At 36.9% G+C, this 144,179-nt stretch overlaps 1 protein-coding gene and 1 pseudogene across 1 annotated transcript; both read left to right on the top strand.

The window, feature by feature from the left end:
• The first annotated feature begins 10,058 nt into the window (after window positions 1-10,058).
• Window positions 10,059-26,822, top strand: LOC129207850 (uncharacterized; annotated as a pseudogene).
• A 37,099-nt stretch (window positions 26,823-63,921) lies between these two features.
• On the top strand, window positions 63,922-143,659 carry LOC129207791 (sodium channel protein type 2 subunit alpha-like). The gene is made up of 27 exons (XM_054829224.1): window positions 63,922-64,071; window positions 98,107-98,421; window positions 99,180-99,298; window positions 99,676-99,765; window positions 100,624-100,752; window positions 101,204-101,295; window positions 102,359-102,595; window positions 105,264-105,327; window positions 106,575-106,716; window positions 107,550-107,756; window positions 108,611-108,901; window positions 109,556-109,936; window positions 111,513-111,645; window positions 112,463-112,701; window positions 113,750-113,923; window positions 115,069-115,425; window positions 117,234-117,686; window positions 125,968-126,085; window positions 127,934-128,088; window positions 129,360-129,533; window positions 131,861-131,983; window positions 132,246-132,527; window positions 134,953-135,006; window positions 135,817-135,954; window positions 138,913-139,017; window positions 139,426-139,696; window positions 140,044-143,659. Exons 2-27 carry the CDS (start codon window positions 98,158-98,160, stop codon window positions 141,225-141,227), a joined length of 5,976 nt encoding a protein of 1,991 aa, XP_054685199.1. The 5' UTR covers window positions 63,922-64,071; window positions 98,107-98,157; the 3' UTR covers window positions 141,228-143,659.
• Window positions 143,660-144,179: the final 520 nt, after the last annotated feature.

Here is a 144,179-nt window from a genome sequence, read left to right as displayed (position 1 = left end):
ACGAGATTATTATTTGTTTGTTCTCTTCTAGGTCTTTCCATTAAACTTGCTGTGGAAAGAGATTTGAAGATTGAAATGCCACTGCAGTTTCACTTTACTGCATCAGTGAGGCATTTTCCCTCCTTTCACCTTCTTCCTCATTGAACAGTTTCATCATAAGTCACAGTATATTTGTTATGCTGGCATTGCTCTAATGGAGGACCTGTTTTCCAGTATATGCAATGATGCAGGATATTGTCCTGAATGAGTTTCATTTATAATTTCAGTAGCTGCTTATATTCCTCTCTCAGTTAAGCCTGATGTGTTCTTATTGTCAAGAAAGGCAATCATAAATTCTGTATTTTGTCTTTTAATACAGCAGGACAAGCATTTCTTACCTCTTGACTTAAGAAGACACGTTCTTTTGTGATTACTAATCAAAATGATGGCCAATTGACTTTTGTTAGCTCACCAAAGAACTATTCATTCTGTATAACCACAAGATAAGTAAGGTGTTGGGAAGTGAGAAAGACAGAGCATGTGCTCTGTGAGCCCTTGCAGAGCAGCCCCCCGAGCCTCTACAAGAAAAGCACAGCAATAACAGGAGATGGTAGATCTAGGGCCTGACATATGTCTACGGCCTGCATTAGAAGACATAAGAGTGCTCTCTGGTCTACTTACATAGAATGAATATTTCTTTGGGGACTGCGGGTAGAGGGAATAGCGGACCTATCCATTGGTTTTACGCTTGTTTAACCTGTCCGTGAATTAATAACCATGGTCTCATTGATTTTCCATAAGACCTCCAACCTCATAGTTATGTATCCATTTTAAATATTTTTTTCAGATGTATTTTCTTAGTTGTAATACAGCTTCTAAATACATTATCATTATTGCTTAAATCTGTCCAGTACATGTCGACTGCCAGTTACATATCTTCTCATTTGTCCTTTAGCAAGACTACAAGCTGCTAGGTATTTTACATTTTTTCTCAGAAATTAGTTCCTTTCCAAGTCTTTAATGATTTTTCTTGTTCCTTTTTGAAATCTCTCCAATATGCTGGCCTCCCTTTTTTTGTTTGGGTTTGTTTTGTTTTTTTTTTTTGGGGGGGGGGGGGGAAGGGAAGAAAAGAGTAAAAAAAGCCTACATTACTCTTGATACTTTGTCTCCACTTCTGAATAGAAAAATTATCTGATGCATGACTCAGTGCAGTGACTGTATAGGCTTGAGTTAAAATTGCTTGGATGAGTGAACTCATTTTTGTGTGCAGAGGTTCACAATCTGCTTATTGGCATTTTTACTGCCAGTCCATGGTAATTTTGCTTTCAACTCCTGCTCTGCATTTGCTTTCATGGAGGAAAAATATTTTACAGGAAAGTGATAAGTTTTCTGCAGTGTGTTAATAACCACACTGGAGCTGGTGGTTCCACCAGGATTCAGAATTCTTTTAAAATTCGAGGATTGTTGTTTAGAGTGCATGGGGACATCATTTCAGACATTGGCATAACTTTTGGTATTCAAAAGAAACCTTAAAAATCATCCATGAAGTGTTTAAGATCAGGATTGGGATTTTTAGTGTGCACCTGATTAATTTATCTCAGAGCTGCTCTTCTGGCCCTTCCTTGCCTTCCCAAACCATACAGAGCAGCGGTGGTATTGTTCTGCAGCAGCTGCACTTTGAGCGTCTCCTAAACCTTGTCAGCTGTGGTAGGCAGTCCCTACCACAGTGGCTATTTTATTTATTTATTTATTGCTATAGTCCCTATTTTATGTATTGGAAAAATAAAATACTGTTGGCATTCACACAAACCTATTACAGAATACTTACAAATTATTTCCTTGGTTTCCTCTGGTTTACACCAGAGCATTTCTCTTAAATAAAAGTCTGGCTTATGTAGCAGAACAAAGCTTTTAAAAGAGAAAGAGAGCTAAGGCATTAATATGCAATATTAATATGTGTTTGTATTATTTGGTAATTTGTATTATGTACTCCTAGTCCTGTACATGTGTGACCAATACTTGCCCTACTATGGGCATAGTCCATACTGGCAGTCAAGGAGGTGCAGATTTTTAAACGATAAAGCCAGCTTACCCAAAGTCTATTAGATCTGGAAGGCCCTTCCCCTATATACACATGGGTCTGCCATTTTATGACAGGGTGCCGCCATTTTATGGTGGGGCGCCATTTTGTTCTCCATCATAACCCATGTAGGTGGCTGGCTGGCAAGGCTGGCTGCCCCTACCCACACAGGCAGTGGTGCATTGAGAGAAGAAGCCCTAGTCCCAGCATACATGGAGGCTGCTGCTTTTGGCAGTGTCATTCCCCACGTGGCTTTGATCGGTGCAGAAGGCTTTTCTGTAAGGATTGTTTGCTTGGGTTTTAATGTACATTATCTAGCCAGACCGGCATAGACTGATTTGATATTTGGCTAAAGGTTTTGGTATAAAAGACATATCCCGCCTTGTAAGAGCTAAACTACGAGGGCCCTGGGAACAGAGTACCTCGTTCCTTCCTTGTATACAGGCCCCAGTGCCTCATGGTAAAGCTGTTCTGTTACCAACAACTCCCAAATCATCCACATCTGCAAAGCTGTTGGGAAGCTGGGAGTGTTGTCCGCCCAGAACTTCTCTGCTTTTAAATGCAGAGAGTTGGAGTAGTTTAAAATTAGTTCAGTGAAACTGTAATCAAATCCATTTATATCTATCTGAATAAGTACTTTGTTTGCCAGGCTTGACAGCAGTCGGGCTGCTTACAGTGTGTGCCCAAATCCTCTAGGAGCGGAGTGTTTGATTATAAGCTCTCTGCTCTGGAGATTGTGTTTCTGTAATGTTTGTAAAGAGCTTGATGCAAAAGTGCTGTATGTCTCCTTGGAGTTTCTGGGATTTGCTGTTGGTTTTGTTGGGGTTTTTTTTGTTGTTTTTTTTTTTTTAAATAATCATAAAATGAGACTGATGAAATGTGAAATCTGGGGACCAGTCTTTTTTACAGGCATTGTTATTCAATGTAATGTAAACATGCCATTAGCCATGCAACTGCTAAAAAAATTTCTGGTTAGTTTCATATGAGAGAGATGCACAAACAGAAGAAAATTGCCTGCAATATCTGTTTTTCATTTTATCAATGGATAGGTAGTGCCCATTTTTTTTCATATTTGTCACATTAGGAAAATTCTTACATGAAAGAAAAAAATCTGAAAACTGGTTATGTGTGAAGTCTTTTCAAGAAGAAAAGAATACTCAGATTGAGCTCCTGTATTTAGATAACTTAGTGGGAGAGAAGGGCAGCATAACGGAAATTCAAAATTTGACTTTAATATGACTTAGGGGGAAAGACACTGAGGAAAAGAGGATTTTTTTAGTTAAAAAATAGGAATCATAAGATTCTGTGTGCCACAGCAACATTTTTTAATAATGCTGCCGTTATTGACATTAGTAACTGCTGTACAGCGATAAGAAACAGAATTTTATACTGGTCTGGTAGAGTTGTGTGTATCTTATATTATGCTGTGTGCATAAGCCCCACCACTTGTTGTGTGCTTATTGTATGCTGGACTTGTCAACATCCTTAGCAGCAAGTTTATGTTAAACACCTGAGGTGTAACAGGTGCTTTTCAAAGTAAAACTTTAGTAAACTGGTTTTTGAAATTACAGTGCTTTCATTTTTGTGAAATCTCTCATTTTTCAGAGAATTCCTGGAGTTTCTGAAATAGCTCCCAGAGCTGTTCAAAGTGAGACATCCTTCAGGCAACAATATTGTAGTACAAATTTCTGACAGTGTCCTTCAGCTCCACCATCAACAGAACAGTTGAGATGTCAGCAACATGTATGTTTTCTGTGTGAGACCCCAAAATGTCAGGACTTTGAGGCTTCTTGAATGCTTGAAATTTAACCCCATTAGTAAAATGTTGATCCAGTTATGTATGCAATAAAAGTCTTGCTACAATCTACTTATCTACAGCTCTGTGCTGTTACTCTCTTCACTTACTAATCCTTCAGTGGTGAAATGCAGCCTTCTTGCTAAAGACCGTTCATGTTTCAGCCTGATTAAAATTTTTAAAATATTCATGAAAGAGACCCAGAAATTTTGCTGACACTGTTTTTAGAAGAACTAAATGCTCTGGAGCACATATTGAATTGTACGTGTCTGCTGTGGTAGAAAAAAGCCACCTGGAGACTTCTTTTTTTCTGGGCTCCATGACAAATTTTACATCCATCTGCACTTTAGTCTTACAAGAACATAAATATCAAACTATTTTAACTTGCACCCAGCTGGAAAATATAGACTTTATGAGAAGAATGACATTATTTAATAGTACTGTATTCATAGGTTATGGATCTCATGTGGATAATAAACTTGAACCCTACACCGTATCCAGTATTACATTATTGAAAAACTTGTCTTTTAGAAAAGTTTTAGATTGTGTCCTTGCTTTATGAAGAACTCAAATAAAAAAAGGAAAAAGCTCACCTCACACATGCATGTAGGTAATACTTAAAAGCCATCTGGATTTAGAAATTATGGGTTTGTTTCTATTGAAATATTAATTATCTGTTTATCCACATAGAGCCTGATATAATTTCAGGAGAGTGAGAAGAAAACATTCTATCTTCTGGTCAGCATTAATCATCCTTACTTCACCAGTAGAGTCATTAGCTCTGGGGTTGTCTCTGTGTCAATAAGGAAAGTGTTTCTTAGTAATACAACAAGTGATGCCAAGCCATCTTGTCTGGCAAAATGATACTAGTTGGAGAAAAATAAGTAATTTAGGAAAATACAGTTTAAGGGGGGGGGGGGGGGGGGGAGGTAAAAAGGACAATAGGAACTGTTCAAATATGGAGAATAGGGACCAAGAAGAGAAAGTTAAGAGATAGGTAGCTGTCAGTGTTGTGAGATTCTATGATTTCTCTCATGTGCTAGCTTTCTTGTGAACAGCAAAGAATGGTAGGGCTAAAGAATATGCCTGTTTAGAAAGTTGAATGCGTTTTCAGTGCAGAGATAAAATACCCTTTGCTGTTATTGTCTCCCCCACTTCTCCCCCCAAAGTAAAACAAACACTAAATTACAGAAATATCTCTAGCAATTTTTTATTGTCAGCATTCTAGGCATCATGACTTCTGCAGACAGTTTCTGCTCCTTTTGCTGCAGTTCAGACTTTTTACCTATGCTACTCATTGCCTAGGAGAAATAATGTGTGGCAATCTCTTTAGTTCTTGTATAGTTTTTTCTCCTTCTGGATGTTCCTATCTACCCACATGTTCAATGTAAAATCCTCTTGTCCAGCTCTAATTGCATTTTACCTTTGCTGATATCAAGCCGAGTGGTTCATCTCCAGCCTCTGTTTCTATAATAAAGACTATCCTGAGTTTACTTTGAGTGTATTTTAACTGTCCTTTAGAAACAGAAACCTTGTAAAAGCCTGCAGCAAAAGCTCTCTCTCAGGCTATTTTGTCTCTTCAAGCGTAGGTCAAGATATCTTCCTTCATTCTGGTCTAAAGATAATAATTAAAGGAGTCTAAAGTCTGTATTGGTGCAATGGTAAGGACTCAAATTGGCTTTGAAAGCCAGAAAGTTAAAAATGTATGATTCTTAGGATAGTAATGTTGTATCTGTAGAGTTGTATCACACAGCAAAAAGTAATGTCATGACAAGGTCAATGGAGTGTATATTTGAGAAACAAGTATTTCTGATTTATTTCGTATAACTCTGCAGTCTTAATGTATCATTAGTACAGATTTTCACATTTAAGCTCTCCAATTTTTAATAAATTGAATAGGAAAGGGCTAAAAGATGTCATTAAGCTTCATGAAGGGCTTAGGGCAGCCTTCAATGTGTGTATGGACTTAAGTACAGAAGAAACTCATTTTATCTGTCCTTATTAAGTATTTCTAATGGATTTGTTGGTCTAGCATGAATCAGCATGATTAGGTAGCATTAATAATGTCTTAAAGTGTCTTTTTTTTTTTTGCTATTCTTTGATTTCAGATTGTCTGTACAGTAGGAATGCTGCTTGGGTAGGTATTTCAAATACTGTCTCTTTTACATCCTTTATTCTTTCTTAATTGTCCTTCACGTCAGCAAATAAAAATTCTGATAATCTGATTTTATTTACTTTATCCCTGTTTAATTTAACCCTCTTGTAAGGGTTTCAGGATGAGATCTTGGACTTTACTTTGGCTTCTCCATCCACTCAATTTTTTTCTGGATACATGGGTTTTGAAACAAGACCCTGAAAATCCTAGCTCTTAGAAATTTAAGATTTTTATTAAAAAGATAGGATGTTGAGGCTGACTCCAGAGACAGGAAATCAGAATCACATGAAAGTGATAACCCAGATCTTCCTGTGCTTAACGTGTGGATTTTCATCCATTGTAGGAACTGCATTTTCCCTGCAATGTAAGCATTGCCCTCAGTATGATAGCAGTGTTCTGCTTTGTGCATGATGGCAGCATGTGTTAGAGTGGCCAGCCTCTTCTCTACAAGAAATTCTGTCTTCTGGTCGGCAGAAGCGGAAAGCATTTCTTGTTTCATAAGCAGATAATCCCACCATTAGATCATCTAGGGTAGATCAGAACAGTTTTAGTTTTCTGGCAAGGAACAGTCCTGCCTAATCACTACAGACTTGCGGGGTGATTGGGACTGTGTCTGACACTGACTATCATCTCTGGCCCTGACCTGGGCTTGCTGCTTTACATCCTGGCTCTTGTTGGTGAAGTTGCTCATGCCAGCTTTGTTACTGCGCTCGTTCCCAGCTCACCTTCCCTTGCAGAGCCACTGACCCTCCATGCTCCCTGACATGGTCTATGCATGTCTTTAACTCTTTCTCCTTCCCTTCTCTCATTGTTGGCCTTTTTCTCATAATTCTTCTTAACTCCTTCACTTACTCTTCTACTTACCAGAGAAGCATATTAATAAGCTCCTTTGAAGGAGAAATGAGTCTGTTGATGGAAAAATAGTACCTGAAATGGCTGCTTGCCACATGAAGAGGATACAGCAGAATGTATGTTTCAGCTTAAAGGAACAGAAGTGGAGTGTATTTCCTAATGATTTCTTCTGCCTGCTTTCTTTCTGTGTGTACATGCTCTTGATAAGCATCTTATCTAAAGACAGCTATGGAGTATGGTAGACACTTTATGGGTTTATTTGTCATGTGGTAGTGGTATATCTGCAACAGAATAGAGCACACTTACAGGTGGATCTTTACCTGAAACATCAGAGTTTTCCAGGGAACCAGTTTAGGTAAGGGCTGATTCTTCTCATACACTGGGAAAACACCAGAGTCTCAGTTCTTATTGCTGTAGTTATGAAGTACACCAGTGGGCACTGAAGAGTGTGCAGAACCAGAGAAGCCTAATTCAAGCTTTGCTTATGAAGGTGTATCAGTAATAGTTTTAGGCAAGTAATTTATGAACAATTACTCAGAAATTAGATCAATATCTAAGTAAGTCTTGCTGAAATTAGCATTTGCTTAAATGGTGTGATTACCTTGCAGATAATGGGGGGCACCAGCATGCTCTATCTACATAGGAATAATTGCTGGTATATTTGTTTTTCCATGTGCAGTTATTAGACTCAGAAAGCATTCGTCTTTTTGCCTCTTAGCCTTTGCTGACAGTGACGATGTTATAGACATCAGTGAGGTGATTCTCTTAGAGCTAGCTTAGCTACCAGCACAGTGAGTGTTGTCTGCATGATGTGCTTTGCTGCCACTGTCAGATCACATCTTCTAATGTAGCATGCTTTAGAAGAACCGTGGCTTCAATTCTTCCTCTGTAGAACAGGAATAATGTTAATTTCCAATCACGTGTTGGAAGTGGCACTGCGAGGATTAACCAGTTCATGTTTCTACAATTGTTGAAGGGGATATAATGTTTGTGCGTAATATTATTGGCTGATAGGTATGATTCCAAGCTATGACTAATGGCAAAGCACAGTTGTTATTCCCACATTGCCATTAGGGATGAATATATTATTTTAACATATTCTCCACCCACAGAAATTTTTCAGTCTCTTTTAATTTACATAGAGACTGGCATTTTACTAACAGCTTTTTAAGAAACATGAGAGCATTGAGGAAAAAGAAGCTTGGTGCAAAAGAATCATATTGCATTGCCATCCATGTAGAGTCAAAATTGCACCTTAGAAAACAATATAACTGTTAAGGAGTTAAAAAAGTAAGCATCTATTTGAAGGATGCAGTACAGACCATAATTATTATACATAACTGCCAGTCTCCAAGCCAAGCAGTATTCCAGCAGAATGAAGGGGAAGAGAGCAGCATGGAGAGACACAAACTGAGAAAAGATGTAAAGGTTTTTAAAGCTAGCTAAAGAAAAGTTTGCTTGGCATGAGTAAGCTTAAAGCTCAAACATGGTGATTTAGGGGGCTGCCTCATCTCTTTTCCTTGTTAATGTTTGTCCTTTGAAAATTCACAGCAATGAAGTCTTTCTGTATTAATTCCAATATCAAATTCTCATATTCTTAAAAAGCAAATAACTTGGAAAATCTTGGAAACTGCAGCAGGAAAAGAGGTTGAATGAGCAAAAAGTAGCATAGATGATAACTAATGGGGCAAGACTGAGCAAAAAAATGAACATTTGAGCTTTGCAGTCCCATTTTATTCCCAGACTAGTTTTACGCCAACCCACTATAGTTTAGAGCAGCCTTGGAGATATTCTAAAGTCTTCCAACTGGCCTGTAAATAGCTGCCTGCCAACAGAGAAGAGAGAAAGCCCAGCAGTGCCCCTTGTGCTTCCTGTACTGGGGCTGGAAGCTGGAGTGAAGGTGCCAGTTTCGTGTCTGCCAGAGGGGCTCTCTACCAGGTCTGCAGTCAGAAGGAAGTTCTTGGCTGGGGAAATTGGAGTTGGTTTCTGGTCTCCACGTGGCTAGAGCAGCACAAAGAGATCCAGACTAACCAGAGAGACTGAGCTTTATATTCTTGTATATATATTTGATGCATTTTGCGCTATCTTCTTTGGAAGTAAATCCAGGCATGCACAGAAAGGAGCTGATCCAACACAACTTTATTGCCAGAGCTCCAGCAGCTTGCTTAATACTGTGTAACACTTTATGAGTTATTGACAAATTCATTGGTGGGGTTGTCAGGCTAACCATATGGTTGGCTTTAGAGGAATATACCAGTTTATTTGTTGGACCAAATTTTTGCTAAGACATTAGCAGTTAGCTGAGCTTCGAGTTTAGTTATCTTGGAAACTGCTGTTTACTAGAGCAGCCTCCAGGCTTGCAGTGACAAAGACCTGAATTGAACTTAAGTTCAGGAATTTACCTTAAAAGTGTCAGGTGAACAGCTGGATGACTGTGGAGATTTCACTCATCTCCGTGGTGAATATGCCAAATTAGAGACTTGGCTTCAGGTTTAACATATTTTTCTTTATCATCCTTCTGTGGTAGTACACAAGAGGATGTAATTTATGCAGTGTGTCAAAACACAGTGGATTTATTTTGACTGTCTGATGTGATGCCTCTGTAGTTCCTCCAACTTAGTAGCATTACTGTTCTGACTACCAATTTAGATTCCTAGTAGGAAAACAGGAGCAAAGACTTTTATGTCACAGCTTTTCTTCTTGGTCCCTACCCATTGTGGTACTCAGGCTATAAGCAAAAATGGGAGTGATGAAGACCTTGCACTTGCTCCATGACTGCAAGGGACTGCCTTTTCCCCTTTCTCTTCTCTCTGCTCTGCTGTGTTTTGTAGACATCTGAGGGCTGCTGCAAGTTATATTATTTTTCCCTATCCTTTTGGACCCTGAGAGAGAGAGGACCATCTGTGTGGTGGTTACCAAGAATCATTTTTACATGATTTGAGACCCCTGTGCTATCTGATATAAATGGCCTTAGTGAAACTGTTCTCCAGCCACCTGGGCAAGGCTTTATAAACTATTTCATGAGCTGCAACAGCTTTTTTATGAGTTATGGTGTTCTGTAAACTCAGTGCCAATTGCCTTCATATCTTCTGAGAAAATATGCATATAGCATTGGATTCTACTGTATTTAAGGATGTTTTGAGCTCCAGCGTTGATTTATTGTAGGCAGGTACTGCTTCAATATCAAAAGGATCATAATGAAAATTAAAGTTATTTTTACAAGATACAGTGGAAATCTTCTTGGACAGCTGAGGTATATTGAAGATAAAAGGTGGTTTGAGTTGACTATAGTAGAAGTACTGTAAGAATCTACTAAAGCAGAAAATACTATTTATATGAGTGAACTGTTGCCTGGTTTTGGAAATGCAAAAACATCAGTAAGATGTATAAGGTGAAGTTAAGATACTGTGTCACTTGCCAAGTGCTACTTGGTGCTCCTGGAAATACTTGGAGATCTGCTGATTTATTAATATATTGCCTGCTGTTGTTTATATGATCAGTCACCTGCTCTCCTTGAATGTCTAAAAGCCCTTTGGGAATTAATGCTATATTTTTACTCATGCTAATCAAAAGTTGGTATACAAAGTATTTGTGCTGTCAAGGGAGCAATAGTAAACAAGATACACTGAACATGATGACATGTCTGTGAATCAGCTTCTGTATGCCATCCCTTTTTTTGCTTGTTCCCTTCTTTTTCTCCCTCTACAACAGTAATCACCATAAAGCAATTCTTCAATTAATTATTATTTTAAAGCTGAAACAGGAAGTAAATGTGCATTCTGAAAGCAAGGACAAGAGGCACCCTTCTCTAATTCCTCATCTGAAATTTTGACAGTTTTCTGCTTAGGATACTTTTTTATAGGCACACAACAGCCCGCAGTTATTTTGTGTATGGAGAATTCATTGTTAATTCCCTCTTTCATGGTGCTAATTATTAAAGCCCAAGTACTCCTTTTTAGCATGCTGTTTGTCCTCCAGTTACTGCTCAGAAACTGAAGTGTCTTGGATAATTAGCTTAATTCTTCTTTGATTGTTGGGTCATGACAATTAAAATTTCCCAGTGGAAAAGGACCTGGGGGTATTGGTCAACAGCCAGCTGAATATGAACCAGCAGTGTGCCCAGGTGGCCAAGGCGGCAAATAGCATCCGGGCTTGTATCAGAAATAGTGCAGCCAGCAGGACTAGGGAAGTGATCGTTCCCCTGTACTCGGCACTGGTGAGGCTGCACCTTGAGTGCTGTGCTCAGCTTTGGGCCCCTCACTACAAGAAAGACATTGAGGTTCTGGAGTGTGCCCAGAGAAGGGCAACAAAGCTGGTGAAAGGTCTAGAGCACAAGTCTGATGAGGAGCAGCTGAGGGAACTGGGGTGGTTTACTGGAGAACAGGAGGCTGAGAGGAGACTTCTACAACTATCTGAAAGGAGGTTGTAGTCAGATGGGTGTTGGTCTCTTCCCCCCAAGTAACAAGTGATAGGAGAAGAGGAAATGGCCTCAAGTTGTGCCAGGGGAGGTTTAGATGTGTAGATGTGGTGCTTAGGGACATGGTTTAGTGGTGGACTTGCCACTGCTAGGTTAACAGTTGGACCTGATGATCTTACAGAATCTCATCCTTTAGGTTGGAAAAGACACTCACCTCACTATAACCTCCTGTCAGGTAGTTGTAGAGAGTGATAAGGTCTCCCTTGAGCCTCCTTTTTTCAGGCTTTCTCTCAGTCTGACCTCTGCAAGAACAAGGTATGTGCTCTAACAAGATGCATCTGACAAAACAGTGATAAACGTTTAATGCTATGCCTGCATCTGTGTGTGAGAGAAGAACTTGCCCAAATATTCATGTATAATAAAATGAATATTTGATATGCATGTACACATATGTTTGTATATACATGTGTGCCTGTATGTTTCACACATAAAAGCAGAACTTTTTAGGCAACTAGAAAAAACAAAGAATAATAGGTGATGTGATGTATCTATAGGAAATATATGGGGAAATTCATGGTGGAGAAAGTAAAAGTTTAGATCTATTCCATTTATCTGCTTAAAATTCACCAAGATATGAAGTTGTTATCTGGCAAATTTCAAGAGTCACTACAATCAGAGTAGCCAATAATTTAGGTAGCTGACAAATTATAAGAGATTTGTTACAGTTGTGCTGATTTCTAAGGTGATTTCCTGCTTCTGAGTGAATCTATCAGGAGGGTAATAAAGCTATTTAGGTAGGTAGAGAAGATATAGATGGATAATGGGATTAGGGAGCAATGAAGGCATCATGACTCACCCATTCTCACTGAGGTCTTACAGCCGGAGTTATACACTAGGGGCACATCACATTGAAACTCACCTGTAAAGAACAAAGACATTTATCAGAGAGAAAAGCTGAGTCTAGAATGCAGTTTCTAAAACTACTGTTGAAACATTTTAATGTGTAGGATTCCCATACTCTTTCATATTCATTAATAATAGAAGCTGGGGCACACTAAGAGACAGCTTGAAAGTACCATGCATAAAAATCTTAAGGAAAGGCGATTGTTAGCTTTTCTATTTACATCTTCTATAAAAATGAAATGTGCAATATGTTTGCATATCCATTCAACCTAAAATTGGTTCTGGTTTGTAGGTGCTTTCCTTCTCTTACTACTAAAACACAAGTTCATCTTGTCTTCAAGATTATATCAACAATTTAAATATTTCTTTCAGTTATTGAATAGACTTGTGTTCAATTTGTCTTATACTGTTGATGTGTGATGTGAGTAATGGTGATCCTGAGAGCAGCATTATGAGGTTAAATTCAGGTTTAAATATACTTGCTTCTTTTTTGTTTTGTTTTTGAATCACAAGCATGTCCAACAGATTTGGTTTTAAGACTCTGAAAGGAAGGGAGGAAGGAAGGAAGGAAAGGGGTGCAGGAAGAGCCTTTGGAACACTTCTTTGGGACCCAGCTCAGTTGTGTAGCAATGAAATTTGATTTTAGAGACAGAAGGCCAGTTATAGGAACTTGTCATTGTAGCACTATTTGGGATATAAATTTACTTTCTTGTACAGAAATTATCAGTTTATATTCTGAAATATTTTTTTCCTTCATATGTGGCTACTTTCAAGCAACCACTGTTTGTGTAGCTTAGCAATTTGGCAAACTCCAGTGAAAAGTGAAGAACTTTAAAGTGCCGCATGGAACAATGCATTGGAAGAAATATTTTTTAGCTCAATGACTCAGCTTTGGTGAGATGGCAACTAATTTTGTATATAATTCATTTTGTACCTGTGTTGGGTTTGGGTGGCAAGGTTTTGGTAGCGGGGGGGCTACAGGGGTGGCTTCTGTGAGAAGCTGCTAGAAGCTTCCCCTGTGTCTGACAGAGCCAATGCCAGCCGGCTCTAAGACGGGCCCGCCGCTGGCCAAGGCCAAGCCAATCAGCGCCTCTGTGATAACATATTTAAGAAGAAGAAAAACACTTAGAGAGCTTTTGCAGCCGGAGAGAGGAGTGAGAAGATGTAAGAAACTCTGCAGACACCAAGGTCAGTGCAGAAGGAGGGGGAGGAGGTGCTCCAGGCACCGGAGCAGAGATCCCCCTGCAGCCCATGGTGAAGACCATGGTGAAGCAGGCTGTCCCCCTGCAGCCCATGGAGGAAGGATGAGGGGGTGTAGCGATTCCACCTGCAGCCCGTGGAGGACCCCACACCAGAGCAGGTGGAGGCACCCGAAGGAGGCTGTGGCCCGTGGGAAGCCCATGCTGGAGCAAGCTCCTGGCAGGACCTGTGGACCCATGGAGAGAGGAGCCCACGCCAGGGCAGGTTTGCTGGCAGGACTTGTGACCCCGTGGGGGACCCCACGCTGGAGCAGTTTGGTCCTGAAGGTCTGCACCCCATGAGAGGGACTCCATGCTGGAGCAGGGGAACGATGAGAGGAGTCCTCCCCCTGAGGATGAAGAAGCGGCAGAAACACCGTGAGATGAACTGACCGTAACCCCCATTCCCCGTCCCCCTGTGCCGCTGAGTGGGGGAAGGTTGAAGCCGGGAGTGAAGTTGAGCCTGGGAAGATGGGAGGGGTGGGGGGAGGTGTTTTAAGATTTGATTTTATTTCTCATTCCTCTACTCTGTTTTGCCTAGTAATAAATTAGATGAATTCCCTTTCTAAGTTTGGTCTGTTTTGCTCGTGACGATAATTAGTGAGTGATCTCTCCCTGTCCTTATCTTGACCTACAAGCTTTTTGTTATACTTTTTCTCCCCTGTTTGGTGAATGAGGGGAGTGAGAGAGCGGCTCTGGTGGGTACCTGGCCCCCAGCCAGGGTCAACCCACCACAGTACCTTAGGTGGCTGAACAGTCTTGTTCCATTAATGGTATTTTAATTAGACATTTCCATTACAAGAAGAGAGGTGTTTTCCTAGATTTTTCCACTGAAGAAGCAAAGCTCAACAATTTTGCAAATAATCGCAAAATAAAAGCGAATAGTACAATTAAACTACAGAAATTTAGAATGCATGCTGTTTGTCCATGCAGTAGTTAGCATGTATGTTCTGAAACAGCAATCATTTTTCTAGTGGTATTATTTTTACCTACAGTGCACTATAGATACTCTTACACAAACAATTTTAGTCACCCTCACAGTCAGTAACTATTCAAAATACTGGTTTTGTTCCTACTTTGGTGCTGTCTTAGTGGCATTAGCTTTTCTCCGCTGTAGCAGAATGCAAGGATTCATTAAAAATTTGCGATTTTATTCTGATCAAAACTGGTATAGCAGTAGACATAATTTCTTTTAATACTAAAACAGTCAAATAGTTAAATTATTATGAAAATATTATTTTTTTTAATGTTAATTATGCAGAAATAGTTCCAGCGTAACATGGATCATGACTGTTGTTCTCTTGTATTTTAAGATCAGTTCTTAAAGCCTTATGGTCCCTTTAATTAGACAATACTCTTTTTTTCTAGCACTATTCAGTGTTTGGCACTGTCTCAGTGATAAACCTATCACTTAAGTGGGTAATTACTTGGCTGTTACTACCTACATTTATAAACACTGCTCCATTAGAACACAGTCCTACCAGGTGTTTTATATTTTGGAGTTATTTAGCCACACCTATGGAATATTTAAAATCTTACTCCTCTACATGAAGGTGCAATTAAAAAAACAGCTAATAAAATTTACTGGTTTTCTGCCTTTTCTTGCATTTTTTGAGCTGTTGCTCATCATTGCAGAAACCAAAAGTTCTCTCTAAAGTTCCAGCCTAAAATTTGCCATTGGCTAGAGATTGCCTTCAGATTCCAGTGTTAAATTTTAAGCCATTTATTATAACAAATGACTCAGAAAATTATTTCAAACTGTAGTTAAGCAGTGGAATAGATCCTTAGTCAAACAGGTTCAGTTCTTGCTGAGATTTTTTTTTTTTTTTAAATATCTTTAAAGACTGTTTTCTTTCCTTCTCTCCAGTCTTCCTTAGTCATCTTTTGGCTACTGGGTGAAGCAGAAAAATGAACTTGACCGACCTTTCATTTGATCCAGGACGGTTCTAGGATTTTTCACTATTCTGGATCTCTCCTGCTCTCTTCTTTTGGTAAATGTTAGGGGTTTTTTCAGTATTATTTTACTCATTGGATTTTGCTAATACATGTAATGCATGTTGTGCATGGAGTGAGGAGGAGTTCAGTGATCATCTTGTCCAACATTTTTAATACCTATTTGCTATTTAAAGGCTGAACTTAAAACATTTTGCGCTTGGCCTGATGATCCCCACAAGTTACAAGTAAATAGCATGTAACTGGGCTTTGAAAGTACGGTTATTTTTGTATTTATGCCATCTAGTCAGTATTTTTGGTTCACTAACAGTGCAGTCAACTTTCTATCAGTAAATAAACATAGAAGAGTGTCTCGTTTGTGAAATAAAACCTGTAGCTTCCTTTGTCAGTTATTGCCAATTAGGGAGTCTACTGAATTCAGTATAAGGGTATCATTAGCTTTGACAGCTACAGAATGAGACCTTGATGTGTTATCGTATTTGTATTCATTGGTCAAGAATAAATATGGACAATAAATCAGAAAAGAGTTTCTGAATGTTGTGGAATAGGTTAAGAGGGTGAGGAAACTTCAATGTCTTGTATCAGGACACAGCTTGCTAAAATGAAAGCGAGTGGATCTAGGAGAGAAGGGCTCATGAAGCTGAAAATTAAAACACATACCTCACAATAATTAATAGTAAATACAATAATGCAGTGTGTATGTTGTATACTTATCACCCTTGTACTTGATTTTAAATGTACGGCTGATTCACCCGTAGAACTACTTTGATATTAAAAACCCAAGCACATGATGTCTATGTCTAGAGGAAGAGTGCTGAACGCTGCGCAATATCGAGTTCATACTGAGGCATGTGCAGCCTAGTGGTTTTTAGAAGGATTTGACCGATGCTTGGATGTTACTAATTAAGGCAATGTAAGGCCAGCGATGCAGACCACCTGACAGAAACTTGCAGTGACACATAGTAAATACTTGCACAACAAATGTTTGAAAAAAGGCATTCTGAATGGAAGGAAATGACTCCTTAGTAAGTTAAAAACAAATGAGTTCACCAATTTAAAAGGCAGAAAAAAGTCATCAGTTTTTAACAAGAATCAGAAAGTAGAAACCCTGCACTGTAACAAAAGAGATAAGTATAAATGTTTAAACATTATTTACATTATGAAGCAGAAGTAGTTCTGTGATTAATGCAGTTTACAGCACATACCTTTATAACAGAATTCCTGCACTGACATCATACTCATTGAAGCAATAGTCATTACATAATGAAATGACATCAAATGATACCAAAAAAAGTTTTACACCAAAAATACACAAATTCAGTTACAATTTATTTTAGATCATATACAACATGTATTCTTATGGAAAAACCTTTTAGTTATTTGGTCTACACAGCAACTGTAAAATGGGAGGTATCAAAGATCGTACAGTTTTCTTATCTAATTAATCTAGAAATCAGAGAGACATTCAAAATAAATTATCAGGGACCATGAGTTCCCAAGAAGAAGAAAAGGAGAGAAAGTAATTGTTTGTTGCTTAAGTTGAATCTCTAGGAATAATTTTTACCTTCTTGAGATATACTTTTGTATGCCAATGTTCAGAAAAGTTGGTACATCAGAATATAGGTATTGTACCCAAAAATATACAGGCTATATTGGAAATAGTCTACCCTGCAATTTCTCTCTTGTTGAACAAATTCCTGCTCTTTTCTACTTAAATAATATGGTATTGGAAGCTGACTTTTAGTTCAATGTAATTTTTATTAATAACAAAGTAGGTGTTCAAGGTTCTTTTTCTTTCAGTGAAAGAATCATCATTTCTTTTAAAGTTCTTCATTTTCTTCCTTTTTTCAGAGAGAGTTGAGATATAAAAATAGAAATATACTTAATGGTGCAAAGTGCCTAGAGGCTTACAGCCTGCAATTTAATGTTTTATTCATAGTTTTCCTCAATAATTATAGTTATTTATTGATCTTCATACAATTCTTTTCAATATTGCTTTGAATTTAAAATTAATGACATGAAATTTTTTTCTGGAGTTTCAAGATCAGTTTTCCAGTCATAAACCCAGCTATCCATATGCAATTCACAGTGAGCATTTTTTTTTCAAAATGCTCAGCTATATGAATTATTTAATACTTTCCTCCTCCTGTTTCTGTTTGCAAGGACTGTTTCCTTTCTGTAGACACAGTAACGCCCTTGATTTGCTTTTCATACATATTTAGTCTAACTTAGATACTAGTTTTCTGAGCTACCTTAAGTTGAATGACAAACAAAATAATTGTGAAGGTTATAAAGCAGAATCTCCCTTTGCAACTTAACCTGTTCCACGATACTTAATTTCCACTGGATGTTCCATTGGACAAACCGAATAGTGTTCTGGTGCAGGCAATGATCAGTGACTTCGCAGGCTCACATGGCACTGTCATTGTCTGTGCATCTCCTAAGTGTTCTTATGCCACACTTTCATTTCCAGCAGAACCCACAAGGCATTTTAGTCAACTGAATTCTTCCTTGACTCTACAGAAATGTAACTGTCTCATTTTTGTCTATTTCAGATAAGAGACCACAACATACAAATCTGATCTCTACAATTAATTGCTTAATGTACATCAATTTTTATCAACTTGATCTCTGTATACTTTTCCTTATACAATTTATTTCCTTTTTTGTCTTGCAGACTGAAATCAATCTATCTCATCTGCATACGGTGTATTTCTGTACAGCTTTTCTTATGTTGTATCTTTGTAATATTCCTTCTGCTCGTATTGCTTTCTTACAAGTATTTTCCTGCTGTGTATCTTATTTTATATATTCTATTCATTTCTTCAATCTGTCCAATTTGAAATATTTCTAAAAGTTTAGTGTGCCACTTGGGCAAGGCAATTTTTTGGGAGTTCCCATTTATAGCTTGGCAGTAATATACTTGCTACTAGACCCTCTAGTTAGGGGTATGCTTCTCTGATCTTCAGTTACCCTTCAGCAGTACCTGTATTCTACCACGGGAGCTTGTTAGTACATGTCTGTTCTTCAGTGAGGACAATAGTCAAACCACCTCCACAAGCAAGGTAAGATACTCTCTTTTATTTAAGTATAACACATTTTATGCTGCAAGCATACTAGTTAATTAATCAATTGTACTTAATACCTATTTAATTGTGCATCTTCAGGTTTATTGAACAGTTATAAACTGTCATGTTTGGTTCAACAGAAGTGCTGGGTTCAGCAACTTGCTCCAATATGTTGAAGGGCATCACAATTTCAATATTAGTATAGTCTTTAAGTGCATACAGTTGTAAATGGAACACCATTAACAAAATAGTCACCAAGATGAGCCGCTGAGTCAGAGTCTAAATTCAGATGCACACATTTTTGCAGCTAAGCACCAGGAAGCCCTTCTGTTAACTTTAGTAAGTTTTGTGTCATCACCTAGATGATTTTTCATGCACTGTTAGTGATGCTGCAGTACATCTCACCTCTTACGTTTAAATTGGAGTGATAACACACTCTTGTATTTATTGAAAAGGAAAAACAAAACATTTTAAAAACAAAGTTGAATAATCTGTTGCAGAAGTTTGTTCTAGTTGCTAATAAGCAACACTGAAGTCACTTGTTGCATCTTTTACAAAATTCAGCTACTTAAAAACAATGACCTGAATTGCTGAGACACCAAATAACGTGTACAAACTGCCTAAGAAATGCATTTTCCTGTCAGATATAAATGCATATTTCACTGCAATGCTCAACCTTACCTCCAGAACATAGTTACTTTGATGGTAAAAACAGTGTGATTTCCAAAAAGAATGTTTTGGAAAGAGTCTGTGTTTCCATTCAAGGCTGGTCAATCTTAACACCATGCCCACGTGATTTGTGGCTGTTTCTGCCCTGATCTAGCCTTGCTAATGTCTGCAGATACACTCATCTTTTCAGTCACTTGCCATCCATCCTATTTCTATTTGTCTATTTAGCCATCCATTTCATCTGGTCAGAACTGTAGACAAGCAGCTTTGCTGGGCAGGCTGGCTTACCTGCCATTTTTCTAGTACCTAGCATATCGTAGGTAGCTTAGGACCAAGGATCCTAACTAAAGTTGTGAAGCATAATTGTAAGGTATTCTGTGTAACTGCCCGAAATCATATTTTACAACTGTTAGTTATTAAAATATACCTTTCATTTTAACTGAATATCTGAATATGTTGGAATAACAATATAAAAGGAAAGTATGAAGTATTGAACAATGAAACTAAAAAATCCATATAACTTTGTCAGTCTTAGTAGCAATGTTCTTGGGCTTGTGTTGGGTGATACCCTTTCTAGAACACCAAAACTAAGAATGGATTTCTTTGTCATGAGCAAAACTCCATATGTACAATGAAAGAATGTCCAGACTTAGTCTTCTCCTAGAGCCAAAATTGAATGAGGATTCAGGGAAGGGACTTCTGGATGATGACATGACAAATCATTCACAGAAAGACTGGGATGCAAAGAACTTATTTAGCACTGTTTTATGGGTGTTATATTTGGGCAGGGTGGGGGAACTGGGATATTAACTTTCCCTTTCCATGCTTTTAAATGTTTGGTTAAGCAGAATACATAGTTAGCAGTTAGCCTTTATCGATGTTGGCAGGCAAGTTTTGTGTTTGAACTTCTAGCTGTTTTTTATGGCTGCACATTTGAGTATCTTCACTGAACTATTCTTAGAGTTGAAGATTTTAAGCAGAGACCATGATGGTCATTTTGTATGATGTCTTGTATAACACAAGGCATACTTTCTACATGAGCACCATTAAACTGTAGTCAAAAAAGCTGTGCAATTACTTAGAACAGTTCTGTTTATCTTAACGTTGACACAGAATTGGCTTATTTCCATCCCTATGAACTTTTTTTGTTTCTTTAATGTATGAATTATTAACAATTATACAGAGAACTTGTCAGACAGGTGCACTGGCACAATTTACCTGAAAGAGCTAAATTATCTGGACCATATCATTTGGAGGTGAACTGTAATGGCAGAAGGAACTATCAAGTATAAGGAGAATTTGGTACAATATTGTACGTGAGTTCTTACAACAAATAAAGATGGGATTATTATTATTATTTATTATGCAAGTGTGTGTGGTTTTTCCTATTCCTCCCTTCTCCCCTCCGCCCCTCTTTTCCTGGCTCAGGAAATCTAGTTTACCTGCAGATTATGATTTCAGTGAGTATGACTTTTTTCACTGTTATGTATATGGAACTATTTTAGCTCTGTGCTAAGTATACAGTTCTTATATCTCTGCCATTCCTGAATGGAGAAAATTAGGACAGAAGAATGACCTGATATTCTGTCTCATGCAGTGAAGTGTTTCCTGGATTTTGAGGTTTCAATTAAATAGTTGAGTGTTAATCCTGTTTTGTCATACCCCGTTCCTGGTTCATAACTGGAAGTCAGAAAGTGAGATTAAAGGTCTTGCCTGACGGGAAAATACATTAGTTAATCTAATGAGCCTTCTACATACAAATACTTTGTCTCTACAAAACCAGTTATGAAATCTAAGGCTGAACTGAGCCATGTAATATGTATACAGTGTGGAAAGTAAAGTAATCAATGATCTATTCTTTCCCTGAGGACATGATCAGGGAATATATCAACACATAACTTATTCCTGGATTAGATGCTCAGTCATAGAATGTATTTCAAAGTACATTTAACAGTTCAGTAATAGTAAACATATGGTAAAAAAAGAAAATAATCATAACAAGAGTAACTAATGAGAATATAGATTGGCAAATAATTTGAAAATTTAAGTACTATGGCACTCAAACAAAAACAGAAAATATATCTTAAAGGATCAGCAAGAGAATTTCAGTAGATGTAAAATAGAATTTGTTCCATTTTCCCTAGAGAACCATAAAAATATACTTGAAATCTGTGAGATGTTTTATTAAAATGCAACATATCCCTCTTAAATTAAATTTTGGTATAGGAAAAATGTGACTGTGAGCTTTATATGTGAAATTTTACTCTAACTCATTCCTAACAGCAGAGCTATAAAGCATTCTAATAACAGATTCTTCATCTTAGTAGTACAGCTTTCAAAATGGATGAAACACACAATATTGCCAAATTTTGTAATTAATGCAAGGTCTTTGTGTTATCTTTTGCACAAATACTTCCAGAAAATGAAGTCATTACATAAAATAAGACGGTGTGCAAAGTCTTTATAGGGGGTGTATTTTTACATAGTAGAGCACTATGAATTTCTGCTCCTACTCTAGATTCTTTCTGATAAAGTCCCAAGTGCGAAGACAGATGTGTGAGGGCTATTTACTCTCATATGTTATATTTGTACCATAACCATATTGAATATATGCGTGATGTTTTGTTACTGCCTGTTTTATAGGGGAGGGACAGAGCAGTAACTATATAACGTAAGAGAGAATCTGGTTATCTTTCTACTCAGGAGAGAAACTTTCCCTGCCCATGTGAAGCTGCAGTTGCCAAGGCAGCTTCTGTTTGTATTCCTGGCAAAATCCATAACTTCTCGCTTCTGCAGTGGAGGTGCATTTTGATGCGCAGAGGAGGTGCTCTAACTTTCTGGTTTTGCTCAGATTCTTAAAGCGTAGGGGTTTTTTGTTTTGGTTTGGGTTGGGGCTTTTTTTCCCCCTACAGATTGTATGTCACTCACAGCTTGCAAAGGTCAACATTTTGGATGTTTTGGGATGAATTCAGAGTTTATATCGCAGCTAGAAAATAAAATGTTTATAATTGGCTCATTTCTTGGCTTTTTCTCTTGGAGGCTGCTACTAGTGAAAACATTGCGTAGCTGCAGTGTCCCTGTACTTCTGTGAAATAAATTGAACAATCTAAAAAGCATGAAAATAACTTGTGGCCTTAATGATGTGTGCAGAAAGAAGCCCATCTAAAGGTCCGTACTGCACACTGATTTTTTTTTTTTTGCATTAAAAAATAATTTTAAGAATTAGTTGCTTTTCACTAGAGATCATAAATTGTCATTGAAATTACTGGTTTGAAAAGCAAATGAGTTGCAAGTGTGTAGCATTTTATGCAGAATATTTGCAACTGTTCATAATGCAGTAACAAGACAATGTTGTTCAGACTGTAATCTTTTATGTTCCTAGAAGCATGGATAGAAATTCGTCATTATATTTCCTTTTGGCTTCCCTATACTCTTTGACCTTCAAGCTTCTGTCCTTTCTGCTTGTGACAGTATACACATGCGAATGGAACTGATGTATTGTTGACAACAGCAGTCAACCTGTGTTTATGGGTTGTTTTACCGGTAGTAAGGAATGTCATTTCAAAGAATCTATTCCCATTGTTGGGGATTAATTGCTAAAAATTACAAATGGCAAAGCAGCATTAGGAAATGCTAAATACACATAAGTAAGTGCTTTGCTGAAGTGCATTTTTTTTTCAGCCACAAACTGCAATAGCATCAGGTCAGGTGTGCATTTCCTCTCTTCACCTTAGTGGGAAGCTTCGAAGCCAAATTATCATGTACAAGGGACTGTAATATTCATAGAAACATGAATGGAATAATAGACTCTGACTTAGCTGAGCACTAGAATTTGAATTAGGTACTTTGGCAGAAGAGCTTAAATGACTCTTGTGACCCTTCCACTGATGCTTTGACAAGTCTGATATCATACTCAACCTTATCCTTACCCTGTGCTGCATCTCCCTTAAACTCTCAATTTTGCATTTATCCTAAGGATGCAGAAAGGAAGAAATCAGAAAATCCATGTGTTTTGTCTTGCAATAAGAAAACTATTTTGATACATTGGGCATGATACAAGCTGTCGAATAGAGTTATCAAGTGGTGAGTAGACACTCATTTAGCTGAAATTGCTATAGATTTGAAATTAATAGTGAAAAATGTAATAGTCAAAAAGTAAAAAACTAGCAACCTCTTTACCTGGCATTTAATTAATTCTGTTAAGAATTACAAAACTTTAGTATTCCTTTTAAACTTCTACTAATCCTATTAAGAATTAATGAAATTCTTTGAATTTTTTGCAAATTATTCTGTGTGTAATAAATGTTAAGTGTTTTATAAATTATTTTGTTAAAGAATTGTATGTACCTAATAAGAATTATTTACTATATGGCAAAGGCTTATAGTACTTAAGTATACAGATCTGAGATGACTGATGCTGGCAAAAGCATGCTCAAGTCATCTTTTCAATTTCACAAAAAGGGAGTAGGTGTCAGACACTGAATTCTCAAGGTCCTTACCTTCATGAATACTGTAATACAGAGGACACAGTGAATACTGTTTGTTATTATCCAGAGACACAGACACGGCTGGAGTAATGATACTTATTTTTTATTGGATGGTAGGAAATAGCCTTTGAGCAAAGTGTTTGGAGTCCTTAAGCCTCCCCACATTGTTTTCTTCCCAAGCAAGTGGCCCGGGGGAGTTATAAAACAGAAAAGCATTTCCCTTTCCTATCAAAACCCCAAACAAACAAACAAACCAATCAGCATGTATAAAATACACACCACTAGATATAAGGGACATGTTGAGGGACATGCTGATTGAAACACAACCGACGCAGAAGGGCTAATCAGTCCTCTGTGGCATTTGCGGGGCACTTCTTGCAAAGGGAAGGAATTCCTACGATATTATACAAATCCTGTGGCACAGTATGTAAGCCAACTTAATTGTCTACTGTGCGCCAGTGCAAGTCTGGCATTTAATTTCTTTCACAGCCATATTTGATAATTTATTCGACATACATTATTACATAGAACTGTAAGCACAGTTAAAGTTAGGACAGGATTGCTGCTTTTGTAGCAAATAAGAATTATTTAAGGGTTTTATGACAAGATATATTCAGAGAACAACAGTTTATTTAGGAGGAACCAAGTGATTGCTAGATCTCAATTTTAATCGCAGCTGAGGAGTGTTAGAACAAGGTACATAAAACTGATGCTGTCATCCTTTCATCTGGGTTTGGGCTGTGTTGTCTTCCATGTCACAGCATAAATTGCAGTCACTCTAAGGCAGCTCAATTACATGATTGGTGGTCTGCGCAAAAAGATTCAAGATTACTGCAGAGACTGATCAGGCCTAAAAAGCTCTCCAGGTGCCCCCTAAGTTGTTCAGCAATTAGTTGGCACTGACATATGCAGACTCTGTAGTTTTCCCAGGAGTATCATTGTAATGGTGATCTTTTCATGTTAGAGGCAAAAAATTTGTGCTGTCTGATGGAATGTAATGTCTGTAATACGTATGCAAATGTGTCACATTTTTGTTTGGGCTTTTGTGGTTTTTGTTCTTTTTTCTTTTCTTGAATAATGTAGCTATTTGATGAAGCTTATTGTTGGGAGTCAGTGTGGACTTCTTAAGAGAATTTAGTAATAATTTTTAATACTACTTACATGTTGTCCATAAATTAGGAAATAGTAAACCCATGAAACTACAATTTCAGCAAAGGGTTATTTGTTAGAAAATACTGTTTTCACTACATTTTGTCTAAAAGCAGAAAAATAAAAAGAAAAAAAATTTTAAATCCTAAGAGATTTGTAACTGAATGACAATAATGTATAGAATAAACCTCTATGTGTACTTTGGGCTCAGTTTATCAAATCACAGTATAACTTTACATGGAAATAAAGAGGTCTCAATTATTTCACTGGCAGGTAACACATAACTGCTTATGATAACCTGTGTCAGAACAATTACTAAAAATTAAGTGGGTTCAACTGAAAAGCAAGCTAGTGATGCACAGATAAAGTGCCTGGTTTGTGTTAGTTAAAATAGCAGCTTAACAGTTGTGGCTGTTATAGATACATCTTTTTCCATCTTCATGCACCATGTAAGCAGTGGTATTCATAGGCTTTAGAAGGCTGAACTTAATAGTAGGGCTAGATCCTCATATATAAGTAGGACTAATGCTATACTCTCTTGGAGGATGTTAATATACTATGCAGAAGTAGTTCAGTAAGTCTGTTTCCCTTTTAAGTTCAGTAGATAGTAATAAAATTCTTTCTGTAGGTTTTTATTAAAAAGTATATTTTTTCAGGGACACTTGAATAGACAACGTACACTGATAGAGTTGCAGTCGAGTATCAAACTTTGCTAAGGGCGAGTGACCTTAGGAATCCAGGCATGGCTTAAGGCATGAGTCTTGTTTGAAACCACTGATTATAAGGCAGCACATTAATTGTTATGATAACTACTGCTTGCATGACAATCAAATCTAACCACTCTTCCTGTTACTATTTCTCACAAGAACTGAGCCAGACAATTTAAAAGCTCAGGTCTAAGTATTATCTGGTAGTTTTTCTGCTTTCTGTGAAAATCTGCGGGTGGATTACTCTTCCCCATAAAACCTAACATAAATAGATGTAATCTTCTGACCACATGCTCTCTGTTCTTCCTAAGCTTGACTAGAAGCTGATCTGCATTTTAGCTAATCAAGATTCTTCGCTTCACCTCCCTTTTGTCAGCATACAAAAGCTCATGTCAGGAAAGCTTTCAGAGGTAATCAATCCAGAAAAATAGATCAGCAAAAGGAAAACACGGTGAATAAATATTTCATTGCACTGTGTAAGCCTGTTGTTTTATATAGCAAAACAAACATCTTAGTCTGTTTTCTTTACGTATTTTAATTATTCATTTATTTTGTATACAGACAATACGTATGTGTTTATATGCAAGTATCATCCCAACATTTGGGATGATATGTGCAGTATTTGGGAGCATACAAGTTCCTTGACCATATCATGTTTTGGTAACTGCTTCCCAAAATGCAGTGATATGTCATCTCAATGTATTAACATACTCTCACTAGGGCATCCTTTTCCATTAAGCATTATTATGGCTATAGCAATTTGTTCTGCTTTATTGAATTTAGATGTGGCCATGGGCTTGGCAACAGTGGGACTCCCCAGGGTTGTACAGTCCTGACATCCTAGATTCTGTGGTAGATGTTTGAAACAGCTTTTCCCTTGGTTTACACTACTAGGAATATCACTCTCAAATTGGGAATCATCTTTACAGAGTAAAGATTGAAAAAGGCAAACGGTAAAGACGCACACACACAGCCTGCCTGATGTTTAGCATGGGCATTTCTATGGCCTGTGGGAGATTATTGTGTGGGTCTGAAACTAAGAAACATATATTTCCCAAGAATTTAAAAGCAAAGTGTTGTTTACCCTGGAGAACAGGAGGCTGAGAGGAGACCTTATCACTCTCTACAACTACCTGAAAGGAGGTTGTAGCCAGGTGGGTGTTGGTCTCTTCCCCCAAGTAACAAGTGATAGGACAAGAGGAGATGGCCTCATGTTGTGCCAGGGGAGGTTTAGATTGGATATTAGGAAAAATTTCTTCACTGAAAGGGTTGTCAAGCACTGGAACAGGCTGCCCAGGGAAGTGGTTGAGTCACCATCCCTGGAGGTGTTTAAAAGATGTGTAGATGTGGTGCTCAGGGACATGGTTTAGTGGTGGACTTGCTGCTGCTAGGTTAATGGTTGGACCTGATGATCGTAAAGGTCTTTTCCAACCTAAACAATTCTATGGTTCTATGATTATTAATGCCTGTGGAACAGTGGCTTGTGATTATCATCTACCTGTTCAATGAGAGGGGAATCAGATCTTCTGACTGTATAAAGACAGAAGTTCTGAATTGAAACTGTCCTCTGTTGGTTTTTTTTTCCCAGAGGAAAACATGATGTGGATGCACACACATTCTCCTTTTCCTCATTTTTATCAGATGTGTTGAACAGTTTTACGATGTTCCTATGAGCAAGCCAGGAGGCATAAATAAATTTGCCGTGAACTGTAGGCTTTCTTCTCATGAATCTGGAGTAAGAATAATTAAAATCAGTAGCCCTGTACCCACACAATGTAGTTAGATCCCCGCAAGCAGCATTGTGACTGCGTAGCTGCACAATTATATATAGTGATCATACACTGTGCGAGTTTTGTCTTGTCCTACCCACTGAGGAGAACTGTTGCCATGACTCCTTTCAAAAGTTACAACAATATTTTAAATTATAAACATCAGATTTTAGTTTAAATAATCTGGTGGTTTTAAAATATTTTATTATTTTCTAAAGGGATTTTCTGTTTTCTATGGTTTTTATGTTTTATGTATCTCTTTTAAAATAATATTTTTACTTTTTGCATAAACTTTTAATGAAATAATGAGACTAGCTTTTTTCAGTGAGTTGGATCTTTGAGCAGTTATTTGTTTTCACTTTCATTCAGTGATCATGATTTTAAGATTTTTTCCTGTGCTCTTTCCCAACCTTCTTGTGAGTTATTTTAGATTATTACTGAATGAAAGAGAGGTATTTCTAATTTTGGTTTTTGGAAAGAGACTCAATCATTTGAGCTTTCTGTGTCAATGCTCATTTTATGTCTCTTTTGATCATTTTATATTATAGCTACAGTAATTCCAGACAGGCTAGAAGTATGTACAAACTAATTTGAATTTCAAAATTGACTCCAACTGTACAACTGTACTTGTTTAAGCATACATAAGTTGGAGATTGACTTTTTTTTCCTGGAGATATATTTCCATTGATGTTGCTTTGTTGCTAACAGAACTCTTGTAGCAACTCCTATAGAATACCCATTCAAGGCTGAAAGATGCAGTTCCTTTCTAAACATGCAAAGTCATTCCATTAATTTGCTTATTTGGAAAGTCTATTTGTATCTAGAAATCATCAGAAAAATGTTTTAATTGAAAGAGGAGGATGATAGAATAAAAAATATCTCCATTCTACATTCCTAGAAAAAGACAAGGTGGCTCTCCCATCTACGCCAGCTGACCCAACAAAATTTTAACTAAACCCTGCATGATCTCTTAAGCTGCTCAAACTTAATTGATGCTTACATTTTGGCAAGAGGTAGAGGTAATCTTCTCTGCTGAAATTTTCAAAGGCGAATTTTATCTACTGAAAGTAAAGGTTATTTTGTTTATATTTTCAGTGGCTTTGACAGACTCAGCTTTTGCTTTGAAGTGTTCCAGTCCAGCTGTTTCTATGTTTGTTTTAGGACTCCTGATCAAAGGATAGTATTAACCTTGGGTCAAGACAAGGGTGGTATATGAAGTATATTGTGTATATAACTGTAGTATTTGTGCTTAAAGATGAAGGGTTCTACCTTCTCTAAATGTCTGTAATAAAAAATACAGATTTTTCTTGTGGCCTACCAGTGTAAGTTGGCACATGTATTCTTGTCATGTATTACAAGTATGTCCTCCAGGCCACTTTAGAAACATTTGCTTGCTAGCTGAGTGGGTGGAAATAGTATTTTATGGTCATTTGAGGAGCTAAATACTTTAATTTTCATGTGACTTAGTCACCCAAGAATTGATAAGAGCCATTCTGTTCAATAACACGATATTTCTGGCTTCATCTGCTTTCATTTTACTAAATCTTGTTGTAATATGAGTTGTGATGTACATCCAGTGGTTCTAAGAAAGTGTTTTCATCCTTTTATGGCATAAGCAGTTTTAGGTGCCACATATGACTTGATTCCTTACAGAAAGCCAGAAGATTCTACTTCGGCAGAAGGTATCAGAGCAGATACTTTCAGCATGGTTTGAATTTCAGCAAGGAAAATTCTCTGCAGATAAAACAGTCTAACTACACAGTGTTCATTTATATTATTCCAAATTCACAGTGTTTTTCTACAGTTCTGTTTTAACCCATCTGATGGGATTTGACTATTGAGAATACTGAAGGACCAACTTGATGGATTAATTTCTGAAATTTCCCCCAGATCAAAAAAATTTTTAACAAAGTGTTATGTTAGCAACATGCCTAAAAATGACTGAAAGATATCCAGCAGTGGAAATCTTCATTTTCCCCGCTCTTTAATATCTTCCTAAGATTTTACTGCAATAATATATGCATATGTGTTGAAAAGCCTGGGAACAGAATGCACTCTTTTCTACCATTACCCCTAAGAGGAAACTATTCCTTCGCCCCTATTGGCATTCACAGTGTAGTATGTTGTTGATGGTAGATGCTCATGAGGAGTTTGGTGAGCTTGCAATGTTGTAAATAGTACTGGATGCTTATGAGTATTCAGTGAATGTTTTAGGGCCCACACCTGTACTCCACTGCCATAACTCATGAAACCATTAATAAGAATACTTGACAATTAGTTTTAGTTAGAGGGAAATCAGATTGTGGTCTGAAGAGCACTTGAAGGCTAAGGATTCTGTCTGTGAAGCTGTTGGAAAAGCAGCCTGGCTGGTGCTTCGCACCTGGGGATTCTTTCATGACTTCTGCAAGGACAACAGTGAGACTTTTCATACATAATTGGAAACCAGAGATTTTTAGTGAACAGAGTAGCTTACACTTAGCCTCCATGAGGTGGAACTGAGAGTGTAAAGATTTCATATCCCCGATTCCATTACCCATGACTATCTGCTAGTTTCCAGTCTTATGCTGTGTGTGAGGACTTTGATCTTTGCTGATATGGACCTTGTGTGTTATTTCAGGGCTACACAGTACATCAACGTACACAATGTATTTGTCCAGTGGAGTTACCCATCCTGAGCTTATCACATCAATAGCTGTAGTTTCTCTCCTCTGCAGTTTTAATCCTTCTCCCTTTTACTTCCAGGTGTAGCCTGGTGCATTGGTTACATAGAAAGTCTTTGATTAAAGCAGCTAAGATATCCTGCACAAGCTATCACACTTCTGATGATAAACTTATACATTATTCCCACTAGAAGAAAATTGTCTCTGGGAATTACTCTCTCTTCTGGACCTTAAATTCTAGAGCTTGACAGACTTTAGGTTAGAGTATAAGTCCTATCTACTCTGTCACTTAGATTGATTTTAAATCATTTAACCAGGAAGGGTTAAGGAAGTTGAAAGAGTCTTATTGTCAGTGGATTTTCCAAACAGAGTAAGATGATCATGGGCTTCAGTGATTTGCACTAATTAGAATCTTTATGCGAGTAAACAATAAAATGAAAATGTTTATGAATTCCCAATTATTTATACAGAGAAGAAACTGCATTCTGTTTTCTCTTAGAGTATGTCTAGTCTTAGCATGACAAATGATTCTGCTCACAATTTTCTTATGACGCTGTCTGATCCAGTTAGAATCTCTTCAGAGAACATTAATACATTTATTCTGTAGCAATACTGAGGGCGAAAAAAGGATGAAGAAACCTTAACCAGAAACTGATATCCACAGTTAAATGATGGGATTTATTCTGGTAACCAAAGGGTTCTTTGTATATCTGTTCAAAATTCTCTACTTAGTGACCATGGGAGGTAAAGGGGAAGGAAATCTTCAGAAGACCTACGGATGGCTAACTGTGACCTAAATGACAGCAACTCAAATTCTGTCAGTTACTGAAAGTGAACTGTCCCCAGGAGTGAGGAGGTGTTGACTTAACTTTTGGATTCATTTGCTGAGGTGTGATGATCCATTTGAGCCTTAGATAAGGCACTGTCTGAACAAGGACTTTATGCCATTTGTCATTTGTGTACAGGCCACATTTGAGATCAGGTCTCCAATTCCAAGTCAAAAGGATATAATTCCCTAGTGTAGCTAAGAGTTTTGAAAGCCTTAGTAGACACCTCCCTGCATCTTCAAATATCTAAATACCTTTGCAATGTTGACTAAAGAAGTGTATGTGGCTCTAGGTGAAGTCGAGGGCAGAGCTGGGAACAGATCCAAGATCATTCAAGGCCCAGTCCAGCGCATCAGCACAAGTCATCCTTTCTCCTGAAATTTATCTCAACTGTGCCACAATTCTGTGCTCAATTCATTAATTTTTAAAAACATGTACTATCTGCCTTAGAGTGAATTTAAGATTTAATATCTTATTATTTATTGATCACATTGAGATCTTCATTAAAAAACACTATATTGCCCTGAGTGTGCCCTGAAACTTATTTGAAACCAACATGTTTTTATGACTTGGCATAGTTGCTTCCCTTTTCTCCAGGGAGAGAACAATTTCGTATCCAGCAGGCCTACAGTATTATTCAAACAGCTATGCACTCCATTGACAACATTTGTAAACAAAAAAGTACAGGAGAGAGCATTTCTTCAGACAAGACAGTCTAGTGACACCAGCAATAATTTTCAACAAATGCACATTCTAAGACAGTGCAGACTTCCACAGAGGACATCCATGCTTTAAAAAAAAATAATCTCATTACATCCTATTTTTACAACTGGTTCACAGTGTTTCGCCTCTCATTTTCATACTTTCAGGGTTAATTAGAATACCCCAATAGTCCTTTCAGTATTTTAAATCTCCTAAAAAAAAAAAAAAATCTAAGTATATGAAAGAGCATAGTTTACATTACTGTAGTTTTCTCAGGAAAAGCCTTTTGTTTAGAGAAAATTAGACATAATCAGGTACTGACTGTAGGCAATCCATAGTAGGTGTTACTGAAACTGCAATATGCATTGCCAATTCATTCGTTGTGATAATAGCAATCTGAAAGCTTGATGTAAAATGAAAAATTTCTATTGCCAGGGTCAGGTGATAGTCCAGATTCTAGTTTTTATTATTCAGTCACTCTGAATGTCTAAAGTAAGAATAAAGACATTGTTTCCAGGCAGAATAAAAAATTCCAGCCTAGGCTCTCCAGGGCAATGTTTCAGTCCTTTTGCTCCAGGGATAGGGAAAGGTTTATAGCTGGGACTTCTCTGGTTCTCAAGAGAAAACATGGTAATTCCACAGCACCAGAATTACCTTCTTAACAAGTGTTAATAAATGCCTTAACTAGACTCATGAAATTGTGAAGGAATTGTGTAAAGTTCTTCACAACAGGACATTAAAAGATACCTGCAATTGGGAGAATTTAAAACAAGACAAACATTGCAAGGGCATCAAATATGGTAAATGTGAGTAGGTTTGTAATGAAAATCAGCTTAATAATGATGAAACATCCAACCAGTTATGTATCATGGCTTTATTTGATGTAACATGCATTTGTATAATAGATATTTTAATAGATTTTTTTTCAATTTGATATAAGTTAGATATTAAGTTATATATTTGGAAGTCTGAAGGAGCAGTACTGTAAAATGTTACATATGTACATTTGGGGAGAACTTACTTTTTCTTTAATAGATTAAGTTGTGGAGGATTTCCTTCAGCATTGAAAGAAATTGTGATTTCACTGTTAATCTCAGACGGAATTGAACCAAGACTGCATTTGTCACAAATGGCCAGCCATTCCCTACTCTCAAATTCCCAGATGTTTCTGTGACACAGGAGGTTATTGCCTGATGATTGCAGAGTCTGAGGCTACTAGGACCGTGTGGAGCTTTCTTTTTTTTCAACCTGGACAAAACCTGCTCAGCTTGGTAGCACTTCCCCCCCCCCCCCCCCCCGCCCTAGATCCTTGCCTGATTAAGAGGGTGGGGTTTTTGCATATGATTTTTGTGGTTAGGTGGAATCAGAAAGTTCACTTGTGGAGAATGTGAACATCTGATCATTGTTTCATTCAAAACCCTCCCTTAAATTTCTTTTGTAGTATAGCTGAACAATAATATTGATTTGAAAGTGTGTGCATGTTTTTAAACGAATATTTCCTTTCTCCCCCTTCCTGTTTTCAGATACATTCAAAACCTGAGAACAAGAAAGCTGGATATTTTTAGAGCCCAATTTACATGTTTGGGGGGTTGTTTTAATCAAAAGTAGGATGTTTTGGAATTTCAGTGCGCTCTAAGGAACTGCAGAAGCATGAACTGGGTAGTGCTGAATTAGTGTCAGCTCTGTTGTCTTCTGATCAATCAGATCCATTAAAGAATCCAGAGAGATTTAAAAAAAAAAAAAAGTCATCTAGAGAGCAACACTGTAAATGCAGCAGTCGTAATGCTTTGAGTACAAAGCCTGTGAGTAGAGCTGCAGAAAAATAAATGGAGGCTAACACAGCCCATAAAGAAGTAAAATATCCCAAAATTGTATTTTTCTATTGATTTTGCCTTATGCCATACCAATGAGAAATAAATTATTTTTTCCAGGAATACTGAGTATGATATAAAATAGAAAGTAATACTGAATGGTTTGATGGATGTGAAACAAATGTGTAGTGAGACAAAGGATGGTCGTGAAGGGTAGTATATTACAGTGCTGTTTTAATAGCCTATCACTGATGGGATATACTAAGGCCACAGCATGTATTTGCTGGTGGATGCTTCATCTTTTTCTTTTTTAGGGAAGAGAATATAGCTGGATGACTCCTGACTCTACTTGTCAGTACTTAAATGTAACCTTCTTCTAAGTATCAGTAACAAAACTCTCTGTCCTTGACCTTTCTCTACATTTTTCATTTAATCTTTTTGCAGTAGAAGGGGGTGGGAGGGAGTGACAGGAGAGAACAGAAATGGAAGGGAAGGATAACAGAAAAGGAGATGGCATATTTCACAGCTATTAATTGAGAAACCAGATTTTTTCCATTTCTGCCACTAAATTGAAGCATGACTTTGGGCAAGTCAGCTAATGTTTTCAGCTCCAATATGCTGGAGTCTGTATCTTGAGGATCATTTGTCTCTAGGTACAAGAAATACAGAAGGGATGTAAATATGTTAAAATTCTTATTTGTAAGTGGTTTAAACTAGAGCCTCTCTAATGGCTGCCCTTGTAGATTGAAAGGAACCTCTTGGGTTGAAATGAACCTTGGGTTCTGATCCAGCAAGGTCCTGAATTACATTGCTTCAAGCAAGAGTTGGGTTCGATGGGTCCATGTCTAAAATGAGAGGTACGCCCAACTGAACGACTGAATGACAGCCTCACTGAGGGTAGTAGCCTGGGCACACACATTCTTCCAGTATTAGCAACTATTAGACACCTGACATATTGCCACTAAGGTAAATGACAAATAATGTTTGACTCCCATAATCTCTAATGCCCAAAGTAGTATATGAGCTAATTTTTCAGTGCTTGAGAGCCTCAGGATTTAGTGAGTCATATTATTAATTTTTTTTTTTTTTTTTTAATTAAAGCATTTGGTTCCACCTTGCATGTAAAAAAATAAAACTAAACCCCCCATACTACGCAAACACACTTTATGATTAATATTTGCAACAATACCAGCAAGGAGAAAAAGACTGTAAAAATGAAAGGCACAATGAGATATGTTGGATAAGATTTTAAAACCTTTGCCTATGAGGAAGAACTGAAAATCCTGCCCTTGATACTTAATGATGTAATATTGGCTCAAGCGTTGGAATTACTTTTGCAATGTATTTGTGATATTGTTATTAGAAAAAGATGGCTGTTGTTCTTCCCAGGATCTGCATTACCATGGTAGCTTTCTCTGTTATGCATATAGGACTGTTCTGAATTTTAAGAGATCCTAATTTGGCTGAGGATGAATAAGCAGATGTAGTCTGTAAACACTCTGCTTGTGACTTCTACAGGAGGTCACAGCAAAAGAGAATATCTGATCAATCACCCTGTCCCAAACCAGCCACAGGAAATCATTGCTTCTGGTATGTCTGGGCCTGACAGATGTCTGTCTGATCATTGTGTATTACTATTCAAACATCTTCAAAATTTTCTAGATACAGACATAAGAAGCAACACAAAATGTTTGACAAAGTGACACTGTTTTGTAAGATACAGAATAACTGAGAAAGTGACATGAGACAAGAGCCTTCAATATGCTTCTTTTTTTCTTGAAGGTTTGGCTTTTCAAAATGTTAATACTTCAACCTGTTACCCGCAAACCAACAGAATGAGGCACTGCCGCATTTTTCAGGAACTGGCTCTGTAGCCTATCTACATCTAGACAAATGATCGCAATGGATCAGCTGCTGGTTTTAGATACCTCTTTCCATCCTCTAAAGAAATTGTGTGGCTGCTGTTCAGAACCTTTATGCAACCAAACATTATTTTCTAAGTCTAGGCAGAAGACTGGTCTTGACGTGCAGGATGGTTCTGACTTTTGTAATAGCAGTAACTGTGGTGTCGGACTGACTGTATTACACAACAGGCTTTGTGACCTTAAAGCCCCGAGATTTGCTGGTTTGCCACTTAGCATCCCAAGATCCCTTTACAACAGTGGGCACTAATCTCCAGTTTGCACCCTAGAAAATTCAATACACCTAAGAAAATGTCTTAGTATTGTCCCTTGACAGTGGAAAAACTGAAATACTTTTTTTCCTACATTAAACAGTTTACAGTTTAAACTCAAAATACAAACACCTGTTAATAACTGTGAAGGAAATACTAGAACTCAAAGCTTAAATTTCTGTAACTTGAGAGATAATGCTGTAAGTCATTGGGCCCACCAAAAGCTAGGAAGCTGGTTGTTTCTGTGTTTACTGTTGCCCTCACTCCCTATGGCATTTATTTAGCTAAATTCATAAAGGAGAAATTTGATTCAGGATATATTTCTTTTAAATACCAAGGCACAGCTACGAATTCACATGTACTTTTAGTAGGCTTTCTGTCCTGTTGGCCAGTGGGCTTAAAATGGATGGGACAGGAAGAAATTACTATTTTTTCTTTTATAGTCTCCACTGTGAATCTTTTGCAGAGTGAAGAAGAGGAGTAATTTTAATCTAAATAGGAAGGCCTATATTAAAAAATTATACTACTCTTGCTGTTAGTAGGCCTGATGTGCATGGATAATTTTTCTCCTTAATGTATATTCTCGCAGACATTTGATCCCTCCTTTCCCGCTCTCCCCTCTTAGATACCACTGAGAATAGATTATGGCTAGAATAAGAATTTGAATGAATTCTTGTTTGCCTTCACTAAAAGTCCTACAGATTTTTCCATTATTTCTCTTTCCCTCTTGTCCCTTTTCTACTTGCACTGAATGTTGGTTTGTAAAGAACCTTCCTGGCATGCTCGATCCATTCCGTGTAATGATTGAATTTATTAGGTAGGATAGAAGTTTACGTAAAATAGTCCTGAGCAATGCTTACTTTGTGAGATCCCTAGAGATTTGGGGAAAGAGTAAGGCCTGAACTGTTCAAACAGGGGTATCAAAGCAAACAGTGAGAACTCACACCCTTTGCACAGTTTGAACTTGGATAAATACTGAAACAACAACAAAAAAAGGCAGAGGTGTGAAAGACTACTGGCTTTCCTGGCTGAGTAGAAAACCTTCCCAGTAGAGGCAAAGTACCATTGATGCAGTGATGGCTATCTGAAAAAAAATTATTATGGCAAATCTGAACTTCTGGTGAGCCCTTTATTAACAAGGTGTTTGATGCCTTTGTTTAAAATCATAAACTCCACAGAACCTACATAACTAGAGCTGTACATTTTTTAATCTGGTAATAAAGCTTATACATTACCATACAACAGTAACATGGCAATGTATAAACTTTATTTCCAGATGTTTAGACATCTAAGTATTTTTCCAAATCACTTTCAAACACCTGTGTAGAAGACATAAATGAGTATAATAGAGGAGAAAGAGTCACTTAAATTCAGAGATTGAGATTGTAATTTAATGGAAAAAATCCATTTGAAAGGGAAGCGCTGTTCCCTGGCTCTATTAGAGAGCAATTACTGAGAGAAGACACCTTGTGGTGGTCGGTGGTTGAGGACGTGCACGTGCCTCTAAAAAGAGTTCAAGTAGCTGTTGCTTTGTAGTAAAAGTACTAAGAGCCATGGTGCTCTTGTCTGAAAAGATCAGATTACAGTTTGGGAAAGCCAATTTGTAATTAAAATATAAATTATCATTAGACAACTTGCCACTGTTTTCTATTTGGGCTTGTTTTTCTAAAATTAAACTTTCTTACTAGCATTTGGTTCTTGAAATAATTTTCATAAAATTTAAAGTCCTTTTTTGCAAGCTCAGGAATAATTCCTGTTTGAGCAAGAATTCACAAGAAGGTTTTGAATATGTTTGGCGTTTTTGGTAAACATTACATCTTGTTATCCAAACATCCTTCGTTTATATTTTCTATGCTATTTTTTCTCTGTTCAACACAGAAATGCCTAAGTTCAAGGTAATCAACATTTAGATGGTGACTCTTGTTTTGAGAGTCCTTCAGAGTGACCCTCTGGTAAGATCAGACTGGGAAGGTACTGTTTTCCTAACAGGTTTTCGAGTTGAGCATTTAAGATCATAAGATATTGAGATACATGAGGTTTCTCCTTCAAGTGCTCCTTCACCCAGGCGTGAGGTATTTCAAGCCTATACACGCAGTACTGAAACTTGAGTAGCCTGGGATTCATGTCTGGTTTTGTAGATGGGTCTGGGGCCACCTGTAATATTTAACTTCATTTTAATGTCTGTATTCCGAATCAAGACAAATTTAAGCAGATCTCAAAAGGATAAGGGAAGGTTATCCTATGATTAGTTTTACTCATATTTTGACAAAAAACCCCCCAACCACTGACGTAATTTGTGATGCAGTTACCTACTCCCCGTGTACTTACAAAGCCCTATTAGCTTCAGTTGCAAAAGAAATGGTGAAGGGTGAGAATCTTCATGTGAATACAGAAATGGAGGAAAAGAACGCTCCTGGGACTCTTGAGGATTTTCACAAACGATATACTGCAGAAAAACAAAATTGAGGAGGTCATATTGTAAATGTGTTCTTTTGAGAATTGGCTCATGGCAGGAATGTTTGCTGGGAGGCTCTAAATCTCAGTCTTACTCATCACTTTATAAAAAATGATGGTATTTTAAAAGCCCAACTGTTTTTAAAAGATATGTAAGGCCAGAAAATCAATTTGTGAATCATGATAAGTAATAGTAAGTACCATCAGCCTGGCACTTTTTTGGAACTTCTTTTTTTTTTTATACCTATGTTAGCAGCAGGGATGGTAATCTCAAGTTCACACTTTTGATTCAGAACTAGATTTCCTCGAGTTACATATCTATAAAACCCAGAAAGAGCACTTAACTCTTCCCAGGCTGTTTAGCTGTGCGAAATTAATCCAAATAAACAGATTAGTGTTACACTCCCATTGCAGTGAATGTAGTCAGTGAATATAACAATAAGCTGAAGTACGTCTAATCAAATTGAAATGAAATTATTATTACCAAATGATGGTGTATATAACCAATATTTAAATGGAACAACATCAAATATTAATTTGACATAAAATGCAGGGGGAGTTTCCCTTGGAGCATGGTAAAAGATGAAGGTTTTATCTTTTTTTATTATTCACTCTCACAAGCAGAGTGTCAAAATTCAGTCACCCTTTTGTTTTATTGATAGCCAGAATTTCATTAGCCCTGGTCAGGTTGGAGAGAAGATGAAACATGCCAGCTTTTTATCTCTGTGTTCATACTTCTTGCAAGTAAAAGCATAAAATGGGATTCTGAAAACCTCCTTGGATATCCTCTCTAAGGCTGCTGTCAGGCTTCTAGTATGCCTTTTTACGATTTCAGCTGCTAATCTACTCTATGTGATAGTTACGGTTACAAATTATTGTTTATATGGTTTGCTATTCTAGGTCAACTGCATATACACATTTCTGCCCGTCATTTGATATGGTTCTCTCCTGACAAAACCAGCATTTCACTGGGAAGAACAGGCATTCAAATCCTGATATAATCATGCTGTTCAGGTAAAAATCTTTTTTGCAGCTCTGGTACCTTTCTTCTAATGGCAGCACTGAACCAACCATTACTGATGTACTAAGGACAGAAATAGATACGTTAGGTAATGCTGCTGAGGTTCAGAGTAGTCAAACAGCAGGGATTTATTGTTGCTCTGATGCTCTTGAGCACTTGTTTTGCAGCATAGTATAATTTAGGATCAGTCAGTCTCTTCTCTATGGGATCAAAGTTTTATCTAATTGCTCATGTTTAATTTTTCCTTACATGGTTAAAACACAACCTAATACAGCTTTACAGTTTCAACATTATTACCGGTGTAATACTTTATATAGTAGTATTAATATTATCTGATGATAATTCTATATTATTGAGATATTGAGTCTCACAAAACGTCTTTAGAGTAAGTTTGCATGTAAATGCCAGTTTTACGTACAAGAAAATGAAGTCACAGAGCTCATCTTAAGCATAAACCTTGTCTCTTGGTGTCTTAGATGTTGTATTTTTTTCTCCCCCCCCCCCCATGTTTGGCAATCTTTTTTGTAATTAGACATTTTAGTTAGTAGGACATACTGCCACATAAAGTGGATCACTCTGAAACCCAGTAGAGTTAATGGAGGCAAATATGACTGTAAGGATCCAATAGCATAGAAACATCTGAAGACAAAGGACTCTAGTGGATTTAGAACGTCAGGTAGTAACTTTGAATCAAATTGGGGTTGGTATTTATTTTTATAATTTGTGTATTTGGTGCCCATGTTGTCATAGAGAGCGAGCAGTACAACCATGCTGACATACAAGAGGGGAATACGACTGCCAGAGAAAGCAGCTCTGTCCATACAGCCCTGCTTCTGGCTCTGCAACACTGACACCCCACAATGGGCCAAGTGAAAGAACAGTCTGAAAAGCATTTTCTGGCCCCTTTATATCTCTTACCCCTTCAAATATTACTTAGTATTTCATTTACTTTCACTTAGTATTAGACTTCTATATTTACCAGGTGTGGAAAAATGATTGAACCATTATTTATTTAAGAACTGAAAACTATTTTTGATCTGTGATCTTTAGTAGACTGTTTAAAGAATTTTCAGGCTTAGGAAAAAACCCCAAACTTCCAATTTTCAGGTCATGGCACAATCAAATATTGAAAATGCACTTTTATGTTTAAAGATATGAATACATAATTACTGAAATTTGTATATACATTTATTTGTGTTTGTATCTAAAGTATTACAAGAGAAGTACCAGCTCAGTGTGTTGCTTTCACATGACTTTGACAGATATTTGAAACACAGATTCCTTCGTGCATAGCAAGAACTCTTACGTATGTTTAAGAACCAACAGCTGTTTGCAGCTTATCTGAAAGAATACGAATAGATAAACCCACATATTTTTCATCTCTCACATCATATCCTGAATACTCAGACAAATGAATAATCAAGAACAGTGTGAAATCAAAGGACAGTGGATGAAATTCTGAAGCTTCTTAAGTCAATGGGAATTGTGTTATTGACTTCAATGAGGCCAATATTTTACCTGATATACTAGAGTTCCAACCCTTAGGAAAATGCAATAGGTAGGTCATTAATCATAACCATGTAGAGTCACACTAGTACAAAGCTGTACATTAAATTCTGATATGAAAAGTTATTGTTTTCTCTGTACCCAGGGGAGGGTGTTGGTGATAGTACTCACACAAAAATGAAATTCAAATGGGGCATCTTATTAAAGATGGAAAATATATGCTGACTGCAGCAAGAAGTACTTGGGTTTTTTCCTTTTTTTGAGAGAAATATAGTTATGAAGCACAGCCTAAGCTTGAGCCTAAAAACATTCCTCTGATGGCTTTACGTTGTCTTCAGATGTCCTACAGCTCTTCTATCAACAGCCATTACTTCAAGGTTAAGACACATGCAACACTAGATATGAAATTAATATGGATGATTTGAAACAGAAAGGTTATTTTAGATTACCACTGTTCACAAATAATCAAAAGTGCACTTTTGCAAAAGAACTATGAAATGCCCTTAGTAATTTGGAAGTATTTCCTGCTGATAGCCAAAGTATCACAAGTGAATATTAAATAACTTCTGAATTATTGCATTCATTCTTCATCTTCCTTTGCAAGGTACTTTTTGAGGTACAAACTAGATTATTTGCAGTTTCAAGAAAGTACTTAAAAATGCTTTATTGGATGCTGACAGTAATTACAATATTTCTGTAACTACCAAACTATAAAGCTAGGGGAATGATAATTAAAAAAATAAATCCATGGGAAATTAAGAGTTTGTATCTCACTAGTTTTTCTAACTGAAATTTTAATATACTATTTTTCAAATGAGTAGTCTGTAATTGCTTTTACTATTAAACAGATTCTTAGATAGTATGATAATCAGAATGATATAATTATCCAGGATGATACACTGAATTTTGAAAGATGAGGATGACTTACATAGTATTATTGGTTTCCAAACATAAAATAAGAGAAAATGTCAAATATAGTTGCACTTTGCAGGCTAAAAAGTTATATGCTGGACAAAATATTTCTCTTATTGAACTGGCATGGAGAAAGTGTACTGGGAATTTAACAGGAAGTTCTTCTCCACCCAGTTGTAACCATTCACAGCGTTCTAAATTTTTTATAACATTCATATATAGTAATCTAATTCACTGGAAAAAAATTGAAGAAATGTACAAAATGTGAATTGCATTTTTTCAGTTGTATTTGAAAATGTTAGGTCACTTTGGAACAGTTGCCAAAAACATGAGGAGACCGTGTCAACTTATTCTAAGAAGGCAGCCAGAAAAAAAAAATAGAATCTGGAAGGTTAGTCTAGCTATATGAAACTCTTTAAGGGGATATAAAGTAAAATACAACCAAATACTATAGGTGACTACTGAGTCAGGAAAAATACATTTGGCTATTAGTCTGTCCTCAGATTCATCTGCAGTCTTCATCACTCAGCCTCTTCACTTAAACACATTGTAAAAATAGCTTTCAGGCTGAAACACTGAAACAGCTGACACAGCCAGAAGAATGAAACTTGCTGAGTGATTCTACCATTTTAAAATAATATTATGTTTCGTTGCCAACATCAAAGGAAGGAAAACAGTCGTCTTCATTATACCCCACTGCCTTAGGGCCTTACTTATGTGCTGTAACTATCCAAATAATTCAGTCCTTTGTTTTCATTTTAAATGTATCCCTTTGTCCTGTAGTTTACACACAAGCATTTTTACTACAAACAAAATGGTTGCACAGGTATTATACCATCATGCCTTCATTCATAAATATAGACGTAAGGCTCATACTACTGTCCCAAGTACAAAACGCTTTGGCCACGAACCCATAGAGGAAGATGCCTACAGTTTAGAGAATTTCAAAAGGTGGCAGCAGTGTTTCAGTATGGCCAGACAGATAATGAAATGCCATCAAGTAGGAAGAGTAAGAAGCAAATAAGGTATATTAAAGTATCCAAAATAACCTGTGGGGCAAAAGTTCTTTTCTATATATGTAAATATGTATGTTGCTTCTTTCCAAAGATGCTACTCCTTTAAAAAAATACCTGTTACCATGATGACGGCTGCAGGGACAAAATTCAGGCAGAAAGCACCGTTGTAGTTTTTGTGCAGGTGACCCAGTCCCTCCAGGATGTGCTTCTGCTCCATCCAGTTCAAGTCCCTCTTTGTCATGCTGCTCAGCCAGCCTGTGTGTCCTGCTACGGCATGACTGCCACTGCAGCCATGCTCATCAATCAAACTCAAAGAAAAGGACTATGAGATTTAAAAGTCTGCTGGCTTATGTGCACAGCCAGCTTCAGGGATTTGGTACAGTTCTTAGGTAATGTTATCCTCCTCTGACACATCAGCACAATTACTTTTAAATATACTTTATTATTTAAACATTTTTATGAATGTCCATAAGAAGTTAAGCAAAGATATTGCAGTGTTATCATTCTGAACCATGGCATTGCCCTCCTAAGAGAATTAGGGTAGTTCCCGTAACAGAGCATAGAGAGACTGCTTCAATCTTCAATTCATGCAGGAATTACAGCATGACAGCTACAGTGTGAAAAAAAAATCGCTTTTGTATTTTTTCACTAATACGTTTCAAAATAGTCTCTTGTAAAATGTTCTTTCTGTGCTGTTGCTTCCTTGATGGTTCATTTTTGGATTGCTCTCTTAAATACAAATAGGCATCTGTGAGATATGCAATTAAAATGAGGACATAAATGGGGATTAATTTAAAGGAGGATTATGAGGGGGATTCTAAATCTAACTATATCAATAAGGACTACAAATGTAACCCAGTGCATTCATTAGTCTGATTGGCAGAAATAATTTAGCAGCTAGCTGAGAAATGACATTGAAATTGTTTCCTTATACTATGCGCTTTATCAGATGTATGCTAAAGAATTCCAGCTCTAACCAAAATGTCACCTTGACCAATTCCATATTCCACTTACTGCAAAGGAAAACAAAGTCCCTCCCCTGCTGCTATGTTGGTGCAGAAGAAAGGATATTTGGGAAGTGAGTGTAGAAGCTTTGTTGTAGAAAATGTGACCATCTTTCTATCCCTAATTTACAGATATGCTGATAGAAATAGGACAGACTATGAATAATTTTAATGACTAATCCAACTAATGATCTAATAGCTTTGGATTTCCTTCTGTTCTGTCACATTATTTCACCTCTGTCTATGTCCATGCCATCTCCTCTGCAATTCTGCACATACAGGCAGCTTCCCTACCTCTCTACCTTGCCTGCTTTATCTCCCTAAAGTCATGCTATTAGTAAAAGGCAAGAATTCACAAAAATGCAATTACTACTACTGTAGAAATGGGCATAGATTACATCAATGTGTGTAACAGGTTTTGCGTATATGCTGCTATGAGGAAAATGCATATGCATTTAAGGTAATACTGGAGGAGCCTCAGCTGAATTCTTCCTACCATCTAGGTCCATTTCATCTATTTAAAAGATGAGGAAAGAGGAGTCACATTGATTTCAGAGGTGTATTTGAATAGAATTGGCCACTCATGTCCAATTTGGAAATCAGAGTAGCCACAAAGACTGATTTCTTCCAAGCACTCCTGAGAAACACTACACTGCCATTTGTGAAGAGCTTTCAGAACCCCACGCTCGGCTGGAAAAGCTTTGAAAAGCAAACTAGCTGTGCTACATGTCTGTGGGAAGCAGAAGGCAACAGCAGTTACCTTTGAAAAACCTGACTTGGGAAGGGCAACTTGAAGAGCAGTGTTGGAAGCGAAGTACTTGATGAAATAAATGTATTTTGGTTCCTATAAAGCAAATAATGAGCTAAAAAAAATGAGCTTAAAAATGTAAGCAACCCATCAACTAACGAGATACAGGAATCCAGCCGCTGACATTGCTACCTGCGTTTTGCCTGCATTCTGGCAGATTGGCAAAGACTTAAGTTAGCATTAAATTCAGCTGGATAGTTTAAATGACACCATGATGATTAATTAGCTCAAGACTCATTCCAAACCTTATGCAAGCATGAAACAGTTGCACAACGTCTAAGAATGGAGATTCCCAAAGCAATAAAAGTAATTTAATCCTGACATCCAAAACCATGGAACAGGTCTATTCCCAAAGACAATCTCCGAAACAACACAGTAGCTGTAAACCACTGGAAGTCTGTGGATTTGAAACCCAATTTTCTTCCTCTTAATTGATACACAGCTGTAGCAACAGGTCATATAGAGTCTTTCTTCAATTTTCTTCCATGCCCAATAAGCCAGAATATATTTACAGTGATGCCTTAAGTGCCTAAAGAGACATCCAGGTCACTGGGCTGAAACCAGAACTGATGGAAGATGAAACAGAAAACAGTATTTCTAGTTGTCTTTCTTTTTGTGAAGATTCCTCTCAGAAGATGAATCTCAGGCTGTTTCATCTTGCACTCCATGTGTGCAAATCTGAATTATTTGAAAAATTATCATATGTTTATTTTATGTGAATACTTACATACCTATTCCCATATAAACCATGTTCAATAAATGAAAAGGCTGTATAATGTCAAAAGGACATTTCCAGTAGTTTTTTAGAAAACTGGAAATAATGGAGCTTAACTTATTAAGTCTTTCCCTATTATGTTTGCCTTTGAATGAGATTCAAACTGTAACTAAATATTTGTAAGAGGTCTGTCCCATCTGGGTGCTCTGGTGTCTAGTAACTCTTGTGCCCAGGCTCCAGTCTTTCTCTCACTGAGGGCACTAATAACATCTATCCCTTCTGCATACCTGTTAGTTGCTAACAGGTTTACTTTTATCAAATCTGGCTGAGATTAGTCAATGGGTTTAAAAAGTCACTGGGAGGAGGGCAGGGAAGCAAAACCTCTAGTGAATAGTATTTCTTAATATCCTTAAGAAATAAGCCTTTAAACAAAGGTGTTAGCAATATACTTTTGCTTATATTTCCATAGACTATCCCTTAAATATGATGGTTGACTCATGGACTCCCTTCTTTGTGGAAACTTCATCCTTGGTGTCTTTCAAAACTTTTCATGTTTTCATCTGCTGGTGACCACAGGAATCTTTTCTTATTGGCTTGCTTGCTTGCTCAACAAGCACTGAATTCTGTCTAACCTATGAAGCTGTGTGTCCAAGACTTCAGAAATGCAGGTTTGAGAATTCCTTCCCACCCCGCCCCCGCCAATCTCTTTCCCCGTAGGGCAAGGACTGCTCTTTGAGAAGGATGCTTTTGGGAGAGCCTGTGACTCTGTCTTTTTTTCAGATTTTTTTTTTTTTAAATGTTGAAGGTTTAAAAGGTTTTCTTTTTAAAGTTTTTTTTGTTTTTAAAAATAATGCTATGCATTTAAAATAATATGCATCTTAATTTTTTTACCTTGTATTCTCTGGGTGACACAGCCTTTATGCAGTACAACCTTCTTGCATCAATACAATCTAACATGGAGGTTAATACCCTGTCTTATGTCGCTGGAGGCCCTGCTAATCGTGCTAACAGGAGCAGGGAAGTGATGCTTTTAAACATTTGTTGTTGACCACTATGAAGAGAAAGTACCTCATCTACTTTGTGATCTTTCAAGATATAGCAAAGTTGAGCAAATTCCCCATGCTGCTTGTCCTACTGAAGACAAGGACTCCTTTGAAGAAGGGAGATGGAATTCATTCTTCTAGCTATTCCCAGACTACATTGGAGAAGAGACTGAGTGCTGGGTTAGATGGTGACAAAAAAGGGGACTACTCTATGAAAACTCCTTGATAACTAATGATCTTAGAGGAACAACTTCTGCATACATGTTCGCTGAAGCAAACGTTAACATTGGTCTGCAGTTTACAGGATGCTTTCCTATACTAGATAGAAATAACTCAGTCGTTTTGGACCAAAGTAATCTGGACATATGAAGGAAACTTTTTGTGCAAAATGAACAACATATGCACAAACCACTGAATTTTATCCCGTTCTTCTGCCTTCCTGCATAGATTTGGTGTGACTGGACTTAGCTAGTAACAGAGAGAGGAGAACCCAGCAATGCTCTGCCTACTTCTCCAGTCAGATGATAGTCTTTTGACAACACAGGATAACGATTTCCACTTCAACCTGTAGATATTTAGAACTATAGCCCCCTCCTTTCCCCTGCTCTAACTTATAGCTTCTGCTGGGAAATCCTTGCTGCAGACATCCTTCCTGTCTAGTTATACCAGCATGAACTTTCTTCTTAGGCTAGCCATGAGTCATTTTCATTTTTTACTATTCATCTGCTTTACACCATGGACCTTGTGTATGTACTCAAGTAATTTCTAAACAATGTGGGTTCTGCTGACAGAATGAAAATTAATTTTTTTGCCATAAAGTATTATTTCTGCTCATATAGGAGTTATCAATAGTTTCTCTGGCAAGTTCTTGCCAAAATTCTACTAGAGACTGACAGTCTCGTGTGATGTTCCTAAACATGCTTGCCCATGTCCTGCTTGTTTAGAAAGTCACCAGCATGAATATAATTCCTGTTTTAGATGTGTGATGTGCTCAAGTTACTGGAAATCTACATGTGTATGAGTATCAACACTCAAAAGTTTTAAAATAAAACAACCCTTTAAATGTATGAATTAAAACTGAAACCACATGTTAATCTACATTTGTAACTGGTTTTGGTAAGACCATATGCAGACAGATATCCCACTTAAAAAAAAATAATAACAAATATATTTGTGTGCTTATATATCTGGGGTATTATAAACAGTATTTTTGTTTTATGTCAGGTTTATCATACATTCTTGCAATCTGTTCTCCAGTTACCTATATTTTTATTCTCAAAAGGTATCAAAAGTACCAGGAAAGACATTGAACAGCTTTTTTTTTTTTTTTACCTGTAAGTAGACCATGAAGCCATGGTGAGACACCCTGTCAAACATGTATGGAATGTCTGTGAGCCCCTGGGATCCTGGTTCAGAAGGTCAGTGTTGAAATTCTCCTTCATTTCACAAATGTACAGCCGCATGCTGCCATCTGTCTGCTCTGCAGCTGGGAGTCAACAGAGCACTGTTAGTTTTACGTACCAAACTGCAGCTGTTTTGGGTGTTTCTGAAAAGCTGTTAGGGCTTCTGCTGTACTGTTTACCTCATTTCAAAGGGGTTTCTCTTGGTCTGCTGTGGCTATTTATGGAAAAGCAGATTGCAAGGCTGAAAGGTTTGACATCTATAAATAGGTTCTTTTTTCTTTGCCCCCCAAAACATTGCCATTCTTATCATCTTTACAGAATGCAAGAAGTATCAAATTAGTGCTGTCTGTGATATCTGTCATTCTCACAACTATTATCATGACAAGGTACCACCATATTCTAATATACTATATGAGATCTCAAAATGCTAATTCAAGCCAAAGCCTATGATGGGCTTTTTCTTACCTCATTTTTCATAAAAGCCTCTGAGACTGAATTGGGATTGACAAGCATCCTACCAATTCTGTATACTAAATGCTATTGCACCTCATTATTGCGACAAAGATTGTAGGGGGAGAAAGAAATGGCACAATATTAATTTATTCTTTTCTCATAATTTGATGAGACTCGCACTGTAAGTTTTATAAATTTATTCCATTTTCATTGCAGATCTTAATATTAATATTAATATGGCACTTCCCAAGGTGCCATTTTGTCCATTTGAAGTTACGGTGCATGACCAAGTACACGATGAATACAAAGTACTTTATATTTCTCACATCACATCCATTTGACTGTGCCACCAATAAGAAACAATTTGACAATTTCAAATCAGACAAATTTATAATTTGACAAATTTTGAAATTTGTCAATTTCAAATTTGAAATTGTCAATATTATCTTTAATATTAATTACTTATAATTGTACTGTAATTTAGTGAATTCAAGTCTTAAAAAAAAAAGAAATGAGGATATGTGTTTTGTAGATAAGAATACTACTTTTAATGCAAATGCCATATGAGAGATTTTAACTTATATTCCAAACTATTTAAGCTAAAAAAGGTGTTATTCAAATACTGAACATTTACAAAGCTGCTCCAGAAAGTTGATTTCTACATGCCCATTTATTGTCCTTATAGCTAAACCCTAGGTAACCCCTCCTGATTAAAAGCAAAGATATTTGTTATTGCAATAATCAGAAAGAATAACAGTTACATTTTTTGAAATAGGAAAGCAATTTGACAAACCGTGCATACATTTTCCATGTAGTCAGCCACTTCATGACAGTAAAACAAATCAAGAGAGTATATCTTTTACAAAATGCTGTTTCATTAGTATTTAAATTACAATTTTCCCAGAGAAACAGCATTGTGCAGTTTATCCATATGCAAAAACACTTGTAAAACTGAGTGATTAATGGAGGGTCATCATTTATATCAGAGAGTAGAGGAATGAATTCTGCATCGTTATGTTCCTGTGAGGAATATGAAGGTCATAAAACCAGCATTTGTTCTGAGCTGTTTTCAAGAATGTGTGCTGTTAATAGTATTGCTAAACTTAATACACGGGCTGTTTTCTTAGCTGGCTGTGAGTTTAGTCCTGACCTCAAAGGAGAAGACTGGTTTTCTTAGCTTCTTCCTTCTCTTGCAAGATTCCCTTGTCAGGTTATTTCACTACATGTCAAGTGACATGACAGAAGCAGCTGGGCTATGTAAGGCATAATGGAAAAATTATTGTGGGAGAAAGGAGGGTAAAAGCTACTTTAGCAGCCTTCCTCCACAAGATATTTGAATATAATTACCAGGTAATGCAATCTGAAGTCAGGAGTTGGCTTTAAAAAAAAAAAAAAAGAAAAAAAGAAAAAGAAATCATCAGAAATGACATCTAGAATTTCTAGGGTGAAGTTCAAAACATTAGAAATGCTGAGAAGTTTGTACTGAAATCTTTCATAATGCTGTTCTTTTTGGTCTAAGCAAATAAAACAGGTTTTTAAACTTCAATTTTTTTCATGAGAAACATCAACCAACATGAATGCTTTTCAGTGAAGACTGGTTTTGCTTCAAAATAGTTCCGCTTTCTGCAAATAACACAATGAAATTGTCAAAGCACCTTGCCCACTACTGTTTTAGAAGAATGTCACAACATAATCAGGGTAAAATCTGGTGGTTTTGTTGTTGTTGCTTAATTCACTTTTTTTTCTTTCCATATAGCTCATGTTCCTTAAATTGCCAATACAGGCATTATGAAAAATTCTCAACAGAGACCTGGAAACTCTATGAAACATGTTATCCAAAAGAGACATAAAATCTGTAATTTTTAAAATATTTTTTCTACAAACCATATTTATAGAGGTACCCACCCTGAAACTCTGTCTCAGTATGTATGTTTCATGAAAATAATGTGAAAGACACAGCTCCTTTCCTGGTTAGAGTTTGATTCAGAATGCAGTACCTCTAGCAATAATGACTTAAGCAGTCACTTGAGCGCCTTCAGTGTTTAAACAGCTGCACAGTCAATTGAACCCAGTTTAAAAGCATCCATCATCAGATAGTCCGTCTTGGTTAAATGGACAGTGGATGTTATGCAGCCTGAATTGCTGTGGGGAGGAAATCTCAATCAAAATGTGATGCTAAATAATATGGCTCATAAGAAACTGGTTAATCCTATCTTCTGAGGCCATTGTAACAAAACTGATGATTAGATTCTGTTTATTGGAGCCACTGAGAGTGAATTAAGTTGTAATGTTTTCTACAGATTGGAGGCTTTTCCTTTGTTCCAGGTCTTATTTGGTAAATCTGTAAGTAGATTTGCATTCTCTCTGCTCAGTAGATTCTGCATGTACCAATATTAAAGTTACTGCAAAAACTCAAGAGCTTTTCCAGCACAGAAGCTTGAACCAGAACTTTCAGTGCTTGGAGGACTCCTGCTGCCACGATCTTAGAGTGAAGACTCCTGCATCCTTAGCCTTGTCTTAATCTTTTGTTCTCCATTTCTAGGCTGCCTTCTTCACAGTAGGTGTCTTAGCACTCCTGCTTGTGATGTGGTTGTAGTTGTAGATACAGTGTTCTGCAGATTCAGGGTCACAGCCATACTAAGAGCTCAATTGCGCGTTTTTTCCCAGGATCAGAAATTCCGCTAGTGGAAGATTTTCATGGGTGCCAGGAATGAAATTAGTAGGAGCTCCAAAGAGGGATGGGATGGGATGAAATGAGACAGTCTAAATTTCCTACCCATGGGAAACTTCACAATTTCTGGATTTTCCCTTTGATTCAGAATGAAAACTTTCCCAGCAGAATGAAATTTGAAAAGTCTGACCATACCTATTTTGAACTCTTGTTCAAGTGTGCTCTCCAGAAGGCTCCCAATTACATGGATGTTTTTGATTTCTCATCTCTTCTATTTCCTACAAAAATATTTCTTGTGTGTTACTCTTTCCTTTTCCTTCCAGTCTTCTTCCTGGTTACTCCCCTCAAACTTGTTCCATACAGTTTGCATTCTGCCAAAGAACTGCAACTTGTTCTTTCTTGCATGATGTAATCAATTTTTCATACTGTATTGAAAACATGATAAGTGATATTGTTTAGTTTTATGTTCTTATATATGCATATAGTTCTCTCTGCGAAAATAAGACAATTTCACTGATCAGAGGAATTTATTATCTAATACCCGTAAGGGAACTCTCTGATTTGTGTCTGACAGAAGTCCACAAAGCAGATCAAAGATTATTACTGTTCTGTTCAGAATGCTTGAATGCAACTTCCTGCACAAGAAAGCAAAAAAACCCAACGTGTTTCAGCTAACTGTATCTCAGCAATTATAATCCTTTGATATTAATATGGATGCTCAGGTAAAAGATAGGCTCTCCAGCAACACAGCAATCCCCTTTGAAGATCTAATTGTCCTTATATTCATAGCACAAATGCTCAATTTTTTCAGTTTGGTTTTAGCCTCTGAAACAAAAGCTAGACTAGAAAGCTGTTGCTAAAAAGAAAATTCGTACTGGAGAATGACTGCTAAGAAATAGTGTCTCATTAAGTTTCCTCAGGACTTTAATCTTAAAGTTACTAGCAGAAAACTCAAACCAGCTCACAACTCTCCTACATTTAGGCCTTTAAAAGCATAGTCCTTTTACAAAACAGGTTGCTCTTGGTTCCTTTAATATGGGAACCTTCTTTGGCTCATGGCCTACGAGTCTGCTCTTCATCTATTTGTATGCTCCTCTCTGAAAGTGTAAGACCAGGTTAACAGTAAATGAGTGTACTTGTCAGGATTTCCAGTTGCTGAGAATCCCCTCAAGGAAGGAGAGATGCTGTAGAGATGAAAGCTTAGATCTGTTATATGAAGGTGAATACTCTATCTTGATAATATTGAATGGGCAGGAATAATTAGCGCAACAAACAAAAATATCACAGTTACCCTTTAACCTTGTTAGAACCAGAATGCTTGTGCCATCAACATGTGTATCTAGTGATATGATAAGAATAATTAGTCTCATCAGTATGTAATATAGTGCACCTGACAGGCACATAAGGGAAGGTAAAGTTCCCATTTGGCAGATGCTATTGGCCAGCAAAGCCTCGCAGGTACTATTTAGCCAATCATCCTGCTGTATGGTTCCTGTCCCACTGCCTGAATTGAGTGGAACAAAGTGAGAATTTTGAATGTTCAGTGCTGGGGAGAGGAAAGTCATAAACCAAGGGAGGGGCTACCTCTTCACTGTCTTTATTCTCTCACCTTCCTTCAAATTTAAATTTTATAGCAATCCTTTCAGCTCAGCTATCAAGTTCCTGTTATTTTTCTGTCTTGCTTATGTAGATAAGGCGTGTCATCCGCTGCTGCTTGAAAATAGAATGCTACTCATCTCTGGGTAAGTAGGTCAAATTTGGCTTTTTATGATTATTGACATTCTCCTTATGGCCCTGCTGTTCTGCTCTTGTCAGCTGTAATGCATAAGTGGAAGTACTCAAGGTAGCATTAAAGATAGATGGGATAATCACTGCAACCTGCTGCTGCATTGAGAAGTGTAGTGCTACTACTTTTGTAATGTAGGTCAGCTTCCAGTGGACACGAAAAGCACCATCACCATTTATATCTCTGGTTCGAATGAGTACTGAGACTGAACTATATACCTCTACAAGGTTGCCCCTATCCTGGAGATAAGGAAAGCTTGCTTTGCTGTAAAATGGAGTTTTCTACCTCAAGGAAAATCCATGACTACTAAAAGCTTTGTGGAGATACAATTAAATGAAGTAGATTAATTGCTGTCTGTTGTCATCATAGGTAACTTGGGTGCTTTGCATGTTCTGGATTCTTTCTTCTTGAGTGAAAGTGAAACAAAATACCTGAATAACAAAAAATTTGATTCCTATTTATAGCACTAGTAGTGGTAAGTTTGTTAGACTAATAGTATTTGTCTCCTGCTAATGTAAATACTGTATTACACATGTGGTTGTCTACCAGGTGTTAATAGTCATATTTTTTCATAAAGGTGTAACAAGGAAAGTGATGGAAATAAAATACACAGAAGAGAACAAAATGTAGTATGTCAGCTACAACTGATTCTCCAATCTCAGCTGTCAATTGCTGCTGGCCTTATTCTTGCATTGCACGTATTTTTTTCACAGTTTAAATATTCCTTAAAAACTCAAAGTTCCCTAAAACTTACTTATTTTTGATGCTGAAATGACAGCTTTAGCTTGTGTATTATCTATTCATATGGCAAAGATGGAAAACTTGTCAACCAGTCTAGTAAAGGTGATAGTCTCAGAATTAAGGGAACAATACACACGTATAAATATTAGTGCCAGTTTTCTCTACCAAATAGAGTTGTGAGTTGAATGGTTCCAATTTTCAGTTATGTTGGATTTGGGCCATTTAAGATAACTGATGAGCATCTTGGTCTAATGAGAGCAGAATGTTAAACAGAAATCAGGCCAAGTAAAGTTTGAGGCAGAAAAAAGTAGTTAACAGTACTCTGCTTATTAAAAAAAAAAAAAAAAGTGAGAAAAGGTAAAACCAGCATCTAAAGGAACTGTTGCTCAGCTCAACCCAGCAGGGACATGAAGTTCCTTTCATTTGATGGATTTCCTGGCAGTAAATTGCAGCTATTGGAATTAATAATCCTTAAGAAATATATTAGCTTGAATGAAAATGGGGTTTTTTTGGAAAGTCATAATTTTATTCCTAAAATTTAGCAGACACAACCTGCAAATAACCTTCTGAAAATAAATACAAAATAATCTGTGACACTAAAAAAAGATTAAAAATTCATTTACAATTCAAATCATCTAACTTTACCTTCATTCTCACTTAAAAACAATTTTCAATACATTTACCATTCTATTTACATAGGATGTTTAAATTCTTGTGAATTATGTCTGTGACTTAAGGCATGGAAATGACTGTTTGTTTGTTTTTTTTTTTCATTTTCTTCTTAAATCAGTGATGTTTTTCTTTGAACTACTGCTATTCAACAAAAGTGGTTCAGGGAGTGATTCAGAGAGGTTCCCCTTGGTATTTCACAGGAATGGTTGAAGTCTCTTCTTAAAAGTTAGCTACACTACATAAATCAGGAGTAATAATGTACTCTTCAGCACAGCTACCTCTGGAACAAAGATCAGAATCTGAGTGTGCAGGGAGATAGACAAGGCAATGGCTACAGGTCAGACTTCATTTTAAGGAAAGAAACAGCAATGCAGTGGGCAAAGTATATGTAACTATAGGTTTGCAAAATCAGAAAAAAAGTGTACATTTGTACATGATACTGGGTATGACCTGATATACAGTGGGTTTGGCAATGTGTTTACTGGTTTGGTAACAAAGCAATGGTACAACTTGTCTTGCCTTCAGTATCATGTAGGAAATGCTGGTAAATACTTTTCATCAATCAGCAGAAATTTGTGACAATTTCCCACGTCAGAACAGGGCTTGTCTTATGCCCTCGGGATGGATGTCGGGGACATTTCTACCTAGCCTCCTACCCTTCTTTCTGAAAGGGTAGCCAACATGTGTCCTTTCTCTCATGGTTTTCATCATCTAAAAATAGATGAGAGGGGAGAAGTTTTTACCAGTGTACTGAGCCAAAACGCAGCATCAGAGTTGTTTGCTTCATGTGCTTCTGCACATGACATAGACAGGTCCCAAACAAGGAGCAGGTCTCCTCAGAGGAGCACCACTTCAGACTCAAGGGGTAATCCTGAGATCAAAACCTGAGGAAAAGGGGAAGAAAACGCCATCTGGCTAGAAGGAACAGCAATAGTCAGAAGGGAGCTGTAGCTAATCTTCTCCTATTAGCAATTCATGTTATCTTAGTGCTAAGCTTGTGCCTGTCTCATTATTCCAGCGATTCTGCCCATTTGTGCTACTGTACTCAGGAGACGATAACAACAAATGATGTCTGATCTTAAATACATTAAATTTGGGGACAGGGAAAGTTAGTCCCTGGTTACATGTATTCAAAGCTAACTACAAAAGCCAGACAATGCAAAAGACAGAGTTTGCAAGCGCATGAAGAAATTTTTGTTCTGGGACAGTCTCAAATGCCTGTTTAGAAGGTCTGTGCGAACTGCCTCTGCTAAGACCACACCTGCGTGGGAAAAAACGTACTTGGTCAAGCTAAAGGTCCACAGGGGAAAAGAACCCCAAACAAAACCCCCTGCCTCCTTCACAGAAACATAGTTTCTGTTGCTGGAAACTAACAGTGCTCAATCTTTTTTGGAAGAGTATTTCACCTTCTGCCAGTATCCTTGGAAGACTGCACACTGCAGCCTGCCCTTACAGCTGTGCTCGCTGCAGGAGCCCAGTCCCATTGGTCTCAACAGGTTTGCTGTGCTGAGCTTGCCCAGAAAATCTGGTACTTCCTGGGGAGACCTATGCACCAGGCAGAACATGCAGACAAGAAACGCACAGCAGCATACCATGTGTAACTGCCATCGTTCCTGTGGGGCGCACAGCTCTTGCTCATGCGGAGTGTGCATGGTGCCACAGCAGGCACAACGCTTTCCGAACCCCTGGGGAGCAAACTGATGTAAATGCCAGCAACGCGTGTAGCGGTCAGACCACCCTCTGCGCCCCAGAGTCATCCCAAGAAGGGCAGCTGCAGAGGACTGTCGCTGGCTCCGTCAAATACTCTAACAGGTCAGTATTTGAAAATTATTATTAAAAATATTTCCTTAGGAGTTAAGGGGAGGCAAATCTCTTTCTAAGGGTGCAAAACCAGCGTGTAGATAGCTTAAGGTCTGATGGTGAAGTTCTTCTGGTGATTATTTCCCTTTTGCATAAATATGATGGCCACCAGTATTTTTTTTTTTTCTGATAACTGCACAAACTGAAACTTACTGGCCCCATTTGGGTTATGTTGCCATTCCCCTTATAGTACTCTGCATAAGCATCTAATCAGTGACTCATGAAAGATGTACTCTAGAATCCTCTTCATCTTGTTAAACATCTGTCTTAGGTATGACTGTCTTACTGCTGCATTAAGTTCCCCATTCCAAATATAACCATATTTCACACGTATTTTGCCTTTTGAAAAGGTGTGATGTCTTCAGAACTAGTAAAATGAGAAATTGAAATGAATCCAGTAAAGGAGTTTTTTAAAACAAATTCTGTAAAAGGTAACTTCTATTTTTTGGTATATAGTGGTATTTAATGGTGGGTTAATATTTAAATAATAAACATCTTTGTTAAAGATTCAGTAGCCCTATCTTTTTAAGCAAAGTACATTTTCTGTATGGCAGTGTTCCTCAATCTTCTTTGAACCATTATTGCAAGTAAAAATGTTATGGGGATGATGAGTGATAATGTAATTTATTTAAGTTGCAATAGGTTGACAGAAAGGCTGTAGAGGTATGTGTGAAATGGAGGACAAAGGTGTTCTGGAACTCCTCTGATCATGAAATCAATCTGTATGGTTTATCCACCTAAAGCAAAACTTCAGCAGCTGTTAAGTAGCTGCGTGTGAGCACAGATTAGATCCCAACCACTATACTTAGATATTCCTAGTCCTTTCATTTGATGTATGATTAACAGGCTTTGTTTCATTACCTCTGTTTTTAAAACAACAGAACAAAGCAGGTAAAAAAGATAACAGAACTTGTACATTTTTCAAGACTCTGTATGAAGTTTTAACATAGCTTATATAACTAAGTTATACTAAAGCAGTGAAAAGTATTGTAGAAGCTGGCAACGTAGAGTGGATGATGCCAGGTACTGCAGGAAGAGGGAGAAGTCTTCTGCACCAAGTAGTTGAATGCTATCCTGGGAAACTGGATTTTTCTGTCTGCTGCTGGCACAAATTTCTAGTGAGATGTCTGGCAAATTGCTAAGACTCCCATTTTCAGCGAGCAGCTTGCTTTGCCTTTTTTTTTTTTTTCCCTCCAGTTTATGAGTGGAAATGAGTTCTACAGTCTGCTTTGGAAAAATGCAGAGCAGTTACCACTACAAATTTTCAGCTGCTGCTTAAAAAAGCTGCTGTTCATCTGATTTGAGTGGATCTTCAGAGACAAAGTCTGCCCTGCCGAACTTTCCTGTTCCAAACCACAGTTTTCCAGAAAAGAGACTCAGCCAGACTGCTTTAACATTTAAAACCACCAATAGTCTTCCTCCTGGCTAAGACGCAGTCAAAAGCAGTATCTTAAGAATGCTTTTGAAACAAGTATCTTACTACCAGTCCAATCCACTGTACTCAAACTCTACCTTAAGTATCCTGGTAGCAGAAGAAAAGGTGTGTAAAGGTCAACAGAGGAAGTTGGAGCCAGTGCAAATGTCTTGTAAGTGGAAAGTTTTGTTGTCAGTAGCAGGGGAGCAGATGAGTGAAACCATTCACAATTTCTTGGCAGAGCAAGGTTTTTTGCAACAGATGCACACATATTCTAAATACATTTCTGACAATTTTAAATGGCATTCCTTCCTTCTGGACACCCTAGCGAATGGATAGACCTCTTCATGGCAATTTAAAGATGACAATTTATAAATGAAATAATATTATCTGCTGTTTACAGACTTTTTACCATGTAAATGTTATCACTGACATCATCACAGACATATCAGTAGTAATTGAACTAGACATAGTACCTAACACTCTTGTCAATATCCACAAAATTAGAAAATGTGACCTTACTGTGGTAAGATACAAGGTAAAACAAAGGGGGCAGGGGAAAGTTCTTGCTTGAGGATGTGTTAGCTAGACTCCGTTGCTCCTGCTAACAAGTCTGTCTTCGTTAAATAAACCTATTTTACTAGACAATGCTAAAAAAGCTTTGTAATTCTGGTGACCTAATTACATTATTTTAACTTTTAGACTATGAGGAAATGTCAACTAAATTGTTTTAGGAAAACATTAATATAAAGGTAATGCATGCTTTGTTAGACTTGCCTTATCAGCACTAAAATGACAAGGTAACTTAAGAGCTTTGTCTCTCACTAAACTCTCCATGGAGTTTTCTCCCCTCCTAAAACTTTTAGAAAGGCCTTTTATATATATAAATATATATATTTATATATATTAATATATAATAAATATATTTATTGTATAAAATTCAGCTGTCAGATAAGGGTGCCCTCTTATGGACATTGCGGGCACAAAGTTTTGTTAAAGTTTTCAAGTTGTTTTTTTTTTTTTAATGGGCTTAGTAGACATGGCTTTCTTTCCAAATCAACATAGTGGACAGTTAATAAACTACAGTAGGTGGACAATTAATAAAACATGTAATTTAGAAAGTAGAGACTTTCTTTGAAATAAGCACTTAGTTTCTTCATAGTATAGTCTTATGAAAATCTTTCTCGTAGGGTAGTTTTGCCTTTGACTTCAACAATTGGATTTCTCTTTCAATCACAGATAGAAATTGTGCAAGTACAATTAAAACTGATGAGAAAAATTAGTCAACCTATGGGGAAAAATAAACTTAAGAAATGTGAATAGCTGAGGAAAGACTTGATTTAAATAAATAAATATTTAAAAGCACCTAATCTCTGCCCACATTCATTTTCAATATTAATATCAATTAGTTAGGGTTTAAGTCAGAATACAGGTATACATTTCTTATATATAAAGTAGATCCAACTTTATTACTCTGTGTTTTCATGTTGGAAATGGAGATAAATGCTTACATCGGTGTGGTTGTGAAAGGGAGCTTTAGGCAAACCACTTGATGAGTAGAAACGTTTTGTTTCCCATTAAAAACTTCTGTATTGTTAAAAATATATTTCTTTGCTTACTTTCTACTTAAAAGTGCTTATTAAATGGCAATTAAAATACTATTAATATTTTTCAGCTATCCACAACTTTCCAGTCTTTCATATTACATCCTCACCGGTATAATGGCATATGCAGCAATGCAGAAGTCTTTCACGTGGACTTGTCAATAACATGTGACTGGACAGATACATGCAAAATCCAAGTCATAGCCAGGTGAGATCTGACACTATAATGCATCCCAAACTAATCGGTTTGATATGGAAATACTGTATTAATATTTCTATTATTCTTCAAAATTAAGCAGAATGGTTTAGATGTTAGTGTACTAATGAATTGCTTAACCAAGGCTTAAACATCTTTAAACCTCTGTATTCGCTGGTAACATTGAAAGCATTGAACATTGAAAGTAAGCTTGTATCTTTTTACTATCTAAAGATCTAAATAGCTTGTGTCTGAGAGTAAAAGGAATTGCCTGAGGAGCTCTTTGAATCACTGATGTTGTATTTTTTGTTACTTATCATTGTGTAGCATATCTTACCTTTTGCTTTGTAAGAAGGGAAATAGAAAGCTGTGGTTGGAGTTTCTCTAACAAACAACTGCAGTTTTAGTGAGACCATTTGTGGAAAACAGTTCTACCACCCCCACAGCTGAGAGTTAACAACCTGGAAGGGGGTAAGAAAATAATAGAACAAATAATTTGAAATATGGAAAATACGTGTGATGGTAAGTGGCTCAAGAGCTGTCTGCTGAGCTTTCTGAAAGAACTGGTTGGTCTACAGGTATTTAAGATTACTGATGATAATGGCTCTACTTCCAACAGACAGAATGGGATCCAGTCTTCTAATACCTGGCAAAGGGCAAGTTATGACACTTGTACAAAATACATTTTCCATCCACTTCACCTGTTCTGCTATTTATAATGAGGTGGCACAAGAATGTGTTTCCAATGTAAAACTGATAACCAAATGTTGTAAGAGTCAAGCAATCCAGTGAGACTTTGCACTAAATCCTTAGATTGATCTCTCTATAGTGTTGGCTCAGTCACTCATATCAAGACAAAAAAGCAATACAAAAGGTGTTTTAGAAATACTTATTTTCTTTAAAACTTTTTATAGTCAACAAGAAGTTGAATTCAAACTTCTGTAAACAAGTTGTATTTGTGGATGACAATTCCACTAAAATAAGAGGAAAAAAACCAATATGCAAGTCTTCAGCAAGAAGTAGGAGACCACTGCTGGTGGGCTGTTGAAAGAGGGTAAAAGAGTAAAAGCCAGTACATGAATTCCCTTACTTCAACCTACTGTCTTGAAGCAGTGTTTTCTGTATGGCCTCTGAGCCCAGTGCCACTGCAGCTCAGTGAGACCTTTCAGATACTGCTGCTAGGTTGCTTTGCATAGCAAGAAATTATTTTTTGCTTAAATGGAAATGGATGTTCTATAGGAAAAGTTTTAACTGCAAAGCTTGACTGCTGTTTACTTTCCCAGTATTTTTTAAGTTAGATAATGTCATAGCCATATTCTAGTTCATTAGCAGATTTTTAAAGGTCTTAATACCTCAGTGATAATAGTCCGCTAGTTCTGTGGCACAAGCCAATGGCAGATATACTGTGGAAGCGCAGAGGAATCACAGAGTTTCTGACTCACACCATCAAAAACCATCTTGCATTGAATTTGATGTCAAATTCTTAGACCCCTGTCATGGGGTCAGAATGAGTTCACACACATGACAGTTCTCCTGTAGGGTGCCATCTGACTGGCTTGTCTTAAAATACAAGAGGAGCTACAGTAAAGAAAATCCAGGAGAAGGTAAACAATATAATGCCAGAAACAAAACCTAACTGGACAGTGTAAGTAGTGACATCTGATGGCACAATTTTTGAAGAGAAATAACAGCTATTGACTACGAGGAGGGGGAGATTAATATAAGTACATGTTTAAAAAAAAAAATCCAATCAGAAATTAATTGTTTCTGACTGTTGACAGGCATTGAGGAAGCTGGCTCACACCAGCGAAGCAGCTCCTGAGACAGCAATATTTCATGACTGACAGAAACAAGGATTGCTGGAGAAGAAAATAGGATCATTTTAATTTCACATAGATCCAATCCTTGTGAGGAAACTGTGACATTAATACAAGCATTGTGACTTTAACACGACCCAGTGCCAAGCTGGAAGTATGATGCAAGAGGCTAGACTTTCTGAAGCCAATTATCGACTGTCTCCTTGCTAATGATGTCCATGAATGAAAAGTTAGCACAGTAATGCATTATATGGTACAATGTTATTTGGCAGGAAGCGTGGGCAGAGGGTAAGTCTGTTCTGTTCTTCAGGATGATCTATTGTGAGTAGGAAAATAGATGAGGAACTGAAGGACTAAATGGGTCAAAATTTCTTTTTTAGCTGTTGGAGAAAAGATGCTGGTAATAGACTGTAGCCATTTCCATTCCGTTAATACTTCCATTTGGCTCACTGGTATCAAGATAGGTACTAGACATTTTTCTTCCAAAATGTTTATATTCAGCACACGTTTGTATCCATGCTTTACTTTTCTCATGGTATACCTTAAGTAACCTGCACATTGCCATATATAGGATTAATGACGTGACAGTCAGGTCACTGTGTTTCTTCAGGTGGCAACACAGCTGTTAAGAAATGTACTGATTACAAAGCTATATCCACTTTGAACACTGAGTGGTGCTACGATATTAACAATTGCAATTCACTTCTTCATGATCTTCTCCCTTGGAAATAGTTTTTACCATCTGATAAACCCCATCACTTTTTCACTTATTAATTAGCTATTACGGTTATGATCCTATTACTTGTATTAAACAGTAATAGTGGCTTTATTATTATTATGGGGTGTGACTAAGACTTTGTCTATGTGAAAACAGGGAGCAAATAAGTAAATTAGCTGTAGTTCGTACTCATTGTCAGTGTGACTCTAGCACTGAGTAATCACAGCCTAATAATGAATCCAGATCCCATTGCCATAGATGTTATCTAACAGGTGAAAAATGGCACAGCCATGTGGGGATGCTTTTGAATGACCTATTTCAATTTAATGTAACAAATTACTTATTTAATATTAATTTAGTGTTCTGTGTCATAAGGAAATCTATTGGTTGTATTATGCATGGTAATTTTAAAAAGCACTGTCATCGTTAGCCAACTACATAATCATCATTGTCTAGAATATCACAGGCTTGGCTTGTCCCAAAGACAAATATAACTATTCCAGTAACATTGGATACTGAAATGTCACAGACTTCAACATAGCCAAGGCATTCAGAAAGCAAATGTACATCAGCAGTAAAATGTCAAAATGATAAGGAAAAGAAAAAAATGAAACAAAAGAAGATAGTAAAAAGGGGAAAAAACTTTGGGCTGCATTTTGAGAGAGGAGAAGAAATAAAAAGAATATTCTCCCTCTGCATGTGATCTCTTTCGGTTTAACATTCAACTTTAAACGCATACAGAAATCTAAAGGGTTTCTGTTGTAGCCACCAAAGTCAGGTCACACTGTCTCCTGTGCTAAATTACAGCTTCTTAGAATATATGTCGTTTGGAGCAACCAGACAGAAGCTATCAAATACTGTTACTATACTGCAGTGAATAAGTGCCAATTTATTTATTTTTTAAAAAAATTTATTTAAAATTAAGAGAAAACTAGACACACTCAGGAAGCTAGCTTCTGGCAGTCAGACAGGACAATATGGATACAGTTCCATGCAGGCTCCTGTGACTGGGGGCTTGTACCAAATCTGACACAACTTGAGGAAAGGACTAAGTATGCTACAGAAACAATGACCCATTCTCTGTGCTAACATAACAAACTGAAGAGGAAAATGCCCCTTCCTCCCTGCTCTGGTATGCTGGTGCTGCATCAGGAAAAGTCACAGATTTTGGGCAAGCAAACATAAGCACAGAATACAGATCACATAAGAACATTTTCAAATCTATGCTTGTGCATTTTGTTAATGTATTTTTCTTAGTTCTACAGAAGGTGTAGATTTATTTCTAAAGATGAAGAAAAAAATTGTTATCACTTAGATTATTATTCTGTTGTGACAAGTATATGCTTAATTTTCATACTCTGACATCAAAACTACCCTACGTTGCCCTTCCCTGCTCTGAAGCAGCAGGGAATTCAAGATATTTCCGGTGACTTTTCATGGTCTTATGTTATGCTATGGCCACAGACAAAAACTACAGATGTGACTAATGTATGCAGCCTTCTATATCCACTGAGCTTCTAAAAACATGAGAATGGGGAATGGGTGCAGATAAGCACCCAGGCCACCCAGAGGCCTTCAGGAACATGAAGCACTGATGGTGAAAGTGCCAAGGAGCCTAGCTGGGCTGGCATTTTAACTTAGGGGCTAAGCATTTTAACTTGTGCTTCGCTGTGTTTTTTGTTGTGGCTAGCTATCCATAATGGTTTTAGACATTGTAAGAAATAGAGCTGCAGAGCCTGAATGCTCAGTGCTCTTCAGGTGCCTGTTTTCCCCTCAAATCTGTACAGAACTATTATCTGTTGTCCATGCCCAAAAGCACGGAGGACACTTTTATTGTCTGAGCAAGACACAACTCCTCTGAGGTACTCCCTTTAGCAAAATAACACATAAAACACCTCTTCTCGCACTGAGCTGCAGACTAGTTCATTTTTCATTGTTTGCTTTCCAAGAGATTTTTCAAAAGGTATTACCGTTAGCCATCAGTAGAAAAAGCATGCTTAAATATTTTTGAAAGCTTATTAAGCAAATGTATAACGTTACAGCCCAAGGACAGCAAGGAATGACTTCCACCCGGAAACCCATTTAGCGTTGAACACGACTGAAGAACAGCAAAAGAGAACGGCTATGGGGAGCTACTGCGGCGTTGCATTTACAAGAAACGACGCGGGCAAGCGAAGCGTCCTATGCCCGCAAACCGGTTGCAGGCCGCCGCACGCACGGAGCGGGAGCCGGCGGGGAGGCGCCGCCCGCAGAGCTGCAGGGGCAGAGGCGCGACCCTCGCTCTGCCTCTCCCTGGCTGTACCCCGCGTCACCGCCGCCTGCGCCCCTCGGGGCCGTCGTCTCCACCCGCATCGGGCGCCCCGCGGCCGCTCGAGCCCCCGCTCCGGCTCCCCGTGGGACTCCCAGGAGCAGCCGCGGCCCCGGCGGTCACGGGCAGGCGGCAGCGGGACGGCTGCCCGGAGGAAACGCGCTGTCCAGCCGCGAAGTTTCTACGCAGCCGCCTCCCGGCAGCGGCATCCCCAACGGCGCCGCCGGGCGCCCCCCCTCCCGCGGGGACCCCTGCGCGCTCCTTCCACTCCGCAGTCGCGGCCGGGCGCTCCGGCCCCAGTGCACCGGACCCCTCCCCGCCGCGGCCCGGCCGCGCCCTCTGGCCCCGCCCTGCCCCGCCCTGCTCGCGGCCTCCGCGAGGGGGCGCTGCGGCGGCGGGCGCGGCAGCTTGGTTGGCGGGGCCGGGCGAGGCTCCGGGAGCGGCGGCTGCAGCACGGAGGGGACGGGGAGCGGCGGAGACGGCGCCGGGGGCTGGGAGGCGGCGGCCGCCCTGCAGCGCGCAGACAACACCTACCGGTGGTGTGGCATGGGAGAGGTGAGTGTTTGCGTTCCTCCGTCTTGTCCGCCGCCTTTTGCCCAGACTTTGCTCTTTGGTTGCCGCTCGCGGGTCCCTCTGTCCCCTCCTCGCCTGGCCTCGCCCTGCAGGGCGGTTGGGGCACTGAGTAGGAGTAGGTAGTGTATTGGGTTCATTCCCTTGTCTTTCTGTTGCTTTTGTCTTCCTCATCACCAGGGCATCTGGCTTTTTCTTTTCTTTTTCTTTTCTTTTTTTTTTTTTTTTTACATGGCATTAGCATGTTTTACCAGCAAGTCTGAGGTTCTCCTAGTCTCCAGCTTGTGAAATTCTCCCCCGAACACCCACTGAGGAAAGAAGATTCAGCTCACACCGAGCTACCTCTGAGGTCCCACTTGGTATCTCTAAGGCAACAAAGAAAACATATTCTTCTTAATTTGCCATCAAAGATAGTTTGCAGCCGTGGAAGTGGAGTAGGGTGAGCTCTAGATGAAGGATTTTCCTCTGTGCCATCATGTCCCCTTGGTTGCTAAGCACTGGTGACCACATCTGTAGGAAAATGGAAGAAGCGCAGAGGAGGGAGAGCAACAGGAGAAGCTGGGGAGAACAGCACGTTCCCATCCCAGGCAGCCTTATCTGCTGGGTATTTGCGTAGAGCAGAAAAACCCGATGCATTCATCGTTCTTATGTGCCTTGTTACCTTAACTCTAAACTTCTCACATCCCATCTTGCACTCTGGGTGGAGCAAAGTTCTTTTGTTTATCTAAGTTGGTTTGTCACGACTTTTATACAAAGAGCGGTAGTTTAGAAAAGCACACTTTGTGCTTTCCACATGAGTGGTACTGCTTCATCCTCCAAAAAAGCTTGGTAAGAAAGCGAATGATGGAAGCAACCCTTATACAAAAGTACATGGTTGATTTATGAAAAGTTATGCAGTGGGAAGTTTTTCATCAAGAAAATTAATTTCAGTATACTTTCCTCCTACTTATGTTAATGCAGATTTTGCCATTTAACTTGAGGACTTCAATCTATATAATGTTTCTTTGTTACCAACATATCTTATTGTTTCTGGAATATATTAAAAAGACTTCTAGTTTGAGTGGGATGCAAAAAGCAAAATTAAGTAGTGGGAGGGAAAATTTGGTTTTTTCTTTTCCCAGTTGAACTTGTTTTAGAGCAAATATATACATGGGAGTTAGCAACACCACCACCCCCCCCCCCCGCCCCAAACTCTTAGTATTTCCTAAGATGAATTACTGTAATGACATTTACCACTTGATGCATAGCACCACAGCACTAATAAGGTATGAACTTTCATTTTTCTAAGTGGACTGAAAATCTGCTTTTTATTAGAATCTGACCAGTCGCTGCGTCGTCATTGTTTGCCAAACACAGCTGTTGGAGGCAAATAGGAAGAATACATCCTGTATGTTGGTTCTGATCTCTCTGTGAGAAACCCAGCAGCTCCTTGGCCAGTCCTGATGGCAAAGGGTGTGTCGGGCTGGGAAGGCAGAGCTCTGGTGTGTGCATCGCAGCCTGCGGTTCAGGGCGGTCGGAGGTGTGCACAGGGTGTGGCAAGATTTGCCGAAGGCCAGGCTGGCCATCAGCCAGTTCAAGGGGTTTATTGTCATCTTCACCCACGCTCCATCCCTGTCGCCTGTCTGCGTTAGGGGTTCAAGAGGATCATTTCATCTAGGCTCGTGGCGTTTCTTCTTCTTCCTCACATATTTTTTAAAATACTGTGTTTTTTTAAATGGTCTTCTAAAGGTGTATTTAGCTGAAGTTTATACCAACACAGATTCGATGAAAATACAAGATTTGCATAAATCTTAGGCATTCCTAAGAGACACAAAAACAAACGTTGCCCCTTTCGTATTTAAAACATTACTCAGTGTTTGCAGCTGAAGTTCAACAGAGAGAAATGGAAATGAGTGAAACAGATTGTTCATTTTGAAATGACACCCATTAAAAGAAATGCAAAGTGCAGATAAATAGTATGAGATGTGAACTAATTCCTCAGCTTTTAAATAGATTTTGTTAATTTAAGGTTTTATTACCAGCAGTGCAATATGGATATGGACAGTTTTTGCCTTCAATATTTTGTTTTAAAACTCGTTTCTCTCGTGTGAGGCACATGCTGAAAAGATAAATACTTTGGTTTTCTTCATATAAGCAAATCTCATTTATTGCTAATACATACTTACTACTAATAAGCAGTGATAGCATGTAGAAGACATTCCACCTTATTGCAGTCCAAGGAAACATACTATCCCTGGATCCAATTCTTTAAGCACATGTGTCCTCATTTAATTTTTTTTATGGGGACACTAAGTTGGATGCCTTCTGCAGCATGTCCTTTGGGACTACAAATGTGCATACAATCCAGAATACACGGAGAGAAAACTGGTATAATTTAATCTTCAAAAAGATTTTTCCCTCCTGGTGCAATAAATTGTAAACTCAGCCCAGGACAAGGATGTATTTATCAATAATAATCACAGATGTCACGCTCCTTAGAGAGACTTGAGTCATTCTCAGTGTTGAGTGGTTGTGCTGGCTGAAGGACTCGTGTCCAAAGCACATTGGTCTGTTACTAGGGAAGATTTCCCAATAATTGCCTTGTTCCTCTTGTTAAGGTTTTTGTCACCGTTAACTAATTGATTTCCAGATAGGAGATAAACCCTTTCTCACATTTCTAAATACCGGTTGCGTTTTCCCATGTGATGTGATAAATTCCATATAAACAGTTTCCTTAAAGTCTTGGAAGATATCCACTGTAGAAACTCAGTAGCGAAGCAGAAGTTTAAGAGAAAAATTAACCATCTCGCATGCAGTTGTTGCATTCTGTAAAAAAACCAAACCAAAACAGAAATTTTAATATATTTTCATATGTGAGCAGGTAAGTTTAATACAGATATTTCCATAGGAGTTCTGTCAAGATCTCTGTCAAGATTGAACTCCTTCTTTGAAAGAAGTCACACCATGACATTATCTTGCCTGGAGTTCAACAAGTTAAGTAAGGGAATACAACGACAATGGTCCAGCAAGCCTCTTTGAGAATGTGCACTTTTGTGACATATTAAATGGGAGTCCCTCCTGTATCTTCACATTTAGTTGATCCTCTTGGGTTATTATTCTGTTGACGAGGTTATTGACATATAGATCTAGTTTATTTTTATTGTAGCCTGAAATTATATCTTTTTCAGATAATGCATTTGCAGAATTATTATCCTATGTTATCCTGAATTTTTGGACATAAAATTATTGTTTAAAATTGCCATATCTTAGGCAGAGCGGCCTGAGTAGCCAAGAGGCATAAAGTGTCCCTCTGTGCCCTTGCAGCATAACCTGCTTCTGCAGACAGGCTGGAGCACATATTCTCTAGTGGCTGTTCGAGCATCCAGGGGCTGGCAGCACTGGCTGGGGTGCCATCGGGACTGGTACTGTGCCCAGCGTACTTGTCAGTGTATAGAGATCTGATGCCATTTCTGCTGCATCCAAAGCAGCAGCAGACAGGTTGTCTCTGGGAGTTTTGGTCTGTCCTGTGGGTAAGTCCTGAGAGACCGCCAAGTCTTGCTGCCTGAGTTCCTGGAAAAAGCTAGGCAAGCCCTTTGCGTTTGACTCACTGTTTGGCTTCGTATCTGGACAACTATGATTTCCTGTACAGATTGTCCTGGTATGAAAATGAGTAGATAATACAGTGAGAAGATACTATGGTGGAAAAATAACCACATAGCAAACACAATCTTGAGACCTACTTTGATCTCATTTTAAGGTGCATATGACTTTACAATGCTTTTAAAGATACTGATGTACCTTGCTACAGTGGTGTTGACAGGGGTTTTTTTTGTCTTAAGTATGCAGTTTGAAATCCTACTGTGTTCATTAATATATCTCCAGGTTTCCTGAATGTATAATGTACGCCTTGAAATATTTACAACATCCCTGAGAAGTGTTTTGCCCAGATATTTTTACTGTGTATAAGTAACTTCTAGATCAGTGGATAGGCTATTACAGGTTGTATAAAGGCTACATTCTCCCCTTCCATTTGCTGCATTTCTCTTCTTGCCATTAGTAATGTTAGTGATGCTTGACCTTTTCACACCTCATCTTTCTTACCATAGCCACCCTTGTGTCTCCAGCCTTCCCTTCTGACTTACTCTCATGCTGCTGCCTCCACCCACTGCAATAGTTGCCCTCTCAGGTTAGACACTGTTGTGCAGCAACCATGCTGGCAGTTTAACTGCATGTGCAGAGGAAATGTTTGATATTTGATCAGTTAGCAGCCAGGAGCTTTTTGTGTCTAGTATCCAAATGCTTAATTAGTGTGTGTATACTTCTTGGCCATCTGGCTTGATGAACTAGCATGCAAATACTTTATAGTAGTGAGAAGTGTGCCTCCTGAGCAGCTGGCCAGCCAGCGAGGACACAGTTGTTCTGGAGGTCTGCCACCTAGTAGGGACTTGTGCTTCTTTGCCCTAAATCCACCAGTGGCTTCTCTGGTACCTGCTGCCTGGGAGCTGCACACTTCCTCAGCACTGAAGTTGTGGTTGGTCAGCAAGTGGTGTGTTTTTCTGCACTTGCTCAGCTCTCATATCTCCATCCTGATTCTATCTGGGAACCCTTCTCTTTCAGCAAGGTTTACATTCAGGCAGAAAAACTCAGAGGAATTGAAATAAATTTGATGATTTGAAGATATGCAGTACCCTCAGATTTTTTTAATATGTATAGCCGGATTAATTGATACAGTCAGAGGCAAAGGAAAGCAGTTACGATATATTGTGTAGCTACAATGTGTTTATGAAGGCTTTGCAGCATTGGTTTTTTTTGAAAAAACTTTTGATTTCCTACAAGTTTTACTGGATTTATTTATCTGGTCCACAGGATTTTTTTTTTTTTTTTCCTAAGTAGATAGTTGGTGGGGGAAGGGGAGGGTCATTATTCTGGAGCTGAAATTACCAGATAGACTACTTCTTGTGTTGGTTGTCTTTGAATACATACAGACCAACTGAGGAAAGGAAAGGAGAGAGTGGGGCTCTAAAAATAGTCACAGTGAGGTGATACTTATTGAGGAAAATAATACATGGAGGCAGTGCTTAGGTAGACATATCTATAGAAAGAGCAGTGGAGGAACTTCATTTTTGGAGTCATTTCACGGTAAGGGTGCCATGAAGGTGGTTGCCTTCCTTACCAGTCAATCAAAACCTGAAAGATCTTTATTTAAAATAGAGACCTCAGGTTCAGCACAGTCAGAGGGATCTTGTCAAGGAACATGGCCACTTGTTGGGTAGGAGACACCAATTTTCATGGTGTAATCTATTTTTAATTCTCTCCTATCCCAGTAAAAGTACAGTTCCTTTTCTGTTACAGCACTTTTGTGTTGGCACTTGGACTGCAGTTTTTGTGTAGAGCAGTGGTGGTGATGGGTTGTGTTGAGCTTCTCTTGATCTCATGGTCTGTCTTAGAGGATATAAGATACCGGCTTGCCTGACCTCAGCCTGCAGTCAGTCCTGTCGCTATTGGATTCAAAATTCTTGATCAACACAGCCTCTATTTCTTCTGTAGCCTGTGCATGAGATTTCAAAGGACGTAACTACATGACATAGTGGATCATTGTGTTAGATAATTTTGAGCTCTATATTTTATACTACATTTCTTAAGAAAAATATGTTAATTAACTTACATTTGGATTCAATAATAAATCCTAATTCTTGGAAGCATATTTTTCTGTTTGCAGGCTGATGTATCTTTAAGAAGGATTTACTATATTTTTCCCATGTTAAAAAGAGTATACAGTGCCTGTTACAAAAAGAGATCTCAACTTACTCTCAAATTATTCACTTCATTAACATGACCCTCAGTTTTAGGTGGGAAAAGATATTTCAGAATTAGAGTGATGCCTTGGAGGACATTTAAAGAATATATGAGTAAGTAAAACCAACAATTGTTACGGGTTTTTACCTTTCTCATCTTAAAGACTTAAATCTGTTGTATGGCCTTCAAATGATGTATTAATTTTCAGTTCTTTTTTGTAAGACGAAGACTGTTGTAGAGAAGACGTGATTTAAAACTTTCAGGGTGTAGATACTTGTGGCTAATACTTAATGTTTCAGAGATGATATTTAATGATATTTTGTAGCAGTTTCTGTGGATTAAAAAATATTATTTTGTTAATTAGATTTAAGAAATTGAATGAAAGAAGAGTCCATTTGTCTGGAGCACCAAATAGCCATGATCACTTACTTTGTCTTTCTTTCCTTCACTCTCCTTCCGTCTCTTGATCCCCAGAGGCGTATTTTATTTTTGTCTTTCTGCGTCTTTGTCCTTTTAGTGAATTCAAGCAGAGTTTTTTCCTTCCATGTAGTGATGATGTACTATTACATGGATGATGAAAAGGAATGAAGTAATGACTTCCAGAGGCTTTGCTGCACTAAGTAAACAGAGATTGGATTTGTGACAACCTACACTTATTAGCAAAAGTATCTGTGTTTATTTTATTTCCAAATAATCACAGTCATTTTCTATTTAGGGATAAGACGCATGCTGTTCTAATGAAACGTGTGCAGCAACATATCTGAGATGATAATTTAGAGAAGTTCAGAAGCTTGAAATGGACTTTTGTGAGGCGCGGTGAAACTGAGTGTCTTGTTTTGTGCTGTAGAAAGTTGATTCAATTCTCAACAAAGTCTTCAGACACTTCCTTTGCAAGTAGTTTTATCTATTGTGAAAAGACAGTACAGAAGTTATCGTAGCCTTGTGCTTTCCCACCTTTTTTTGTGGATTCTGCTGAGAGAGGCAATGCCAGGGACAGGAGCATAGGCAAGGAGGGACCAGACCAAAAATTTCCCAGAGCCTTTCAGAAATACTGCTTTTCTAGGTTGTTGTAAATTATGCATTTTCTGCTGCATCATGTTTTACTTACTTTTTGTGGATTTCTTTGAGTTGGACACAGGGTCAAATGGACCAGTGGCCCACAAGATTCAAACAATTACCTAATAATTTAAAGGCATGCAGAGGGTGAGAGAGTGTTTCTATTAATCTAAAAAAAATATGATTTGACAACTCTTAAGACGACAAATCATAGGAATTCCTTTAAAATTAAATAGTACTGCATGGATATACTGAACAAATTGTCTCAGAATTTTTCTGAGGGACATAGATATAGAAGTAGGGTGTTCTGCACTGAAACCAAAGTGACTCTATTCTAGAAATGAATCTCAAGTTTTTGTATTGTAGAGCATTTTTTAGGGCTTGCATTTTGATCTATGGGGTTTTTTTAATGTGGGGTTTTGTGGGTTGTGGGGTTTTTTGTTTGTGGTGGTTTTTTTTTTCAGCCTCCAGACCATACCATTAGCTTTCACTGTAAGAAAAAAGTAAATAAGTAAATTTCTCATTCTTGGGGGAGTGATGACTTTGTTTTTTAGAGGAATGGTTGACAGTGTGGCAACAAAATCACAGAGGCAGATAAAACAGAAGGCAAATGGCATCAAGCATTTATAACCCTCAGAACAGCAACTCCCATTCTTTTAAGCGAATGCCATAATTTCTAGAGCCAAACACAGGTGTATTGTATGTTTGAGAGCAGTACTGATATATTTGGGTTTTTTTCAAGCTTTTACATTGTTAAAACATTTTTTAAAAACTCTAGAAGCGGGACAAGGGTGTCTGGCAAAGACACTAGTTCCTAGTCCATTTGTATTTTTTGTTTACAAGGATTCTAGTCCAGCCTAAATGGAAATAATAAATAAGGATGATCTTTACTTTTTTCTGTTTAGAGTCTGCCCCTGGTCAGTCAGATTGAGGACAATGTTTCTCCAATCTTTGGACAAACGTGTCAAATGACTGTAGCTTGGTACTTTGTAAGTAATTTAAGAAATGTAAATGTGTTTACAGCAAATGAGCTAGCCACAAAACCCACTGCCTTTTTCATGATTTTGCATTACAAGGATGTGTGCTCATAGGTATCTTTAAGAAGGAGATGGGTGTTTAATTTTGGGGATTGAAGAAATCTCTGGTAACTCATTTTCTAGAACTAGTATTGTTTTAGTGCCATTCTAGTTTCTTATGCAGTGTGAATTTTCTGGATCTTTTACAAAAATTGTAACATTCTGTTTCTACTGGTTCTTTAATCTTAATGTAGGAAAAACTGTGCATGAATTTGAAGATACTCACAAATTTCTTTTTTTCTTAAGCTCATAGAGCTGTGTTTTAGCTATGCTATAAAATACACAGATAAAAAGACAGACATACACTTTACCTCATCTGAATTCTAAGAAATGCAAGGAAGTGAGGGGGAAGGAACGCAGGCACAGACTAATAGGCTATTCCCCTCTCCTGATGAATACTTGATTAAATTATTTATTCCTACTGTATGACTGGGAAGGAAGGAAGGTTTTGAAGCTGAGTGCCATTCCACGGTGCTGATGAAGTACAGCGGCTCTGGTGGTCTGGTCTGAAACAGCTGCTTGCTTTTTGCCTGAAAAAGAAAATGGTGGTGAATTAAGTAAAAAAAGGAAATTACTTTTTTAAACCAAATGTTGCACATTATATAGTGCTTTTTTAAGAAATGTTTTCTGTGAATGTCTTGCAATTCGGTTTTAATTATATTGTGGTTGTGCAATTTAATTGCTGCTTTCTGCAGCAAGGTAGCACTTCAGGGCTAAGACTCCCTTGTTTCTAGGGAACTACGTACTACTGCATGTGTATTAGGAAAAGTTGTGTGCCTACATCAAGGAACAATAGATTATTGAATATTTTCATATGAAGAAAGCATATTATGATGCTTTCTAATAGTTTCCTTTAAATTTCATATTTGAATCCACCCAAGAGCTTTTGTGTATATGCAGTTTGCCATCTGCTCTTTCAGCTTTAACGTAGAGGTTGAGGCAGAGATACGGCCTCTCAAGCCCTTCTCATTCCTTCAAATGTTGCAAAAAAAGCCCTCAAATTGCTTGTTTTACTGCACATTTACTCCAGATTTTATAGTGAGACCCTTTCATTCAATTGCATATTTGCCTTAGGATGATTCTAGAGCCTCCCTTAAAATGACAAAATTGCATGAAGAATTTGATCCAGTATTATGGAATGAGCTACCTGCCATCTTACAGGTAATCCTTTACCCGGAATATCATTTTATGTTCCTCTAAATTATTTTTTTTTAAAGGCATATTGTGATACAGCCTTCTTTTTCAGTTGCAAATCTGAGTGGTAAGAATTGGGGGAATGTCTGTCCCCTCTATGCTTATGACTACTTTTAGTCACCGCTTCTCTAGGTGTATTTTCAAAGATGTGCCTGTAGGTTGCCCATATTTATCTGATGCTTTGTGCTGCAAAGTAAATGATTAACAGGTGTTATTTCCAGAAGTATTCTTCATGGCTCGAGATTTGATAATGAACAAACACTGATAAATATCAGGGAAATCAATTTGGATATTTCCTTTGCTGATCACACTGTATTAATGAAAGGGAGACCCTATGAAGTGCTTTCATGTGTGTGAGGTAGGGCCTGTACTGATCAAAAGGGTATTTACCTTTCTGTATTGGAGACAGGGACATCTTTCAGGCAGGGCTGTCATCATAGCCAGGCTTTGCTCCATCTTTCGCTGGATCAGGTTGCGCAAAGCCTCGTCCAAGCTCGTTGAACCACGCCAAGTGCCCAGGTTGGGCTTGTTCAGAAAGGCTGTGAATCACTGGGTTCAAGGCAGGGGAAATCAGTGATTCTATGCCAGTAGGTGGTTCTGTGACTTCTGAATAGGTATTATTGGCAGACACGTGTCTGTATTTGTTTTCTTCTACCAAGTGGCATGCCCCGATAATATAGTGTGAACTTGGCAGATTTTTTTTTTATGTAGTCATGCAGCTGGTACAATGATTGCAAAGATTTTGAATATTTCAGAATTTATTAAGAGCTAGGTCAGTAAAACTATCAACTTTGTCTCCTTAGTCTTAATAATTGAATTTTTGAGCATGTTTGGGAAAATATGGATATCTCTCATATTAGTATGAGGTGAAAAAAATATTTTAAAAAAAATTCTTTTTCTGTTGTCAATGACCAGAAGAGTGGATTGCACCAGCACACTACTTTTTGTCTACATATTGTCATGAAATAGCTCATAGAAGTTGATCCTTTTCTCACTGATCTTCAAAAATCTTTTATACTTAATTGCCAAAAGTTGTTTCTCATTGCACATAGCAGTGGCATCTTTTGACTCAGGTAAATTGGTTGCAGAATGTATTTCCCTGGTTTGATTCTAATTTTATCGATGGTAACGCTTCATTAATAACTATTTATATTTCAGTATTTTTCAACAACCCAATGTGGTACAGTGTTTCCCTCCTGCCTCTTATTCATATATCAGCTGGAAATCGATATCAGCCAGTGCAACCTTGATTTTGAAACTCTAGATTTAAACGTGGAGGGCAAAACATCTTCAGTGGAAAGAACTACGAAATTAAATTACTACTCCAGATTTGCATTTCCTTTTTCATTCAGCAGATTTTGTTTTCTTGTAGAGGATACTGTCATATCTGTTTATTTGTTCATCACTTCCCCTGCAGGTGCAATGGTAGCATTAACTTTGGGGTTTTGTTTTAAAATAGCTTCATCTAATCCAGTTAACTTTTTGTTGTCCATAATTGTTGTTTACACAATTATAATGCGAGTAATTTCTCAAAAGCAAGTAAATAAGTAAATGAAAACATGAGAGATGTGTTTCCAGCTGTCCTTTACAGTCACCGGTGGTGTGAGTTTTGTATGGGTTTGTGCAAGTGGAGAAAGGTTTCCTGTTGTATTTGTACCGACTGGATGTACTGTCAGATAAATTTTAATGCAGACCTCTGCCATAATATAGAACCAAGTAAAATAGAAAGCCAAGAAGAAAAAGGGATGAGGGAGGACAAATACTTCAGAACATTCAAAGACTTTTGGATTCAAGCCCCAGAGAAAACTACTGCCAAAGCTGCCTTGAAGTTCCATTGTTCTGGCTTAAGATCACATGAATAGTCTGAAAATGACTGATTAAGACTAAGTGAATTAACATTGTTAACAGAAAAGACTCAGTGGTCATAGAGAAAAATTTTCTTTTAAAAAGAATTACATCCCTGAACAAAACAGCAAAACAGACGGAGTGTAACAAATGCGGGACTTGATTGTGTAAGAGACCTGTGGTTATCATCCTAGTCTTACCATAACATTTTCTAACACTTCAAGCAACCTGTTTTCCAAGTTGGTTTCACAATCTTTTTTCCCTTTGTCTTGTGATAGATAGCAATTCTGTAGTGAAATAGGTCTGACTGTTAGAAAGTGTAGGAAAACCAAAGGAAAAGCTTCCTATCTCTTTACTTCAGCCCCTGGCATAATACTGGAAATAGTTTGGTTAAGATTTGGGTTAAAAATGATGAGGGGGGTGCCTGCTTTTCTTTTTTGTGGTAAATTTGGCATGAGGAAAAAGGCCATCAATACTTCCTCTCATTCCATTATGTCCACTCTAACTGCTATGCTGCTTGTAATGTTACCGTGTTCTGCACGTTTCTGTTTAGCTAACATGTGTGTGTTTCCTGTATATATTTTTTGCTTCAGTCAGATGAGTTTCTTTTTCTCTCTAACACATTTTGATTTGTCTATACCCTCCTGGCACCTTTGCTTGATGGGCATTCCTGTGGATATTCCACAGCTACGGTGTCAAAGAGAAGGCATGATCTTACATTAGTGTTCATAGTAACAAGTGAATCTTCAATATTACTGTGCTGTATTAATTGAATTGGTCAGGACAGAACATGCAGATGACAGGATTCATTCCCTTATATTTACTATATTTTTGTTTGTAGATCATACTGCTTTTTGACAGTAAAGCTGGAGTCGAATGTAACTGATTTATTTTTTTAATATGTATGTCATCAATAATAGTGAATTGCTGTAGAAAGGAGGAAATAATCTGAGTTTAATCAACAGTTCCAGCTTGTTATAAAATTTTAGTGAAGTCAAAGGCTGTCTTCAGAGATTTTGATTCAAAATACTGATATAAATTCAAACTAAAAAATAATAAATTACAATATATACAAATAGTTATTGCACGTATTCCATTTTGTCTTGTATTTTAGGCTTTTAGAAAAGTTACTTGGCTTATAGGCCTGCTAATTCAGAGTTGGTAATTAGTTTCCAGGCTTGGTCTGCTGCAAATTCCTGCCTCTTGTATGTCAATTCATGTTCCTATACATCTGTGAATATCTGTTTTCTTGTTCAACTGTGGAAGCGCTTTCATTTTCTGTTTCAAAAATTATATAATTGAATAATTACTAAATTATAAGTGAGGCCAGGTTGCAGTTTCTGGAGAAAAAGTTAATTATTTTTATCTTGGAATGAACTATCTAAATAGATCACCCAGGACTAAATGTCAAACAATTTTCTTTTAGATGCTACCAAAATCTCAGAAACTTCAAAGCCTAGGTAATTTCAAGGTTTAAATGTAAATTAAAATACTTTAACTGCAGCCAAAACAAGATCTTTTTACTAACAGATTAGCAAGCACTTCTGTGTTTGTCGAATATTCATACTATTTGGCAGTTTTTGCATGAACTGCTTTACAAGCTTAGGGAATTAGTAATACTTTTATTTCCTTATTTCATAAATACATCTACTCATGCATGTTTATTTAGAGATGCAGCTACATAAACAGACTTTATACTACCTTAGTGGGTGAGGCAAAAGAAAAAGGGTAACTGAGATTGCCAAATAAGTGAGCTTTCCTTTCATCCCAGTCCTTTCTAAGACCCCATGTTGTCAAGATTCTGCAGGTTTTGGTGGCAATCGCTGTTCTGTTCCCATAACTCCATTACCTCCAGGTGGGACATCAGGAAAACCAGCACTGTTGATAGACTTCTGTCCAGCTCCTGTGTTGTGGCTTTCGTTAGGGGACACAGCTATTCTTAGGGCATTCCTCTGTGAAGAACTGAATATGAAACTCTTAAAGTATGCTGGTGTTTTCTTGCATGGCATTAAAAACTGCGTTTGTTCTGCAGCTTTTTGTCTGGTGGGTTGGGGTTTTTTTGATTTTTTTTTTTTTAAATGCAGAGTCAAATATTTAGAAAATAAAGCTTTCTATGTATGGATTTGATGTAGTATAAACAATGGCATTAGCATCACTCCAAAATGTCTCATTACTATGGACAGAACTTTTAGCTGGAAGTATGTTAGCAAGGGTTTGTCATGAGAATGAAGTTTCTCTTACATGTCTGCTGTGGTCTTTATCTCCTGTGATTTCCCATCATGGTGTCAAGAATTTTCTCTTCTCATCCTCTCATGTTCATTGGGAAGCAGATAGTGAACACTGCCAGTGTGGTTGACAGCCTCAAAATCTCTTGTAGCAACACAGCACTGCATTTTAGGCTGTTGAACTGAACGGAATAATTGGTATTGAACTCTCAATTTTACAGGCTTATTCCGCTTCTGTGGCTTTTTAATGGATGTCATGAGTAAACAGGTTTTTTTTCTGATGCATATAAAAATTCAATAATATACTGGAGGTGCTAAATCCTTTTTGAACCTGACAGGTGAACCTTTACAAGAAGAACATCCTGCCATACATCTCTGCGATGATGTATGCTGATGCAATTTTCCATTTTCAGGGTGTTTGCACAAAGACATAGAATGGATTTGTGAATTTTGCCTCCGTATCACTATAACCCGAGCCAGGTTTTACTGCTCACCCCCAGCCTGTATCCATTTGCAGAACAGCAGCTGAGCCTCACTAGGAAATTAGACAGGCACAAAAAGTAGACTCAGATTACACTAATGAGGCCATTAAGTGAGGTATAGGGAGCCTGTCTGGCCAGAAAGAGGAACTGGAAGAGGTCTGGCTGTACTCCTTGCTTTATGTCTCTTACATTCAGTAGCTAGTTTTCACCTTCTGTGTATTTACTTGAGGGGGAGGTAGTTGCTTTCTTCTCCCCCTCCTTCTCTCCTCTATTACTTGCAAAAAGAAAAAAAATCTTATCCTTTTCCAACATTTGAGGGAGAAAACCTGATGCAATTGGTATTTGCAGGCTATAAAGCTTCTGATAAAGTGCTAACAAAGCACGTTTGCATTCTAAAATCTTTCAAATGATATATCTGTTCAGTTATGCTCTCTGACCATTTTACAGAACTCCTCATTTACTCCATGGAAAATGAAAATACAACAAAATTACTAATTTTTAAAATAATCATTAAAAACATGTAATAAAAATCCATCATGTTTATTACATCATAACAATGTTATCTGTAACAGCAAATAAACTTAAAGATTGCTTCAGAATTTTAGCAGTTTTCAGTTAATGGAAAACTGTATTCTGTATTATAGGTAGACATGTGCTTTGCTGCTATGGCCTAAAGGAAACAATAATGTTTTGATCTTACTGATAGATAAAAAACAGGGTCTGTGTCCATTTTACTAATTTGAGAATGTTATTTTTTACTGTTTTGAATCCAGTGAAACATAGGTTTGGGTTCTGCAGTATGTTAAACTTGTATCTTGTTACATTTTCTCTTTTAAAAAAAAAAATTTATTATTCAAGAGGATTTTCCTAATATAAAAAAGTCTTCTGTTTTTTAAACCTTGATTTGGTGTAGCTTAGAGCTCATTCTCTTTCAGTTCCTAATTAATTTTCATGGTTTAGGAGGGAAGCTTTTAGCTGCAGTTTTTTGACATAATTTATTGCTGTTGGTTTGCAGTGGTGACTTAGGTTAGTGATGGCCCAATACTTCAGCAGAAAAACAGAAAGGAGAATTAGATAACAGACCAGCAAAAACCTGTAGTAAATATTCATGAGTTTCAGCTGGTAGAACACAAGCCAGAAAGCTGGAGGCGCAGATGGTGCTGAGGGCTAATAGAGGGCTGGTAAAAGAAGCCTGGGCTTGCACGAGGAGCAAGTTGGAATGTGGTGGGTGGAGGATTTACTAAGGCACTTTGGCAGATCCTGGAGAGACCCGGTGGAGGGGCCTGGGGAAGCAACCTGGAACTGACCCTTTGAACCTACTGAGTTCTTAGTATAAGTGATCTAAGGTAGGTAAGCTTAGCCTCACTTTGAGCTGCAATTTGGACTGTCTGTCTTCCAAAGGTGCCTTCCAACCTATTTTTTTTCCCTCTGATTTCTTAATCTTATTTTACATAACTGATTATAAATACAATACCAAAAATTTTATCAGAAATTGATGTATTTTTTTTCTTCTCTAGCTGCAGTTGAAATAAACTGTATTTTCTACTTCAGACATGGCATACATGTTCCCTGTGTGGAAAAAACAAATCCAATGTTTTCTTCTAACTTTAATGAAGTCGGTCATAATTCACAAAAATACTTTCTGCATTAATGAAAGTTTCATTGATGTAAAGATGGTGTCCATACAGTCAGTCAGGGGGATCCCAATACATTGACTTTTATCTGATAGAGGTAAAACATTCAAGATAATTTTATTTTTAAATCAGTTTTACAGTAAAGTTATCAGAATGATGATAACAAAACTTTGAACCATGTAACAGTCTAAAGTCTAAAAAATTACAGCAAGTGCTACACCTGTGTGAGTTGGACTAAATCACTTGGAGATGTTTCTGCAATGTCTGAGGATCATGTACAAACTTCATGTAATTTACATGGAGTGTTCTGATGTACATGGCTTAACAGATGACTTTTTGATTCCCTGCTTATAAGAGCCAGACTAATGAAAAATCCCATGTACGTGGATGTGTGCAGTTTCTTTGCTGTGAACAGTGCTTATGTACTTTTTAATATTGCGTGCATGTAATTTATTTATTACTGTATTAATAATTCATTAATACTAAATTATGAGGTCTGAACCAATTGTGGAGCAGTTCTGATTTGCTGCTGAGGCAGTCCCTCTGGATAGTAGATGAACTTTGAGAGGATATATTTTAATGGATCAGCAATGGATTCACTGTGAAAATTCCAGCACCTAGCTATAAAAAGGAGAAAAAAATCTTTCAACTTCTTTCCTTCCTCCCAACCCTAAATCCTTTAACTTGCAATGAAAACGTCTTTAAAGGGAGGATTATCTTATTATTTTTATGAGGGAGAGAACTGAATCTGAGATTGTTGTTGGGTTGTCTAATTTTTCTATCAAAAGCTTGGTATAAATTATTTCTCTAGTAAATGTTTTGTCTTTTGTAGCTATGACTGATTCCAAGAATTATCCTCCTTCCTAAAAACCGATAAATCTCACAACATCCAGTGAGTTGCCTTCAAAAAAACAGAGGTTCATCTTGATGTAGCCTAGTCACGGCTGACAGCAGTTCTGCTGGACCTGGGGGTTCCCTCAGGCACAGTGCAGAGCCTCAGCCATATGCCTTCAAGAATTCTTTCTCAAATAGCAGCCTTAATGGAATAACTAATTTATCTGAGACATTTTGCTTTTATTTGGTATGTTTGGTCCCTTGTGTGTAATGTCTTTTTATCTAATGATTCGTAAGAATGACCAATCAGTAAATTTAGATTGTCTTCCAGGGTCATGGGCAGAGCTGTGGAGATACTAGTATGATGACAATACATGGCTAACAACGTCAGGAACGTCTGTCTTTTATAAACAAAACCAAGAAAAACGGTATTGTTGTTTTAGTCAGCTCTGTGGACCCCAAGAAATTTTTGATGATTAATGGAAAAATATATTTGATCATAAAAGGACATAGCCACTAGCAGTACCACGGTATAAGAAGGAAAAAATAGTTAATCAACAAAATAGGTTATTTAAAACTCATACTATATTTGATGTACTGGTCTTGCCAGGCTTTTCATTAGACTAGTGTATGATATGGATTAATTTGAAATGCCTTTTTGTTTAAGGAGTGAATGCAGAAAGTTGAGATAGGTCATACTGCACACCATGTCAGCAAACATGTTGCAGTGAATGAAAGGAGGTGAGCCTAACTCATACTCCTCCTCCTCAATTTACTTAATGTTGTTGTTCTCTCTCAGGGGAGACTCATTTAGAAGTTCAAGTCATTCAAAATTTCAGGTAGATCATATATTTGTTTAGAAAGATAATTCCTTGCTTGCTCGCATTATATAGATATGAAGTTCTAACTGCTGGAGGCAAGAAATTCTGCTTTTGTCTTTCTGAAGAAAGGCAGAATATGGTTAATTTAAAGCAGTGACCTGTTTCAGGGGAAATAATATCCTTAAGTAGGAAGTCATAAAACTCTTGTGAAGTAACAATTATTTGGATGCAGAGATCATTAGATTTGTTATTTCAGATAATGCTGCTTTTTGCTATCAGACCAGAAAATTCTTACCTGTAGAAATGTGTAGAAATTTCTATATGCAAGCAGAAATGCATGTTCCTTTTGTCTAAGCTGTTTAAAATAATCTGACTGCCATTGTTTGTAGATACATTTCCCCAGAATTCAAGCTCTCAAGGAAGTAGAGATACTTCAAAACTGCTTTGGTTTGATTAGCGGGTTGCTTTTGGTTGTAGTATAACACTGGCTTTCTCTGCGTGACTTCGTTAAAGGTGATAGTTTACTGATGTCTAGAGATTTCTGATGCTCAGCTTTTTTCTGACAGTTTTTGGGAAGAGTCTTCGACTTACTCATTAATGTATCAGTCTTAAACAGAGTGTTTTCAGTCCATTGTGTTTATTCACAGCACTGATTTTTGGGAGATTTAACTGAAACTTTCTCCAATGATGTAGTGCTGGACATAGGACTACTAGAGTAGGTGTGTGGTTTTTGTTTTGGTTTTGGGTTTTTTCCTTTGGTTTTCATTTTACAAAATAGTGAAAAAGATCTCTGACAACATAAGCTTAAAACTCTCTTGGATTTTGAACTCAACATGAATATATTGAAGAAGTATCATGGCTGTGATTTTGCAATGAGGCTTCTTGCAACAGAATGTGGATTTTAGGCCAAGTGTTATGTATCTTGTCTCCCTGTCCATTTTATTTTGCAGGAAGTTTGCATTTTGTGCATGTAAAAATGCCTCTGCACTTGTCCTTCTCCAAGCACATCTCTTAATATGTTAAAATATAATATCCTGGTTTTACATGCAGCTGTAATACAAAGCAAATTCTCTTCTTGTGAAAGTTATCATTCTGCCATTAATTCAGAAAAGAAATTTTGCTTATTGTCTCCAAGTTTATAATGTCCAAATGTAGTTTCTTTGTAAACGTTCGCTCTTGATAACAAAGGCTGTTTGGGAGACCTTAACAACTTTAATTGTAATTGATGTTTTTTTTAATCTCCTCATATGTTAATGGCAGTTGCGAGTAGCTTTGGATAAAACTAATTTAACATTAGTCATGTAACATAATGCTGTATACAGTTATGCTTATTCTGCTGTGGGAGAAAGCAGAGTAGCTGAGCGCCTGCCATTAAATGGTCCATTATGCAAGGAGGATCTGCATAATTAGTTTTAGATATTATGTTAAAAGCTCTGATTCTCATATATATGCTAAATTAAATAAGAATTCTTGACATAAGACCCAGAATTTGGTCCAAGTTCTTAAGTTTGTTGTAATGTAGCATTTGACAAATAATAAATGAACTTGCGAACTTGAAAGAAACACTTTTCCAATTTCTAACAGTGCAATTTCAGGATTTCTTTGTACGTGTATGTGAATATCAAGCTCTTATTCTATGGATCAGAGTCCTGCTAAGGACCATGGGACTTTGTCAGGATTCCATTTGAAAAAACAAAACAAAACAACCCAACCAAGACAAACTCACTCATTTTTTACTTCTTTCCACTTTACAAGAAAAGAAAGATTATTCCTTGAAAAATATTCTTTTTGAGCAAAAAGATTTTTTTTTTATAGTCATTTTAAAAGTTGCATTATCCAAGAAAATGTGAACATGTACGCTGGTCATGATGCCATGACTGCAGTCTGTAAGAATTTCAAAAATGGATTTTATGTAGGCAGAACATTTTAAAGCAATACTTCTACCTATTGTGGCAGTTCTTTTCTTTACAGTTTCATTTCAAGGATATGTGCTTTTCTCTTTCAGCGGGCATTCATTTGGTGAAGGTGAAACCGGAGCCAGACAGCTTCTGAAAATTTAATCTAGAAGTACTGTAGTACTTTCTTCCTTTCTGGAAGTGTTATTTATTGGCTTCTTGGAATCACTGCAGCAAATCTGTAATGCAAGAGGAATCTAACTCTGAAAAGTAACTTGCAATGTTGTAATTGCCATTGTTGTTTTTCTTGTAGCTTTGAGGTCTTATTCTGTGATGCCAGAGTAAGTAGTTCTGAAAAATATTTTTTTTTTTTTTAATTAATTGGAGTTTTGTCCTTTTTTTTTTTAAAACATTTTGTTATTCCTTCCTTTAAATTTCAATGCTTAAGGAAACAGATACTCTCCTGGAGAACTGTTTTCAATTTCCTTTTAAACATCCTGCTAAACTTGCCTTTTCTAAAACTTTATTTTCTCTGTCGTACAAGAATAAAAGTTGTTTTTTGTTGTGTTTTCACTAACTTCTCTTGGTGAAAAAACTTACAGAATTTAAATGATACAGTGTCAAGTCTATACAATTTCTGGATAAAATACACTTTAAATTTTCATTTGGGGAATCTGGCAGTTACATCTTAAAGAGTTTATACAGCTAAATCAAATTTAAGTGGTATATTCAGTTTTGTAACTGAACACAGTTATTGGGTAATAAGTACTCTGTGTGAAGAAAATAAATTTATCCTGTGTGATGGTTGCCCTTTCTTCATACTCTCTTTCAGCTAATGAATATAAGGAAACTAAACACTGTGCAAGTATCATCATTATTTGAAAATACATATAGAGAGTATTGTTTCATAGCTTAATCTCTAAGCAGCTACAGTATGCTACTATATAGTATCCATGGAGATATTTAATTTTTCTGTTTATCTTTTAAGCATCAAAACAAGGAGTTAGATGCATGCTCATTTAAAGTCACAGACAGAAATAGTATTTAAAAGCTTTGACATTGTCTTTGCTATGAATTTATAGAGAAAAATTATCCAGGCTTATAAAGGCAAAGGTCATAATGTAATTAACTTGATGTCATCATCTTTGGAGTCATAAAAAAGAAGTGGTTTAGGGCAAAGGTCACCCAGCACACATTATCAGTGCTTCATGTTGGAAGCTACATAAAGTGTTATTTTGACATAAACTGGTTTCATGACACACAAATACAGTAGCAAATTGAAGGAGGAATCTGGAGAACTGGAGAGAAAAAAACCCCAACAGATTGATAATGAAACCTTGCAAGACCGAACACCAGGATTTACAAAAGCAAATCTGTCCCACAAAGTAACACAAAAAATGTAAAAATAAGTTTCAGTGACTGGTATAATTTATTTGACAAAAAGAAAAGGTTCCCTGAACTCCTGTCACCAGATGAAAACTTGAGAGATGAGAATTTTTACTGTAAATACATGAATGTAGGAAGCACCAGTGGCTGATAAGCTATGGAAGTGAAGATGTAGGAGCAAATCTGATATAAACTTGTCTTCAGATTGCAAAGGAATTAACAGTTTATTATCCAGGGACTTGGCTACATGGCTTATTAGGACCTAACTAGAAGCAGGGTCTTGAAATTTTGAGGAGTATTTCTGTGGTCTGGAAAAACATTATAACAGTTACTCATGAATGACAGAAATTTCATACTTGCTAGAATAAAAATATGTGCATGTCATATTTCTGGCAATGTAAAGCACGTTTTTTTTCCACTGGTTTTCATTGTGTTGCCAACAGTAAAAAAACCTTCACCATTGTCTATTTGTTATGTGTTGGTTCTATTCCAGATTTTCTGTTTGATACATCAATGATTGGATTGCTTGTTTGGGGGAGTGAATTTCCTGTATCTGCACTTGATGAATACATTTTCTGACATAAAGGAAGAGGCAGATCAGTTTGCCTAAGTGGTTGCAGATTCTAAAAATGGACTAATATTAGAGAATTTTTCTTTTTTAAGATCTGCTGTAGCATCCTCTACCTTTTAAACATTTTTCTTTCCTACAATATTAATATTTTTCTGATATCTTCTGAGTATTACTATAAATTCATTCATTGAAATTAGAGGCTATTGAATTGCAAATAGCTAGTTTGGAATAACTTTGGAAAAGATACAGGACATGTAAGATGAGTTGCATATAAGAAGTTGAAGCCCTAGAACTGAACAGAAATTCAGTCTGTCTTCCATAGGTTTTTGTTTTGGTCTGTAAAATGATTTTCATGAACATGCTACAGAGAAAGAAACAACTTACAAACAAAGGACATGGCAAAATATTTTGTGTGAAGTGAGTTGTCCTACTTAGTCGTATTGTATTGCCACAGTCTCCTGCTGAGAAGTATCAGGGGTGAAATGTACCATAGGTCTAATTTATTCAGTCTCAGAGCAATTAATAATTCAGAAATGTTTTAGTTCTTATTGATGTTTAGAATTATAAGTGGACAAATAGTGTATGTACTGTTAGCATCTACACAGGAAATTATTTGAGAGGAGAAGGAAGAATACTAGATTTTTAATTGTTGATTACAGCAGATGCTTTCTAGATTAATCCATTTTCCTAAGAACTTTCTGGATTTGTATTATAGCCTGCTTCTTGTTTTGCAAATGATCACAGAATAGTAATATTGAAGTAGCAGGGATAAAACCAGCTTGTTTTCTGTAGAAACTGTAACAAACTGAAGGCTGCATCATTGAATAATGATAATATAGTAGTTAATAATGTAAGTCTTAATATACATAGTAAAATTCAATATCCCTGGAAAAAACCCGATATCCTTATATATATACACGTGCACAAAAAAAGAGCATAGCAAAGAAAATATATGTAGGTTTGCTTAAGGCTCATCAAATTTGATCATTTGCCTAATTGAATTTCCCATACATCTTTACCTCACTCTCATGGTAGTAGCTTCTTATTTTTAATTAATTTTTATACATGTGAGACTTAGATGGTTATTGAGACTGTTATTTCACCTGGCTTCTTTAGTATGCTGAAAACTTTATTCAAGTTATTCAAACAGCACTATGAAATGTACCATAGTACAGAGAACATAGAAAATAATATTGTAAAAATTCATCATTATGTTATCAAATACAGAGTAGTAAGAGTAGATGTGTTGTTTCTAACTCTGAAAAATATGAAGATAAATATACTATGTCTGTATGGGAAACACACTTCCTCAGTACTGAGGGTTTGTTGCTGCATGGTTTGGGTCTAAGCTTGACCGTTATTTTTGTAAACATAAAAGAAACATTTTTTAGTTTCCTCTAGAAAATACAAAGAATGTGTTCATGCTTTTCTTTTTCAGCTGAGTGAGCTCAAGCTCAAAACCTCAAAATTCTACCTGTAAAATAATATAGGACTAGATTTAATACAATTTGGTGGAGAAGGTATTGGAGCAGCAATCTGTTTACATGTCAAATGTAGAAAATGAAGTAATGAGAGGTATTGTTTCTAAAATGACATAAATATGATCCTGATGCTTTGTATACATATTAAAAATATATTTTAAAAGATAATTTAAAAATTATTCTTGCTAATTCAACCATATTCCATAAGAATATATTAATGTTTATATTAGAATACTGGCTTGTTTCTGGACCCAGGAGTTTCCTTCTAGTGCTGTGCTACTAGATAGTCAGTGGTATGTAGCAGTTGTGTGTAGTCTTTCATTTGTAACTTGCTTTTTCTGTCCTACTTGATGGAGAGTGTCTCCATTCAGGCTTACATGCACAGTATAGCCTTGTTGGATTAGAAGCCTATTTCTTAATAAGAAGCTGAGAAAACAGGGGGTTTTGTGTTGGTTTTTATTTTTTACTGTTGGTGGATTTTTTAATGTTGGGGGTTTTTTTGGGGGGGGAATGGAAGGTTTCAGAAGGACCTTTGTGGAGTTTTTTTTGGGGGGCTTGTGTGTCAGTTTTAGTTTCTTCAGGATTCACATTCTTGCTTTCTGATTTCATTTGTTATTACCTCTTAGTTCGTAATACAGAAGCCATCAAGATTGCAGAAAAGAGGGGGAGAACATTTAAGTCATTAAACCAATCCATCTGTCTTCATAATTTTTTTTGCTCCATTTATTTCTTGGATAAACTGATTTCCATGAGGTAATGATATAAGTGGCACCAGTTTGCTCCACAATGCTACAGAGTTTGTATATTTGCAGTGCTTTAAAAAAATCATGACAAAAAAATACGGTCACTGAACTGTAACTCAAGATGTGTTTAATAGGTGTGGGGGTTTTTCCAAGCATAGGTTGTGATTAGGTTGCCAGGGTAAATCATTAAAAGAAGAGATTCCTGTTATGTATTGGAAAATAAGCTTTTTCTGGTTTATGTTAACACTGGGATGTGCTGCAATCATTGGCTATGGTGTCTCTAGAAATACTGGAGGTCATCTCAGCCCTAAGGATACCACTTAAGGCTTGCTGAATAAACCAGTGGAATATGAACATGCAAGCAGAAAGATTGGTTTTCATTCTGATAACATCTGTAACAACTCAGAAAAACTGCCATAAGGCCGTAGTGGTATTTGGTAAAATGAACAGTCGTGAACTTTTACATATTATAGACTTCTAAAGAGTAAATTTAGCCTAAATGCATAGACAGACATCACAGCTAGTGACATTTTTCAAGTACATGTTTGATAACAAGTAATTTCTGCAGACGTTGTATTAGTTACCTTCTGAGTCTACATACATAAAGTTGACTAGAAAACTATTTTTAAAGTTTTGTAAAGTCTTTCTCCGAGTAATGAGAACATTCTCCAAAAGACTGTCTTATTCTCTTAGAGTGTCTCCTCTTTCTTTTTGTTGACATGTTAGTTTCTGCCTGTTTTGTTTCTGAAGATAGTAATCAAAACATGAAGTTGCATAAGTATTTCTTAAACTGCCAAGTATGCCCCTACATGGTGGGGGGTTGGCATGGTGGACTGGTCAGCAGTGTGTAGATGTGCTGAAAAACCTGTATCGTATTTAGCCCATAAAGGGCAGCATGACTGTACAGGGCAGCACTGTGTTTGGTTTTAAGGTAGAAGTTGTTCTAATGGCTGTAGATCTTGCTCTCTTGTCTCTTCAGGCTCTAAAAGAGTTTGTGCAACCATCTAACCATTTTAGATAACTGTGTGTAGACTGATTATATATAGCTGCATATATATTAACTGTAATTTGCATCACTCAGTACAGAAAAGGCAAATTTTATGTAAGTGCAGTCCTCAGACTCTGTTACAACACATACAGTATTGGTTAATATACCATATGGGTGGGTTTTTCAGTTTTTCTGGGGGGGGACACAACAACCTACTATTTAACTTAATACTGCTGCCACCTTGGTGTAGAAAAAAGCCCCTGCTAGTAAGAACTTTCCTTGTGTCGTGGTTTAGGCCCAGCCGGTAGCTGGGTGCCACGCGGCCGCTCACTCACCCCTCCCCCAGCGGGACGGGGAAAACGGGAAAACAACGGCAAAGCCTCGAGGGTTGGGGTAAGGGCAGTTTACTGGAACAGCGAGGGAGAGGGAAACAATCAACAACAGTACTGATAACAGATTTACCGAGCCAACGAACGACCGACCGCACACTCAGCCCGTCCCGGAACCGCGCCGAAAAGAAAGAAGGAAAAAAAAAACCGTGCCGCCCCCTTTTATGGTAAGCATGATGTCACATGGTATGGAATAGCCCCCCGGCCAGCCTGGGTCACCTGCCCTGGCTCCTTGTGAAATTAACTCTGTCCTTGCCAGAACCAGGACACCTTGACTTAAAAAAATAAATAAATTGATAAACATGGTTGTTTGCACTAAGGAAATCCTTGTGAATTTTCAGCTTACAAATAAGAAGCAGATAGTACCCCCCTCCCCGTTTTATTTCTGAAAAACTGAGTTGTAAGCTCAGTAAATGACCTAGGAGTACTTTTTGAGAGACAGCTGGTTCTCAGTCCAAGCGTGGCTGGGCAGATCTTCAGGGTCACTGGTACTATGGATTTGAGAAGAGTTTGCTGGAGAGGGCTAAACAACAATCAAAGCTTTCATTTGAGAATGGTGAATCACTCTAAGATGTCATGGATGAAATTACTCATTTTTTAATAAATAAAGGAGAAGATCTGGCATTCTCGACCTTTCTGTTCCAGAAGAAAAACACTTCTGTGTTTTCCTAAAGTGCTTTGTGGCTGACATGAAAAATGTCTGATTTCTATAGCTATTTATTAGGAAATTTCTCATCTCTTTACTAGCCTGTGCAAAGATCCCTTTTTTGTTTCTTTTATTGTGGTAAAGAGTATTTGAGAAGGACTCAGAAGCTGTTGTATATCAGTTGAAAAAGGAGGGATGTGAAGTCTGTGTGTACCCTTGAGTGGCTAATTTAGTTTCTGCTGGCATATTGTTAAAAAAATAGAAGATTTCCTTAACTAATTTTAAGTTGACCTAAAAGTTACCTAAAAGTTGACCTAGAAGAGGCAGATTTCTGGGGTTCATGGTGTCATGTGTTAATTAACTTCAGAGCTGTTACTTTTTCATTAAGTGTATGTCATAAATTTTTTTCCTTCCCAGTACACCCCTACTGATCAGAAAAAAAGTTGTGTTTTTAGCCAACTCTCACCTCCTGGGTTGAACATGCTCAGTCTGTGACATTTTTGGTGATGGAAAGCAAATGGAGCAACTCATCTAAATCCGCTTCAGGTTTTTTCCTCTTGGGAGTTAGGCCTTGTTATAGTTGAATTGAGACAAACAGAGTCCAAAGTAAATTCAATCTGTATTTATTAAGGTAGGAAAGCAAAAGCAGCGCTGGGCGGCCGGAGAGTCGCAGCTCCACCAAAGGCTCGCCAGGTAGAAAAGCAAAAGCAGCGCTGGGCGGCCGGGGAGCCGCGGCTCCGCCAAGGGCTCGCGAATTCAAACAAGCTAAACAGCCCCCTTTATAGGTTGATTTTCGCGCCTTTCTGCTTCTTTGGTTATGGTGGCTCCTCCAAGTCTGGGTAGTTTGTTACAGAGATACAAGTTGTCATAGTAACATAGCACTGCAATTTGCAACATTTTGGTTAAGCCTCGCCAAACAGGATGTTCTCTGGTGCAGCATGGTGCAGAAAGATTGCTTTTTCTCATCTAACCCATTTTGATCACCAAATTACCTCCAATTACTTATTACAATCCCCCCTTTTTCTATTTATAAGTAATTTGTTGATCAAACGTAGACAACACTTCACAAACCGCGTCCAGTTCAGGATCCTTGCTTGGTATAATTTTCATCTCCAATTCTGACTATCAATAGGATAACAACTTTTATTGTCCCCACGGTTCGGTACCTCTCTGCCTTCCTCGTCTACTCTTTAGCAGAGAGCAACGGGATATTAATATCTTCTCGGCAGCAGCAGGTAGTCTTCAGGGGAATTTAGCTGTTATCCTGTTAATAATTTAGAGTTATCTCTCAAATATATTTCCACCTGTTTGGTTGTTGGGCCCATTTCTAGGCAAATCTTATAGCACACTGTACAATAAGGTTGTCTCTTAAATGAAACACAGGACCATTTACAATTTAAACATTGGCAAACAACCCAACATAAATACCCGGAAGTAAGGTGTTTCAAGCAGGGTATTCCCCAGAGATCTATTTTCACAACAAAAGGGAAAAACCTGAGGGATTCCTATTAGTTTGTATAGTCCACCCCCCCATTTGGTCAGGTATCCTTTCTTCACTTCAAGGTGACTCGTAGTGTATTTGGAACCACTGATCTGGAGTGATTCATTTACCGGTCTCGTTTTTTTTTATCTTCATTCGGAGGTCTCCTGGTTCCGATGTTACAGTCCACCTTTCTGGGAAGATAGGTCCCTTAATTCTGCTGGCATGAGTCCACCCTTTTTCCGCTGTTCGTACATGTGTATCTGTGGTAAGTAGAACAACAAAGGGTCCTTCCCAACGAGGCGTCAGGGAGGCTTCTTTCCGAGTTTTGATTAGTACCTGGTCTCCAGGCTGGATTCAGTGTATGGAAATGTCCAAGGGAGGTCTTTGTACTACCAAACCTTTCTTTCTTAGTTCTTGTCTCCTTTTTGTCAGTTCTAAAATATATTCTGTTAAAATTTTATCCTCGACCTTCAGGTGCTCTACTAATAATCCAAAGTCATAAGGCATCCCATACAACATTTCAAAGGGGGATATACCAGTATCTGTCCTTGGTTGAGTTCTAATGTAAAGCAAGGTCAGCGATAGACATTTAACCCAATTCAATTTTGTTTCCACCATAAGCTTGGTTAGGTGTTTCTTTATTTCCCCATTCATTCTTTCTACTTTCCCGGAACTCTGTGGGTGCCAGGGAGTATGGTATTCCCATTTTGTACCAAACAATTCAGTTGTTTCTTTAATTATTTTGGACGTAAAATGTGGGCCTCGGTCTGAGTCAATTACCGCAATAGTTCCATACCTTGGAATAATTTCTTCCAAGAGAATTTTAATAACTGTCTTTGCAGTAGCCCTTACCACTGGAAAGGCTTCTACAAAGTACGTAAGGTGATCAACCAAGACTAATAAATACTGATATCTCCCAACCTTCGGCAATTCAGTGAAATCCACCTGTATTTTCTCAAAGGGTCTTTTAGCCAGTTCACGACCTCCTTGAACCTTTTCCGTAAGTTGTCGTTTATTCACTTTGTGACAGGTTAAACATCCCTCTAAAATCCTTTTAGCTAGACCGTGTATTCCAACACAGGCATAGTTTGTTTCGAACTGATCTACTAAAGCCTGAATTCCCCAATGGGTTTTATGGTGTAGTTTATTCAGTATTCCCCTAGAAGAATTTCTCTGCCATCTGGTAGCAGCCATTTATCACCATCTTTTTTTGCTCCAATTTGTTTTAGTTTATCCAATTCCTGGAGAGTAAAAGCCTTATCTATTTTTAGCTTTTCTGGCTCTTCCCTCAAGGTCTGAACCATTAATAATGCAGCCCTTTTTGCCTCTGCATCGGCTAGATTGTTTCCTCTTACTGTGTGGGTTAGTCCCTTCTGATGTCCTTTTACATGGACTATGGCTATCTTTAGTGGACCCCTTAAAGCCTTTAATACCTCTTGGATTAGTTTTTCATGGACTAATCCCTTCCCCTGGGTGTTAATTAAGCCTCTCTCCTCCCAAATTTTTCCAAAAGTATGTACCACCCCAAAGGCATATTTTGAATCGGTATAAATGGTTCCAATTTTATTCTCCAAAAGTTTTAATGCTCTTAGTATGGCCTGTAACACACACTTGTGCGGACCAAGCTTTACTTAATGGTCCTGATTCTTTTATCTGAAAGGTGCACCCATCCATAATAGCATATCCCAATTTCCGTTGTCCTTCAACCACTTGTGAGGAGCCATTCACAAATAATTTCTCTCCATATCGGACTCCTCGAATGTTATGGAGGGTGTATACCTTACTACCAGTTAAGGCAGTTCCTTGTAACAGCACTTTTGCTGGAGCTCCCGCCACTCTCCTGAACAATCCCTAATCCACTTCAGTCAAAATCAGCCACCTTAATGTAGCTAAAGCAGGCTGATTTCGAAGCAGGCTGGGACACAGGAGGGTTAAGAGACATCCAGCCACACGCAGAGCTCCTGCAAAACCAGCGCAAGACTGCAGGAGACCAGTGTGCTCAGCCATGGCAACAAGGATGTGTCTCTCTCCCTGACCTATAGAGCAGAGGAGCTAGGAGGGACACACACCTTCTCCTTTATCTCAGGGAGCTGATAAAGCAGTTAGGGAAACAACCTCGCAAAAGCAAAGAGCAGCATACACATGAGCAAACTTGCTTTAGTTCACCTCCCAAGGTGACCTTTCCAACCTCTTCTACCAATAACGCAGTGGCCACTATTGCTTGTAAGCAAGGGAGCCACCTGCGGCTTACAGGATCCAGTATTTTAGAATATCCTACAGGCTTTCTCTGTCCTGCCCACCCTTGGGTCAGGACCCCATAGGCTGTCCTGTTTTCCACATTGATAAAAAGTTGAAAGGGTTTACAGATATCGGGTAAACTGAGGACAGGTGCCTCTACCAGGTCTCTTTTCATGTTTTCCCAATGCTCATCTTCAAGGGTCCATTTTACTAACCCGTTCTTAGTTATTTTTTCATACAACAATTTTATCTTACTGCTGTAATTTTCTATCCACTGTCGCCCAATACCCTAATAATCCCAATAACTGTCTTATCTGTCTTTTATTAGTGGGCGCTGTTAGAGACAAAATTCCTTTCACTCTTTCAGGATCTAATTTTGTGTCATTTCGTGAGCCAATGCCCCAAATATTTTTACCTCTTTTTCAGTAAACTGCAATTTGGACTTAGAGACCTTCAATCCCTTAAGGCCTAAAAGCAAGATAGTCTCTACATTCTTTTTCTAAGGGACAGGCCCAAAAAGCATCCTTTAAATCTATAACACTATACCATTTATAGTCTGGACTTAACCGATTAAGTATAGTGTGCGGGTTAGCTACCACAGGAAACCGGGTAATGGTACGTTTGTTTATAGCTCTCAGATCTTGTACTAAGCAATAGGACCCATCCGGCTTCTTTATGGGCAATATGGGCTAAAAGCCTCTCAATTATTGGCTGTAACCCTTCTCTCCCTTCTCTGGGGATGGGATACTGTTTTATCCTAATTGGCTGGTCTGGGTCTTTTATAGAGATCGTGATCGGTTTGATATTTAATTTTCCCACCAATCCTGGGCTATACCAAGTTTCTGGATTAATCTTGGCTTTATCTTCCACAGTTAATAAGCATAATCTTACTTTTAATTTCTCCTGATCTACTTCCAAATTGATTCCTAATCCCACCATCAAATCTCATCCCAAAAGATTATACTCAGCTTCTGGGACCAGTAAAAATGTTCCCATTCCATATTTATTGGGGGCTTCTATTGCTACATTTCTTATCAGGGGCACCTTGAAAGGTTCCCCCTTTGCACCAATTCAATTTTATCAAGGGGTCGGTAACCTTAGGGGTTCCCAGCAAATAGAGCCCCTGACCCCCCTAATCTTCCTTAAAAATCTCATCCTGCATTCTTTTCCGACAATTCCTCTGCAGATGTCCCTTTTTGTGACAATAAACCTGCCAATCTTCTATTTTCTCTAACTTTTTCCGTATATCCATCCAAGATTTAGTTACAAATCGAGTTTTCAGCAGGGCTTGACCCACTTGGCTATTGGGGTCCAACCCAGAATATAGCTGCAAACTATTTCTCAATCTCTCCAGCCATTCAGTGGGGGTTTCATCTTTCCTCTGTTGTTCATTAAAGGCCTTATTAATACTTTTCCCTCTAGGTACAGAATCTCTAATCCCCTGAATTATCATATCCCGGAGATCAACCATGTTATTTCTATGTGCAGGGTCTTGATTGTCCCAATTGGGCCGCTGTAGGGGCCATTTTACATCTCCGGCGGGACCATGCTGATGCCTCTGATCCCAATGTCTCATGCCTGCCGTTTTAATCATCCCTCGCTCTTCATTTGTGAACAAGATCTTCAAAATAGACTCCATCTCGTCCCAAGTGTAAATGTTGGGTCCGAGGAATTGATCAAAACGTTCTGCTACGCCTAATGGGTCCTCTAACAAGTGTCCCATTTCTTTCTTAAATTCCCTCACATCCCCGGAGCTGAGAGGTACAGATACAAATCCGACTCCGGGTTGTGCCCCCCCCATAGCGGTTTCCCTTAACGGATACAATAAATTTTCCTCTCTTCTCTCTCTAGTTTGACTTCTAGTTATTATTCGATTAGAAGGAGGAGCATCTTCCCCAGGGTCTGGGGGTGCTGTTGGAGGGAAATCCTGCTCAAGTTCTTGTGGTAGCGGAGGAGGGGGAACATAGGGTGGGGGAGACGCTGGAGGTTCGTCTATATCCCACCTTTTCTTAAACAAATTAGCGGTCTGAGCCATGCCCAGAATCCATAAAAAGGCATATTCGTTCTCCTCCTTATTAAATGTTCGTTTGTTAACATATATATTTAATTGTCGACATATCCAATCCTCCAAAGATCCATAAATTGGCCAATATAAATCTTTTCTTATCTGTTTTCCTTCCCATACTTTCATACAATAATGGACCATTTTCTCCTTAGGCTTCCCTTCTCGAGAAGGGGTATCATCCCAATATTATCTTCCTAGACTTCCCTTTTCGAGAAGGGGAAAGAATTCCCTTTTCGAGAAGGGGGACCATCCCAATATCGAATCATTTGACCTAAAGGGCTATCTTGGGGTATGTCAGGGAGCCCACCCCCACCCCGTATCTCCTGCATGGAAACAGAAGCCTTACTTTCCTCCTGTCCCATCTTCCGAAAGTGCCTTCTCTCACTCGAAATTCACTCGCTTCCCTCCGTTCGTGGCCCACGCCCTCGCGGACAATGGGAACCGCACTATTAGGAGGTCCACACTCGCTTCGCCCGGCGGACTACTAAGCCCAGTGGACGTCTCAGTCACTCGCACTCCGGGTACCCAAACCCGACCGAACGGAACCGCAATATACTTACTCACTCCCGAGTCTTCATCCGGCTCTTCGTGCACAAAAATTACGGGAAATGCAGGATCTCTTTTCTTTTCTTTTCTCTTTTTTTTTTTTTTTTTGCTTTCCTATCTCAGTTCGGAAAATCCAGGTGAGCTAAGTCGGAATCTCCTCCGGGACCATCCGAGGATGGGGCGCCCTCCCAGAGTTGAAGTCCGAGTCGGCTGTCTGGATCCGAGTCACGGCACCAAATTTGTTATAGTTGAATTGAGACAAACAGAGTCCAAAGTAAATTCAATCTGTATTTATTAAGGTAGGAAAGCAAAAGCAGCGCTGGGCGGCCGGAGAGTCGCAGCTCCACCAAAGGCTCGCCAGGTAGAAAAGCAAAAGCAGCGCTGGGCGGCCGGGGAGCCGCGGCTCCGCCAAGGGCTCGCGAATTCAAACAAGCTAAACAGCCCCCTTTATAGGTTGATTTTCGCGCCTTTCTGCTTCTTTGGTTATGGTGGCTCCTCCAAGTCTGGGTAGTTTGTTACAGAGATACAAGTTGTCATAGTAACATAGCACTGCAATTTGCAACATTTTGGTTAAGCCTCGCCAAACAGGATGTTCTCTGGTGCAGCATGGTGCAGAAAGATTGCTTTTTCTCATCTAACCCATTTTGATCACCAAATTACCTCCAATTACTTATTACAGGCCTCACAGCACCCTGACCAGAATTCACAATATTTCTTTACTGGGTGTCTGCGGCACCACCCATTTTGGTGAGGGGGATGCAGCAGCACCCCTGTGAGGAGAGGCTGGGGCTGCCCCATGCTGGAAACAGCCAGTTCCAGCTAGTTCCAGCTGGCTCCAGCTGACCTGCTGCAGGGCACAGCTGAGCCTCTCAGACAAGATGGTGGCACCTGTGGGAAAACACATCCAAGAAAGGGTAAAACACCACATGTGAGTGTGAGGAAAAAAGTGTAACAAACAGCTCTGCAAATACCAAAGTGAGTGAAGAAGGAATGGCAGGAGGGGCTCCAGGTGCTGGGGCAAAGATTCCCTGGAAGCCTGTGGGACAGGCCATGGTGAAGCAGGTATTTCCCTGCAGCCCATGGAGGACCCTGCCTGCGCGGACATCCACACTGCAGCCTGTGGAGGACACCATGCTGGAGCAGGTATATATTCCTTGAAGGAACTGTGGCATGTGGAGACCCCATATTGGAGCAGTTAAAAAATGTGAGGAGGAAGGAGCGGCAGAGATGAACTGCAGTGGTCTGACCCCAGCCCCCGTTCCCCCTGTGCCACTCAGGGAGGAGAAGATACAGCAGCTGAGAATGAAGGAGTGAAGTTGAGCCTGGAAAAAAGGGGCAAGAGGGGGAAGTTATTTTAGGTTTTTGTCTTTGTTTCTTACCATCCAAATCTATTTTAATTGGCAATAAATTATTTTTCCCCAAGTCTGTTTTGCCTGTGACAGTAATTGGTAAGTGATCTCCCTGTCTTTATCTCAACATGTGCTTTTTCACTTCATTTTCCACCACCCCACTTCAGGAGGGGGAGTGGGAGAGCAGCTGGCTGGGAGTCTGGCAGCAGGCCGAGGTCAACCCACCACAAGGTTGTGTTCACAAAGCCTGCAACACTTACCAGTGTCAGCAAGTGCGGCTGGATTCTATTGTGTCTCTGTTTATAATACTGGTTTATTCTGAAGAAATTGTGCCCATGGGTGTTACCTGCTCTCTCGCTGTAGAAAATAGAAACCTAGAAAGAAGTGACCTATTGAAAACTTATTGTTTGTTGTAATTTAATCAATTTATTATTTGTAGGTCTTTCGAAAATATATCTGGCCACAGAGTTCTGTAACTTTGGGGAGAGTATGCCATGTTTTTTGTATAAATCTAAAGCCCTTCATCCATCTTAACTTCCTTAATTATGGAGCATAGCACCACCAAAGTTACAATTAAAAATCAGGAAGATGCAAGTCAGGAAACGCAAAAAGGGAAAGACTAAACTTCAGCCCAGTTGCTTTCTGCTTGTGCATGTGGCTTTAAATATAGAATGTGTTTATGCAGTACCTGTCTAATAGTATAATAGACATAAGTTTAGCAAGCGTAGTGTAAGCCACCGGATGGAGAGTGTTGCCATTAGAAATGAAAAGAGTAATATAAAGGGCATCTTTTTTACTTATGCTTTTGTAATATTAAGTTGTAAGGTTTTTTTGAAGTTACTGTCCCAACTTGATGTATAAATCCATATGTTAGAACTTGTAACCATTGACCACAGTACATAGGTGTGTTAAAGAATGCATTTCTTACCTTTTCATAATAAGGTGTGTTTTAACTTAATATTTAGGCTAGGGAAAGTGAGACTGTTTTTCCTTTTCTCTAGTTGTGAGGTTTGTAGTAACTTGAGTTGACAAACTATATGCAAATTTGATTTTTTTTTCTCTTTCGTTTTTTTCTTTACCTCCTAACTGGTATCTATTTGCCTTGTTACTTTAGGAAAGCTAAGGTAGCTAGTCTTCTATGAAGTATTTGGCAATTAAATCAAATTAAAACAGTTTGTGCTACAGTGCTTTAGAATTGGAAAAGAGGCAGATAATGACTATGTCAAAAGCTTTTATTTGAGGATTTTTGTTGCTGTTGCCATCTATTTTCTGTTTCTTTTTTTCTCATGTTCTCCTAGGACCTTCTTGCGGAAGAACCTAAAAGCATTTAAAGTTTGCAGAATGAAAAGATGGCACAGGCAATGCTGGTACCACCAGGATCTGACAGCTTCTTCTATTTCACCAAAGAATCTCTTGCAGCTATTGAAAAACGTATTGCTGATGAAAAGTCTCATGGTGACAAAGATGAGCATAAAGATAATGAAGAAGATCACCCAAAGCCAAGTAATGACTTGGAGGCTGGAAAGACACTGCCATTTATTTACGGTGATATTCCTCCAGGAATGGTGTCTGAGCCCCTGGAGGACCTGGATCCATATTATATCAATAAAAAAGTAAGTGTTTTATATTAAGAGTGTAATTAGAATGCTCCTGTTGAACTATAAAGTGGTAAACGCTCTGGTGTGGAGGTAGTCAGAAGCCCTGGTTGAAAGTTATATGCCATGTGTGATATCATGTTAATTATTTTGGATACAATTTTAGTGTTAAAACCTGCTTATTTCTGGATATTAGCCTTTTAGGAGAATAATCGTAAGATGTAGATTAAATTCAGATTTCATTAGATGACAGTTTCATTGTATCACCTAGGTATAATCAAAAATGGTTGCATAAAAGGTACTAGCAATGCACAGGCAATAAAGGCAGTAAAGCCACTAACAGTCAAGGTCTCAGAGGCTGTTTTAAAGTGCTGAAGTGGTTAAATAGTTGCTCGTAAGTGTCCAAAAATGGTTAATTAGGTGCTTTGTTCTGCATTGCCAGCTTTGATCTGAAGTGCAAATAATATAGCTGGATTAATTTTTAATGTTAAAAATGACATTTTTTAAATTATATTTTTAAAGTAATTACATAATCCTGGAAAATGCTGAAATGCAGGTTTTGCTTAAGAGCACAGAGACAAAGTATGTATGATGTTCAGTTTTCATTGCTCATGTGAAAATTTAGAATCTAGTATTTGCATGTATAATTTTACTGAAAATAAATTTGTCTACTTACATCTGTGTAAGTGCAGCCTCTACTTATGGCAAAGTTACTAACATTTATCCTTAATTTCCTATATCCCATTCCTCCCCCCCCCCCCCCTTTTTTTTTAAAGACATTTATAGTATTGAATAAAGGGAAGACAATCTTCAGGTTCAGTGCCACACCTGCCTTGTACCTTTTATCTCCTTTCAATATTATTAGAAGAATAGCTATTAAGATTTTGGTTCATTCATATCCTTTTCAAGTTGTTTGTTAAAAATTACTGCTGGTCTTTTTTAATATTTAATAACACTGGGGTTTTGGTTTAGTGTTTAAATGTGTTTCTGCCCTTAATTCTTTCAAAATTAGTTAGAGCTGAGGTTTGTCACTTTGAGTCTTTGATTAAATTCAAAGGAAGAAATGCACAGCATGTATACCTAGATTACAGAGTTAATGTTATAGCCATCATCATTGCAAAACATCTTTGCATTATTTATGACATTGCTAATGATGGTAAACTGATTTGTATCATATATGTTGTAAGTATTCTATAGCCTGGTTAATTCCTCATGTTTTGTGTGATGCAAATTCAGCATTAATAAAGAGTGCATTCCTTAACTATAGTCAACGTTGTTCAGCATGCTCATTATGCTCACTATTTTGACAAACTGTGTATTTATGACCTGGACTAACCTTCCAGACTGGACAAAGAATGTAGAGTAAGTATACTTAGCTAATAATTTTTTAAGTGGTTTAAAAATGAAAAGCTAAATTAAGAGCTAGATCATGTAGTTTTACTTAGTGTTGTGTGTGATACCAGTATTCTCCTTTGTCTAGCTTGGAGTTTGATCTTAGCTGCAACTCAAAGAGCATAGACCTTCAAGCTCTGGGGAGGAAGGAAGCTGTGATACTGTTAACCTTTTTCTCTAAACAAAACTCTGATTAATACTCTTGTTCAGAATGTTTGTACAACTAATGTTTTTATGCATTTTCCCTCTTGAGCTGTTCCTTTCACATATGTATTAAAAAAAAAAAAAAAAAAGGAGAAGAAGAAAATAGCTATTCAACCTGAAACTACTGCTTTTCAGTCTGGAAGCCCCCATGGAGCACCTTCATTTTGTGCAACAAAATGTAAAAATGGGACACATACCCTCTTTAAAGAAAATACCTCTGCTGTGGATTATTGTTTCACATTCTCAATTCTACCTGGTCAGCCATCAAGTAACTTTAGTAAACACTAGGTTTCACTTATTCATGGATTTTATTTCTGACGTGGCAAACATGCTGAAATTTTTATTTGATCAAAATTATTTTCTTCATCTTAGTCATTCTTATTATTATTATTTGTGCTGAAATTTCAAAATCTTATATGCCAGAAACTGTAAAAATATGTTTCAGATAAATAAATAAATCCAATTATCTTGCAGAAGAATGGTGGGAAAACAGTCATAGTTTATGTGAGTTTGTAACTGCTATTATAGTACATGTACTAATCACTGGTTTTGAGTGATTTTTCCTTTGTGATGTTGCATCACTGAATGACAATGTTTAACTTTTGCTTGGATGGTTTTTAATAGGTACACATTCACTGGAATTTATACTTTTGAATTTCTGGTAAAAATCCTTGCAAGAGGCTTCTGTATAAATGATTTTACATGCCTTCGTGACCCCTGGAACTGGCTTGATTTTGTTGTCATTTCCTTTGCGTAAGTATATAAATTTTTTTAAAAGTAAAATATCAATTAGAAATTTTTTTGAACCTGTAATAATTTGTTTGGGTTATCTTAGCTCATTTATAATGAATTCTAGTTGAATTGTGTTTCAGCTTTTTCCATTTTAATATTTTACACTGATGTATCACACAGCAGAATTTGTGGACTATCCCACAGTACGAAAGAGAAGTTACCATTGAACAATCAATTTTAAATAGTATTTAGACAAAAAATTCAGGGAAATCCATTTTACTTTTAATTTACATTCAATGGAAATACTTAAAGGTGTGTTTCTTAGGGAAAACTTCATTGCAACAGGAAAATATGAATGCAAATCTTTAACTTAAAGTTGCCCCTTCAAAAAAAAAAAAAGTCTGGATTACAGGTCCAGGTAAGTACTATACACTCTGCCTTAATTCTGAATAACTGTGATTTAATCCTACAGGTATATAACAGAATTTGTAAACCTAGGCAATGTTTCAGCTCTTCGAACTTTCAGAGTATTGAGAGCTTTGAAAACTATTTCTGTAATCCCAGGTAAGAAGTAACTGTGTAAAATGGTAGGCCCTCTACATCACCTCTGTTTAATTTTGTGTGTGCTGTCATTGTGTTTGTGTGTGGAATCCCTCACTACAGATATGTGACAGAGTTTGTGGACTTGGGCAATGTCTCAGCGTTGAGAACATTCAGAGTTCTCCGAGCTTTGAAAACAATATCAGTCATTCCAGGTGAGAGCGAGGTTAAACACTGAGGCTGACTGAAATTCCAGAGAAGCTGAAACAGATTTTTAACAGAAGCATCCAAGTTTTAGTCATAAATTTGATTCCTTTTTCTAATTCTCTAGAACACTCAGCCTCAGAGTTTAATGCATTCTTGCATGAGAAATTGAATTACATAGCCTGTATATATTTCCATTTCATGATGTCAAATTTTCCCTCCCACATTAAGGGTCAAAATTAATTATCTTTTCATTTTTCTCTTACTAATGTGAATGTTACTATTTATCAAAGACATTTGGGATTGAAAATTTCAGTCTGTTGTAAAAGTTGAATCCCTGACAAAGACAAAGGAATAAGATAAAAAAGAGCAGCATGGGAATTGCATGATGTATTTATTACCTTAAGATGCCTATCTTCACCAAACCCCACCTCCAGTTGAATAGCATGCAATAGAATGCAATCATTAAAATTTCTACTATAATGCAATTGTGTTCTGGTTTTGTTTGCTGTTATAGAACCAATATATTGTGTATTGGAATAGAACGCTAGTAAAGGTTTGGAGCAAGAGGCATCAAGAAGAAAATAAAATGAATAATTTTCTTTACAAGTATTTACATGTATAGAGAGCATGAATAAAAAGTTACTTCTTCATTTGAAGAGCAGGTGCTTTGGAATGTGTACCATTCAATCCCATTCATATTTTCAAATTAATTTGTTAGGATCTATGAGACTTATTGGTACCTTTTTCCTTTGGAATATATTTTAAGACTATTTTTGTGAAGCTGTGCATGATATTTAATAGTGTATTGGAGTTGTTCACATTCGCATTTCATCTTAGGTAAATATTTAATATTATAATAAAAGTCTGCCTCTGTTTGCAGGCTTGAAGACTATTGTTGGAGCCTTAATTCAGTCTGTGAAGAAGCTCTCAGATGTAATGATTTTGACTGTGTTTTGCCTGAGTGTATTTGCACTAATTGGACTGCAGCTGTTCATGGGCAATTTGAAGAATAAATGCTTATTATGGCCATCAGAAAATTCAACGTTTTTTGAAAAATACCTAGCTCCGTACTTTAATGGTACGGAGTTTGATTGGAAGGCATACATTGAGAATGAAAGTAAGATATACTCTTCTAACTTGCTAAAATTTTTGTGTATAAACACACACATACCTTTTAATTGCCAAAAATTTGATTAATTTTTATGTGTGAGTTTGTGCTGGAAGTGGATTTACCTGGTAAATTAATTTACTTAGTAATTAATTGGAAAAGTAATATATTTAAGTAAAAAGAAATCGGTGGAATAATGGATGCTAGCTTTCCTCCTCACTGACCCAAAAGTAAAAGAAAATCCAGTTCTTATAGGCTGAGTTTTGATCAGTCATATTTCCTTCCTTTCTTAAAAAAGGAAATTAAAGTTCTCTGCTGTTTTCTCTATTTTCAGATTTTCTTTCTGTACTTCTGAATTGTTAAAGTACTGGAAATTCTGTGACTGCATTTACATTTTCTGTACAATATATCATTTTAGCTAGTTTATTTGCCTAAGAAGGGATGTGAAAATGGAGTGGTGATAGTGCTTTGTGTGCAATTTTGGCCGATAGTTTATATGCTGTAGAACACTTGTGAATCCTCTCTTTGAGTATAGTATATAGATTCTCTTTTTCCATTTCCCACTAAGTAGCAGTCTAAAAGACAGAACTAAAATCTTTGATATGTCAGTTGCTTCCTGTGCTACAGCTGTTGACTTTGCTGGGAATCTCTACAGAGTGCTGGTGCAGGCAAGGCAGCTCGTCTAGTTGTGTTTGTATTCATCCTTTCTCGTATAACATCTTCATCATTTCTATGTGTCAGTCACAGTTTAATTCCACTGGGCTCAGTTGTCGGCCCTCCCAGTATTTCAGCATATCATATGCTGGTTGGCTGTGACTGAATGTGATACCCTCTAGTGACTTTTTTAACATCTGTGCATTTTCATTTATTAAGGAACAAGGCCAGATTCACTTTTCAAAAAGATATGCACAGATCTTGGATCCACATACCAAAGTATTGGCACCTGGCATTTAGATCAGTATCTGAACATTTAGAGTTTTGGCCAACTCTAAATATATTATGGAAGTAATAGAATTATAATTTTTCTAACACTGTATAAGTACTGTTCCCATAAGTTCTTGAATGGTAGGATTTTGGCATCACTAGATTTGATGTAAGTGTTCGGTTTAGAATTCTTCTATCATCATATATTCTTCATCCCATGGACTGTTTCTGACTATTTCAATGCTGCAATATTGTTTTACCCCATGAAAACCAAAGTCTTTTGTCAGCTTGAAAGGTACATTGAGGATATTAATTGAGGATGACAGAAGATTAATTTAGTCAGGATAAAAGTTTTTCCAGATCTCCTGTCTTTTCCAGATCTCAGTGCCTGGCTATACTTATGGTGAAGAGTTTTTCTTTATAGTCAGAGCCTCTGTTGTTTCAAATTATGCCCATTGCCTGAAATTCTCTTGCCACGCACCAGTGAGAAGAACCTGACCCTGTCCCCTTGGTAAACTCCTTGTAGTTGGTGGATGGTTTCTACCAAGTCCCCCTACAGCCTTCCCTTCTCAAGGCTGAACAATGCCAGGTCCCCCAGCCTCTGCTCACAGGGTGAATGTTCCAGCCCTCTCATGAGCTTGGTCACCCTCTGCTGAACTTGCTCCACTTTATCAGTGTCTTCCTTGCACTGGGGAGGCCAAATCTGGACTCAATATTCTCTGCAGCCTAATGAGCACTGAGCTGAAGGGGGATAGTCACTTCCCTCTCTCTGCTAGCTGTGCTTCTGTTCATGCAGCCCAGGAGGCTGCTGCCCTTCTTGGCTGCCAGGGCACACTGCTGGCTCACCTTCACCTTGGTGTCTGTCTGCCAAGACCCCCAGTGCCTTTTCTGCGGAGTTGCTCCCCAGCTGGTCAGCTCCCAGCCTGTATCATTGCAAGGGGCTCTTCCTTCCCAGGTACCCAACTCTGTGTTTGCCTTTGCTGAATTTTCTGTGTCTCCTGACAGCCCATTGCTCCAGCCTGCCTAGGTCCCCCTGAGTGACATCTGTCCTCACTCATATCAACTTCTTCCCAATTTGTTATCATCTTTCTATCTATATTCTTTCTTCTTCTTTTCTTTCTTTAAGGACAGCACAGTTGTTAATCATTAATAATAAAATATATTCCTTTATTTCTGAAGGCTGCCACCTTAAAAGAAAAATTCTGTAAAGTTGTTTATAGTGCAGCAGCTGTTATAACATTGTCATTGGAACATCCATCTTCCTTTTAAATCCTACCTTCATATTTCAGTCACAGGTTGTGCTAGTTAATGTTGCTCTGACTTCAAAACTGTTAGCCACCCATTGTAAATAGTTCCATTTTAAATAAGACAGACTTCAATTGTCTGATTACAATCTACCTACTGAATAAGAGAAGGAGTTTTAAGCTTCGTGGTTTCTTTCTCTCATTTATTGAACATCAAATTTTGGGAGGATATTCAGTGTTTACTGTGACTCAAGGAGAGAATATGCAAGTTATGTTGTTTTAGTCATTGTTCTAAGATTTTATTTTTACGTTGTGTTTTTATTTTATTCTTTAATTTTGCAACTTTACTTACCAGTATGGATGTGCCAGTATTTGAACCCATTATTGGGAAAACATGAATGGGAGATTTTGGACATTCAGACTATAACTTGAACATAGGTTCATCCTCACAAAAAAACCCGAACAACTCCTTCCATTTATAATCATGTCACTTCCTATTTTTTCTTTAGGTCATTTCTATCGTATAGAAGGACAAAAGGATTATCTGCTTTGTGGCAATAGCTCAGATGCAGGGTAAGATACACTGAAAATTACATACTACCTATCTAATCAAAGTGTAAAAAAATATCACTCTAAACTTAAGAAGCTAATTTAGCTACCTAACTTCACAATCAATAATGCGTGGTCATGGTTCATAGTAAGTAAACATTTGAATGAGTAAAAATGTTTACTTTTAAAAACTCTTACGTAACTCAAAAATTCCCTTTCAGCAGGTAGATGTTCCATTATCAGTGACTTAAGAACATACTTCTTTACCATGGGTTTGATGCCATTTCTCATCTCTAAAACAGGCATGGGGCACTGGGACTTATGACCAACTTTTGGGAAGACATCTTCAGGATTGTTCTGTCTGTGGACTGCGTGCATGGCACTGTCTTGCTCTCTCTTTGTGACAATTCTTTGTAACAAAATGGCATAATTCTATATTCTAATGATTTATCAGTCTATCCCTTGGTTTTGGTCGATTACATTGTTAAAAAAGATATACTTAAATCTTTTTTTATAAACATTTTCTATATATGTTTAAGTAAATATCAGATAATTTTATGTGTGTGTAAACACGCATCAAATATATACGCATGTATACGAAAAGAAATCTCTATAGTATTTTTCTGTAGAGGTTTTGGAGGCAAGAACCTCTTCTACTCTTCAGGAATGGAATCATAATTGAAACAGTGTGCCTACAGTTGATATCAAGATTGGATCACCTACTATCAAAACTGATATGTACAGTTTCAGGAGATAAAAGTATCACTATGATGGTTATTTGCTGTTGAGGAATTTGTAGAATTTGTTAATTTGACTTATTCACAAACCTGAAGAATCCAAGAAATCTGGTATGCCAACCCTGCTGACAGAGAAAGTTCAGCATAAAATATGTCTTTTTTTTTTGCATGGAAATATTCACATAGTGGAGTTTGTAAATACCTCTTCAATGGAACCAGTGTATCTGCAGAGGTAATACCAAACTGTTGGGAATAAGTTTTATTTGGTGGATAATGGTGAAGGAAGGTAGGAAGAAAGATTTTTGTTTACTTGTTTGCTCTTTTCTGGCTTTTTTTTTTTTTTTTAACCCACTTTTCATTTCCTCACTAATTTTTCAAATGTTGTAAGCCACAAATAGCAACCCCCTTCACAGATTAGATCTAATGAACCTTCCTTAGAACTTTGAGGTACAATAATTTAGAAACAGTTTCAGTGTTACATGTTTTTTTTTAATATGCATTGCATTGCTTTTTTTTTTTTCTTCTCCCTCCTAGTAAATGTCCAGAAGAGTTTATCTGTGTGAAAGCTGGTAGAAACCCCAACTATGGATATACTAGCTTTGACACATTCAGTTGGGCTTTCTTGTCACTGTTTCGACTGATGACACAGGACTACTGGGAAAATCTTTATCAGCTGGTAAGTGTATAGTTAAAATTGTGATTAATGTTATATTGGCTCCAAATCAAACATGGAAGTCCATTCATATTTATATTACATACCATTGGTATTAGCAATTGAAAGTGAATGATAGGAAGCAAATTCAGTTGCAGAATTAAGCAGATATGAGCACTTACTACAGAATCTCATATGATATCTGAAGAGTCATCTGAGGGGTTTTTGATCCTTTATTTAATTTTTGCAGTGTATATTTCATTTTGTGCCTCATGATAAGATCTTTTTGTAAAAAACTTAATATTGAGTTTAAATTGTAAAAATACTCTGTGACAGCAAAATCTGAATCGTAATTTCTGTACTTTGAATCCTATTTTTGATCACTAAGAATGCATGTCTTAATATAATTGACTTTTCTTACCATAGATTTTCATTATATGGTATGTGAAAAATATGTTAATTAGAATAAATATAAAATTTAATTATTTAATCAATTTTGCCATTTTTAATTATTTTCATTATTTCAAGGAGAAAGCATGCTAATACATGGTAAGCATACTAAGCATCCAACCTGTGATGTGTGATACATTAATTACTCTGATCCCACATCCTTTTCAAGATTATTAGGCATTAAATGAGGTTCATGTCAAAGCAGCGTGATCCTTAAACATAGTTTTCACATACATGAATGCTCCCTTTATTTTGATTACTTTGTCATTCAGAAAGCTTGTATGATCTTATTACAGAAGGAAAAACAACTCAATAATAGTTTTGCAATTTTCAAATTCAGTAAATGCTTATGAACTACAGAACTGATGAGTGTTTTCACCAGATGGATCATTTGTCTTCTCCTATAGACGCTACGAGCTGTTGGCAAAACATACATGATATTTTTTGTTCTGGTCATTTTTCTGGGTTCCTTCTATTTGATTAACTTGATTTTGGCTGTGGTTGCCATGGCCTATGAAGAACAAAATCAAGCAACTATGGTTGAAGCAGAACAGAGGGAGGCAGACTTGCAGCAGATGCTTGAACAGCTGAGGAAGCAGCAAGAAGAAGCTCAGGTATTTTCTGACAAGAGTTTGAGCTTTAGTATGTTCCTTTGCATGCTATTTGTTCAAAACAAAACCAGTAAATAAATTAACATATTAAAAATGCCATTTTTTTACATAGCTCACAAGTATTTTAGACTGCTTTCTCTATGGCTTTTTATTGCTTTTTAAATGTTTAAAGTGTTAATGAATTTCTGAACTGAGAACAAAAAGTACTCCCAAATCAGAATAATAGTTTTAAAATAAATATTTCTTATCTAGGGGTAGTATCTAGTAACCTGTCATGATGACTTTCAAAATTCTCAGCTTAGAAATAATTGCAATACTTGTGAAAAACTTGTTAAGCCTTGATTAGAGTTTAAAACATTTTAATCCATAAATTTCTGACTAATTTTTGCTAGTTGTGTTACCCCCAGTGAATCAAAGAGTGGAAGTTGTACCCCAAGGTTTTTTCCTAAGAGCAGCTTAAGGAAGCTGCTACTTACAATAACAGTTAAAATTAGTTTACTAAATTAACACAGACTGAAACATGACTCTGTTTAGCTTTTTTTTTTTTTGCAATTGCATTCACTCTAATAAATTTACTAATTTTCAAGTATTTTCTAATGCGCTTTGTAGCAGAATGCTGTACACAATATGGGCTGACTCCATGATATGGATGCAAAGTAGAACTCTGTTCAAACAGCATCTTTCATAATTGACTTTTTATTTTAACTTATATTACAGAATTCTATTTGAAGTTTTGCACAGATCCATCTAGGCTTTTATCACACATTCAGAAGTACTTTTATATCAATCAGTCCTATAGCTTTCTTTAAAAAATGGTGTGATTTGTAATGCATCACATTAAATAATTACTATGGCAGGCAATAGCAGCAGCTGCGGCGGAGATGACTGAGTACAGTGGTGAAAGTGGGATTGGTGGACCCTCAGATAGTTCTTCAGAAGCATCCAAGCTTAGCTCGAAAAGTGCCAAAGAAAGGAGAAACAGAAGGAAGAAAAGAAGGCAGAGGGAACTCTCTGGAGAAGAGGATGACATGAAGGATGAAAAGCTTCCCAAATCTGAATCGGATGGCAGTATCAGAAGGAAAGGTTTCCGTTTTTCTTTCGATGGGAACAGACTTGCTTATGGGAAGCCATTCACGTCACCCCACCAGGTACTGTGAAGAGTGCAGTTGCCATTTTGGGGGATTGAGAGATAACTGTAATATCCAACAAACTTCACTGCAACTTTGCAAAGTAATACAACCAAGAAAAAATAATATTGCATTGTTTTAAATACTGACCTACTACTGTTGGTACTATTTTCTAGAGTGTATCTAAACAAGTGTTTTGATCTGTCTCATTTTATTGTTTAGGATCTGGTGGGTCTTAACGTGCACAGCAGCATTGCATTTTCCTAGTTAATTTGAAATAGAAATCCCTTTTTAATTCATAAAAGGAAAAGTTAAGTATAATGTATCAATGTAGAAGACTAAGGGTATTGATATCTTTTAACATAATTCATGATCTACATGGATCATTAGAATTTCTAGAAGTCTTGACTTTTGTCTCTTTAATACAGAGATGGAAATGACTATGGCCTTATGCATGTCACTTTTTTCTCTCGAATAATTGTTTTAAGTGTACTGTAAATTTACCCATTCAGATGACTATCATCTCTAGTGCATGTGTCTGAAATCTACCTATGGCACTGTATTAGAAATTAAAGATTCCCAGGGAATATAAATTATTATTTTTTTTAATACATAGACATGCATTTTGTACATTTAAAGTCTTCAGCCGGTCATTTTGTTTTGTTTCCTTTGCAGTCTTTACTGAGTGTTCGTGGCTCCTTGTTTTCTCCCAGACGTAGTAGCAGAACAAGTCTTTTCAGTTTTAGAGAATACGGAAGAGAGATAGGATCAGAAAATGACTTTGCTGATGATGAGCACAGCACGTTTGAGGATAACGGAAGCAGAAGAGGTTCTCTCTTTTTGCCACGCAGACATGGTGAACGGCGCAGTAGTAACATAAGTCAGACCAGTAGGTCATCAAGAAGGCCAACAGTGTTTCCAGTGAATGGAAAGATGCATAGCACTGTGGATTGCAATGGAGTGGTTTCCTTAGTGGATGGACCGTCAGGTCTTTTGTCTCCTACTGGACAGCTTCTGCCAGAGGTGATAATAGATAAACCGACAACTGATGACAATGTAAGAAAGTTTTAAATTACTTCAGGTTTCATGACCTTTCTTTATTGCACTGACAATCTTTTAATGAAATGAAATGCTTTGAAAATGGTTGAGATGTTGTGAATGCTTTTGCGTATCTTACTGTAATGAAATGGGTTTACAGCCATTCACTCAAAAGTGAGAGGCTGAAGCATGAAAATGAAAGAGAACAAAGTAGCATGTTTTTATATACCTGCAGAGCAAGGATATGCATGCACCTGCATAGAGAATCAAATTAGTAATGTTCCATTGCTAAATCTGTTTTAGAACCCAAAATAGGGTGCTCAGCTTTCTAAACATTCTGCATGTTATTACATTGTTTTGATTTTTTCTTTCTTTATGGTTTTAGCCTTCCTTTAAATGTATTTCTGAATTCTCTATCAGTAATCTGCTGCTTCTACTTTTTTCCCCTGTTCGTATATTGGGTGTTGTGCAAATGTAGCATAGTCTTTAAGATTATGTTGACATTTTAGAAGCTCTGAAAGCTTTTTTTCTTCTGAGTCTCAGAGGTGATCTGAGTTTCTCACTGCCTAGGATCAGGGGATAATTAAAAAAAAAAAAAAGTACATGCACATTCATCCGTTTCCTCTCTGGTCAGTTTTCCTTTTTTTCCTCAGTCTGCTTTAGGAATGGAGCAGAGGGATCCATTGCATGTTTTTACCTAAAAACCTTCTTTTAGTAAACCAAAAGTTTTTACACGAGTCACAGCTTCTGAAAGTACATCAGTCAGATTCCTTACAGTTGTAATCTTCTGTACTTTCATTTTCATGCATTTATTTAATTTACTGAAAGAAAAACTTCTTTACAATTGAGTTGTGATCAATGATGTAATTACAATACAGCTTTCATTTTTTAAAATAAAATACTTTAAAAAATATTCATTTTTAGGTCAATTAAGTCAGACTTCTATTTCAATTGAAATTCATAAAATAAATCAGAGATGATAGCTATTCAGTGTAAAAGATACCCTTTAAATTAGTTTTGAATGGGTATAGAGATCCAGACTGATCTATAAAAATTACTTTTAGAGAATAACTTTTATTGCAGAAAACTTACTTGTAATAAGTGACTTATTCTAGGATCTCGTGACTGAACTAGTTCAGAAGTGAAATATTAGTAAAGAAAGCATGGGACTGGGAACTGGGAATTTTTCCAGTTCCAGTGCTGCAACGGTCTTGGTTTGTTTCCTTGGCTATGACCTCCTACAAAATTTCTTTGAGTCTAATGTGGAGTTAATAGTAGTTAACTATAATCCAGTGGTAATCTGGGAACTAAATATCAACATCTTTTTTTTTCAGGGTTTTGTATTAGCAGTATTCAGAAGTATAACACAAAAATAGCCATTTAAAAAAAAATACTAACCTAATGTTATATGTATAATGGAAAAAAATTCTGATGTAACAGTGCTTTAGTACAAAGCTTTGTATATTATGAATTCATTGAAACTGAAGAGTCTGATACTTGTTTTGCAGTATTTCTAAAGCTGAATTTAATTTATGCCTCTTTTTTTCTGCCTCTTTTTTTCTGCCTCTTTTTTTCTGCCTCTTTTTTTCTCCAGAGCACTACTACAGAAATAGAAATAAAAAAGAGGCGTACAAGTTCATATCAAATACCAATGGAGCTGCTGGAGGATCCCGATTTAAGGCAGAGAGCCATGAGTATAGCTGGCATTATCACAAATACAATGGAAGGTATGGCATAATTGCAGATGCGAGAACTTTCTTGACTTAGTCTTAGACTTGCTTGAAGGTGTTATATCACAGTGCAAATACAGAAGAAAAAAAATATGTAGCCATTGCAAATACATAAACTGAATAATAGAACTGAATAGAAAGTGCATGTACATAATGAAAAAAGAAATGAAGGAATCTGATAAGCAGGCTAATCCAAGAAACACATTCTAATTAAAATAAATAATGTGTATGTATTTTATACTAGTTATTCATGTTTAGCAATACAGTTATTGGAAGAAATGCCTTGTGATAAAATTTCCACTAACTATACTGTAAAAATGTTACAGAAGGCCAGACCTTAGTTAATAAGGAGAAGGAAACTTGTAGTAGGATTATTTGGAACAGTGAAATTCTTGAAAACCTCAAATATTTTTTTGAAAACCTGTTCATGGTGAAATTAATCTTATTTTTCCCAAAAATAACTAATTAGACATTTGAGAGGACTGTGAATTTGGAAGTTTTACTGAGAAAACCATCCCTAAATGCATGTATAAGTAGTTTATTTGGGTTTTTTTAAACAAGATTTTATGATATTAAAAATAGGCAACTTTTTCAATTTTAAGTCAAAACTTCTGAGGTGTTTCTTCTAGTCTTACAAAACCTTTCAGTCAGCAACAATAAGATAAGTTTCTGGAAATCTGAGGAGGTTCCTTCAAACATCCATAATCGTTCCAAGGATAAAGATTAAAACCTGAAAAAGCAGATAAACAAAAATTTATCTTTGCTTTCTCCAAAACTTGTTCACTATATGCTTTTTTTTTTCCCCCCCTCCCAGAACTTGAAGAATCCAGACAAAAATGTCCACCTTGCTGGTATAAGTTTGCCCACACTTTCTTAATTTGGAATTGTTGGGAGCCCTGGTTAAAAGTAAAGAATGTAGTTGAATTTATTGTAATGGATCCACTTGTTGATCTGGCTATCACTGTTTGTATAATTTTAAATACACTGTTTATGGCCATGGAACATTATCCAATGACTGACGATTTCAATAATGTACTTAAAATAGGAAATCAGGTAAGTCCATCAAACTATATAATTTTATACAGTTGGAATCTGGTTTCTCTTTGAAACAGAATCACTTATTATTTTTATTTCATCCCATAAAATAAAGATTAAAAGTTTAATTGTATTAAAATAGTCTAAAAATACCATTTGAGATATGTTGTATACAAGAGTTTGATTTCTATATTAAAATTTCTGCAAATAGAGTTTTCAATGAGAGTTTGAATGAGATGAAACCAAAAGAAATCTGACTTGTTTATTATTACAAAATGTGTAGGAGCCAAATGAGATCCTTTCTGCTGTAAATATCATTGATAACACAGCAAGAGTTGGATGGTATTTTGGATTATTATTTTGAGCTGTTATTTTTTTTTGTGTTATTTTTGTATTTCCACAAAGAATGTTGCATTAATAGGTCCATAACAATTTGGAAGGCAAAGAATGCATGACTTATTCCAAGACTGTCTGTTGATACCATTGGGTTTTGTTCCCTAGTGGACGCAGTCTGTAGGTCAGGTTTGGGGTGGTTCGTTGGTTTGTTTTGTAGTGCCAATAATACAGATAACATTATCTGCTATAACCTATACTTATTGTAAGTGGTAATTCTGGTGATTATGATGTAACAAAATAATAAAACAATTTGTTTATTAGAATATATTCTAGTACATGTTGGGAACATATTCAAGTTTAAGTCTAGAGTTGTTAATGGGTGAACATTTAAGTCATATGCTGATATTTTTAGCCAATATAAACATAGTTCAATGTTTTCACCTTAACCTGGAGTCAGAGATCATTATCTGTGGAAGATACTCATGTCATGTTGCTGTTTAAACTAGATTCAGGATGTATTTGAGGAGAAAAGGAAGATGAATAGGTGAGGATCAACAGCTTTTGCAGAGGGTTGCCGCTTAGCTTCTCTGTGAGGTTCAGCTTGTGATAGTTTTCCTTACTGACATCCTGCTGTAACAGGGTTGTTACTTCTTACTTAAGTTGTTCTTTATCTGCTGGTTCAACTAATTCATGCTCATTTATAAAGTAACAATAACCATTCTCCCTTCAGGTTTTTACTGCAATATTTGCAGCAGAAATGGTTCTCAAGATAATTGCCATGCATCCTTTTTATTATTTCCAAGTTGGCTGGAATATTTTTGATAGTTTTATAGTTACCCTCAGTGTGGTGGAGCTTTTTCTGTCAAATGTGGATGGATTATCTGTTCTCCGATCATTCAGATTGGTAAATAAATTAGTGATAATACTATAATTATTATAAATTAATTAATACATAATATTTGTATTTTAATTGTACTCATGTAAATAAGACACTTTCTAGTAATATTATGTATATTTTTTGCTAAGTGCCACAGGATATATCTGCAGGCATGTTTTACAAAACTATTTATGTTATCACTGAATAGCATGTGCCATTTTATAGTTCAGAAGCAACTAAGTGTTTTTACAAGGGAATGAACTGTAGCTTTATTGTAATTGTTTTAACATGGATGGGTAAAGCACAGTGAAGTGTACAATTTATTTAGTGCATATTGAGACAAATAAATAAAACATTTGTAGTATTTTGTCTACTTCCATATCTGGAAATTGCAAGAAGACTAGAAGCATTCTTTTAAAATGTAGGAATTATAAATTTATGGGTTTTTAATTTAAAAAAGATTGGCTTTTTCTTTTCCCCTTGGCAAAAAAGGAATGCTTTATTTTATTAGAAAAATATTTTTTATTTTAAAAATGAGAAGTGAGCTATGAGATGTTCTTTCCCTCTCGTCTCTTTCCATTTTGCATTTCCATTTTGCTTTTACCTGAAAACAAAAAACATTTAATACCGTTTTTTATTTTGGATGGGTTATAGGTAAGAAGGAGAATGAATTATACTTTTTCCCCTTCATAGTTGAAATGTTTGGCTTTTATTTCCAGACTGTGGGTTGGTCTGATCCTTTTTAAATTTGTTGGAGGCAATGTGCTTTTGGATAGACCCCATTCTTCAAGGATTTCAGAATCCTTTATTCTCCTTCAGTAGAACCCTGTTGAGCTTTTATTGTTTTTTTTAAATTCGTTTCTGTACATTGTGGTTGAGATGTATGTCATGTTCAGAATTCACTATTCAAACAAATTCAACCAGTATGCTGTTTCTTTCATGTAGAAAAGAGTACAGATATGCTACACAAAAAAGGAGCAAAGTCTAAAATTAAGCTCTAAGAATGTGAATTTTATGAAACTCCTATTTCTATGTAAGTTATGGTTGTTGGAATCATGTTGAAGTTTCTTCTTTTTGTTATTGTTAAGAGTGACTAGTTGATAATCTGTTGTTCATTTCCATAGCAATTTTGTAACTACTGCGAATAATGTCTCTGTATTTTTGTTTTTCAGTTGCGAGTTTTCAAATTGGCAAAATCTTGGCCAACTCTAAATATGCTGATAAAAATTATTGGCAACTCAGTGGGGGCTTTGGGAAATCTGACCCTGGTGCTGGCCATCATTGTGTTCATTTTTGCTGTGGTTGGGATGCAGCTGTTTGGGAAAAGCTACAAGGAATGTGTCTGCAAGATTTCTAGCGACTGTGAACTTCCACGCTGGCACATGCATGACTTTTTCCACTCTTTCCTAATTGTGTTTCGAGTGTTGTGTGGAGAATGGATAGAAACGATGTGGGACTGCATGGAGGTTGCAGGCCAACCCATGTGCCTTACTGTCTTCATGATGGTCATGGTGATTGGAAACCTAGTGGTATGTAGCCAAAATAATTTGAGAATTCATTTAGAGAAAGAATGGTAACAGAAACAGTAACGAAGTTTTAAAGCATTATTAAATGTGTTATTTAAATATTTAAATGTTTTAAATGATTTTGAATTTGTTACGAGTATGGGTTCGGAAATAGAGTTTTCTATTTGTTAGATTTCTGATCCTATGTCGAATCCTCAGCTTGGAGGATGGGCCTCCTCAGGGATCTGAATTGCAATTCAGAGGATATGGGTGAGAGAGAGAGGCATTGTGCGTTCAGGTTCTTGTGGACTACTCCTGATTACCTAGAGAGAGAGAAGAGTAAAGGCACCTCAAGTGTTATGCTCCCAGGATGGGAGTTTGCATTTTGCAGAAGAGGACCTAGGAGGGCTTTTTGTCCCTGAGACATCTCTTCCAATCACACATAGCCAGATTGTTTCATGGGTTTTTTTTTTCTTTCTCCATTTGAGCCCTGCTTTTGCTGCACAGCCAACTTTTTACACAAATGGGTTAAGGAAACTTGAATTGGAAGGCAGCAGTTCTGCAGAAAAAACAGATTCAAATACTTCATGTTTTCTTCCACCTCTTCATTTTTTTCTTCCTGTTTCTTAAGTGCTTTTTACATATGCTTTTAAAGTTGTCTGTATCATATGTTGTTTTTTTTCCTCTTTCAGAGTAAAGCATCAGATCTGTACTAGTTTGTAGATTACTGTGTATAAATTTGTCTTTTTCAATAGGTTTTATATTTATTATAAACTCACCAGTATTTGAGGCCTTCATTGCTGCTCCTTTTGCTCTGCTTTTCTCGTTGCCTACTGAGTCTTCCTCTGTTACTCTACATCTTTTCTTTAGGCAACTGTCGGTAGCAAAAGAGAGTATAAATTAGCCATTCTGGAGGTATTCTTTAAGAATAAAATTTCTAACAATAGGAATAGCTAATTATCTTTAAACCAGTCATGCGTTACTACTAGTAGCACAGCCGCTTGCTCCGGATTTTCTACAAATCTGTTGTCTTACAATGAAGAGAACTTTGAAATTGGCTGACCAAAGAAAACATCCTCCTTAAATAGTTTTCTAAAGCAGAAGATGGAACTTTATGGAATGAAGTATCCATCTCTGTGAATTTTTCCACAATATTTACTGTATTCTGATTTTATACCATAGCTCTAGTAGAATTTCTTACATGAGTAGACATGTTATCCAGTTGTCTTTCTGTGTTCCCAACACATAGTTTTATCCTGTTGTCTTCAAAGCTGCATATAAGAGCTGATCTGAAGGCTTTAAGAGCTGCTACTCTGCTGCTTTGGCTATTGTAGTGAACTCAGGGCTTGTATAACTGATATTTATTCTATGTTTTATCTTGCTGTGGGAAGAGGATGACTTGGGGGTTAGGAGATGGGCAGTGTTTTACATTTTTTAAGTCACATGCAGCAAAATATTTGTGAGTTTGGACCAGCATTTAAGAAAGCTGTTTTCTGCGCAGATCAGTTATGTCTTCTGTTGCAGAGTGCTTCCCTATGGCAAAGTAGTAAACATTTTGGATCTGTTCAGTCAGTACCAAAGAATCATTTGTTTCTGATCTTTCAGAAACACAAGCAGAAAAAGAATTTACAAGTGGCTTCATAGTCATACAACAATGCAAAACCACAAAAATCCAGCACTAGAATACAGGGCAGGTGTTGTGTTTAAATTGCATTTACATTTTATTTACTGTGTAATTTCCAGAATAATATAAAGCAAAGGAAAGCATGAGCCCAAGATGTTCAGCTGTATTTTTTCTTTTTTTCGTTCTTTTTTTTTTTTTTTTTTTTTAGGTATTGAACCTTTTTCTGGCCTTGCTGCTGAGTTCATTTAGTTCAGACAGCCTTTCTCCTACAGAGGATGATAATGAAATGAACAACTTACAGATTGCTGTTGCAAGAATTCAGAAGGGAATAGATTATGTGAAGAAAAAAGCAGGTGAATGTGTCCAAAAGTCTTGTTGGGGGAAACAAGCTATTGTAAATCAAAGAACAGCAACAGATCAGTTGAATGGTGAGAGAGACCATTGCATTTCCAACTGTACCATCGCTGAAATAAGGATAGATGCGAATTATCACAAAACTGAGAATGGAATGGCCACTGTTGTAGGTGGCAGTGATTTTACATCATTCATAAACAACCCAAGCCTTACTGTTACAGTACCAATAGCTGTTGGAGAATCTGATTTTGAACATCTAAATACGGAAGAGTTTAGCAGTGACTCAGATTTGGAGGAGAGCAAGGAGGTAAAATTTAAATATTTTATATTTTGTATTAATTATACCAATTATATTATTTCATAGTATGGCTCTTTCCACTTAGAAATAGAAAGCAATTCTGATTTGAGATTGTTGGGTTGTACTGAGTGAATAAACTGAAGTGGGAACATGGAACTAAACAGAGTAGGAAATCCAGGCAGAATTGTATAAACATACACCAACTCATTTATAAAAGGTTTTTAAAAAACAAGCTTTTCCAAATTTTTAGTTGGATAGACAGACTAGTATAAATGTATGGAATTAAACAGAGACAAAAGACTTGGTTTTTTTGTACATGATCATAATATTTCCATGACATAAGGATCAAAGTATTACTATCTCCTCTAATATTTTTTAATAGCAGATTAAAGAATCTTAATACTCTTTGCATCCGATTTTTAAAGCTTGCTGAATTCTGCAGAAATCAGCGTTATTTGTATTGGATAATCTAACAGAGGTGCTAACTCAAGCTAATGAAAGCAATAACAACAGTTTTTGAGTTCTGAAGTTACAATGATGGGGGAAAGCCAAGGGAACAATGTCAGTGTTATAAGGTTAATGTATCAAGTAAAAATTATGAGGGGAAAATAGAATTACTGAATGAAAAGATAGTAATTTCTTGCTCGTTTGTGGGAATTTTGAACCAATCACTTCAAAGACAACTGCCTGACCTTAAACTGGGTCAGCTTTAGGAAAGTAGTCATTTGCCAGCAGCTGCAGACTGAGGGGGGAAGCAAAATCATGGATTTCATCAGGATCCTGAGAGACACTTTGAAAATTCAGATTGCTATGCTGTGACTCCAGTGCAGACTGTGTCTGGTATCAACTCCGCTGGCACCTGAAGACACAAGGACATTAATGGAGTGTCCCTACTTGTGCAGACAACCATACTCCAGCTTGGATTGCTTTGTCTGGATTGTTTGGTTTTCTTTGGGTTTTGGGGGTTTTTTATTTGATTTGTTGTGGACTTTGGAGGTTTTTGGTTGTTTTGTTTTGAACTGGCAATGAATTGCCCATATTCTTTCCAAATTCTAGAAAATGTTTGTTCTAGCAAAGTGTAGTTAAATTAAACTTAAATTTGAAAGGTCTAATAAGATGACTCTTTAGGTGTGTGTTTTACTGTAGAATGCAGTGTTCAATAGTGTTATACTCATTTGTTATTTCAGCAGCTCATTTCCTGACACTTGGTTTGTACCATCTACTTTTTGGAGGTTCTATTACTCCATGTATTATGTTGACCTTGCAGTCGAGAAGATCTTAGATTACTAAGAGGCCTCTTAAAAGCAAAACAAACAATATTCATAACTTGTTTTAAAGTATTAACTGTGCTTTGTAAGTAAGCTATAATGTCTGCTGAACAGCTGCTACATCTTTTACACATTTACATTAATGTGAATAAAGAACACTGGCCGCCTTAGTGTGTTTTAATAAGACTTGTTTTGTGGAAGGAATATCTGATGAATCCAGATAATTTACTCTTGCTTTGATAACTGTGTTAAATCTAACCCTTACCTGGAAATTATCCAGCAATTGAAGACGCCTAGTTCTTCACTATTTTATATTTAAGAATTGGGATACAAAATCTATGTTTTCTCACCACTGATATTCAAGATTAAACATCAGCATTAGCTGTTTATAAGATAATATTATCTAGTATTAATTCTAACCCACTCATATTTGGAAAAGTGGCTAAGGATTGGCATAGTTGAAAGACAGCCATAGGAGATATGTAAATTAATAATAAAAAACCCCATTTCATGTTCACTAGTTCATAATCAATAACGAAATTGTCTTTCATTTTGTAGATTTTCAGCTCTTTCTTTCAGACTTTCCCTTTAAATGGGAGCAGTTTATACTGGAGTTGTTAAACACCTACATTATTTGATGAGACTTTGAGAAGTCATTGGTGAGACTAATAAAATATAGATGTGAGATATATTTGAGGAAATTACGGGTTTATTGCTAGGCATGAAGTTTTGTTTTTACTTTGCTATATATCTCTTACAATCCTAATACACCTTAAACTATTTGAAACATTTCTCCTTTTTTAAGTAACGCAGTTAAAAAAGCTAACGATGCTGGGAAAAATTGCTTACCCAGAAGTTTTCGTGTTTGACCTGGTATGATTGATTTGCTTTGCCTGTGGTTTCTTTCTGTAAGTTATCCTAGATACATATTTAGCATCCAGTGAAGACCAGGAATAAACTTTAAAATGAAATCCAGGGAAGAATAGGTTTCTGTTACTTTAAAGGTTACTACCATTTGGAGGATGCTTAAAGCTGTAAGATACATGGTATGGGTGTATCTATCTCTTTGGTTTGGTTCTTTTTTGGTGTGGAGGGGTTTGGGGGGGTTTGTTTGGGTTTGGTTTGGTTTTTGTGTTCAGGCCCAAGTCTAATATGCATCTATGAGCTTCAGATATTCTGCTAATTTTACCTCTTTCAGTATGTCTTTAGATATGCTTAAATCTCTAATCAATAGCTATAAATGTTATGTTCTGCAAATGTATGACATATCTAGAGAACATTTTTAAATAAGTAGGAATCCATACTTCTGCTCTTTCCAGAACTCAAAGAACCTGAAGGGTACCGTGTTTTAACTTCATTGCGTACCATTCTTACTTCTCACAGGAGTAAAATCAAGCTGGATCAGTCAAGAATGCAGATCTGGTGCTTTTTAACCAGGCAGAGCAACGTGTCAGCACATTTACACAGGTTACCTAAACAAATCATACATATATGATCACTTTTGAGATTGATTGGCCTGCATGCTACTCAGCTACAATATATTTTTCCCCATCCATTGCAATGTAGTGGAAACATGCACAGCCGCTCTGTAAGCTGAGTCCCATGACTCGTGTCACAGCATGGTTGAGGGCAACCCCAACATATTCCTCTCTCCTTGTTACATCTTTGGTATTTTCTGCACTACTTCTGTGGCATAACCTGCATGCTTTGTAGGTTTTTATTATTGTTAACTGACGTATTAAGCATCAAGACTGTTCAAGTTTAAAAGAGGTTAATAGCCTATGATTTTATGAAAACGGAAAGGTAATCTTCACTTTTTCTGTTCATCTGTTGAACCATGTTTTTAGCTGTCATGTAATTGTGAACGTTTTCTGATCATGTTCATTTGACCAATGTCTTTGTAATATTACATATATACAATTACTTGTATGCTAAAATGTTTATATCTTTTGATATAAATTGTTTCATGTTTGTTCACAATGTTTTTATAATTTACATTCCAGTTTTCTCATATAAGAGAAGCTAACATATAGGATGAAAAATACATTCCTGGGCACAATCAAACATATATTTTTTTATACATATGCATAATCCTTTTCAATGTGGATGTAGTTATATTCTACTCATAAAGTTTGTGTATGTCTGTAAGATTGGAATCATTTATATCAGTTTTTCTCTTCATCATCAATAATTGTTTCCTTGTGAACTTAATCCAGTTGCTTTATTTTTAGACAGACATAAAACAATTTCTAACAAAAAAGTCTCTGTAGGATTCTATGTAGATGTCTAAATAAATCCGGGTGTTTTAAAACAATATAAATAAGGAAGTTCAAGCAAGAAGGAAATATAAAAATTTGGAAAATCTAGGATAAGGCTAAAATTAAGACAATTGTTAAAAAGACAAAATAGGAACTAGTACCCTCCCTAACCCTCTAAATTCAGGAGCTCCAGAACTGTAAAACAAACCATAATTGTGTTTCTTACTCCTGATGATCTCTTCTGAAGTTCTGCCCCTTGCCATTTAGGGGTCATTGAGGTATTCCTTTTCCAAATACAAATTTTGTTCACTTGGTTTTGTTGTGGAATCCTGCATTATCTTTCATGTATTCCTTTGTGCTGTATTATATATTGGAAATATTTCAGGTCTCACTTTTGTGCTGAGGAGCCTGTAAGCTATTCGGAAAAATGGAATGGTAAAATATCTTTCTAAGGATTTTTCCAAACAATTTCAGAAAAGGCACTTAAGTAGGGGAGAGTAGAGTGTGGTAGCATCCCATCCTACTGGTGCCAAGTATGGGGGGATGATTCTGATTTGATGGATATTGTTTATGTGACACTGCTCCTGCTTCAAGCTTCTGCTGTCATGAATATTGGCAGGTGTAGAACAGCATGCAAAATAGTAAACCAGGGGCTTGTAATCATTTGACTGAAAAATACTTGAATCTTTTCCATTTGGATGTCACATTGCCTTACTGTAACCTTCCTTGCCTAATAAGGTGATGCTGGGTTTGTTGTGGGGTTTTGGGGTTTTTTTAAATATTTATGCCTGCCTTTTTTCGTTGGGTTTTTTGTTTGTTTCTAAACTACGTAGATTAGGAGAGGTAGGTTTGGCTTTAGTTTGTTGAAAAAACCTAAGTATTTTTGAAGGACAATACTTTTGGTTTCTTTAAAAGGTAAATAATTTGCTAGCCTTATTTATAAACATTTATTCTTTCAGAAAAATAGAAATAAAAAGATCCCAATAAAAGTGACTTTACCAACTGTGCTTACACTGAAGAGTACCGTACTCAGTGATAAAGTTGATGTAGCGAATATGATGATTACAAAAATGTGCTTTGTGTCCTTTTTGTTGTTTAAGTAATAGTTGAGACTAGATTGGAAAATGAGATTGTTTTTATTGAAGAAGTATTTCCTCCTGCAAATAGATCTGATCAATCAGGAAAATATTAAATTGATGGAATATAAGTGGTGTACTACAGGTGTGCTAAGGTTTTCTGTTGCATTTGTACATAGTACTATTTTTGGATCCTCTTTTCTAAGAGGTTCCTGAACATACTCTCCAGAGTACTGTTATCAACAATCATCGTTCATGTTTTACTGCAGTTCTTTACCTCCTTCTCCAGCAAAGAGACTCAGTCTACTTAAATTAAAAAGAAAAAAGAGAGAGATCTCCTTAGTAAATAACAAGATGAGAATATGCAGCACAGTCTTCCTGTGGGTTTGTTTTGGGTTTTTTCTAAATTACACAAGACAATGTTTCCCTTTTATTCCTTATATTAAGAGCTGTATTGCTGGTACATTTGCTCTTTGCTTTGGAGGCTGGGAAACATACCAGATTTTCATTTACTATATGAATATCAAAATGTGAATGACTTATAAGTTGAATGCACAGTAGGTTGCACCATGTGAATAATCAGGAGCCTACTTATTATTAGCTCTTATTACAGAGTTTTCTTTAAAGTCATAATCTGCAATTTTGTGTACACTTTCATTTATTATATTCAGGATGATGCTCACTAAAGATTGACTCCTTACTAATTACCTCAAGCAATCCTAAGTGGCTTCAGTGGGACAGTTTGTAGTAGTAACACTATTCTTGCAAATAGTTTTGCCATCATACTTTGACTCCTTCAGGAAAAATGAAAGATTATGAGCTCCAAATTCTGACCTTATTTTTACAGTACAGTTGATATTTGTATTGAAAAAATTAATGTATCCAAATCTGACTAGCTTTTCGCTACTAACAGTGAAAAAGAAAAACGTATTATATTGAGGGAATTGCCTCTAACAAAAATGTTTTCGCTGCTGATTTGCCAACATCAAGGCAGCTAATCAACTTTTGATTACATGAGTTGACCCATTCAATCCATTGCTTAGTGTATACAGAATGAGGCCTTCTTACCTTAGTTTGGTAAACTTTGAACAGCAGGTAATTGCTCTGGAAAGTGAAGGATGAACATTTCTGTTTTTTCCTAAAAGTTCTGTTCCGGGAGTGATTCACAAAATCAGTTAGATCTCTGTGAACTTTGTACACAGCAAAGAAACTAACTGAATTTTTATTTGGAACAGGAAGCTTCTATGCATATTGCTTTTTACCATCTTGGGTTTTTTTTGTTTGATACCCTCATTTTAGTGAAAAATATGAGCACTCCTCATGAAAAAGAGAACCAATGTTTAATTAATTTTGTAACTCTTCAAGCACAGGAATATATCCTACACTGTCCTTAGAAAGAGGGAACCAGGCTGCCTGTCCTTTATATCAAAATAGTTCTTTGAGGCTCTTATTTGATTTCTAGAGTCAATAAAATTGCCTTTCTTAACTAAAAATAAATTTTCTAATCTCTAATTCTTCTGTCATGTATTAAATGAGATATATAACTTCATGTTCTAAACACATTGATTCTTTTCAGTTTTTTTGCTGTTCATGGTGGTTCATCTTTTAAACTTGTTAATTCATTAAAATATGTATTCTTTCAGTTGAATTCATGTCATCTGCTCAAACAGTGTACTAAGTAGCTTAGAGTTCAAATGACCCAGGGGTACTTCATGTTGTTTTTAACTTATATTAGCAATTTGATGCCAAGCTTTTTACTCTTAAAAATTACAAATTTTTAAAATTAGTACTTTGATTTATAATTCAATTCATTATTTCACTTTACCCACCACTGCTGCAGCATTTTGCGATATATATGCTATGTCATGGAATGATGAAAGCAGCATATTAATGAAATGATGGAGGTATATAGTGCTATCCTTAGGTTCAGTAGAATTAGTGATAGGAAAAGTTGTTTGCTGTGAATATTGATATTTTAAGATCAGTGCTACTAAAATGAAAAGATGTGTTTACACTAAATATAAGTAATTTGGAGGTTCTGTTCCAGATAAGCAGTTTCTAAAGTAGCAGCAAAGTATATTACTGAATAATTTTGGATAAAAGTTAATGCAGAACACTGGGCTACTTTTTCTCATTAAATTATCTCTGTCTTCTTTCACAAAAATAGCAAATAATTTGTTTAATACTTAAAATAATTTTGTCCTTTCATATTTTGCAATTGAGATGTAAATATAGCTTGATTGGATAGTGCCTGTAACTTGTCTACTTTTATATCTTAAATGTCTCTCAATCATGCAAGTCTGGCTAAATTAATTAAAATTATGTTAATTCTACAAAACTGAAGCTGTTTTACAAAGTGTGCTTACATCATTCCCTACAGACATTAGTTGTGTGAATTCATTACTGATGTTATATACTTCTTGATAATAACATTGTAAAATGTCAGAGAATGCTATGACCAAAACTACTTTGACTTAGTTTGGTACTCATACTCAGACTAAGTGTACAGGACACCAGACCTTCTTTTAAAATTCCCAGACTATGGATTTTTGCAATACACATGCAGATTACAGAATAAAAATTAAATTATGGTTTATTCTTTTGTTAGTGATTTTTTCGTATTAATGTGACTTAGCATAGTTTTAATTTTTAAAACAAAACAAAAAAATTCATTCCTTTCTGGGTGCTAACTGTACAGGTATGTGTACCAAAGTAATGGGTAGTTTCAGAATGCACAATGTAATACATATGTGCATTGGCAAAAAAGAATGCAAATTAATGCCAGTTGAAATGTATTTATCATACTTTTTCCTTTTTGAAACTTACAATATAGATGAAAAAACATAGAAGATGTTCATATGATAGCGATAATTATGGGTTAAGATAGGGCAGACATAATTTGTTTTGTGAATATGTTGAGGGTAATGTTCAAATTCACATCTGAAACAAGGTTTCATATTAATCCTGATTTTACTTTAGCATTTTCCCGTATAGATCATAAAATGATCTTAAAATGAAAAATATCTAAATTATCTGTGGTCAAAGGTAACCAAATTGTATTATAAATTGTGATATGGGCTGGAAGGGATTAGCTTGCATCGTACTGATGCCAATGAAAAAACCTGATAATTTATTCCTTTTATATTGTGAATAATGGGCACTGAATTAAAATCTGCTACACTTTCTCCCTTGGACAGTTTACCCTGACAGTTCATAATTTAAAGTTTTTTACTGTCAGGATTTACTGTCTTCAGGTTGAGGAGACTGCTGTAATGAAAGTAGCTACCAACATACATCATCTCAAAGCATGCAGTATAACTGGTATTGGTTTAAAATGCAGCAAGAGAAATTACAGTAAGAAAATAATAGTAGAAAACAAAATAAATAGAATATGTATCAGAAAATCTACTTAGTAGTCGTTAACTTTGATGAATAACACTGTACTATATTTAGACCAGAAATTCTGAAATTCCGTTAAAGATTACATGATATGCCTTGCAATCTCTAGGTAGAAAGTGGATAATTTATGCACATTTCAACAGCATTGACTGCTCTGTGTGGATGTTTGTGTGTATTTCTGGTGAGAAATATTGTTATTACATGCACACAGTGTTGCATGCTTAAAGTTAATTGCAGTTCTAAAAATGTAAGTATTAGTAAAGTATAACTTACCAAATTTTATTTTCAGAAGCTAAATTTTTCCAGCTCATCTGAAGGAAGTACAGTTAATTTAGCTCTCTTTGGAGAAGAAAAAGCTGAAACTGAACCAGAAAAAGCATCTGAGCTACAGGCATGCTTTACAGAAGGTATGTTTTACAGAAGGTATGGAAATAAAATTTGGGGTCAGCAATTACGTTTCGGTTGTTTGCAACAAGCATTGGCAGTTCAAAGATGCTATTTGCTACAGCAGTCTGGATCCTAGTTTGTCATCTTATGATTAATTTTACCTGTTGTAGATAGCTGTACTGAAGTCCATGGAGCCATTTGTGTGATGCAAAGTTAAATATATGTGTATGTGATAATTTATAATATTTTTTAAAAAACTGTAGGTACAATTCTACAAACTGATTCTCCGTAATCCTATTAGGTACCCCACACCAGGTTCAGTTCACTGAGAAATTTAGACCAGATTCATGTGATTACCCACGGTACCTTCATAGTGCTGGAAAGCAATCCAGTGGATGATACAGATCTTCAAAAGTTGGATTCAAACAATAGAGTTATTATCTTGACATTACACCATTAATGGGGGGAAGGGGTGCATAAATATAATGTGGGATGCAACAGGTGAATGAGATCCTACGTTTTTTCAAGTAAAGAAGACTTAAGAGCATACTTGCATGTCCTTAGAAGTTTGCATTTATTTTAGTTCTGTGTAGCTATATACTTTAGTGGATTACTGAAATTTACTGTATAAGAATGTATTTCCCATTTTTGTGATATGACAGATTTTACTTTCCTTTTAAGTCATGATTAAAATCATTCAAAACAAAATATGTTCCAGGATTAATTCTCCTATCCTATCCATGCTTTTTGATTTACTGTTATGAAGACACCTTTGACTTAGGCTAGAACTCTTATCCTCTGAAATATTATTTCACTCATATTAAAAATATAAAAAATATTGTTTTGGAATGCAGGGCTGTATTGAATATATCAAGCTCTTGATTTAAAAAAAAGTATGCTTCTCAAATAATTTCACATTAAGGATAAGGAAGAATTGTAATATATATTATGTGATGTCTATCAGTCCTTGGGCATAAGACTAATTTTTTCATAACGTAGGCATTTTGAGTAGTTGAAGGTAAGGTAAATCATGCTCTTCACAGTGGTAGCTGTTTTAGCGGAGCTGGTGAAATATAATGTAACTTACTTGTAACGTATGAACTTAATGACGCTTACAGGAAAACTTGAATACTGCTTTGGGGACCCATTAAATTTGGTTATGTTTCTATGTGATTAATCATGTTTAAAGAAATAAGGAGACTACTATTAGCCAGGCAGATAGTGAGGTTCATTGAAAACTCTGCCTTGAGGCCCCATGATAAGGTAGGGAGCTCTCCAAGGTGAGGCAGAATCATGCTGATGATTGCCACAAATCTGTACCACATGGAAAAGCTCTCAAAATCTCCATTTTTATCAGTTACTTATGTCATGAAACAGGTATCCTTAGTCAGCCCTTGAAGCAGAGGTATAATAAAATCAAGGGTATTTACATCTGTGTGATTTATTTGAACCTTAGCTGAGAGACAAAAGCACTTTTAAAAGAAGCTGCTGTACTCTCAAACTAGTTCCTGTGAAAGTTGCTATGTGTTTATGCTCTTTGTTTCTACTCCCGGACAATTCTCATATGTTCTCTGATTATCTGTATAGAAATGAAAAATAATTTTAAAAAAATGTGTTTATAAATTAAAATTAGCTCAATTAGATGACACCTTTTGATTCTAAGCTTGATGTAGCATCAGGGTAATAGAAAAATAGCTTACATGCAAGTTTTCCTACATCCAAAGTATCAAATTGAGAATGTAAGGATGCTTTAAGTAGCATGTGGTAATTTGAAGCACTACCTCATGAAACAGGAGCTAGTTAAGAGTGATTTTGCTTTTTCAGGATAATGAAAATTCTACCATATAACAACTTGTTTGTATTATCAGGCTGTATACGTAAGTTTAAATGCTGTAAAGGCAGTATGGAAAGCACAAAAGGAAGAATCTGGTGGAACCTTCGAAAAACCTGCTACAAGATAGTGGAACACAACTGGTTTGAAACATTCATTGTCTTCATGATTCTTCTCAGCAGTGGTGCTCTGGTAAGTAGAGCATACACCCATAGAAACAGTACCTAGAAAAATGTTTTATCAAAGATAGTATTGTAACATATCTATGTTCATTAAGAACAAAGTACAAAGTTGGTTTGAAAGAGAACTTGGAACTAAATTCCCAGAATATTTTAGGTAGTGCATATAAAATAAGTCATTAAAATTCTACTGTCAAATAACATTCTGCAGATGAATTTTTGATGAATACGAGATGATATGTGTGTGTGAGGGTGCTTATGAAAAGGATTGCACTAAAAATCTTGTTTAAGAAATAATAAAAATCATTCAAAATTAATTGTATGCAATAACTGGAACAAATATTGTATTTTAAATTAAAATTGTCCCCAAAAGCAGTACAGACACAGAATTAATCATATTCTCAGTTAATTTTTTTGCTTTAGTTTTAGTTTCAGTATTTCTAGACAGTTACATCGGAATCCTTGAATTCCTTTATTCTATCCTTAGTGACATTTAGTCCTTCACACAGCTACTAAGTATTGGGTTCTTTTTGGTTGTTGACTGACAGGATTTGGTATATACTACTATTATCTTTGCTTTGGCACCTCAAGCACCATGTCCCTTCCTCCTTCTCTGACCTTGGTGTTCACAGGGTAGTTTCTCTCACTTTTTTTTTCTTCAGTGATCATACTGCCATGCAGTGTTTTGCCCTTTCTTAAATATGTTTTCCCAGAGGCACCACCAGGTTCACCGACGGGCTTAGCTGCTTCCTGTGGTGGGTCCGTTGTGGAGCTGGCACAGGGCAGCCCCTTGCCTCTTCTCACAGTGCCAGCCCCTGCAGCCTCCTGCTGCCAAAACCTTGCCCCCAACACTTAATATTGGAATTCAGCAAAGATCAGCAGCAACGTAATATTTGGCCACTGTAGCTTATTATTCACTTTTGTTAGTTGAATTTATTATAATTGGGAGAATTTTGTTAGTTGAATTTATTATAATTGCCTTCTGATTAGGCCTGACTGGGCTTTTCAGGGTGATAAATTGTAATTCTGAGTTGACTATTAGTGAAATTTCTAAAAACCTTTTTGGCAACTTCATTATATTGTAATTCCATTATCAGGCAATGATAAAATCTAAAACTCAGAAAGAATGCAGTTGTAACCTGCTTATGCTGGCTTTTCAAGGTGAAACATCTGATGTTGAAAGTGAATTTTACTTTGCCATTTTTAATTCAGTTCTTTTGGCTTAATTTTGTAGTTTACAAAGACCTATGAATATCTGACTTATATGCAACCCATTTTTCACAGGCTTTTGAAGATATATATATTGAACAGCGCAAGACTATAAAAATCATACTGGAATATGCTGATAAAATCTTCACTTACATCTTTATTCTGGAAATGGTGCTAAAATGGGTGGCCTATGGTTTTCAAACTTATTTCACTAATGCTTGGTGCTGGCTGGACTTCCTGATTGTTGATGTAGGTACTATACTTTCTAAGTATCCTATTTCTGTTGTTTAGGCAGGCCCTTTTATGTAACTCCGATCTGATACATGTATATATATACAGTGAAGAATATAAATTGGGTTTGAATGAACAGAAGATGACATATCAGTGCATAAGATTCCGTTGTAATTACTCAGTGAGTAACTAAATCTGCCTTTATCTTTACTGTCATTGACTCCATGTGTTCTGTCTGTGTTTTACTGAGCCGGGTCCCAAGCAGTGAGTGAGGACTATCAGCTAATTGGACTTCAGTCTTCTGGATTTGGTGACAGAGAACAAGGAGGAAGCAGACACAGAAAGGAAAGGGAAATATAAGTGAGCCCATGGGGTTGGGGTAGGACAGCTAATCCTGGGCTTAATGAATCACTGGTAAAGAACTGCAGTTGAGAATGGTATCAGGAAATCAAGAAGACAGCAAAAGAGGAGGGGTGGGGGCAAATCTCATTTCCTGTTAGGATTCCAAGATAGTATGTTTCCAGAACCTAGTGATAATTAAATTTGCATTTCATAGGATCATAGAATCCTAGAATGGTTTGGGTTGGAAGGGACCTTAAAGATCATGTAGTTCCAACCCCCCTGCCAGGGGCTGGGACACCCTCCACTAGACCAGGTTGCCCAAAGCCCTTTCCAGCCTGGCCTTGAACGCTTCCAGGGATGGGGCATCCACAACATCTCTGGGCAACCTGTTCCAGTGCCTCATTATCAGTCTAAACTCTCCAGCTGTCCCCTATTTGGGAAAGAACTTATAGCATACAAACACAAATTCTTACCCATTGTGATGCTCACAGTGTTTCCAGAAAAGCATAATTAGCCCCAAAACACATATAAATGCTGGTTCTGCCCAGCCTTCCACATGCAAGTTCAAAGGATATAATGAAAAAGAATAAGCATGGGACTGTGTAGCGTTTTGACAGCTTTCTTGAGCTACCCTTAGAGGAAAGAAATCTTCATAAGGCTTCCTCATGTAAATGCAACAGGAGACAGCCATCTGGAGTGGAAAACACTGTGAGACAGAAGTCATTGACTCTCACCAGAAAACAGCAGGACAGTCAGCTTTTGAGCTGTTAATCCAGCTGTCCTAAAGGTTTCAAAAATTCTTGTGGATTAGACTGTCTCTTCCACGAGAGTAATGATGTTAAAAGAGGAAATAAATCTCAAGGCACATTAATTGTCCAAAACAAACAGTTCAACAAATCCAAAGATGTTTCCACCTTACGTTAACAATGTGCTTTTCTGAAAATGCTGTTTGGTAGCTACAGGAGCAGAAAGTTGAAATGACGTGGCAGATGAATTCTGTCTGACACGTATCATTAAAGTGTGTTTTTTACATTTACCCTTTTTTGTTACAATACACCTTTTGAATTTACTGTATTGGTGAAAGTATATAATATTATTTTCTAATTTTGCATCACAGAAATGTTACAGTTAGCACTTTTACATGTGGAAGAAAGTTCAGAGCTGGTATTAGGAGTTGTCCAAACCATGATCATACTTAAGGAAGATGAGGAAATTATTTATTAAAAAAAAAAATTAAAAAATGCTTGCATGCACATACATCCACAGATGGTACAAGAAAAATTAAGCTTTAATTGCCATCAGCACCATGTGTTGAGATGAACTATCCACCCTCTCCTCTCTCCCCTCCAAAAAAAGCAGAAAAAAGCAATGCGTTAAATTGTATTTTAGTTTCCAAAGAAAGATAAAATTATGGCATCATTAAGTAAAGATGTGCTAATCTTACAGGCTGAGGATTTCTTGCAATGCAAATATAACAACTGCATTATCTAAGAAAATACGGTTATCTGACAGGAATACTTGAAACATATTTTCTCTGTATCTTTTCTAGGATTATAAAAGTAAGGAGTTATTATTTTAAGGTCTTGAAGGATTCCTGTGGATTAATGCTTTTTATACTAAATGTTTGTCTAACATTTGAATTTAAAGAACAGTACGTTTTCAGTACATTTTAGGCTTTGACTGAGTTTGTTGGGAAGATGAGCTTGTATTCAAATCTTTTTATCCAAAATGTTTTTCATTTTGCGCAGGTACATTTTTTTAACTAACACTCTGTCTGTGATGAAAATTCTAGAGATTAAGTTCTCTCTTGGTTTAAACTGTTCTGAAATTTACCCATGATTTTCTATTCATTTTTAAATTTTTTTGTTCTTTTTTATTCTTGCCAGAAGCTTAGAGTCCTTACGAACTTTTTTCTGATACCCGTATCAAAGTTTTCTAGGCATTACGTTTCTGTTGTGAGGCTATGAAAAAAAAACAAAATTCTTTTGTTTGATTTCCTCTAGGTCTCGTTGGTTAGCTTAGTAGCTCATGCCCTTGGTTTCTCAGAACTCAGTGCAATTAAGTCCCTCCGAACATTAAGAGCTTTGAGACCTCTAAGAGCTTTGTCACGCTTTGAAGGCATGAGGGTAAGAAAAAAAGAAATAATCTGTAAAACAAATCCATAAAAATATGCCTAATTATAAAATCGTGGAGGAACGCTAAACTGCATGTGTGTTTTCAAGGACGACAGTAGCATGTTTGATTTTATTGTATGTGTTATTCCTTTTCTGTCGGCATTACGTCAGTGTATTTTAATGTTTTACATTTAATCTTTTGCTACAGTTAAAATATTTTTACTGCTCTACGTACTGTTTTTAAAAAGTGTGGTTTTCTGTGTTTATTTACTAGGTGGTTGTGAATGCTCTTACTGGAGCAATCCCATCCATTATGAATGTACTTCTGGTTTGTCTTACATTCTGGCTAATTTTCAGCATCATGGGAGTAAATTTGTTTGCTGGCAAGTTCTATCACTGTGTTAACACCACAACTGGTGAGGAAATCTCACTAAAGAAAGTCGATAATGTAACTATGTGTGAAAATCTTATGAAGACTTCTCCGAATGTTCGGTGGAAAAATGTGAAAGTAAACTTTGATAATGTTGGAGCTGGTTATCTTTCTCTGCTTCAAGTAGTAAGTGTATAAATTTTGATAAATTAATTTTCCAGCTTAAAGTTTTGTAGCAGTAACATTTAATTCCATAATTTTTAGTGTTATTTTACAATATATTAATGGATATGGGATTTGATTTTTTAATTGTGTTCTATGAAGCTAATTAATATTGGTTATGGTAAAAGTCTGATACATTCTATATTCATGGCCATTTTGGAAGAGGAATATCTAATATCTACCAGATGCATATAAAGTTCCTTTGGACCCAACTGCTAGTTCTTTTGCAAGTTCCACGGATACATAGTATCTGGTAAAAATAAAAAAATGCTGCTAGGATTAATTTTCTTTTATTTGCTTGATCTGTTGAGGCATGTTGACTTAGATTTTTACTGTGATAGTCAAATAGATACATTCTAGGGCTCATCTGATACTCAAACAAGAAGAGAACCAACTATTGATTTAGAAAAATTTTTAAATTCACTTTTTCCTTTCTCTTCTTTCCCTTTTTATTATTCTTACTAGTCCCACTCCATTCATTGTCTATTCTTGTCAAGTAGTTTTTTTGGAGATAGTTTTTCAGCTTGTTTTTAAACTCCAGATGAGCAGTTGCAGAATTTACTAGTGCTAGATTTCTAAGCACAAGCCTTTTTTAGAGGCAGCATCTGTAAATTGGAGCCAAGAGGACAGAAATATATATTCCTAATCGAGTTCGTTTGACAAACTGCTTCTGGGAAAATATTTGTGCTCATAAGAAGTTGGTAATTATTCTGTCTTTAAAAATCTCTAACTTGGTAGTATTTAGTAGTTAGTATTGTGCTAGCAGGCTACCATCTGATTGCCCCAGGGAGTAACAGTAGCTATTGCTAAATAGTACTAGGCGTTTGCATAAATTACCAGTGTAGAGGACAGCAGTGCTTTTTAGCTTTTGTAACATATCTTGCATAGAATGGTTTCCTCTAAAAACAAGGTAGGAATGGTATGGTTACTTAGTATGATAGCTCACAGGAGTAGGTTTGATGGAAGGCCCAGTAGGAGTTGGCTGAATGGCTGTCCCCGAAGACTTCTAATGAGCGGCTTAATGTCCAAGTGGAAACCAGTAACAAGTGGTGTCTCTCAAGGGTCTGCACTGGAACCAATACTATTTAACAGCTTCATCAATTACATAGATTGAGTGCATCCTCAGCAGTTTGCAGATGACACAAGCTGAGTGGTGCAGTTGATACACTTAGAGGGATGGGATGCCATCCTGAGGGACCTTGGCAGGGTTGAGGAATGAGCCCATGTGAACCTCACAAAGTTCAACAAGGCCATGTGCAAAGTCCTGTGCCGGGGTAAGGGCAATCTCCAGTATTAGTACAGACTTGAAGATTAATAGATTGAGAGCAGCCCTGCAGAGAAGGACTTGGGGATACTGATGGACAAAAAATTGGACGTGAGCTGGTAATGGGCACTTGCAGCCCAGGAAGTCAATCGTATGCTGGGCTGCATAACAAGTGTGGCCAACTGATCAGGGGAGGTGATTCTCCCCATCCACTCCATTCTCATGAGACCCCACCAGACATGGACCTCTTAGAGCAGGTCCAGAGGAGGACTAAAAAAAAGATCAGAGGGCTAGAACACCTCTCCTATGAAGACAGGCTGAGAGTTGGGGGTTGTTCAGCCTGGAGAAGAAAAGGCTCCAGGGGGACCTTACTGTGGCCTTTCAATATATAAAGGGGGCTTATAAGAAATACTGAGAAAATTTTTCTCAAGGCCTGTGCTGACAGGACAAGGAGCAACAGTTTAAAACTGAAAGAAGGTAGATTTAGATTGGATAGAAGGAAGAATTTCTTTTTTTTTTAATGATAAGGTGATGAGACACTGGAACAGGTTGCCCAGAGAAGTTGTGGATGCAGTATCATTGGAAGTATGTGATATAGTGAAATATGTCCCTGCCTCTGGCAGAGGGGTTGGACTAGATAATCTCTAAAGGTCCCTTCCAAGCCAAACCATTCTATGATTCTGTTATTTTCTTAAGATTTCTTGGGACCACTTATCTTTTGCGGTTTCTTGTAGGACTATTCACATATTCTGCCTGAAAAATACCAACCTATGGTTGCTGATTTTTGGAGTCGTCCTCCAGTTTTTTGGTACTCAGAAAGTTAGAACTGAGAGCCTTGTTATAAATTGCAGTCTTTCTGTTATGCCCAGATATTGATTGCAACTCGTCCTATGTACAGTTTGTATGAATTTGCCTGGAGATTAGAATTTATTCAGTGTTTAAGTATTAGAGAGAAAAATTCCACAGTAAATTACTTCCTGTGAATACTTAACTTGTGTCTTACCAAAATTTTAATATTCCTTCTGATTTTTGTGGGTGCAAATACATTGCAGAAGACAGTGTTTTATTTAGAATGTTTACAAAATTGGAGCTCTGATAGAAAATATTAACAAACTTTGTTTTTAGGCAACGTTTAAAGGATGGATGGAGATCATGTATGCTGCAGTTGATTCTAGAGAAGTGAGTGCAATATAAAATTTACTGAGTGAAAAACAAATATAAGATTGATGTAATGCTTCTTGAATGACATTTGAAATAAAGTAAAAGATAAAGTATAAAAATGTAAAACCTTGATAATTTTTATATATAAATCTATGTACTATAAAGTAGTTAAGTGCATATACTTTTAATAGGTAAAAAAATTATAGCAGTAGATCTACATAAAGTATTACTAATTTAATAAGTCATCTGTAAATAACAAAACTGATGAAATCTGGTTTCCTATTAATTTTTGTCACTGAGATTATACAGATTAGGAAACAAGTTTTTCCTGTGTCTCCAAAATAACCCAAATAATCAAGTGACATCACTTGCAATAGCTAATGCAGAGCTGCAGACTCTGGTGATCTCAAAAAATAAAATGGCTGAATTTTGCCTGTTTTCCTGATAATGCTGGCATTTGTTTGCATCTCTCCCCTATCCAACTCCTGATTTGCATAAAATCTATAGGAACTGAATTGCTTTTGAGATTTGCACATTCTGACAAATTTAGTAGGAATTATGCAAAACATCAAATGTCATTAGAGAGGAACTGGCAGACAGAAAGGGGAGGAATGGCAGGTCTCTGTGTCCAATTACAGACACCTGTATTCAATAGATTTTCATGTTCAAACATAAGGCAACTGTAGGGTATGCTCCAAAAAAGGCTAGTTTCCCCCCCTTGTCAAGGAGTTGCTGTCCATATGGATGCGACTTCTGTTTCTGCTTGGTATTCTGTAATTTGTCTTAACTGTTATTTGTGGACTGTTGCTGTTTTTCTATGTTACATAGACAGGGAAACAGCCCAAATATGAGGACAACCTGTACATGTATATTTACTTTGTTGCCTTTATCATCTTTGGATCGTTTTTCACCCTAAACTTATTCATTGGTGTCATCATAGATAACTTCAACCAACAAAAAAAAAAGATAAGTATCGCGTATCATTTTCACAACACTTCATTGTTATTAAGCATTCAGCAAATGTATGCAAGGATAAATGAGTGTCTGAAATTTCTTATAGTAATAGAAAGAAAAAAAAAAAGAAATCAGCTATTAAGATTTCCTTTTTTTCTATTCAAAATAATGAAATAATAGTCTTTGCTTTTTAAGGCATTTGAAGTAATTTAAACTTACACCAAGTGTCTGAGTGTTCTCCACATCCCTGTACAGCCCAATGATATGTTGTACATCAGAAAGTTATGTATTGTTTTTTGCTTACCCTTACAGTATTGTGACAAAGCTATGTGAAAATGCAGATGACTTAATTCAAGCAAATAGGTGACAGGGAAGAAAAGAATATGTAAGAATATCAAAATTGATAACATATAGCAATACTATGGAGGCTTTCTCAAAGAGACTAATACAAACAAGCTGAATGCTGGAACTACTGCTCTGTATTGTAAGATTAGAGAGGGTTGGGAAACTGTCTCATGAGTTAATGAATTTGCAAGAGAAAGAAAATTGTTGACATTTGCAAATGTATAGTTTTTCTTCAACTGAAATTGTTTCTGTTATTCAGATGAACACAGGATTGTGTCAAGAATTCCAGGAGCATTTAAGTAGATTAAAATGCAGACCAGGATGGCAAATTAAGTTCTACTTACTATTTAAACTATAAACGCTGTCTAAGGTCTACAATGGTCTTATTTTTCTGTACACATTTGGAGCAGAATCATACTGGAATACAATTTTTTTTTTTTTAAAGTGAGCTAAGTAATAGCAAGGCAGTACATAATTTCTTCATCTGTGATTCTTGATGGTTTGTCAAGTGTCATTCTTTGTACTGAAAAAAGATATTGCTAGCCTTACTGCAGTGGGAACTTCCAGTAAATCTTTCCACTTGAGACTGGAGTATGCAGCTTCATATGTTGCTTCTTCAGATTCTTTGAGTCTTATCTGCAGACTCATATAATAGAAAGGATGATTTTATGGTTCCAAAGCTGATGACATCTTCATCCTCCAAGATGTTTGCACCTCCATTCAAATAAACTTCAGGGGCTTCCAATACTTAAGAGGAAGGTGGTTCAGTTTCTTATCCTTGGAGAAGACGACTAAGGTTATACACATGCTATTGGCATTTTTGGCAGTCTGTGTGTAACAAGGTGACCTTACTCTGTAATGAGGTGATTATAAATTCTATTAAGTTCACTTGGCAGACACTGTCTACTGTAGTCATTATGACTCAGAAGGCAGAGGAGGATTCCTGCTAAAGGGCTTTTTCTGGCAGTGTGGTACATTTGTAGCTGTTCTAACTGTCACCAAGTCAAATACTGCAGATATCACAAAGGACAACAATTAGGCTGGGGAAAATTCTATCTACATGCTATTCTGCAGCTTCACGTAGCAAATCAGCAAACATTAGTCACCTGTCTTTTGAATTTATAGATGCACCCGTGCACGTAGAAATACACAGATCACACAGCGTGTGGCTACCCAGCAGTATTTTTCTTGTCTTTGTTCTGCCTTCACATCACTGATATCTCCCCATTTTGGGCAATGTTGTTGGGATATGAATGGGAAGGACCTCATGTTGATATATACTGTCCCTGTGTAGTTAAACTGTATGCATTTCTTTGGTCCCTGTGTGCATCCTACTTTTATTACATTAGTTACCATGGAGAAAACAATGTTCCACTAGCTGTAAAATTCCTAACCATTACGGTCCTCAAAGGCATATAAGGTGTATCTCATCTTGAGACCGCTATTCTCCCTATGGACAGCACACTGAGACAATTATGATTTGTTCAGTCTTGATAGCCATTTCATCAGTGAGGCATCGGAAGAAATCCCCACTTCAATGCTAGTTCCTTTATAGCTTTTTTTTTAAATTATTTCCCAATGGGTGCAATCTCCTGATGTTTCCATCATAGGAGCAAATTAATTTCTTGTTTCTCATCCAAAACCCTTACTCTGTAAGAACTGAATTTATTTGAATATTTGGCTTATGAGGAGGGCATGCTGAACAAGATCTCTTTTGACTTCTAAATCTTCATGTCTATATGTAGCCACAGCTGACTCAAACACATCTTTATCCAGATTCATCATTGCTTTCTCAATAAGATTGACTGCATTTGACAAAGTCAGTGTGACAAAGTCACAGAATCACCTGTGAGACTGAAATTTGTTTCCAAATGCCACTTCTTTGGCATCACCCATACCTGGAATGTACTTAAAAACAAATGTATGAAAGAAAAAAAGTTACTTGTCAACATAAATTGTACTTCTGACAAGTGTTTCTGTATGTGTATTATACATACTGGTCTAGATACCCTTTTAATCAGAGTACTGTCGTCTTACTCAGGTAAGAAACCCCAGAGTGAGCCCATGCTTCTGATGATCTCTGTACAATATAGGGGGATGATCAAGCCTCATATACACTGTAGAAGTATTATTGTGGCAAAAAAAAATCTGAACTGAGATACCTGTACTCAAATGATAAAACATGCATCCTGAAAAGTAACATCAGTAATTTCTTTTTCCTCATATGATTTCCCTGAAGGCATATCAGATCTCAGTGAATCTTTGAAGCTTTTTTATTTCTGGTTGATTGATGTACAGTGTGGAATTTGTGATGTTAGATTTCTAAGTATCTATGGAATGTATATTTTTACAAGGGTTTTTGGTACGTATTTATTTGAAGAATCAGGTATGGGGTTTTTTTAATAGCAAATAGATAGACGTTCTGGGGCTTTTCTCCATTCCTTAATTTGTTTTATTTTTCCATCAAGACTTGTCAGATATTTCAACAATCTTTGATATAATTATTATGTTTTGGCAACAATGTATAAGAATTAATACATGGTTCATAAAAACCATGTTCTGCAATGCTGTGAATTAATGGATTTAAAGGCTTGGCTGTGATCAATTCTATTTTTATTATTTTACCTTGGAGGTCAAGACATTTTTATGACAGAAGAACAAAAGAAATACTACAATGCAATGAAGAAACTGGGATCCAAGAAACCACAAAAACCTATACCTAGACCAGCGGTAAGAATGTGTGCTATTCTATCATCTACATTTGGGAAGAAATTGCAGCAATACATTAACTATCAAAAATTTTTTCCTTTAACTCTAAAATTTACAGTTAGGCCTAATTAAAGTTAGCCCTTCATTCTGAATTGAAACGTATGTATTTCTGTTCTGCAGGAAAAATCTTTCATATTTGTTATGCCTGAGGAATTAGAGAATCAAAGAATCTGAAGAAATCTGTTGGGTTTTGAGGGGGAAAGCTTAGAGCTGGCAAATAAAGAAGTTATTGGACAGTACTTTTCTTAGATTTTTTTTCAGCCTTTTGCTTGGTTGTATATTTTGGGGGAGGAAGAAGAAAATGAGAGGGAGGAAAAGCATGTTCATTACGTACAAGACACTATCACCTTTTCTTTTTTCTCCCCTCAGAACAAATTGCAGGGTCTGGTATTTGATATAGTAACAAAGCAAGCATTTGACATCACCATTATGGTTCTCATCTGTTTTAACATGGTCACCATGATGATAGAAACAGACGACCAGAGTGAACTGATGCAAAATATTTTATACTGGATTAACTTGGTCTTTGTTGTCCTTTTCACTGGAGAATGTGTCTTCAAACTGTTCTCGCTTCGTTATTATTACTTCACTATTGGCTGGAATATTTTTGATTTTGTGGTTGTTATTCTTTCAATAGTAGGTAAGAAATTCTTATATTCAAAATTACACATAGTAAGATATGTATTAAATGCATGATCTCTGTCAAATTAGAGGAAATACTTAATTTCTTCTGATTATTTAGGAAATGAAAAGCATACTTTAGAGTAGTAACTTTCTTAATAATTCTATATTAATTTTAATATTCCTTTTTTTTTTCCTAAGAGTGCTGGGAAAAAAGCTAAAACTACCCATAGGAGATAAATTTTATCTCCAATTTTAATTTCCACTAATTCCATGGGTAGAATTGTTCTTTATTCATACTTTGTTGTGAAAAATGTAATCTGTGATAAAATCTTACCCTTTTAATTTTAATTTTATGTTTCACAGGTATGTTTCTAGCTAAGGTGATTGAAAAGTACTTTGTGTCCCCCACACTGTTCAGAGTTGTACGACTTGCCAGAATCGGTCGAATCCTGCGTCTCATTAAAGGCGCTAAGGGGATCCGCACTCTGCTTTTTGCTTTGATGATGTCTCTTCCTGCTTTGTTCAACATTGGGCTGCTGCTCTTCCTGGTCATGTTCATCTATGCGATATTTGGCATGTCCAACTTTGCCTATGTTAAGAGGGAAGGTGGTATAGATGACATGTTCAACTTTGAAACGTTTGGCAACAGCATGATCTGCCTATTTCAAATTACCACATCTGCTGGCTGGGATGGTTTGCTTGACCCTATTCTTAATAGCGAGCCACCAGACTGTGACCCGAACAAAGCTCATCCAGGAAGCTCTGTTAAAGGCGACTGCGGCAACCCTTCCGTTGGGATTTTCTTCTTTGTCAGCTACATTATCATATCGTTTCTGGTAGTGGTGAACATGTACATTGCTGTGATTTTGGAGAACTTCAGTGTTGCTACTGAAGAAAGCGCTGAACCCTTGAGCGAGGATGACTTTGAGATGTTCTATGAGGTCTGGGAAAAATATGATCCTGATGCAACACAATTCATAGAATACAGTAAGCTGTCTGATTTTGCAGCTTCTCTGGATCCTCCTCTTAATATACCAAAACCAAACACAATTCAGCTTATTGCCATGGATCTGCCCATGGTAAGCGGTGACAGAATTCACTGCCTTGACATCTTGTTTGCTTTCACAAAGCGTGTTTTGGGGGAAAGTGATGAGATGGATGCCCTCAGAATACAGATGGAAGATCGGTTTATGGCAGCCAATCCTTCAAAAGTCTCCTATGAACCAATTACCACCACATTGAAACGAAAACAGGAGGAGGTATCCGCTGTCATTATTCAGCGTGCTTATAGACGTTATCTTTTAAGACAGTCAGTAAAGAAACTTTCGTTTATGTATCGCAAAGATGGGGTTGATCTGCTTATCAAAAAAGATACGGTTATTGGTAAGCTAAGTGAAAACTCACCTCCAGATAAAATGGATATGTCTGCATCCACCACATCTCCACCTTCTTACGATAGTGTAACAAAACCAGAAAAAGAAAAATATGAAAATGACAAATCAGAAAAAGAAGACAAGGGGAAAGACAAAAAAGGAAATAAAAAGTAAGAGACACAAAGAAGTTGTCCATGATGAATGCTCACAAGCCTGAGAAGATGACGTTTTTATCAATAGCACTCTTATTGGAGGATTATGCCAAAATTACAAGTTTTTACATATTTACCCACTGCTACAGTCAGTGCCTATACCAAGACAATGACCCTTCACTAGCAAACTCTGTCTTTAACAGGGAAATAACCTTGCCAGAAAAATAGTTTTTATTATCAACTGGCACTAATGGAGAGGAGACATAAAATTTCCACTTGGACTGTAGGAATCCTTAATTTTGGAATCCAAAATTACCAGTCCTAATAAGTCTATATTTTTGTGGAATAAGTGTATCCACTATGTACATTTAATCTCCTATGTATGTTCTATGTGTGTCAATTTTTTTTCATTATCTCATTTGCTTTAATTAATATACTGCTATTTGTAGTTTTGCTGTGCTGACAAGAAAACTAAATACTCTTGCAGAGGAACACAAATGCCAGGAATACATAATTATGGCATCATAATGTGAACATAGTTCTCTTCAAGCCACTTCTAAAAGCAGAAAGCCAAGATTCCAGATTATTGAACCTCAGGATCCTACATCAAATCAACAGCAAATGATAAAAAAGACCAGAGTATAGATAGCCAATTTATCGGAAAACAAAACAAGGGAATAATTTTCACATAAAAGAGGTTGGTAGTTTAGTCTCTTGGTTTTAATATACTTATGTTTAATACTTTTTAGTAATTCTTAATTCATTATACAGTCCATTTCAGATAAAGTGATTTAAATGATGCTACCCACACAACTCCTGTTTTGAAAAACATGAAACTATGAAAAAGTTACTTTCAGAGTCCAAGATATGTCATCATTCCTGAGAGATTTAAACAGCTCATGTTGCAGAAAAGCTACAAATGCCAAATTGTGTCTGCAGGGAATTACTGAAATAAAAAAAAGCGGTAGTCTTTTTTTTCTTTTTTTAACTGTAGACCCTATGATTTCATGAGTAGCTTCCATACTTCATTCCAAAGTCTGTTTCCACACTTCTTATTTCACATGAATATATCCCACTTAGGACAATAATCAAAGCTACATGGATAAGTTGATAGCAAAGTACCTTTTGGGACAAATACTACCTTAATGTATACCTCAGACTTAAATTTCCATACTTTGGAAGAATGGGTCATGCCAGAGACACAAAATATGTATATCAGAGGTGGTTTTGACTCCACCCCTCCCCCCATGGCACTTTAGTCAGGTTTCCATTGTATGTAACACAATCTTCCGTAGAAAGCGGAGATGACAAAAGGATGTGCTTAAATTGGCTTTGTCCTGCATTGTGGTTTAGATGACTCTTTTATCAAGGCTGACACTATATATGTAAGTAAAATATCCTCTGTTATTTAATCAGTTGTTTTACGCAGTGGTACCTGTTTGAACAGAGACAGTGACCTAAGTACTGTATTTATTGCATCAAATATGTATCCTAGTAAGTGTAGCTTATAACATTTCAATAGATAATATGATATATTCTGTAATACTCCAAATAACTGGGAAGCTTTAACTGACGCATGCTTGCTGCTATTATCCTACAGCTATTAAAGTCTAAGATGGGAAGTCATGTGAGTGGTAAAAAGAAAAAAATGTTTGATGAGACCACCATTCCTCATACCAGTAAGCAATAGTTTGCTGCTATTACAGATTTTATTTTGTTTGAGTTTTGTAATCCACAAATATGCAGTAAATAACCAGACTACACAGGACATATATTGCTTAAAATGTGGGGCTAGAAAAAAAACTTTTATAATATATATCTATTGATCTATTCTTGTTATTTTGAAGATAGTTTTATTTTATAACATTTTATACTTATAAGAAACAAAACATATCTTCATGTTGTTAGTAATTTTTATTGCTGTCTATCTGTGACACTTTACTGTTGGGAAATCTAAGATACAATGTGAATTGGTAATTGCAAGTTTCTGCTAATTACATTAAACTTATTTTAATAAGGAATAATTTTAAAAGAAATGCACAGTGCAGTTCTTTTTCTGATCGGTAAGTAGGTCCTCATATGTGAAATGAGATAGAAGGGTTTCTTTCGAAATTATAATCCTGTCTGTCAATTTTCAGGGTCATCTTAGTCGTAGAACCATTGCTTTTCCCCAGTGTTAGTCTCACACAGTTTGCTTTTCTTGTTGATTCATATTGCAGAAGTGCTTTAAATGTAATTTGTTATTGCAAATCTTTCTTCATGAGAATAGTGAACTTGTGCAATGGACAGTGGAATACCTTGCATTTCTTACAAAAGAACTAGTATATAGTTGGGCTCCTGCTTTTATAGAAACTATTGGCTCATAGTGTACTGATGAACTGCATGCAGGAAGTTGTTTTGCCAAAAATAACTACATTGCTAACAACCCAAAAGAATAAAGATAACCTTTTTATGTACTTGTTTTAGTCTTTGTGTTTTTATTGTATGAAGTTTATACAGATTAGCAACAAATGGTTGGTAAAATTAAGGCAGAACCACTTTAGCCATGAGGCAATGTGTTTTAGACATCTAGATCACATGTTGCTTTATGACTTAGATCAATATCAACTTGTTACAATCTAGATGAAATGAAATGCTTATGTTGTCCTGACCAGAGAAGCTTTTCTAGAATTCAGAAGAGAATTGCATTCCAACTATGTGGTTTTCTGTCAGATTTTTATGAGTTTCCCAGGAAGACCTCCAGTGGTGTCCTTTGGTGGCCAAGTCCAATGTAATACGTCTCCACATTCTTGCTGAGCAGCAGATCCAGCAGATACTGCTCACCCTGGGTTGGGTGGTCTGGGATCCGTCACTGAAATAGCTCCACGAGGGAATAACGGTAGTCGCTTTAATCCCATTCCCCCTAAGAAACCCATGGCTGCCAAAAGAAGGGGAAAAGACCTGTTAGAGGTGTTAGTGGCCACCCCACAGTTGG

The sequence above is a fragment of the Grus americana genome, chromosome 6 (assembly GCF_028858705.1).
Source record: "Grus americana isolate bGruAme1 chromosome 6, bGruAme1.mat, whole genome shotgun sequence".
NCBI lineage: Eukaryota > Metazoa > Chordata > Aves > Gruiformes > Gruidae > Grus > Grus americana.
Note: the sequence above shows the minus strand (reverse complement) of the source record. Positions and strands in the feature narration are given on the sequence as shown.

Bases quoted from the DNA above. Each gene is read 5' to 3' on its own strand.
- LOC129207791 (XM_054829224.1), top strand. From the start codon at position 98,158: ATGGCACAGGCAATGCTGGTACCACCAGGATCTGACAGCTTCTTCTAT. The intron at 126,086-127,933 runs GTATGTTTTACA...TTGTATTATCAG, and splicing joins ACAGGCATGCTTTACAGAAG to GCTGTATACGTAAGTTTAAA. The intron at 131,984-132,245 runs GTAAGAAAAAAA...TTTATTTACTAG, and splicing joins CACGCTTTGAAGGCATGAGG to GTGGTTGTGAATGCTCTTAC.